Source organism: Caloenas nicobarica, chromosome 5, assembly GCF_036013445.1.
Source record: "Caloenas nicobarica isolate bCalNic1 chromosome 5, bCalNic1.hap1, whole genome shotgun sequence".
Classification (NCBI taxonomy): Eukaryota; Metazoa; Chordata; class Aves; order Columbiformes; family Columbidae; genus Caloenas; species Caloenas nicobarica.
In genome coordinates, this window is record NC_088249.1 from 30,271,281 (window position 1) to 30,415,459 (window position 144,179).

The following is a 144,179-nucleotide window of genomic DNA, read 5'->3' on the forward strand; positions in this document are numbered from 1 at the left end:
TGTAGGTAAGTCTTTTATGTAAAGATTAAAACAAAGAATTGGTTAAGGGCATAGCTTAAATATAATTAAAGAATATAATTTTGACATTTTCATTTTAAAATTGTAGGTTGGTGAGGTTTGCTCAGTTGTGCAGAGGCTTGTAATCATTTCATTTTGCTAAGGTTGTTCCAGAAATCGATGAATTGGGGAAATGTCAGGCTCTTCCAGTGACATCAGTCATCAGGGTTGCCAGAGGATCTTCTTCTGCAGGTTAGTTTCTCCAAACTACAAGCCAGCATATACTTTCACTTTTCATACATGTCTTTTTAAACTTACACTCTCCACTAGCCTTAGCTGTGCATCCAAACATTGTCGTTGCAAGTCAGGCAGCATTATCCTCTGTTCTACCTGATGTAGCAGAACTAAGAACAACAAAAAATGTTCTAACACCAGAGCATGTGCAGTAGAAATTATGTCTTAGGTGAATTTCACTGCTAAACTCTAATAGATTTCTACCAGGAATATACAAATAGGAGTCTTCAAAGTCTTAGTGATATGTCTCCAATGGTTAGAAAAGTATAGGTCATAGCTCTGCCACTCAGGGTGTGTGTATTGATAAATTTCAAATCCCTATTCTAACTATGGGTTTTGGATAAAAACATTGATCTCCCAGGGATTTGTATAAAATTATTCCATCAATATAAGAAAGTGACAGGGCTACAGGATTGGCAGAATTAAGAATTGCATGTACAACACTGTGATTGCCCCAGAACAGGTTCAAAATATTCTTGAAGACTGACTTAAAAAAAAAAAAATCTTAAAAAGTCTGCTTTGTAAAAAAATGCTGTTTTACATTACCATTCCACACAATTTACTAAGTGAAAACCCTCTTACTTTTTCAATGATAATTTGTGCTAATGGCTGTTCTAATCCAGTGTATTTACAGGGCTGGAACAAAAAGTTAGAATGCTATCCTCCATCTCCTGTGTAATACATGACTTCAGGAACTAGAATCTGCCAGATAGGCACTTAACAAATTACTCTTCCAGAAAGCCACTTCCACCTCATTCTTTTGACAAGCTTAGATTATTTAAACTAGGCAATAAGCCAACTTTCATGGTAGCATGAGGTGAATAAAACAGCACAATGTCATTATATCAGTTAAGGTTACGTGACACTGTACTTGTGAGAGTGAAATGTGCAGAGTCGTTATGTTCTAGCAGAAACCGTGCTCCTCAGAGCAATTGGTCCTTATGAATATGTATGATGGTTGTTAGAGAAAAGGAATCTACGTATGACTCTAGTTAAAGCTGGATATTTTTCTTAAGACACTATGGCTGAGTAAGAAGGAAAATCAACAGACTAAGACAATTCAGCATGTCATCTGTTACAATTACCTCATTCCCAGAATATTTTTCTTACTTGTGTATGCAAAGCTGCTGCATTTGCTTCTTTACTATTATTTTTAATTTTTCAGGGCCTGAACTGTCTTCCTAGAACACAGGTTTTCCTTTGCTTAAACTCTCAAATGTTCACTTACTTACCCAAACTACCTGAACTATTCTAACATTTCCAGTCTACAAATAAAGTTTGAAATGTGACAAAATCTCTAGGATTTCTGTTCTTAGGCTTCATAAAAATCACCATGAAAACAAACACTCAAAAAGTTTGCTAAAACCTCTCAGATCCTGAAAATGGGTTACTTCAAAAATAAACAGTTAGCTAGGATGAATTAGATGCATCTTGCCCTTTCTGGACTAAACCAGAAATCTCAACATAAAATTTCTTTGTTGTGAATACAGACAAATCATTAATTATTGTTAAAAGTGAGGGAAAAAAAGGTTAATATATTTATTTATCATCATAATTAGGGGAAAATCTTCCAAAATCAAGAAGCTCTACCGGATTCCATTCCAGGAGAGACTTTTTGAGAAAGAGGGCAAAAATTTCATTTAAATCAGCAACATTCCCTATATTACTCTTCCCTCAAGTGTCTGCTTAGATTTAAGGGTAATGAAGGCAAGCCAGAGGAAATCCTGGCCGTAGATTTTCACACAGAAAAATCAGAGTAATTATTTCAGAACTACTTGGTTATCACATGGGACTCAGCCAGAGAGAATATTTTCTTAGCAACAGAATAACCCCAATGTCATGAGTAGTTATTTTGATTTGATGGAGGTCACACTGTGTCACTTTCAAGAAGAGCTAAATGATTTTTCTGTTTTGAGGGGGACACGGGGATGGAGGAAGTGATGTTCAGAGTTTGGTAATGTGAATGTGGAACACAAACACCAAAGAAAGTAACAGATATTTACATTAAGCAAATGCAAGCAAGGTAAGCTATTTGGACAGGCCCCTTCTCTGTCTTTAACTCCATCCAGCAAGGACTTGTGACCATAGACCTATTGTGAAGTAATGGGAGGGGAATTCAACCAATTTTATTTGTTCTGATTAATGAATACTTGTGGCTTTTTAACTTGCTGGAAGCACATACTGAACCAAGAGGTTAAGGGCTTAGTGTATCTCTCTGTCATACATTTGAAGTTACTATTTAAACATTAAAATAATATCCTGATAGTTTTAAAACTGCTTTGATAGCCATGGCAGCTAGCATCCAGCATTCAAATCATCTGTGAATTTTCACTAAGCAAAGTTCATGCTCAGTCACTTTATGTTTCGTGTCATATTTGGTGGTGTTGCTTGACAGTGCTTCTGCTTCTAGCATGTTTGCCTACTAGCTTCTTCTTAGAAAAAAAAAATCCTCTATAATAAGAGAGGGGAGATTTAAATATGCCTGGTGCTTTAATTTCATTTTCACTGAACACAAAACCGAATATAACATTGGTAACAATCCTGTCCACAATCTGACACAGTGCAGAGAAAGGACCTCAGGGTGCATCTGGATGAGATCTGCTTCACATGTTGTACCTCTTCTCTATATTGTTGGTTGTTGAGGCATGAAGCAAAAAACACTTTGAAAGAGCATGTTCATACATTGATGGAACATAAACTTTATCACACTGTTTAGCAGTATGAACATTCAGGTTGCAAGTCAACCTGAGGGCACCTTGGCTAGGCTTTAGTGCTTTTTTTTTTTACTTTTTGCAAGATGTCCTGCTGCTGAATATCACATAGCATTGAAGGATATGATGGTAGCTATGCCTGATATATTATTTCATTCACACAGAATAAAAATTACACTTGGTTTATTTTATTTTACACATTGTCAGAAAGTGTAGACCAGAATTTAAGGAAATGAAATTAGGGATATCACAATTTACTTCCTGTTGGTTAATAACGCCTGCTTTCTTGGATTTAAAAGTTTAAGTCAGTTTTGCATTCTATTCACTAAATAAAATTTTAATGGCCAAACACAATGGGCTCAGTGGGAGTGTAAGTTTCTCCAAACTATCACCATTCTATTAGTGTGCTAGATGGAACAGACCAGAAGCAAAGTAGTACATCACTTTTCACATATCTGGTTCTGGCTTTTTTCTTTGAGTCTGCCAAAAAATAAAATAAACCAAAACAATACATACAAGGCAAATATACCTCACTTAACCTAAAAGCTAAAGGTACTTTGTAGTGTTGGAACTGAAGCATCCAAAGATCTTTGAGGACAGGGTCCTAAGTCCCTGTCGTAAAATGTATTTCAATTATTGATCCAAGAGAATATGAGACATTTGGCAAAGAGGTTATGCTAGTTTTATGAACCAGGTAGCTGTCCATGACAGCCCAGAACAATTCTAAAATAAATTTCCTAAGAACTTAACTAGGTACTGTTTCATTTAGCAGAACCTTATAATTTAAAGTGAATGCTCAAATGACTTCACAGAAACTGTTGCCAGCTGAACAAGTAGTGAAATATATGTGTTCCTCATGGATTTGTGAGTGCTCCAAGCCTCATCACTGCTTCACTTGCTGTTAGATTCTAAAACACAACATATCTGATGAGAGCTGTCACTCTAATGAAGATGCATTAGTTATATTGCAGATTACATCCAACAAAGAGAATTGCAAGTGATGCCTTACTGTCATTTTCTAGAGGAGACCAGGAGCAGATATGGGCATTATTTGAAAAACAGACCTCTTTAGATCCTCACTGGTAATATTGAAACATTTGTAAAAATATAATCCCATAACCTTTTCAGCAGCTACCAGAGGTTCAATGATTGGAAACTGCCCAGCAATAACTGGATGGTTTTAGGAACAGCTGGTAGATCAGGTCAAAACTCAATGTAAGAGGGAAAGGAAAGAAAGAGAGGTGGAGAAATAGTGGAAAAAAAATCTCTTTATTAAATTATAAATATACATAAGGAACTCAAATCTGGATCTGTGGCAGAGACCAGTTTTTATAACAGATTTATTTGGATGTTATCACAGAGATTTTGGTATGTGCTTAAATCATACTTACATGTACATAAAGACCTTTTCACATTCAGAGCTGAGGAAGAAATTGGAATAAAAATAAGTCAGATCTGTGAATTATAATTTGGAAGCATGATGGTAGGAAGGCCAAAAGAAATCTAAAACTGTGAAAGTAGAATAAAGGACTGATCTCAAGGAAAATGTTAATGGCATCACAGTCTGAAAGCAGAAAGGCAAGTGTAAACAGGCTTGTTGAAAGCTAGTGGGTTGTTCTCAAAGCTAGTGTAGTAAATATTATAAATTAATTTCAGGACAAGAATTTCATGCATCCAATGCTTTGGTCCTAGTATATCAAAGGTCACTGCCTGACAAAGTAGTATCATTCTCTGGATAACTACCCAACTACAGGAAAATAGCATAAGAGCCTTGACATCCACTTTTCCTTTACCCAATTCACTGAAATATTAGATTGCATTATGTGAGCCTTCAAGAACTGGATGTGTGTTGTGTTCAGAAATTAAAACCTCAGGCTGAAGAAGAAATTAATATTTTATTGAGAAATTAATTTATGTAAAGATATTTTATTTAGATGAACTCCAGAAATTACTTCTTCTTTGTAAAAGAAGTTCCTTGACTTCCTTTCATTTTTGGAAACTAGTTGTATTGGGGTTACATGGCAAGGTTTTGGTAGCAGGGAGGGTTGCAGGGGTGAGGAGGAGGTGTTTCAGGTACCAGAGCAGAAATTACTCTGCAGCCTGTGGACGTGACCATGGTGAAGCAGATTGTCCACCTGCAGCTCATGGAGGACCATGTCAGAGCAGATATCCACACTGCAGCCTGTGGAGGACCTAATGCCACAGCAGGTGGAAGTGACCTGAAGGAAGCTGCAGACCACAGTGAGCTCACTCTGAAACAGGATCCTGGCAGAAACTGCAGCCCATGGAAAGAAGTCCATGCAGGATCAAGTTTTCTGGCAGAAAACGTGACCTCTGGGGGACCCAAGCTGGAGCAGTCTGTTCCTGAAGGACTGTGCCCCATGTAAAGGATCCATGATGGAGCCTTTCTTGAAAAACTGCAGCCTCTGGGAAGGACTCCTTTTGGAGCAATTCATGAAGGACTGTATCCCATGGAAGGGGCCCCATGCTTGAACAGGGGAAAAATGTGAGCAATAAGGAGCAACACAGATGTGGTACTATGAACTGACTGCAAACCCCATTCCCCATCTGCCTGCAAAGCTCAAGGTGGAGACAAAGTAGAAGAGTTGGGAATGAAGGAGTGAAGTTGAGCTTGGGAGGAAGTCAGGGGTGGTAGGAAGGTGTTTTTAGTCTGATCTTGTTTCTAACTATTCTACTGTATTTTTAATTGCCAATAAATTAAATAAATATTCACAGAATCACAGAATGGTTTGGGTTGGGAGGGAGCTCTGTTCCTCAAGCTGAGTCTGTTTTTCTTGAGGCAGTAACTGGTAAATGATCCCCCCATCTTTACCTGGATGCACAAACTTTTCCATTTTATTTTCTCTCTGTTGAGGATAAAGAAAGAGTTACTGGGTGGGGGTCTGACAGCAAACCTAGACAAGTCACCACATCGGTGTTTGTTTTCAGTATCTTAGAGGGGATTGAAAAAAAAAAAAGACATCTTGCTCAACTGATATAAAATGAACAGAAGAACAAATCATTTTGTACAAGTGAACAGTCCAGTGTGAAGAGGACAAGAGTGCAAAATACTTTGCAGTAAACAATACCATTTTCTACCTGTAACTCTTTTAACACTGCTGCTAACAGATTAATAAATTGATTTACTCTCTCCATACCATAGATTTTATTTTACTTTTATTTATTTATATATCCATTCTCCTTTGCGATGATTGGAAAGGATAAAGTTTAGATGCTCATAATATGTTAGCTGAAAACAAATGAAGGAGACAAAGTTATAGAATCATAGAATCATTTAGGTTGGGAAAAACCTTTAAGATCATTGAGTCCAACCATTAACCCAACACTGCGAAGTCCACCTCTAAACCACGTCCCTAAGCACCACATCTACATGTCTTTCAAATACCTCCAGGGATGGTGACTCAACCACTCCCTTGGGCAGCCTGTTCCAATGCTTGACAACCCTTTCTATGAAGAACTTTTCCTAGTATTCACCTCACTACAAACTACTTTCAGGTAGTTGTAGAGAGTGATAAGGTCTCCCCTGAGCCTCCTTTTTTCCAGGATAAACAAATCCTGTTCCCTCAGTCGCTCCTCATATGACTTGTGGTCCAGACCCTTCGCCAGCTTTGTTGCCCTTCTCTGAAGGATCAATGGTCCAATGATCCAACTGGCCCAGATCCCTCTGTAGAACCTTCTTACCTTCAAGCAGATCAACACTCCCACTCAACTTGGTGTCATCTGCCAAGTCCTTAAGTTACATTCAGCTTTCTACAATGCAGCATTAATTTTACTCAAAGGACCCCAAAAAGGAATGTAACATATGTATTTCTAAGGTAAGGATCAGCTCGGTCTGACAAAGCACTAACAAAGACAACCTGATACAAGAAAACAATGAGGATCTGGAGTTCATCTCAAGTGAAAGAGAACTATTAAATGATATTAAATTATATTACCTACTTATACCTGATAAGAGATGATGTATAAACCAGATTTCAGTGACAGAACAGGAATCTTATTTTACTAAAATAAAAATATATTTTCCATACTTCAAAATAAAACTGTGTCAGGGATGCACTAAAAGGAATGTCTTCTCTACAGATGTCAATGCTCGGTAAAAAAAAATCTTCATAATAGAATATAAGCTGGGAATGTAAAAACGTACAATTATCGACAAGAGAGTTTAGGGACACAAGGAATAACAACAAGAACCAGAAAATATTACAAAGCCACCCACCTTGTTAATGATTTCTGGAAGTTAAGATTTCTGAAAGACATTCAGGCAAGAACTTAAAAGGCAAAAGTAATTTAAAGTGATGTCATAGATAACACATCCTTAACAGACAATAAACTTTTTGTCTACTTTATTCTGCATACTGTTGAGGAATTTAAAAAGTCATAGCCAAGAGGAAGTCTGAATATTAGATCTTCCCCTGTCTACCCACAGAGGCATAGAAAGAGCTATTTGGTAGCATTAACTGCTGAAGGAGTGATAACAATTGTAAAATAGACAAGAGAACTGTTCATCTTAACTGTAGGAAGCACTGCTGGGTAATTTTGAAAAGAAGTGTCCTATATGCTTAGTATTTAATTAGTCATCATGTTGTTGGTGCTCTGATGGCATAAGGACTTTGGTAATAAAAGTTTTTTGTGTTACATTAATACCTTCAGCCATTCCTGTCTTTGTTGATGAAAAATAATTAAACACAAATTAGAAAAAATATTCAACTAACTATCATTTAGACTTTATTATTGATTGTATCTATGGGTACATAGCCATGTATCATGTATTTATTATTTGTCTATTTATCTAACACATCTATGTAAAAAAGATCTGCATCATTTAGATCATATCAGAAAGTTGGCTGATGCCCACAGAACAAAAGCGAGCATACATGAACATTTAATTACAGTAACTGAGACTGTAACAAACATATGATTAGATGGGATAAATAACAATTCCTGAAATGCTTACTCTTATCTTGCAAGGCATGTCAGTCAATCTTTGAGCAGCTGTATAAGAACTACATCGAGCTAGAAAGTATGCAACCATAGAGCATGCAGCAATCTTTCTGGTAAAACAAGATACGCTGTGTTCTCATAAAAGTGTGTCAGAACCATTTAATTCATGTGACAAATCCAACTGCTTACTTATGGTAGATGTGCCAGTTCCTCATATAGAGGAAGAATTCATAAGAGTTCAAAAGGTTAAAAAAAGGGAAAAGACCTCACAATTAAGAAACTGTTTGGCATATTTTTTCTCTTTTTTTTTTCTTTTTTTTTTTTTTTTAATTAATTAAAAAGACACACAACACATTGTAATTGTAACAGGGCTGTTTTGATTCTCAAAAGAGCTCCAACTAGTCAAGAAATGTTTGTTTAAATGTTCCAATATATCTATTGGAAATAAGAAAGCACAGTTATATTGAAAAGTGACAATTCAGATGTGTCCCTTCACAACTACTAAAGATAGTTTTTTAATGTTATAGTAAGAATTTATCTGACTTATCACTGAGTCAACCTACCACTGACTTCCAGTACTGAAATTTTGTCCGTTCTATACAATACTAAAAACTTCCTTGGCACTGCAGGAATTTACATGAGCAACTTTCTATCATGTTCTTTGAAGACATTTGATTCTATCAGCTTATATAAGCACTGGCTTTCTTATAAATGTATCAGATTAGCTATAAAGAAATGTTATTTCACATACCTGAGTATGCAGCAGTTTCCACGATGGAATGTAATTGCTAAATAAGAACAGCAATTGCACTACAGGTAATCAGGAGTTAGGACTGTATCTTACCTGACAATATTGATACCCAATTACATTTGAACAGCTTAATGTCTAAAACCAGAAAGATATTTTTTGAGTCTCCCTATAATCTATTTTTATTCTTTATGTGATGGAATAACATGGAAATTTTTAGCAATTGTTCCTGAGTTCATAACAGTGACCACTATTTCTCATGAAATGAGATTAACCTGTAGATGGCAGATCTGTAGACATTGCTTCAATGTGGCATCAACATATGAGCTCAGAATACTAGAAAAGGCAGTGGATTCTCCATGTGAATTACCACCTACTCTCTATGATTTTCAGTTACATTATTCACAAACACAATTTTGTGGTTTTGCTTTTTAAAAATTATTTACTGTGCTTTACAGTAGTACCTGCTGTGCTTTTCTATTGCAAGTTCATTGGGTCAAGAACACATACTATCTGTTTTAAAGATTTGATATATTGTGGTATATTTTAGCAATGATAGCAAACAGGTCTCCAGGTCTCAGTTTTTAGACTTATGTGATACACACACACACTCGCACAGAGACAAACAGACAGACCAAAAAAAAAAAAAAGCAGTCTCTCTGCTCTAGGGCAAACTGACATTCTTTTCATAATTTTTCAGCTAACAACAAAAATGGAAGAGTACTACCTTTCTTTCTTAGTCTACCTCATCCTTTGAAATCTCCTCCATTATTACTATCCAGTCCTAACGTTGGTTAGTTTGTCAGATCTGGTAGAAACAGAGAACAAATGAATGTTGCTGCTTTTTAAGGAACCCTGCACCACATTTTATACTACTTAACAAGTTTGGTTTTATACTCCTGCAGACTACACATTGTTGAAATGATGGAATTGGTCAGAGATCAAGGGAGCTAGAATGGGTAACTGAGCCTCAACACAGACTAGGTCTGACGTTTGGTACTTAAGATCAACATAGTGAAATCCAGCTGCGACAAAGTAGAAGAAAGCTGGAACTGAAGTATTATTTTAAACTGCAACATGAGAACAAAGACAATAATTTTCTTATTTTTTTGTTTGTTTGTTTATGGCTGTATAGAATCTGTGATCAGAAAATTTTAAAAAAGAAGTATTGATTTTTTGAGCCGTAACGAATAATGTAGTAATAGTTGCAGTTGTGCGACAGTAACAAAAAAGGTCCTCTTTGCTGAGGTAATATGTGATAATGTCCTTCCAATAGACTCTCATCCACAGTGTTAAGAAAGACAGTGAAATAGATGAAATATTTGTAAAATTTTGAAATAACTTCCTTGTTGAAATTGCAACAATTTGATAGGTCATTGCTGCTCCTATCAGAACAGCATACATCCATGTTAACAAAACCAGGCCATTAATTGTAAAATTTCTATCATTATGAGCTAATTAGCTTTAGTATCTCCTGCCTATTCAAATGCATAGTTCAGAGGAAGCATTGCTGTACCTAATTTGATTTCCCCAGAGCAGTACATGATGTGTTATTTGATGCCCTTCAAAGGACACTATTAGCCAAGCTATAAAGTGTCTGATTTTATTAGCTTTGCTGGGTTTTATCAGTTTGTAAATGTGTTATTTTCTCCATTTATTGTGCCTATGGGATCCAGAGATAGAGTGAGCTTGAACTTAATATGTTGTTGGAAGGTAGCAGTGGTCTTACTTTAGTACTCTGCACTGTGATGTGATGACATTGAAGGTAGAGTCATGAAAATGCTAATGTCAGGACCATTTATCAAGGCAATTCCTCACTGCTATAAAACTCTGCTGTGACATTGAATTAAACAGTAGGTTTTTCTCTGAAATAGAGCAGAATGTTCCTCTGCTGTATAACTACCAGTCCTCAGAATAAAATGTAGTTAATAATATGAAAATAGGTCACACAGATGTTCAACAAAGGAGAGAAGGTATGTTTTTAACATGGAATTCTGGGAGGTAGGAGCTTTTGGGAAGGTTTAGTAATCATCATTTTCGTTTAACTTTTGGAGTGTAATGTACTGTAGTAGAATCCAGTTTTCCTTGTAATCTAGTTCTCTTTAGAGCCCTTATAAATTTTAATACTGCAAACATGTGCTGTGGTGATCAGCAGGAAATATTTTTTGAAATATATTTCACAATAAACAATGTGCTGGCATAAATGGCCCACCTAGTACACTGTAATTGCATGCCTAGTATTTTCTTAAAGCCCTTTTAAAGTAGCTACCAGATGTAAATATATATTTGTACCACAGATTTTATTCCATACAGTCCTGTTTTCACATCAGGCTGCTTTCTCACTATATTCTGATTGTTATATGAGTAATATTTACATTAGTACATATTTTAAAAGCATCACTCATTTATTCAAGATTTAATCTCAAAATTAAGACAGATACTAAACAATATCTCTACAAATATGAAAATCCTACAACTCTGAAGTACATTCACTAGTTTTGATTAGAAATTGTTTTCTTCATAATAGTATAAAAAGAACTCAAAAATGAAACTAGAAAAAATGTACAAGGAAAAGAAGATGCCTTTAAATTATTACATAAAGCATACACAGTGGAGAGAGGGTCTTTTAATGTGTTTGTGTATATACAATACATTATATATTTTAATGCTTTGTTTAGCACAGTCAATGTAGCTCTCAATGTCAGTAATTTGCTTTATTTAAATGTATCCCTTTGGATGTTTACACTTACCATGGATTTAATACAGGAATTAAATTCAGCAATAGGGGTATTAATGTAATATTAAGAGATATGCAAAAGATGAATTATGAAAGTGAATAATTTAAGATGATGCAACTAACAGTCTTAGAATGGGCATTTTAAACATGAAAGTCTCAAAGAGAAGGCTACATAACACTTGAATAGATTTAGAATAATTTCTAGAACCAAAAAGTAATCATGGATATGAAAGTTATTCAAGGTCTGTAAGACAAATTTGAATATTCTGAACTTTTATTACATTCATCAGTGTTCAAAGGAAAAAAAGTAAGTTGATGACTCTAGAAAAAAATTATTAATGTTATTGGTTTCTCATTCTAGAGACAAGTGGGTTTTTTGTTGTTTTTGTTTGTTTGGTGTTTGTTTTTTTGTGTGTGTGTTTTTGTTTTTGTTTTAGCAATGTCAAAGTCCTAGAAACAAAATAATATCTATTTACTATCTCTAAACATGTTCTCCAAGATTGTTGCTCTATTAGCATTATCTTTGAGTTCACAAGACTCCTTCCAACCAAAAGGAGATGGATAGTATAAAGAGGCAAGGACGTCCACTGTCAGAAATAAAGAAGTATAGACTTAGGTACTCTAATAATTCGCAGTTGTAATAGTTCAGGGGTGAATGTGCTTAGGAGCTCTCTCAATCTTTACTGGATCATTTTAGAAATGACACACCTAAACTGTCTGGGTGATATCCTCTGTTTTCCTAGTTTTTAAACCAAAATGCCACAGAATAACCTCCACATTTTAAGTTTTGAGATGCTCTTCAAGCCTCACAGATTTGATATGTGCTCTGAAATCTCTTTTCGTATCTATGATCAAGTAACGAAAAAAAAAAGATGAAAAGTGTTCTTGAAAATAGGTTTTCATTTAATTAGCTATGGAGATATTACAAGCTGACTGTATCAGCTTAAGGATGACAAGGATGTGTCTATATACTGTCTTGTGCAGGTGGCCCTGGAGTACATGGGGCTGAACAATATGGGCTACTTCTTTCAAGTGCAGTGATTCTGATATCTAGCCTTTCCAGTGAGGCAGTTCTGCTCAGGTCATAAGCTGATGGTTATTCATTACTAAATTACTTTGCTTAAAATTTTCAGAGCTTGGTCTTTTGCCCTCTGTCTTTTTTGTAGCTTGCAAAGGAGTAGCATGTATAGTGTATGTGAAAATGAGGTTAAATTTGAATTGCTTTTTAATTTTCTCATGGAGTTTCATAGGAACCAAGTGAGAAGGGATGTACATATAGACGAAAAAAGAGTCACAGACGCCATCAAACTACTAGAGATGATGAAATGTAAGACTTGTGGTAGAGTTCTAGAAAGACGAACTGGTTACTAAGAGCAGAGCAGGATCTATTTCTGAGACATTTTCCAGCAACAGCACTTATCATCTCCATTCCTACTCCAAGATTTCCCATGTTTCTCTCCTCCTTCACTTCATTCAGGAGTGATAACACAGGAAATTAAGTCTTCAGAACTCTCTGCCATGTGCAACTCCTTTTCGGCTTTATTCTTACCCTGCTCAAGATGGGGACTGTACCCCCATTCTTAGGGAAGCAAAATGTACTTTCTCTCTCATCCTGGCAAGCCCTGAGCTGTCTTCTGAGTATCCCACTTTCGTTATAGACACACAAGTCCAAGTTTGTACAACATGCTTATTACCATCTACTTTCCTGTTCTTTTTATAAACGCTTATTCTTTTCACAGAGAGTCTACAGCTACACAGAAATTTGGTATCTCTGATGAGGACAAAAAAAGAAATCGGACTGGTTTCATTTTTCAGTAGAAAGAGATTTCCTAGGAAATTGCATGAAAATGTTTATTGAAGTAGCATTAAATTAATATGGTATTTTTTTCTGTATTAGAGAAGTTTCATCTACTTTAATAGTGTACTATAATATGCTGTTGCTTAGAAATGAGGAGACATAGAAGAGATGGCAAGAAAAACGGAAACCAGATTTCTAATAATTGAGGAAAATGAAAGTATTTCAGGAATGTTTCTTGAAAAATATTATGCAAAATTTTATAGTAATTTTTATAGTAATATGACTTTATGTATTATTTTTACCAATTCACATACTGCTTAAAAATATATTGTCAGTATGTGCAAAGTACTAGGAACTGCTAGTGCATTATTCTATGTATATGTAATGAGGAATATGCCCAGTCCTCTGTAAAATACATTCATAAAACTTTTCCCTTTGGATTTTCTCTTACCTAATCCCGGAATCAAAGTAAATCCACATGTCAGTGACAATTATGCACTGATTAAAAATGAAATGTGAAGAAAAACATTCTTTTGTGCTGGCCAGGAGAAATTTCAAAGATCCAGGACTGTACTGTCTAACTGAATTGATGGCATGAGTATCTTCATTACAGAAACCAGCTTGTCCATAAAAGAGTCTATAATATTTTCTGACATTTTGGCATTTCCCCTCACTTTAATGTATCATATAATTCAGCCAACTTTTTATGACTGAGGAGGGAGGAATGTGTATCTTCAGATTATGCTTACACATCAAACACAAAAGATTTGGAGGACAAATCACCTCTTTCAACAGCAGGAGAATATCAGAGACCATAAAACTCTAAATGAATCTTTCAGGAAATGCAAAAATACTAGAAGCATCTTGTGAAGGGAATTATGAAGAACCTGTGTAGCTTATGTTTTCTTATTACCTAGTAAGATAATATACTGTTCCCCATTCCTAAAATTTGGATTAAATGGAAGAATGAATATTTTTTAATGCTCTATTGAGAGGCAATGGATTTAGTACAAATATGGGAGTATAATACATATTTCAAAATATTTTGGTTTTGAGATTTTGGTTCTTTTTGATATTCTGGTTAATACAATAACAGATGTTCCAGCAAACTTTTATTCAGAAACCTGACGTAAGGCACTAAAACAAAAAATAGGGGAAAAGAAGTAACAAGGAAGCAACACTAAGTTTAAGGGAAAATAATGCCACTTGTTGAAGGTTAAAATAAACAAGAAAAAGTTTCATTCAAAATTAGGGTATATCATTTTAAAAATTTACCATTTTGTAACAAGTAAATGAAAGTTACACTTTATTTAATCAGCTGTGCTGTTGCTCAATCCAACAACCTTCTGTTGTAGGACTTGGACACAGTGGGCTGAATTCTGGTCATTGAGGTTCTTTCGTCTGTGACATACTATTGGGGCCTGTACAGTGACAGGGGTATTACATAAAACATCACTTATTTAAAAATTAGAAACAAAATAGTATATATTTTTGTTCTGGGGTCCATTTTACATTTTTGTGCTTTCCCCATGAGAAAGAGTCAGAGTTTCTGTCTTGAAGTCAACATTCAGTCTGAGCAACCTTATTATTTATGGTATATCTTGCTTCTCACTGAACCGACATTTAAAAAAAAAATAAAAGACTACCCAGACTATCAAAATCTAGAATTTTCATCTTCAAAATTTATTATCCAGAAGAACAGCTTCTTGTGTTAGAAATTGAGTGATATTTCCTTAAAAGTCTTAAAAATTTAGATAATTTTAAGAAATGTAGAAAATCACTTTCCAGTCTCCAGTGCTTAAATTTACCCAGATTTGTAGATGTACACTATAATGGTTTGTACTATAAGTTATCTTCTAATTCCCCATACTGTAAAAAAGAAGGACTTTGTGTTGTATGAATTTTTCATCATCCTTTATGTTGTACATGCCTTATAAATAATAATAATAAACCCTTCTGTTCTGTTGTTGTATCTTTTGACAGCAGTGATACATCTTTTGAGAATAATCCTTTCTAATCTGTTCCTCTCAGGAAAAGTAATCAGGGAATTCTGGAAATCACAGAATTGTTGAGGTTGGAAGGGACCTCCTGAGATTATTCAATCTAACCTCCCTGCTCAAGCAGGGTCAGCTAGAGCAGGTTGTTTAGGACTGTGTGCAGATGGGGATCTGATCTATCTGATTCATCTGATCTAGATGGATTCCCACAGAAGGAGACCCCACAATCTCTTTGGGCAACATATTCCAGTGTTTGACCACACTCACAGTAAAAATGTGTTTTCTTGTGTTCAGATAGAATTTTCAGTATTTTTATTTGTGCCCATTGCTTCTTGCTCTGTCAGTGGGCACTACTGAGAAGAGTCTGACTCCTGTGCCTTCATTCCTTCCCATCAGGTATTTGTGCATATAGTTAAAATCCCCCTCCAAGCCTTCTCTTCTGTTTGCTGAACAGTCCCGACACTCTCAGTCTCTCCTTATATAACAGATTCTCCAGTCCCTTTGCTGCACTCTCTAGAGTAGCTCCATATTGCTCTTGTACCCAGGAGCCCAGAACTGGACGCAGAGCTCCAGATGCAGTCTCACCAATGCCAAGAGAAACAAACACCTCCCTTGACCTGCTGGCAACACCGGTCAATATATACATACTTTATTTATATATAGTACTGAAAAAAGATGACAAAAGAGATTGCAATGTAATTCCTTGTTTCACACCTGGCAGCCCATAACAATGTCTCTTTTCCAGGAACAAGTCCCAAGATCTCATTCCATTTTAAGGGAAGAGGATAGACTTTTCAGTTGTTAATGCATTCTCTTAAAATGAACTCCACAGAAAAAATTTAGAATCCTGAATAGACTTTCCTCTCAAGAAAAATGTCATACTTTCAATTTGTTTCTTTTATAAATAAGAAAAATGGACTGGAAATTATATTTTGTTTTTCCATAAAATATTCTTTTTAAAGCTTTGGAGAAAACAAACAAACAAACAAAACCATCAGCAGAATATATTCTGGAATTATAAAAAAGTAATGCAATTTAGAATTCCTAACTTGACGTGATAGTTACCCAAGAACCTAAATTTGTCCATGGACCATGAAAAATAACTAACTTGGAAATCAGTAGTTAGAAATCAGTAGTTACACTATCCACAGTGTTATGTATGTATAGAATGAATACTATCTTGTTCGCTGAAGAACGCTCATTTTTCAATGAAAAAATGCTTACAGCATTATTTAGAGTACCATAATTGCTGCAGAGTACCCTAAGATTTACAACCGTAAGAGAACTACTGCAAAAGTGAACAACAGTTAAACATAGAAATGTCAGCAGTTCCTCTAAAGAAATGCCTTGGATTGGGAAACCCTGGTTCAGACAATTTGTTAATCTCAATAAATTTTATATAAATATGTTTTTAATTATGAGACCAAAATGTTTAATAGGATCATTTTGGAACTGAATATTATGTTTTCCATTCAGATGCAAGTTTGTTTCTGACTTAAATTTAGATTAAATAAATTTTTGACAAAGGCAGAATGTTTTATTTTAATTAATTAAAGAAAGTCTTTATCCACCCACAAATACTCTTTCTTTTGAAAAGGAAAACAATGTCATTTTGATTGAATATCCAGTATGTATAAAATCTAGTTAACAAAACTAAATAAAATATTTTATGTTTTTTACTAGTTTTTCATTTCTGAAACCTACTTTGCACCTGTATTTTCACATCATTTAATATCAGAAGAATCAGTGTAACCAGTGTATTGAAAGACATTGTAAAAAGGTCGTGTAAAGTAACAGCAGGATGTATTAAGATAAATGTAAACTTTGAGGAAGATAAATATAAACTTTGAGGCAAAAATAAGATATGTCCACAAATTTTCCTTTGTAGAAGCGAGCTGCCTATTAACTCTTTTTTTCCTGTGGAGTGTATATCGGCTTGGATTTGTTCTATGTGGTAAGTTTAAACAGTAAGATATTTCCTACATATGTTGCAGGAGCAGCTGCCATTTAGTAGATTATAATGAAGTTTCCTAGAAAGAAATGCTACTTTTCCATAAAGATTTTACTTTTTGTCATTCTCAAGGCAAAATTAAGGTTGCCTTGGAAAAGGAATATGTTTGCACTTCTTTAATGGAAAGTTATAACATGTTGTATGCTGGATACAGGCATCAAAACTGCCTCAATTACAGACAGCTACTGTATTCCAAAATATTAGTGGTAAATACTTTGTCATCTGTGAGGTCAGATATTATGTGAAATGCTATGTGACCCAATAACTAACTCTCTTCACACAAGCTAGAGCATGGAGCAACATAATGCACGGGGTGAGCTTATGTCAAATTTGGATTAAAAATGTGCATATAACTTTTCATTTTATTGGGAAAAAATAAAAGCTCTAGGGATACTAGAATCATATTATTTTTTAAAAGATTTTCAATGGTTCATAAGTAAACTATGTAGCAATTTTCAAAGTAAAACACTATAATATATTTAAAGATAGAAATATTTTGTTTAAAAGTCTCTAAATGAAAAAAACTTCAAAATTTGTTTAAGGAGGTAAGAGTTATTTCCAACCACCTTGTCACAATTTGTTTTAATCAAGCAAAACTGTACATCTCTGTGAAAGTATTAAATGGGAAATAAATCCAGTCCTAGTCAGGTCCTCTTACCATCTAAAGGGCAAATGGCATGTTTTGTGGTCAATGCTTTGTAGCCAAATGGTTTGTGCATCCTCAAATTCATAAGTGTAACCTTTCACCTTTCACCACCACAGTAAAACTAAATTGCATCAGAGGAATTGATACATGATTAATTTTCCTTCCAGTAGTTTATCTTAGTTTAGTTACTGTGTTCTCACTAGGACTTTAAATAGATTTACAGTCATTCTTCAAGAGCCGGTCTACATGTCACAATGCAGGGCCATTAAAGAATAACTGAATTAATTCTGTACAGTTTTGACAACAGTCTCAATTTATCACTTCACTGTGACTACTCGTACACCATTGTCATTCAGGACAAGCTCAGATGTACCTGAACTACACATTTTATTGTTTCCAAATGGACTGAAAAGGATAGAAAATATGAAAGAAGGAGACTGAAAGACATCTAACAGCCACAAAGTTGTTAGAAACAAAACAAGTTTCTCCATTAAGAAGTAAACAATGCTGCATATTTTGCCATCTCAGTAGCTAAAACTTAAAATTACCAACAAAAAAGGAGAAGAAAGAGTTAATGCTTATTATGCATAATTTTTCTGTGATAATCTTCTTTTGCCACTTACCAAATGATCTGTAGTGCAAAGCAATTCCACCACAGTATTATCACACTTTGAGGATAGCATGAAACCAACATTATCAGTATCTTATACAGGAGATTATTGTGAAATCCTACAGCAATGTTTTAAACGTAATTAAAACTATGAAATATCAAGAACTCCAGTAGTGCTTCTGCACAGAATTGGATACCCAAAGCATACTGTAAAGTTTACTGTTTCCTTACCATTCTACTTCTGCAAGCTGCTTTTGCAGTGTCTATAAGTTAACAAGTGTTGATATTAGATGTTAATGTTTGTTGGGAATTAGTTCTGCTTCAGTCAGTAAATCATACAGATGGATTGCCAAGTGTCAGTCCTCACAAAAACAAGATCTTAGAGCAGTTTTGGGGACTGTAGACTTTGATTAGGGACAGCATTTTAAAGGCTCAGGGACCTTGAACTCTGGGGTAGGGGCTGAGATGTCCGAATCCTTGTGAAATATTTCTCTTCCTCTTTACCCTGCAGGATCCCTAAATGACCCAAGGATTTTGATGGCTGCCAGCTACGGATTTGCCTGTGGTAATGCATTATAATAAGTTAATATCCGATTGTGGATTTATATACTTAATCATGGGCAAAAAGTTGGAAAAAATAGTTAGGACATTTGGTTTAATTCCACCTGACTGATTTTTTTTTTTTTTTTCAGATGTCTGGCTCAGTGTACTGTGGTGGTGTTTTGTGTGCTATGCTTTACTCCTTGTTTCTGTTACTAAGAGAATAATACAGTAATGGTTTGTTGACATTTCTTTTACTGCAGCCTGCTGTGCTCTAGTCTTCAGCATCTAAGTGTGAATATGTTCAAGGATATTGAAGAGTTAGGAAATACAGGCTATCATACTTAAAGAAAAAGTTCAATTCGTGGAGACTAAATGGTGTCTTTTAATTATGACAATACTGTTTGTTTACTAAGCTATTAATTGTAAACAGCCCTTCTATTATTCGTTGTTCTGATTATAAAATTTGTTTGCCAGTAGAAGTGATAAACAATCATAGAGTAGAAACATAGTCTAATTTAATTTATTTTCGTTAAGAAAAAGAAGCTTTATTAAGTTTGTTTTTTAATACTTTTCCTTTTGCTATGTATGTAGTTAAATCCTTTTGCTTTAGGTTATTTTAGAGAGAATAAAACAGCAAACGCACTACCAACCTACTTGATTAAAGCACCATGAAACTGAAATTGTTTAACACTGTCCTTGCCCTAAGAAAAATATGGGAAAGTTATTTATTTTTTATTACCATGTCCTTCCTACACTCACATTTGTATTTTCTCGAGATATGTCTGCCTTTATGTGTAGCTATCAAGCCATGGTTCTTTTACATTTCTTTCTAAAACCAATGCAAGCAAATCTATTTTAGAAGAGGAAGAAAGGTTCAAGCTGTCAAATTTCAAAATAAATTTTGTTGGTGGTTCTCAGTAACCATTTAGGAGTTAATCATAAAAGTGGTCAGCTGGAGGTAGTTTTCCCTTGAGATAAATAATACTTGGCAGGTTTATTTCAGTTTTCTGCCTACAGGCCAACCATTCTGCCACTGGCTGTTTGCCTTGATGTCTGTCATCTGGTTTTGATCTCTTCCCCATTAGTGTACAAAGTATATCAAAACTAGGCAATAAGCCATTTGGACTCTGTAAGGTCAAACGTTTTCACTGCAAAGGGTATGAAGGCAACTGTTTGCCAAAAATTTTGACAAAATGTGAGAGATTTTAGAACAAATACATCTTCAACTGGATTTTAGCCATGAAAGCACATGACCTCTACTATAGTGGTGTAAAATTTGGAAACAGATACCTAACAGAAGGCAAACTTGAGATTATGAAAAGACAACTGTTTGGCTCATTATAGAGTCAGATGTGTTCTATGGCATTTGAGTGGACAGCAGAGACCTTGACATTAGCACATGACTCATTAGAAGTGAATTTGAGTTTGGCCTTTTTCTTCACCTGCACAAAATAGCTAATATACACAGGAATCATCCTGAAACTATCTGTGCCACCTCCTAAATGCATAAAATCCTAATTTAAAATTAAAGCAAAATCTATTTCACTTTACAATTAAAAATGTGGTGGCTAAAGAAAATGCAGGAATAGGAATGGCATGATCTGAGGGAAAATCAAATACATGTTGAAGTCCTCTGTCTCTGCTGGTAAGTGCAATGATTAGCGATTTCCTTGTTTCCTATAATCACAATGCAGAACAGATAGCAAAGTTCTATCATCATAGTCTCACATTCAGTGCATTACAGGTAGTTAAGGGTGACCTACTATTTCTTTTACAAAGTCTGTTTTTATAACTTTGCCATTCTAATTTGCATTTTTCTGAAGCTTAACATCCTGGACTATGATGAAATAATAGCCACACTTGAATCAGTGGAAAAACTCTCACTGATTTCAGTAGGGCCAGAACTTCAAGCAGGATCTTTGCAATACTATGAGTCTCTTTCGGCTAGTCAAACATCCCTCTGTGATGCTATGAAAATACTCTTTTGATGAAAGAACAGTGGAAAACATTCAAGTGATACTTGATTTGACTGATGGCATGTTCAATTTTAAAAAGAAAGCTATATTCAGTCACTGGACCTTATATACAGACATAGATTTACTATTTCAGCAGCAAGTACTGGTTACTCGTCAGAAGATGGTATGCATGATCAACACAGAGTGACTTATATTCTCTTGTTCATAAGACACATGTGCATAGGTAAATCTCTTAAGTACTATTATATTCTGATTAATTGCCAGCAATATTTTTTTCAGCAACCTGATGTAATGTTACCTTCTGTAGAACTGTGGGTGGTTGCTAAGGAAGAAACACTTTTGACTGCTTAAAATATTCCACTGCATCTGTGTCAATGATTCTTTCAGGAGAATTTGGCATAAATTTAAGTAACTGCAACACTAAGAATTATAAGGGATTTCTACCTGTAGTGAAGTTTTATCAGCATTTTCATTCTCCGTTGTTCATTAGTCTTGCTCATCTTGACATTCAATGGCTGTGAAACACTACATCATTTTAGACTAGGAATTTTCTTGGATGGTAAGGATTGACCTCTTTTAGTGAGTAATGCCTGAGAAATAGTACTGACAAATAATAATGTAGATGGACCATAATACTTAATTGAGCTAAAAAATGTAAATATTATGGATTAAAATAGAAATTAGTGCTCTACTAGTACTGGCAATAATTTCTTCTGACCTCAGTATGATGTGGGTCAGGGGATGTATTGCACTAATTGATATAGAGTAGTTTGGGCAAAGTAATCCATTGAAAAAAACTGGATACATTATTCCTGAAAAACACCAACACAGAAGGGTATGATATTTGGCAAAAATAAAAGAGTGACAAAAGAAAACTTGATAGCAATTTCTCCAGTTATGGATTGAAAGGAGTAGCTCATACTAGACCTTTTTACTTAGTGCCAAACAATGGCTTAACAGTTGCAAGATCTTACTGTCCTTTGGCTGTAAAACTGCATGAAATAATCTCTGATTAGAAAGACTGCAGATCTCTCACAAGTTTTGATCTTCCCCAAGGAGGTAAAAGTGTAAGCCAAATTGCATCAAAAAGCAGTACAATTAAAAATTTAGGATTGACTTTCAAACTTTTTTACTACTTCCAATGTTGTATAAGAACAACCAATGGCTTGAATTACTTTATCCATATCCTATAAAATGATGAAATTCCTAAAGAGCAAAGAGTGAATGGGATTCTTCCTAAGACTTAGATTTACTGAGGAAGAGTTAGACTTTTAATGGGCAGTGAATTAACAAATACTTATCATATAAGCATAAAGTTTACATTTATCAAAGTTTAGAGTGGTTTCCCTCTTAGAAATGCATTCTTTTCTGCTCAGAAAAAATAAGGATGAAAATAACTAAAATTAATTTAGATTATTTCCCTCTAACTATTTATAAATTTAAGTTTTATTCCAGTAGTCCTTACGATATTCTTGTTCATACTGCTTTTTAGTCCAGTAATTTTACCTTTATGACAATACCTGGTTTTTGAATGATAGTACTGTTTCAGTTGGCACTTTCAGTGTTGAAACCAACACTCATATGTATTCTTTAAATATCATTCATGTCTCTTTTACCTCTGTAATCACCTTTCTACTAATTAAATTTGATTGTCTTCTAATTTTAAGACAGCAAAATTGATTAGAAATGCCACGTTTTCCTTAGAAAAAGTCTAATGTGGAAAGTGCAAAACTTCAATTGGAAATGTAAAAATCTCTTTCCTCTTTATTTTCTGTCTTTATTAAAATTTTGTAACTAAAATCAATTAAAAGTAAGCTTAGAAACTTTTTAACTTTTTTTTTTAATGGATGAAGTTTAGAAGTGATAATACAGCTTCTAGATAATTACTTTGCCTCCTATTTGATCTTTAACCAACATTTCACATTTTTGCAGTCTTTATTTTTAATAGTTCCCTGTAGCTTTTCACTTTATTTAGTTTTCATTTTATTTTCAAGACACAAAAACAAAGCAAGCACTTCCATAGCTGAGAAAAATCCAGCAATAATTAAGTGCACCTAAGAAGATGAAAACATTTTATCAACCCAAAAAACTCTGAATTTTTACTATGATGTTACATAATGTAGATGTGTGACATTAAGGATAGTTTGACATTAAGCTGTTATATTTCTGCAGTGCTGCTCTTCAGGCATCTGCATGCACTATCCATTTTACTGCAAGCTGAAAAAATAAATATTTTTCAGCAACTTCAATGCAGTTTAGAGAGAATGCATCATGATTGGAATGAAATAAAGTAACCAATGTATTTATTAAAAGTACAGAAAACTTAGTAAACTTGGCTGTCAAAAATGGTGATCAACATAATGCACATTTTTCATTAGAGTTAGTTATTAATCTACTTTGTATTCTTAAAAAAAAAAAAAAAGAAATAGAAAAAGAATATAACTGTGAGCAAAACTTTACAATAAGTTTCCATTAAACTTAAAAAAACCCCATCAACCTGTGGATTTTACTCGTCTCTAAATGTATTGCTATGGTTTATTAAATTTTAGAACACATTTAACAAATGCAGAAATGCAAATGTGCATGGTAAAAAATGTGATTAAGTTAATATCATCTATTGCTTTGCTGGCATAGATGTATTGTGATGTTTTTAAGCAATAAAACATGACAAGCAAGTAGTGCTGGAATAGCCATCAGCATCATTTGAGACTATAGTAATATGTATGGCAAATCGAAGTGTTTCTAGCTACCAAGATGTGCAGATATCCACCAGAACACATGCCAGAACACGGCAATTGAGGAGTGTTGACTTTTTTTCCTTTGTCAGCAATTCTTTTTATTCCACCTAGCAATGTCATATTAGCTAGTTTTGCAAAATACAACAAAATGTTCTTGTCTCACTCAGGGACAGAGACAAAAAACTTGTGCCTGATAAAACCGATGTAACTTTTTTTCATATAAAATATTTTGGGGTAATTCTAGCACAAAAAAATGAAGGACAAGATGTACAAGTACTCTGGCTAACTCTAACTACAAGTGAAAAAAGGAAACATATTTATATAGAGGCAACTCAGAAAAGTGAAGAGATACTGTGGAGAACATCAGTCCAAAAGTATGCCCAGAATAATGAATTTTATGTGTTTTGTTGTCACATTTCCTCTAATGTTGCAATCTACTGTGAAAATAGGAACATAATAAGGTATAGGCCATCAGGAAATATGCACTGGTGTTTGGTTAGGGACACAATTGCTCTAGTTGCTTACAGTTTTCTGCCTGGGGACATTGTTTATGTTAGCAGCCATTTCATTGCATTTCATAAACAGACCACATCAAAACTAGTCATAAGAAATCACTGTATTTGTATGCTAGCCTAGCTGAGACCAACAGTACCTCCTGTGATTTGAAAATGAGCTATTCCAAAATGCTTTAAGGATTAGAAATGCATTTAAGTCATCTATAAGGTCAATCACACAGCCTTAGGAAGAGTAATGTTGTTTATGAAGCGGGGAAATAACCAGGAAACGGCAGCTGTATCAAAATAGATGGAAAAAGTATCTCTTTAATGTTTGTGGGTTTTATAAAAGAAGTGTTCACTATTGAATTTTGCACATAGTTTGATTCAGTGAACAGTTATGGCATCAAACTCCTTAATATATTCAAAACTACTTAGTTTATAGATCCTTCTTAGTTTTTGTCAGAGTATTGTGAACTTTTTTTCTGTAGCTTCTCTGGCTACACAGACAGCCAGAATTCAAGGTACTCGAGAAGTTCAAAGTGAAAAAGTGCTGCTTGTTTAGACAGCAGTTTACAGGAGACTTTTAAGGGTCAGAATTTTAATCTTGGTTACCTCTGTGGGAGGATCAATTCCTTTTTAGCTAAGCTGTAAATAAAGAGCCTTTAATATATGCCTAAAAGTACAAAATCTTTGAAGGACCGGTAAAGTTTCTTCTTATTTTTCCATTAGAAATGGGTGCTTATGAGTAGATATTAACAAAACTGACAAAATAAAATTTCTATTCCCATATAATTTAGAGTTTTATATTCTCCATGTTATGTTATGACTGTAACAGAAACATTCTTTTCAAGCTTCTTTTCAAAGCATGCTATGGGATTTAACCGCAGAGGTTATGATCAATGAAAAATGTGTTTATAAAATAAAGAGATCGCTTGAAAACATCTGACTGAGAAAGATTTTTTTGAGCTCATGTAGGTAGTTCCTATATTATTTTAACATGAAATTCATTAATATTTCTGGCATCTGGGCTAATTTATATATGTTTGACTCTACATTAAATAAACATATATACATGTAGGACTCTATGCACTTCATGTCTGCATTGACCTATAAATCATACTAAGTTTTATATAATACAGTAATAAGTGTTTGTATGTTCATGCTTTATAATGTATGGCTGCAGATAATTCAGAATTAAGGGTCTTTGTCCCTAAATAAGAGGACTGCAGTGTTTCCATCATAAAAAACAAACAAAGTAGGGATTCTATAAATCATCAGAATTGCTTTCTCTAAGTTCGTTGCTCACCAGAGTGAAGAGTAAAATGTCATGATCACCATTGTGCATAAGCTCTTCAGTGATGTATAGCAGGCCTGGCAGGTTACTAAGCTTGAGAGAATTCACAGTGCATACTGCTCAAGACACTGATATTGCGACTATAGGCAATAGTGAGAGAAGTCTTGATCGCCTTGGTACCTTTAATATCAGGTCTTTGTGCACGTTCCTGGTAGGTCATTCTGGTAAGGAACATGAACTTGAGATCTGTAAAGTTTCCACCTGAATGGCCTGTATTAGTGTTACTGTTTAAGCCTCAGCCAGCAGCTAAAAAGTAGACAGTCACTCTGTCTTGCCTTTCCTTCCCTGGGAGGAAGGAAGGGAAAACGAAGAAAGACTCTTGGGTTGAAATGGAGACAGATTTTATAGAAGAGTGAATAATACTGATAATATAATAAAATGTACAAAGCTATACAATTATACTGATCAGTGCCCAAGAATGGACACCAGACAGTGGACACTGAGAGCCCAGTGAGCCTAGGAAAATGTGAGAATCACAGTGGGCATAGGGAAGGAAATAACAGGGATCAGGCATTGGGAGCAAGAGGAGGAGCAGGACCCCTCACAGATGGCAGCCATCAAGAAAAACAGACAGCACTCAGTAACTTCCTGCTTACATATGAAGTGTGATGTTCGTGGTATGGAATACTTCTCTTGGCCAGCTTGGGTCAGCTGTCCTGGATCAGCTCCTCCCCACATTATTCACCTGTTTACTTGCAAAACATAGGAAATTGAGGAATGTTCTTGGTTTCCTTAGCAATAACTATCGACATCAGTTTTCCCAGCATTTTCCTCATAGCAAAAGCTAAAGAAATGGCAGCTGTGGAAAAGAGAATCGATTCTATCCCAGCTAAGCATAAATATTTCCTAGGTAACAACTCTAAATAATAGATATTATCAACACTATTCTGACACTGAAATAAAAAATGCTGCAGTTACTTAGAAAAAAATTGACTACCCTGGCTGAAACCAGGACAATTAGTGTGCAGCAAATACACTGAATAGGAAAATGCTACAGTTTTTGAAAACTTTGCTTATCCTTAGTGCACCTTCACTAGGATAGGTTTAACCCACTGAATGACAGCACCTATAGATAGATTTTTAAAGTATCATAGAAGAGTTCAAGCCCAAATCCAGGTCTTTTATTTAAGACTTCTGCTTTATATCCTGGCAGCTTAAGGGATCAGGGGATATATGTTTTTACTAATTTCTGACTTCTTTGCAGTTAAGGCTTCTGGCCAGAACTCATAACTGACAGGATGGAGTAATTAAGACTCTTACAGCATTAAATGATAATTTTCTCCTTGCACATTTTTAGTTGACAAAACATTTTAAAATTATATTAAGCTTCTTCATTATTTACCACATACTTTTCCTTCTGCTACTGATCAGTGTTTCTACAAGTCATTCCACTGTATTAGCAGGGAAGCCGACATCTCAAAGGTGACCTTACTGGCCACAGTGTCAGGCTGTGAATGGAATCTGTTGCTATAATGAGTGCACCAGGGATGCTACTGCTTGACGGTAAATGGATACAACTTCCGAAACAGTGTCCAAGCTATAGTCAGAAGGGAGGGCTCCTATTAAAATTAATAGCCTGCTTGCTCTTTTTTTATCAATGTATTATTGAACTGGTGTTCTTTCAAGGTTGCACAGTTGGTTTAACGCTGATTATGTTTTAAGCCAGAGTGGATAATTAAATAGGATAGAAATGAGTGTAGGGTTATTCATGACAGAAAAGATGCCAAGAGCTGTACAACAAAGGCATCTTGCTGATAAAACAAAAAGAGAAAAGATAAGTTTACTACAAAATTATTAGTTTATGGGCTCTCTCTGCTCTTCTGTAGAAGAAATTAGCTCTCTCAAAACATTTTCTGGTTTCAACACATTAAAAAATTCTCCAATTGTTATTTCTGTTGCAGAAACTCTTACATGAAGACAGCAAAGGAAAAGCAAAATGGCATGAGTTCCGTAATTTTTATGGATTTAAAACTACTGCTGATACAGGTCAATGTATCTTCTCATGTGTCTCCAGATCATACAATAAACAAGCACAAGAATCCTGAAAAACACGTTGTTATTACAAAGTCTATATACTAGACTTTAATGTTTCATGTTATAATATATAATGCTTCATTTAATTAATTGGTTCATTTCAGGGAGTGGGGATTTTCTGCATGTGCTGAATGCTATCTAACTCTCATTAGCATATAAGGACATTTCTTCCTGTTGATGCTGTATCTGCAGTAATATTTGAACACTGTGGTCCTATAAGTTTGATCAGGAAAACTTATTTACTAGGTTTCTTCTACAACCTTTTGGAGGTAGTGAGAAACTAATTTTATGATTTCACTGGAATCCTACTCAGAGATCAAGAAGTATTACTTCAATTTTTTCAATGTAATATATTTAGTTTCCTCTGTTTTCACATTAAAGGAAAATCCATAGCAAAACCCTTCCTTCCAAAAGTTTTAATGATTTTGTTATTAAAAAAATGGGGAAAATTAGGCTGTCGAGATGGTCTGTAGAGGGGGAAACAGGGCACTAAGAAATGTGATGGCATGTGGATCTGCAAAATAACCTGAAGCAAGATATTTCAGAATCAATGGCTTTAATAAATGACCTGATATAAATTATATTTCTGTGAATGAGTGACTGCACATACAGATTTAGACAAGTATACTGTAAGTATCTGTGGCCACTACTTTTTGTGGAAGCAAAAATATGGAATCAATGGTGCGCTTCGGTAAGCATCTTATGTTGTCTCATTTTATCAGATGAGGTGTGAGCAACGTAGGATCAACATATAGAAAATATTGTTTCATAGCAGAAAGCAGACATGGACAGAATTATGCTTTTTAAAAAGTGATTTTTATAGCTCATGTAATAGTCTAAAAGCAAAATTGGTTCTACAATATTTTGCTGAGCATCCTACTGGTTGTTCAGTCTGCCATAATATATAAAATTTCATTGCTCTGATACCACTGCATCAGCTTTTCTAAGGTACTGCATAGCAGACACAATTAAGAATAAACTAATGCTCTCAGACTCTATTTCTCCAGTCTCAGAGATCTCTTTTGCGAAAAATGCATTTCTTGCTCTGAGGCAGGATTTTATATAGATTGTTAAACATATTTTCCAAGTCCTCTTCATTTAAGATTTCACATTCATTACCAACTTTTAAGTGGCTGAAAATTATTTTGCCTGAACTTTATCCATTTAATTTCTGCAGTTGCTTGCCTCAGACTCTACCTCTGGGGAGGGAAAAATAAAATAACTTAGGAAGAAATTTTCCTAGGATAATAATAGGGTAGAATATACTGTTAGAGAGTAGAATTGAGATTTCTTAGGTCTAGAGCTAAAGCACAGATGACTTTCCTTCTTTCTGGAGTTTACCATTCCTGGGAAGAGTTCAAAGTCAGACTTGACATTATGAAACAATTCTTTTCCAAGAGGGTGGTCAAACACTGGAACAAGCTTCTGAAGTGCTGGTCGATGCCCCAAGCCTCGCTTGTTTGTTCATATGGAAAAAAAATAAATAGGACAGTGATGTATTTTTTTCTCATCATCCACTGAGGACAGACATAATCAGCTTAATTTGCAGATTAAAAGGTTTAGTTTAGATATTAAAAAAGAAAAACAAAACAAAACAAAACAACACAACAACAACAAATTCCTTCTTTCTATAAAAGAAATTAAGCACTGGAATTAGACTTTTAAAAATATAAAATCTAAATTGCTTAGAAATACTTCATAAGACTATTACAAACAGAACTTTTATTTTTCAAGGAAAGATTTGAGTCAAGTCATACTTCAGTTTGGTACCTGAACTGTGACCGCTGTGCATAGCTTAAGCTATTAATCTGCTTGAATCAACCAGCTATATCACATACCAACAAATATTTGCTTCTGGTCTGTGTAGCAGATTTTCTCTGAACTACTCAGAGGTTACAAAAGAAAAAAGAAACAGCCCTCAGGTTTTTGGCAGATTCTGTCCATCCCTTACTCCCTTCAGGGGAAATTATGGTTTTGAGCAGGAGGCAAAGAGTCAAGAGAGTGACTGGAGTTCAGCACTAGCTGATATAATGAAAAGGTATGGAACCAGGGCAAAGTGGCTGATCTGGCTTCAGGTGAAAATGGGGCAACCTTTACAGAAATTACTGAGGTGCTTTCAACGATGTATTCCTTTCTTTTTCTCCTGTGTGAAATTATGAAAATACTGAAAAATATATGGGATTTGTCTGCTCTGAAGTGCTAAAAGTAGTATGGATTGATAATACCTTTACTTTGTGATGCTGTTTTAGAAATGTCCAAATAATACTAATGGTGACTGAATTCGTTTGTAGTGAAGATGATTGTATAATTCATTGTAGATCTGCAATAAACAACTGTGGGCTTTTCTGTAGAAATCATGCTCACTATACTGCATAATACTATATTGTTCCTCACTCCCCCTGTTCCTGGGATGTCCCATGCCACAGGAATGTCAAGAAGGATGTGAAGTCTCTGCCTCCAGTGTGCACAGGTTCTTGCAAAAGAAAAAGGGATAAGAAAGCTGAAACAGTGTTTCAGGAATCAGCTGTGACTGGAAGACCAGGAAAGCTGATAGATAGTAACTATATCTTGAGTTATATCTGTGTGGCTGAATGCAATACAACAGTCCCATACAGTAGTACTCCTTTGGACTTGGATGCAGTGGGCTGAATTACTACAGTGTGTTTCCAGTATCTAACATATACAGCTTCTCAGCAGAACTTATTAATTGAGGTGTAATCCCATGGTTCTACAACTTCCAGTTCCAGAAGTAGTCTGTTTGGAAGTAGCTCAAGTACCTCTGAACAGTATGGCATTCTTCCATATAGCCGTACCTAGAGAGCTTCACCACTCTCAAACTTGTATGGACATATCTGAACTATGTTTTTCCATGGATATAATTAAAATCTGATTCAGATTTTTCCATCATATAATGTAAAGTTCATACTGCATCCAGTGGTGATTTCCAAGAATAGAGTTCAATTATAGCTTGTGGCATTTTCTGTGCAAAACCTATACATTTATTTCCTCCAACCCAAGCTGTGAAATAACATAACTCCTGAAACATTAAGAAACTCTGATAGCTTTTAGTTATTAAGCTTTGAATAATATGTTTCAGCATCCCAAAATGTAATCATTATTTATTCATTTTGTTTTGTTATTCTGGTAGATTAATAAAATGCTTTTAGTTTGAAATCTTACTGAATATAAAGCTCATTTAGTGTGTGTTACTGGTACTTTATGAAATTCTGAAGAGCAGTGTTAAACACCTATGCACCCAAGAAAGAATTAGATCAACATCATTAGTATTCACTTCATGTTTTGAGAACTTACCAAGTGTTTTAGCAATAGATTGCACAAATTCTTCAAAGTGCTGGAAATCTAGAGTAATATATACACATATGCAATACGGAATTCAAAATAACTGATTGGGTACTTCCTTAGATTAGATTTAAGGGTCTCTTCACTGATGCAGAAAGAAGGCATAGCTGATGTAGTATAGCAACATTAAGAAGCAGTCTTATTGTTATGGAGATACCTGATGTTTCTGAATTCTTTATTATATTGCAAGGAGATGAGTTTTATCCTAAGAGATCTAGCAACTGTGGAAAAGCATCTACGTGTGCAGCATTTCAAATCTACATGAAAGTAACTTCTGTGCCTGGTTTGCTTAGCTGCAGCTCACACTGTAAGGCTTTGTATCAAAAAACACTTCCGCAGATGCTTAACACAGTTGTAGATGCAGAAGTGGAACTGAGTCATCTCCGCCTTTGAGGTTCCTTTCTATTACTATTGTAGTGCAAATACTGGGAAGGAACAATGGCAGATGTCACATAGCTTGTGTTTACAGCAATGATTTTCACTTTTTAGGCTTATGAGGTCCTTCTTTTGTTCATATACTAAATTCTGTCACTGAGGGACGCAAGCATAAATTCTTACACTTTCAGTGGGAGTTTAATACATTTAACCTGAGGGTATATAATGATACTTCGTACTGTATGGTATATAAGAACCACTTTCAACCACTCAGAAATGCAGCCACCTCTGGGATTCAACATAACAGCTGTTCAACGGTTTTGGATAGCATTTCTCTCTTATTACATAAAATGAAGAGATTGACACAATTTACTAGCAACCTCAGAATAAATTTTAGGCTAACAAAATATAGTAATTCTGCTTTGCTGCATGAATTTCAGTATATGGAAAATACGAGATACCCACTGACAACTGAATTCCCAAAAATAGTTAAGTCTTTGTCTATTGTGTTTTGCTCAAAGAACAAATAACTATTTTTAAACATTAAAAAATACATTTAATGTTATTATTTGTTATATACTGAATTACTGTTTACTGATATTCAAATTAGTATAACAGACATTGTGTTATACTAAAAATATTACTATCTATTAATAATAAATATATAAGTGTTGGTCTGTTTGATCTCCAAGCAATGAAACTCCAGAAGAAAAATGAGGAACTTACTGAATTAAAAAAAAGAAAAAAAATAAAAAAAAAAATAATAAAAAACCTAATTTCTAAAAGTTGTTTTAATAACAACACAATTTTCCGCAATTGGAAAAGTTTGTTCAACCATGACGTAGCAAAACGGGTCCAAGAACTTCTATTCCAAATACTAACAAAGGTAAAGCAATATTTTTGTTGTTCAGCAGGACTTGTTCTTCCTGGATTCAAAATGCTATTTCCTTTTTCAATAACAGTTATTTTTGTTATTCCCCTTTTAGCTTACAGATGAAAAAAAAAAAACTGAGAAAAATTTGATTCAGGTGTGAATATTATCAACACCATCATTAAAGAAGACTTAGCTGCATGGCCCAAAATTCTTCTTGTTAAACTTATTCATTAAAGATAGTGCCTTTCACACATCTACACATGGAGAAAACTTGTTTATTACTGATGTGAAAACAAATGTGCCAAAGATTCTCTTTTAAACTCCAAGATGAATAAGTTCAGAAGTTAATTGAAAACAAACATATTTTTTTCATACATGGTGTATGAGTGCAAGTTCCATTTTTGAATGAGTATTAAATTTGAAAGAACTGAGACACTGACCAGCGAAGTCCCTCAATACCATCTTCATACAATCATTATTCAGAAACCTAAAAAGGGTTGAGTTGTGACTAATGGACTCTACTGTATCTTGAGAAAGATACAGATAATTCACAAAACATGTCTATTAAAGATTCAGCAATCAATGTCCACTTAGACCATGTGGCAACTTGTTAATGCACTATGACTTTGGGACAAGATCACCGACCAACCAAAGAGAAACACCTCCAGTCACATTGTGTTACACCATCTCTGCATTATGTATTTGTGCTTTACATACAGGCCTCTAGTATAGAAGTTAGACCCCAATACACTTATATTTTATGAAAAGCTGCCACTGAAAGGTGGAGGTGGAGTTTCCAAAGACAAAAGTTTTGTTAGTAGTTAAAATGGCTGAAGGACTGGGTTATGCTGCAGAACAAAGATTCTGTAGTGGGAAACAGCTAATGATTATTTTTCTGATGAGATTATAAGGTGCTTCTCTGGTGTGCCTTTCTGTATAATTTATAAACTATTACAAAAAACTCAGAGCCCGAAATTCACTTTTTACTACTTTCTGATCCATAAGTCAGACTCAATAGAATGCAGAGTAAGTTTGATTTTCATTAGGAAATTCTTGTTTGGCTAAAGAAGTTAGAAAAGCCATAGAGGTTTAAATCTCCTGCTCTTTGTGAGTTTAACTGAACCGCAGTTATACACAAAAAATGGCATCATTTCTTTGGGGCTTTCGGAATGATGGATGACTCACATTGATATTAAACTCATTAAGCATAACTTTCAGGGGAAAAACAACTTCAAACCATTTTCATTTTAATTCCCCCACCCCTCAGATTGCTTATTGAAATATAATATTTTCTGAGTCTCTGAGCAAATGGTAGTAAAATTTCCTAACTGAAAGTCGTGTTCTTCATATTTAATAAACAATATTTCTCTGTTATGTAGACAAGACCATTTATTTATTATGTAGGAAAAGGTCACATACTCTTCTTTTGTTTCTATATTTTTGACACCAATGTGGGTTTTTTTCGTTGTTTTGGACTGTTTACTTTGTACTTCTCTAATACAAACTCCTTTGGCATTTTACTGGACCCTTTTCCCCATGGGCTGGAGTTCTCTTCCTTTTTAATTAGATTGACCTTTTGGTTCACTTGGCTGCCCTCAAAATGATTGAGAATGACTGCTGTTTTGGAAGGCAAGTCGAAATCAGCACAGAAAGACTGAAAACAGTCATGTGAAATAAAAGAATTTTATGCAGCTATCCCAGCATTATAACTGCATAATCATTATGTTCATAGCCTATAACATAAAGAAATACTGGCCTCTGCAAATTTTGTGACACTTTAATGATGACAGGTTGTTTCTCATCTTCTTGAACGAATGTTTTTATAGTACACTTTGTGACTAATATTTTCAGAGTATATTTTTGCTGTCTCATAACGATTCACCTTTTTTACCCTTCCAAGTTACAAAGGACAAACTTTAAGTAACTACAAAGCATAAGGCCCTTTGCAACCATTTATTACATAATGTGTATTTCTCTTCTTTCTACCAGCATCATAGAAGGAAATTACTATTGAAGTTACATTTTCTCAGTTAAAGACTAAAATCAGTGGACTTTATTTGAATCTGAAAGTGATTTACACATCCTTCATGTAGTTTAGAAAGAAATAAGAAAAGTATCCTATAGAAACTTACATAATTGTTCTGAAAGTCTAGTAAGTGAGGAATGAACTCTTTTCCACTTTTACCATGAAGACAAACAATAACGAACAAAATGCACATTTTCATTCACAGCAATTACGGCAACTTACATGAAGCTAGGGAGTGAAGAAAGTCGTCTTTTCCTGATATCTTAGGGGGCAAGAAGGAATTTATGTCTCTTTTCCCAACTCAGCTGAAGGTTCACTATTCCACAAATGAATATTGAGTCAGGTAGGATTCACTCCCAGTCAGGAAGTGCTACACAACCAAGATTAACTTAGTGTGTAAGGACTTCAGATTTCTTAAAAAGCCTGTGAGAAAAACCTGTCTTTTTCATCCTCCTCCCTAGGACCAGAGCAGTTAGTCTATTTTTCTGCATCTAAGGACTTGCATTCTCTTACTTGCAGGAGCTTGATGGATTTTCAAGAAAAGAGAATTGAGTGGCTGATCCAGCTAATTACGGACTTACTAATTTCCCTTCCAGAACCGTGGCTTCTTCTGTTAACCATCCATGTCTCACCTGTCTGTTTACAAGCTTCAAGTTCAGACCTTGCTGTGCCCTGGAACAAGGTCCCCAGTGTTGAACTGCCATCAAACACAGTCGGAGGTTTTGCTCTTTCCTCTCACTGCTGATCTTTAGAGTCAGTAGTTCACTGAGAAATATTGCTACATTTGGAATAGTAGAATCACCAGCATCTATCTTTACCTTTTGTCGTTGCTTTCCTTCTGCATCTGTAAAGACACATTTTGCTCTTATAGTCATTGATCAGCCTCTATCATTCCATGGAAATTTCCTAAATCCATTTGTAAGCACTCCTGTTAATATCCTACTTCTATAATACCTTTTTAGGATGTTTACTATTTCATCCATTTTAAAGTGTAATAAGCATCATTATTTCCAGGACTACACCAAGAAACTTTGCTTCTTATATATAATAATCTAAAAGTCCTACCATCAAACCTGATCAGCCCTGTCTCATAAGAAAGCAGAAAGGTTTTCCCTCATCTGTTTCCCTGTCTATTTGTTTTACTCCTGAATACGTTTCTCGGTAAAACCAGGACAAAAATCTTAACTATTTGATACAAACAATTCTTCATAAAATAAACTTTTACATCTCTTGGAGCAGACACTTAATATTCCCTTATTGTTAGGTTTTTATCCCAGCTGTTGCTTATCAGTAACTTAGCTGCAGCTGGAGAATTAATTGCTCTATCATTAGGTCATTTGTTTTTGCAGTGTAGGATTTATACCTCCATTATGGTTTCTACAGAATTTTGAGTAATAAGGATTTAATTTTGTTAAATTTTCAGATGGCATGTTCCTTTTGTGTTTTTAGTCTAGTGAAATTCAAATCACTGTTGAAAATATTAATCTAAATATTTTTGTAAGCCAAGACTGATTTTTTTATTTCTCTTCAGAGGAAGGGAAAAAACACTTCCTCTTCTTAATGATTAGATGGATATTGTTTGGATAGACCAGATGGAGTGGCAGATCATGATGTCCTACACTTTCAGGGATGATACGGCAAAATATTAGAAAACTGAATACCTCTTTACACAAACTTTGTTCTGAAGAGGTTTAGTTTCATTTTGAGCAATGCATAAAGACTTAGTGTTCAAAAGTGCAACTAAGTGTAGGAAAGCTAAATCTATCCATTCTTAAGGCATTCGTGAAGTAAAATATTAATTAAAGTTTTCAAATAATTGAAAGTAATCACTGCTGCATTCCTTAAGGAACCAGGCAAATTATTAAATATCAGCCAAGTATAATATTTGCTCAAAAGCTTGAAGACATTTTATAGCAAAAGAAAATATTATTTTATCCATATTTCCTGTTATAATAATTTCAAGAAAAATAATTACATTCTTGAATGTTGTTTAAAACCAAAAAGATTGGCTTACGTGCTTACACAATCTTGTATATATGTGTATTTTCACATTACAGGAGGAGCTGGACCTATTTCTCTAATAATTTCCTTGAAAAATATGAAGGCGTACCTTGAATATACTGAGAAAATCCCTACTTCACCCTACAAAGTACTGTTTCCATTACAATGTGCAATGCAGCAGAAATCAAATGTAATGTATGTTTTCTCATGAACTCAAGACTTATTGTTTCTATTACCTGTAGAACTGACTGTTTTCTCTTTCATCAGTAATTTTTTCTCAACATACATTTTCCAATGGCTTTGCTTTACTTTCTTTATTAATACTTCAATGAAGAAATTGTTAGGAGCCCACTGAATTATTTTAAAGTCTTCCAAAGTATTTTAATGTGGTTTTTGTATTTTGTATTAGTTAGTCCTTGTAGATACAGATTAATGAGATTTTAATTTGCAGTACTTATTTAGAGACATAATTTCATGATTTCCCAAAACTTTAATTAAAAAGGTGATAGTTTATTTAGTTTTTTGGTAGGTGCATATGTAAATACTATTGCCCTCCATCTTTGTGACTGACTAGACCCCTGGGGGTGGAATGTGACTCATTGAATAAATCTCTTAAACGGAAGAAAGCTCAGAGGAGATGGACAAGGATGATGTGCCCATGAAGATCGGGGAGTAATGCATGATGTCTGACCACAGGTCTTGCAAAGAAGCTGACCTTATTTCATCACAAAAGGGACTGGAGCATGTCCTTAAACATCTATCAACAGTTGAGTGGATCAACTGGTGGAGTAAATGTTTCTGCCTGAGTTCATTGAAAGAGCATGAATATCTCCCTAAGGCAATCAGACCAGCATGGAGGGAGTGAATTTGTGGTTCAGTGCAAGATAGGGTATAAAAACTAGACAACTAGCAAAATAATTTTGAAGAGAGCAATGAGTTTGAGATGGCTTCAACCCACGTATTTCTTACTGGCCACTGAGGGCACTCAGTGTTGTGACAGTCAGAGAGTAACACCCTTCCCCATCATACAAATATCAGGTATTATTAAAGTCTGAATTCCAGGCTATTTTCTGCATGTTCAATTCATCTTTTTCCTGGGAAAAACCCATTAGCAGCATAAACAAAAAAGGCAAATATTAATGCAATCATGCCCCTGAAAAAGCATCAAAAAAGGCATGTGTTGCAATAGATACAGTTTATTGAGTATACCAGTGTCAGCAATCAGCTGTTGTAAACATCTGTCATCTTTTAAATCTGTCCTACACATAAGTGTATGTGCTCGACACCATATCTGAGGGCTTGTAGGTCTTGTACCCCCAAAATCTTATCTTTATAATGAGGGATTTCTTGACAGCAACCTTCTCGCACAACTGACAGTGGATTTGCAGGAGGGAATTCCAGCCACACTAATTGAGACTACTATTTGATCTTTAATTTAGTTAATGAATTCCCTTTGATATTTTTTTGCAGTTTTCTAGGGCTTTTTGCCACTGAAAATTTTGATATTTTTCAAGCCTATCTAAGTATACTAGCTGCAAACTTTGTCACATGTATCTAAAGATAAGTGATTAAATGCTGAAGCTAACATTTAGGGTAAGTTCAAACACTATGTTCTGAAGCGCACAGAAATGCAATATTTTACAATCACAATTGTATCATTTTGTATCAATTTTAGGACAGTTATGACTCATAATCCTAAACGTAGTAAAGAAAGTGGTATGATGCAGGGGTATAGATGTTTTCAGAAGAGTTTATTTTTACTCTCTCCAGGAGTTAGTGTGCATGGATTTCTTCATTATTGGTAACATTAATAATGGTGGTACTGGGCTCATCTCCACAATCTGCCAGCATACAAGTGATATTCTGGAAGTTTCTGAAATTCCAGAAGCACATGTAAAGGATGCATTTCATTCCATAAAGATGGAGATGTTCTTGTCTAACAGAAATAACATGTCTTTGTTCACAGAAAAATAATGCATGCATATACTGGAAGAGTAATACAAATGCTGGATCTAGTACAGCTTTTAACAGTACACTCACAGTACTTCTACAGTCTCATCACCTGTGCCACTACTCTGAAGCTTAGTGAAAAAAAATGAGACTGGATTCTTGTCTTTGGTTTCAAATTTCCCTTCATTTCATTTTACTGTCATTATAAAATATACAGTATATATTTATAGAAATGTTATAGAAATGGTTTCTGATAAGTGTAGTTTCCTCAGGCTCCAAATGGGTGATGAAAGTCTTGGTGTTATGGCTGTTCATGTGGCCTATTACACACACTGCAATTGTTTTCCTTCATCCTAGAGACTAAAATGTTGGCATTCTGGCATAGTGAGAGATTCTAATGACCCATATCACAAGAGTGCCAAAAGAATTCTGGGAAGTGTAACTGCTGTCATTGTTGGTATGTCCAAATTTGATTTAAGAATGTTCCTTGTTTATAAGCTTTGGGAATGGTCCACAGCAAACCTATATTTTGTGAACACTAAAATTTTCATTTATTACTTCAGCGATCTCATTAAAATCAAGGAGTCCCACAGGTTTGTAACGTTAAACTGGATATACTCAAAATACAAAATGAAAAGTTGTGACTAAAAAATATTTCTGTATATTGTCTATCCATGACAGTATGCAAAAATAATCATGGCATTCTAGTAGCAAGGATATTAAGAATGAAGAAAATTCACCTCCCAGATTCCTTTTATTATCAATGAATGCAGAATATTAAAAGCTTCCCCAGACACAATTTTTTTGATTTACTGAAGGGATAGAAAGGAAACAAAGTGCTTGATCTGTGCAACTCATTACCAAATGCTAAATAAAGCCAAGAGTACAATGAAATTTAAGTACCTTAAAATTGAATTCTGTATTTTAGTTTTTTAGAGTTTTTTATGTTGAAATACTGATTGAATTTGGAAAATAATTTGCCATTGGTATAACCATATCTATTTATCATTGCTAATGTATTGGCTTTTAAGGTATTAGGATTAATGCGCAGCTATCGCACTTCATTATAAAAATGGAGAAAACTCTATTATACAGTTATGCTCATGTAGGATTACTTTGAAAATGGGGGTTGGGGATTGGAGGGAAGGATCCAAGACACTGTCCTAGTGACTCCATCAGGGCTTTCAAATAGGGCTATGCAATTTCACAGAAAAAGGGCAAGGAGTTACTGTAGAATTGTCAAGATGTAAATTAGTAGTATTTTAAGTATTTTATACAGGCAAAAATCTGTACAAAATTCAAGACAGTGAAAAATGAGGCTAATCATTTTATATTATAACACAGTCACCTTCCAGTTCATCTCTTTATAGAAAATAAACTTGATCCTTTCTCCTTTCTTACTACTGTTAAACGAAGCTTTAACAGAAAATCCACAGGTTGGTTAATATATCTGTGGAGGTCACTCCACGTTTTGTTATCCTGGTTCAGTTTTGGAATACTGATGTCATACTGTGGGCAAATATAGTTGTAAAAAACACCTTTTCATTTATAACTCCTTCACAGGTTGTACTTCTTGGGAGATTATAGCAAGATCTTGCTATAATGTTTTACTTCTCTGATATTAGCCAATAAAACAGAAGATTATTTAGAATTTATTTTTTAAATCTTATTCAATTGAGTCTCTTTATTGTTAGTATTTGGATGTGTATGCTCAAATTCTGTAATCTGCTCCAGATACTTCAAACCAGTAATGCAGCAAAAAGGGTTGAATCATTACAAGAGCTCAGGAAATGTTCCTGTTAATGTGTCAGCACACTACGCCCTGAAGCCTCATGACCATCTTCATCCCGCTTACTGTTAAGCATCCAACTAAACACAAAAGATAGGAACAAAGAGCAGTTTATGTCACTGAATTATCTCCTTTAATTTGCTAGCTTTCTCAGTTGACTGTATAGAAAGTTAGTATAACTGTGCTTCTCATATGGTGCCTGTAATTATGTGGGAAGAATACCTAAGAGGTATTAATGATGATGGTACTGGAGGGGAGATGGTCTAGTGCAGTTCTGCTCTGCCCAGTCATAGGACCCTATGCCTGTCTGGACTGCTCTATCTACAAGAGGTAACAGCTTGCTTTTCTAAATGAGCAAAGTACATAGCAATTCACCTTTTTAATCAAGAAATGTAAACTATCCTCTGTGTCAGGAAATTAAACATTCTCGTGTACTCTTTGTTGTTCCTTTTAAAAAAAATCAGAATGAAGAATTTTGATATTTAATTTAAAGTACACATCTTTATACAGATTACTTAGAAAAGTAACAGGTACTATGTTGATTGCACTCTGAGGAAGCATTGTTGAATTTCATTGATATATCATCTAAAGGCCAAGCGTGTATGGTGGGATAAAATGTAGACATTAATAAACTCCCTGGAAGCTTGATAAGGATATGCTCAAAAGTAAAAGAGAAAACTGTTTAGATAAGGCCATACTCTGTGAAACTGGAGTGTGATTATTTGTCTGCTATTCAAAGGCATTATAAAAATTATGCACAAGTGGCATTTGGAAGGCTGACCAGATTGAAGAAAAAGGTGAGCTTTACTAAGACAATATTTTAGTCCACAGATTTTTTTTTCAATTTTAATTTAAATGTTATGCATAAGAGAAAAGCAATAAAAAATATAGACAAAAATGTTCACTTCAGATTTCAGCCTGTTCTGTCACAAGAAAAGAAAATTAGACAAGGACAGAGTTAAATAAAAGGTGTTCTAAAGAGCAATAACAAGGGTTAATAACGGTACAAATAATATACCCAAGTATTTGATCCATTTCATGCCAATTATTTATTAATGTTGAATTCAGCCCCAGATTTGCAAGATTCTGTGACTGAATTTCTCAATGATTCGTAACAATTTGGGATAAACTGTTCTCAGTGAATCTTAAAAGAGATGAGACTTCACACTTTGCAAACTTACCTTAGAAAAATTGTCTGTATATCTCTGAGTGTGTTTGACAGCATTCTGAACACTGTGTGTAGGATGAAGTAAAAATTCACATTCCTGACCCACATTATTTCATAAGTAAAGGATTTTGAAGTAAATGCCTCTGTGTAGTTGTGCATCACAGTTCACATAAAAGGCAACAGCTGCACTTCATCATCAGTGCAGCTCCAGATGTTCAGTGACGGCAGAGGTTTTTTTTTCATTACATATCAATGATATAATGCTTCATAATGCATGTTTTACAGACACGAAAAGAGAACACATTTAATTTGATACATGTTTCAGATGGATAACAGCTGCATGTTTTGGAAGGTCATTCTTAGATATCATTCTCTTAGTACTTGCTCTCAAAGGAAACAAATTTTTCTCCATCATGCATGCTATTTTAAATCAAAGCATCTTTCCTAAATTATGACTTAATTTTTTAACTCTGTCTTCATCAGGAAAGAATTTGAGGCTGTAAATGACAAACTACAGATGACTCCATACAACACACAACATGTAGGGTTTTTGGCTGAATTGTGTCAGAAGTATTTCGGCAACCAATGGCTTTTAAAAAATAACAGAAAACTAAGGCTTTGATCTTCATTTTTTATCACTGTTTATGCTGAAGATTAGCTCAGATGGTCACTGATAGACCTGTTTTGTTTCTAAGAGGTCATAATTTGCATCCTTTACCCTTTTGTGCAGGAACACAAATAACGTGTTTACTAAAAAAAGGATGCTCATTAATCTTTGCCTCAAATCCCTCAGTATCACCTACAGATACCTTCTTCGTTTTCTAGTAGCAAATCCTTTAAACATCTGCTAAAAACTTAAGATAATGCAATGATTTTTCAAGATAAATATGCCATCTTATTTCATTGCTAAAAGAATGACATAATGCAAAACTATAATCATATTTGTTGTTTTATCCTTAGACAGCTCAGTTATTCAGGAACCTATACTGTGTGCAGGAGTCACCATGAAATGCCTCTGTCTCTAAGAGGAAGCAGTAGTACTAGTGTCAATTTCATAAGCTGAGGATGTCCTTAAGGCATGATTTGTATGTATATCTTTTTCAAAATAGATAGATTCAATAATATAAATTTTAAAAATGAGATTTGGGACATTTAATTCCTTCACATGTGAAACAGATCAGCTGATTTCAGACTTAGAACAATAGATCAGAGTTTTACTTAGTTACGGCTGTCATTTCAGCTGCTGGGAAGAAAAAGGTGGTGTTTTGGGAAGGAAAAGAGCATGTTAGTATGGTGAGAGGAGATAACATCAATATCCATGAAACAAGAGAGGAATATCACATTTGGAAACTGAGAAAAGAGGTAGGAGGAAAATGGAATGTGTAATGAAGTCACTATTTTAGCTCACATAACAATTTTCTAATCCAGTATTGTAGTTTCCAGGCTTCCTACTTTGAAATACCCATTAGGTTCAGGCTTGAAATCAGAGGTGGAAAGATATTCCACCAAGATATACTCTATTGGTAAGCAGGTGTTCCTGTTTTCTACTGATCAAATGTGTTCATTATGACAGGTATCAACCGTGTCAGTTATAAAGAAAGGTACCAACTGGAGACTGAATTAAACTGTGACTACTGTATGAACAAAATGAAGAATTGAGACAATTTATTTTATTTCGGGCTCACCCGGAAGTTAAACACAGATTTAAAATGTGCTTCATTTTCTTGAGAGAATGAATTGTTAGTAGGAAAATAAAAGGGCAGAGTAAGAAAACAAAACGAAAACCAAAACAGTTATAAGAAAAGAAGTAGAGAAAGAAGCTGTTGCAGATACTACTTAGTAAGTTTTACTGCTACAAATAAAATAATAGAAGATGAAGCTGAGACAACTGGAAATACGCTATTAAAAATATCTTTTGTCTTGCACTTGACTTTTAGTTCCCAGACCATGCAGCAAAGATAGTATCGTATTACTATACATTGAGCTTCTGTTTCTACTATAAATGTATTTTCTCATTGCAATGTAAGTTACCTTGGTAAAAGCTCAGCAAAATGTTTAAGACTTTTTCAAACTTCAAGTATAGTAGGAACAAAATTAAATTAAAATCTTTTACATAGCTTACTGAACTCAGACATCAAAGCCTTCTCCAGACAACAGTGAATGCAGTGGTAAAATTTTTGAAATATTTTTACAGGGCTTGAACTGAAAAACAAAAAAAAAGCTTCACTCTTGCTTAAAAATATATCTTAGTGGCTATAATTTTTCCCATGAATATTTACTTTCACTATATTTTATCTTTCATGTTTGCTGTCTGAAAAAAATTAGTCTTTCATTTAAAGAAAAAATAAAATTTATAACATTCAAAGCAAAATCCCAGAAGTTGTAAAAAAGCTTTATACAATATTAATTAGAGATATAAATATATATATTTATATGTATATGTGTGTGTGTAATTCAGTCGGCCAGCATATAAAATGTCAGGTTATGTAACCAGCCAACAAAATAGTTTTGTTGCTTTGTTTTCCTAATTTTAGTTCATAATAAAACACAAGAGGAAATATCAAATTTATTTCAAAATGTATTTTTTTAAAAAATCAAATGTAACTGCTTGTGAAGATTTTTTAAAATAAATGTGAATTAATTAATTTCTAGCAGCATGATTTTATTGAATATACAAGTTCATAGTCTCTTCTGTTGACTTAATTGAAACATGCCGTAACTTTCTTTAATTACTTTGTAATGAAACCTATAAATTTCCCCTTTTCAACATGTTGCAGTATTGTTCCCAAACTGGGATGCCCACCATGAGTTTGACAAGTTCATTCCCAAAAGTATTATAATAAATACATTTTGTGCATGAAGTTGTATTTAAAATGTTCATTATTAAAATCCTGTCATGAATGAGAAAACTTACTATCTCTGATATACTCACACATTATCATACTGGAACTATATAAGGAAAAAGCATATTGGAAGATATGTTGATAGATGAATCACTGTATAGCTTCTGGAAATTACCATTAACTTAACCTATCCTAGTATTTATGTCATGTCAATACCTTAAATTTGAGATAGAGTTGTTATTGCACTGAAGCATTTTCGGTTTGGCCCTCAAAAAAGTGTATTTTCCTCGATAATTTAATCTTAATAAGACCATGACTGCAATCAGAATACACTGGACATGACATAATGTCATTATGATGGTAAAATGTAATCTGCAATGTTAAAAAAATGTTTTCTGGTTGAATTTGTTCTTTTGCTGGACTACCTGTAGATGTGTGGAACAGTTTGTATATGAACACATCAAGTTAGGAAACGAGCATATGTTTGGAACACAGAGTCTGTGTTCAGGAATCAACATAGACTGACCTTTGCAAGCTACATTGCATCATTTTATTTTGCCAGCAATTTCAGCTGCTTATATATAACTTTCAAGACTGAGACACACAGAAATGAGAATAAAGAACTGTGAAGTTGGTCATGACCAAATGGAGCGATCTGACAGTGTTTCAGTAGTCATCTACAGGTACTCAGCAAGAATCTTTTTTAAAAATTTTTTTTAGAAATCATGCATATATCTTAGTGTATCAAGTCTTCTTTCAAAATAATCTTAATATGAAGATCCAAGAACCTTTGAGGTGTTCAAGCACCCCGCTACCACTGACTGGCTCCATAAATACTAAGTGTATTTATCTACAATAAGATATTCCCAAAACACTTTTGAAAATGAGATTTGGGTTTCTGTCTTATTCTTGAAGTACTGTCAAAAATTATACATCCTTTCTCAGACATCCATTTACACCTAATTGCATACTAAGAGTTCTAATGATATAGCAAGCTCATATGTAAAAGAATATATAATATTGTTAATAGTATGATGGTGAGTTTGCCTAGAAAGGATTACAATTACTTTTGACTCACAGAAACATTGACATCCTAATACACGTTGTACTTAATGTAAATGGTACCATTCTGTTTAACCAGTCCTGATTATTCAGGATTCATGTAGAAAATGTATCTTTTAAATTTTATCCTGTAGATAAAACTGACTGGAAAAAAACCAACCAACCAACTGAAAAAAGATGATTGAAATATTTTGTTGATTAATATTATTCCATTAATCATTTGAGTCCTAATTGTTTTTTCATAACACATTAAGAGGGAAGGGAGAGATCAAGAAAATACTTATTCCCTCTATAGACTATTTACTAATTATAATTAAGCCATTTTGTATGATACATTCTTGCCTGATTTCATTTGATCTTATTTGGTTCGGAAAAGTCTTCAGGCAAAAGATATTGATGACTTCTTCCTAATTACTGATCATGGCCCTTACACTATTTTAGTGCTACTTGACCTTTCAGTAGCATTTAATAATGGCAGTGATGAGATCTTGCTATAAATTTTTGAGACATACAGTAGCACTGGCGTTCCTGACTTTTTCAGTCTGCGTCTCCGTCCACTTTACCACTTAGCCAGAGTTTGTCAACATGGTCACTTGTGTCTCCCATTTTGCACCTATTTTAATTGAAATTCTATACTTGGATTAAATCTTCTTGTAAACTACTGCACCAGATTTTGTCATCTTTTAGTCTTTACCAGTATATATTCACAATAAAAATTTGGTGTTATTGCGAAGATCTTTGTACTGACAACATGTCAAGGTTTAAGACAAGGCGACAATAAACCATGGCAGATGCTCTCTGTTACTCCCTTACCTCCCGCCATCCCTTCCTTTAGATCGGAAAGATGACAGGAAGATAAGGAGGAAGGAAGAGAGACTTAGACTTCAAGTTGGAAGGTTTTAAAGGGTTTACTAATACTACTAATAAATACAGAATATATACAAAATATACAAAACCAATCTTGAATGCTTGATGTGGAGTTGGCGTCACTCCAGCAGCAGCGGAGCTGGGTGGGCAGAGCTGGTGTGGCTCCAGCAGCTGTAGGGCAGGCACCCGGAAGTCATGGGTGGGACTTCACAGCAAACCAGAAACTGGATTTCAGAGATGCGGAGCCTCAGGCCTTCCAGATCTCAGGCAGACAGACAAGGTCCTCTCTAGATGCCGGCCATGGTCAAAGAGACACAGACCCTCATGATCACCCTCTTATATAGGGGGTATGACAATTATGGGATGGATTACTCGGTCAGTTTTAGTCACCTGTTCTGTCTGCCCCTCCTCAAACACGCCCCTCTCATGACGGAATGTGGGAAACCTTATCAGTCTTTCTTGGCTACCATAGTAATAAATCTAAACATGAGCTTCTTCAGCATTCCGTTGGTCTTATCAGCACTGAATACAGCATCTGAGGAAAAATATGCAGGCAAAAACTCAGAAAAATACAGCCACCTAGAAGAACTTAGCTGAAAGGAAAAATCACTAAAAGAGAACTGGTCTTGTTTTTAACAAAACCAGGACACAACTCTGTAAACACAGTTCATATTTGGTTCTGCTTTACTCAATAAAATAAAACTGAAATGCAATAGAATGGGCATATTTGTTCAGGTGAAATTTACCCATGTGCAGAATGCCTCTTCTGTAATTTTGGACTTGTTGGTGGGATGCAAGTCCTATTGTCGCATTAAGCTGGTCCTATGCACAGAAGTAAATTTTGTCACAAAATAAAGCTCAAATGTTCAGCAAAGGAACATGGAAAAACAAATACCCTTTTTTCCCACCTTGCAAAAAATAAGTTAATAAGGTGCAATAAACATTTATATGTGCCTGCTTCTCTTCCAAGTATTAAAGATTTATTTGATCCTACTGAGAAGAAGATTTTCATCTCTATGTGTATTTCTACAAACTGAAGCTGATTGACAAAAGTTGATTTTGAAACAGGTTCTAACAATGGCAATAATTTAAATGGCACACAAAACAGAAAAAGGAGAAGTTGATTGCCCTCCAGAGAGACTTGAGCACTGAGTATTGAGCAAGGGCATATATTGCCATTTAGGAAGGGAGAGTCCAAAGTAGAGTCCAAACATATTTCAGCTCTTAACCATGGCTGAAGTTTAAAAAACTTGTTTTCCCTGTAATCCTGTTTGTTTGTTCAAGAGATATATAATTTTAAGGTTATCTTTTTCCTGTTGGAATGGAGTTGTTAGTTAGTTGGATTTTTCAGAAAAAAACACCCAAACTTCAAACTCCTAATATTTAGAACATCTTTCTTTGAGAGTTTACGCTATTATGTCTTTCTTAATGCTATGACTTATAAAAGGGTGAAATGAGTATAGGTGACACTGTATCATTACCTAAGAAGTTTTTGTTTGTTTGTTTGTTTGTTTGTTTTGTTTTGTTTTTTGTTTTGTTGTTGTTGTTGTTTTCTTTTGTTTTTATAAGTCTTTACTGAAAAGGGCAACTTATAGAAAATCTGAAGACAAAAAGACTTTAGAAATCAGTTTGATCATCTTTTAAGTGAAATTATTTTAAACAATGTAAGTTAAATGCATGCATATTTTTTACTGAGTACCACTGAAGAACACTACAGAGAAAATAATAGGATTGTTTCAGAGGTTATGTATTTGTTAATTTTTTTCACTGATTAATTGTATTAGTTGTGAAAAGAGAACTTTTTGAGGCTACTGGTAATTTCTTCCCAGTTATGTATCTCCTTTTCAGTTACCAAGAATGAGATTACTGATGAAAATATTTATTTTATCAGTGTAATGTCTTTTTATGCAGTAACTTTGTGGTATTTGTAGCATCACATTAGACCCAGGATGCTTTTGATCTCTTACGTTCACTCATACATTCACAAAAGAAATCAGTCTAAACAAATATGTGCTTCTGACATGTCTTCAAATACCAGTTTATCAAAAAAGAAATTTTTATGACTGCATGGTGGAGTGTAGCACCATCAAACTTTTCAAATTAGATACAAATAATTTAATCAGATAAAGAGAAGAATAACTTTGAACAATAAAAATTGAATACAGTGGATAGACTGTAGATTATTAAGGAGTTCTATCTAGCTTTTCATTCTTGAGTATCATTCTTAGCCAAGACATAAAAATTACAACAGCAAGTCTGTCTTTATACTTCAAAGACTATCTCCAGGTTTTTTTGGTTTTGTTTTTTTTGGCATACAAATTAATTTTAATAGCAAACACTACATAATGTATTATATTTGAATAATCTTTTTCTTGATTTGTTACTATTACAGGAGGACATTAAAAAATACTCTTTCAATGTAGACATTTCATATCACACATTAAACTTTCTGTCCTGGAATCTTTGCTATTAAGACAGCCCATTGTTTTGGTCCCTGATATCCCACCATCTTTGACCTACTATTCTTTCTCAAAAGCCTGAAAAAACATTATCTGGTTGAGAAGTCACCTGATCACAAAGTTAAAAAAAAAAAAAAAAAAAAAAAAAAAAATATATATATATATATATATATATATATATATGCAAGCAAATTCCCCCTGTCAAACACTTCTTTTGTCATCTGGAGTCTATTTTAAACTCTTCAGAAGACACTGCATTGTTAACCAACATTTCTATCAAGTTTATTTCTTTTTACTAACAGCCAAGATGACACAGCTTTTCTTGGCTATTCACTGAAAAAATTAAATATTTTCTTGGCTAGAGACAAACTTGGATGTGTGTTGTGGGTTAACTGTGGTAGGCAGCTCAGCCCCACACAGCCACTCACTCCTTCCTCCCCAGATGGGATGCAGAAGAGAATTAGAAGGGTAAAAGTGGGAAAACTCATGGGATGAGATAAAGACATTTTAATAAGTAAAGCAAAAGCTGCATGTGCAAGCAAAGCAAAATAAGGAAATTATTCACTACTTCTCATCAGTAGGCAGATGTTTATCCCCTTTCCTGGAAAGCAGGGCTTCATCATGTTCAACAGATACTTGGGAAGACAAACAGTGTAACTACAAACGTCCCGCCGTTCTCCTTCTTTGCCCAGCTATTATTGCTGAGCACAATCTTCTATGGCATGGGATATCCCTTTGGTCAGTTTGGGTCAGCTGTCCTGGCTGTGTCCCCTTTTGATTTCTAGTGCACACTCGGCCTATTAGCTGGTGGGGCAGCGTGAGAAACAGAAAGGGCCTTGACACTGTGTAAGCACTGCCAAGCAAAATCCAAAATATAGCACTGTGTACCTTGTCTTTCTTATGACGTGGCTATGGTAATAATGACGTTGAGCTGTTTTGATGATCTTGCAACCATAAATTGACAAAACTTGGCAGAAGACAACGAAAGAGAGTGTGTGGAAGGCAGAAACAGTTCACTTACATGGCAGAGCATTCCTGTGGATATTGGAGACAACTGATCAGAAAACAGACTGTTTTTAAAGTCATTGTCCAGCCGAGTGTTTTTGCTAAGAGCTTTGATTATGCAACTGACATACATTGACATAATGTTGTCTTTAGGTCCCATTTATCATATTTAAAAGAAGGTTATATTTTCTTATCTTACAAAATGTATGTCATAAGATGTAGTGAATAAAATTTTATACTTATGATAGCACAGCTGTACACAGGGCAATGTGCCTTGCAGTTACTCACTGTGTCTCATTTATTATGCATTGGTAATAATGCCAGTCTCATTCCTGTGATATTAATGAAAAGAACATGCTGGTATTTTAAACAGAGCTTCTGATTTGTGACGTTATTCAGATGAATAACTATTTAAAACTTGCACACAGAAGTATTTGCTATACAGCACGATTACTGAAGTGCATTATCAGCATGAGAGCATTATAAGATCAGAGGATTCTGAACTTTAAAGATGAGAAATGTAAAATTCCTCTTGAGGTGAAAGTGTTAGCAGACGACTTGTGATGGCAATGATGATGATGATAGATAACTGCAACAAAGACATGGAGATTTTTTTTAGAACTCTTAGCAGTTTTTGCTATGCATCAAACCTTGAATATGCTGAATATACTCAGTAAAAAGAGGTGCTTCTGTAGAAGATTTTGCAAGTCGATGATAAAAACATACTGCAAATATGCAAGAGTCATGAAAAAGTCTACTTAAACATCAATATAAATTATACTAAAAACAACTGTCTAAAATTATCTTTTAAGTATGTGATGAATACCTTGTGAATGTGTGAGATTATCACCATACTTTTGAGAATTACATTTATTATGTCTTATTATTTATGATTTTTGAAAGACAATAAACTTGACGTAATTTCCCATTAGTTATTACAGTTTTTAATGAAAAGTTAGAAACGGAAATGTACTACAGGGTTTTAATTTCATTAGTATTGTATATGCTTACAATATATTTTGCATTAAATAGATTATATAGTGTGTATGCCAGTTGCCTGAGTAAATTAATCACATATTCTGTGACCATAAAACACCAATGTATTATGCAACTTATCTATTATTGCAGTGGAAATCAGATATTGTAGTTTTTCTGTACTGTAGATCCCAAAGTTTATTGTATATAAAATATATTTTATTCCCTAGAATTTTGAATTCTATGCCAGAAAACTATGCCAGAAATCTAAACATATATTAGTTTGAAACCACCTATAATGAACTGCATTATAATGAATAAATTATAACAGCCGAACTCATTTCCTCTTGTTTCATTTGATCTTCAAGAAGTATTCTACAGTCCTCCCTCATTTTGGCAGACTGATATAAGGTAATACAGTCTGAACATCAGGGTGTTTTGCTGTTAACCTCTGCTCTGGATTAATAGCCAAACTGACCCACTGAAATTCTTTAGCAATCAGAATCTTTGTCAGTAATCACTTTATTAGTACACTTTATTTCCTATCTCTTAACTAGTTTTAAATTCAGAGTGAGGCTTTTTACTCCCTTAGGCCTATGGAACTACTTTTCCTTGTTTATGTAACTCTTACTTGGGTCAGTCATTCAGCTCAGCTTCAGCTCCCTGTGTTGTTAACGTGATTTTTGACCAAACCTCTTAATATAAACTCATTTTACTGATGGCCACTCAAGCAGAATATAAGAAGGAAATTCATCTTATTTCATATGTATTTGTATAAATTTATTACTAAACTTAAAATAAAAAAGTTTTATGTTCATCTTCAGGGATTGTCGACTTGATTAATAAGATCGATTAATAGTTTGCCACTAGTGTCTCTCTCTTCCCTAAATCCAAGGACTGAAAAGGCAATATGCATAAACAATAACCTGGCATAATCATCCTGATCAAAATGTAAGGAATATGGCCTCAATTTACTTTGTGCTGCTGGTTCTGCAAGGGTGATCTCCAAGGTGAAGCTTCCAGAGAGAAAGTTAGATTTCCAGACCTCCTTGATCACTGTACCAGTTACAGAAGGACTGAAAGGAAGCTTCCTTCAGTCATCTCAGTCAATTATTACATTATCAAAGATAAGATGTGTGTCTTGTTCCCACTTTTCCATCTACAAATATTCACTTTGTTGTTTTCCTTAATCCAAAACTAAAGAATTTTGGAACAGAATGTACGTTTGCTCCCTTCTTGGACTGAAAATGTAAATCAGAAAAGCTGCTCTAGCTGACATTTTTGTTGAAAATTTTATTAGAGAGATCCAAGAAGCAAGCAGCACAAACAGAAATCTCATGAGCAGTCTCTTCAGCTCAGAGCTAAGATACACTAAAAGGCATAAACCAGGGCTGAATAGCTAGCACAGAGCTGAGATAAGCAGACCTGAGATACCAGCAGTCTGACAATACTCCCTGCAGTGCATATATTCCATCAGTCTGGCAGCACTGAATTCATTTAAGGAGGGACTCGTGATGTGTGCCTGATTTGTGTAGCATGCATATGTAATTTGTTTGCTCTTGGCTAACAACTTTTTTTTTGTTTTTGTTCTTTCCACGTTATCTCAGTCTTTCTTGAAACAGATGAATTTCAAAAAATAAACAGAAAATACTGTCAGCTTTCAGGCTATCTTTCCATCCTGAACTTAACAGGCAAATGTATGGAACTTGTAAGCACAGTAGTCAAAGCTGCTTTGCAATCTGTTGTTTGGCAGTTTGCAATTGGGGGTGGAAAGATTGAAATGTTTTAAGAGATGTAATTCTCTTATTGCAGCTCTTAGCACTTCAGCTATGATTTCTTCTTCACAGAAAGGAGTGGGAGAAGAAAGTCAGGAGTAGAGTTTTTGAGGTGGCCAAATGATCTTAACACCTCTTTCAAATTTTGGCAGCTTTCTTGCCCTGATTTTTGCAGACAGACCTCTCAGCCCAATCCAAAGTTCTTGAGTGTAAAATGTGGAAGGACCTTCTGGCAGGAATCATATCAAAATTGACGTGTTAGTTACAAAGGAATTATGAGTCAGGTCTTGGTTCTGTGGAAATTTCACAGCACTTCTCTCTTACAACCTTAATTCTACGAGTACTAGAATATTGGATAGTGGCATGAAAACAACCTAAAGCAGATCTCTGTATTTAAAAGGTGGGAAAATGTTAAGACTGAAGTTGTATTTGGGTATATTCTGTATTGAAAACTATTAAAGTTTTGTTCAGGGCACAGAAATCAAAAAATGATTATCAAAAAATGGCTCTCCAGATGGTCTTGTTAGGTCTTGCAGATTTCATGCCCAGAATGCCAGCTACTGGGTGGACTGACATGAGTGGATCCAGTGCCAGAAACTGAGGGCAGAGTGGGTGCAAAGAGGACTCTGATCTGTGGTGCCAGCAACTGGAAAGAACGGGTGGTCTCAGTGCCAGCTACTGGAGTGGGTGATGGTCTCTGCTGCCAGTTCCTGGGGTGGGGGAATGGTGTGTGTCCTGAAAACCAGCTACTGGGGGGACTGGTATGAGTAAGGCAAGTGAGGGGCTCAATGCCAGTGGCCAAAGCGGAACCACAAATCACAGTCCCTGTGTCTACTGCCTGCTGCTGGAGGTGGACAAGTATCTGTATTTGCCTCAAAATGGTGTGTGATGAGGTTTACATGACTCATTCTCTAGTAAGTTTCATGCTGGACCAGCCAGGGAGTAGAAGGTCCTTGATCAAGCAATGAGTATCAGGGCAGAGGGTGTGTGCTTGTATTCTGGGAAAACCTGAGTGTGGGATGCCTATGAGACGAGTGTATGTGCATCTGCTTGCTGTTGAGCATCAGGCTAAACTTGCAGAATAGGAGACCTGGGAAGTGGTTTATATGGGATGCAGGTAGTGCTATTGGATGGACGGAGGGACCATGGTGTGCCAGTACTCAGGGTGATTCATGAATGTGCGTGTTCTTGTGAATCTTATGAATCTGGAGCATGGTGCATGTGTGCTTTCACTCAAGGTGTTCAGTCTCTACCAGAAAAAGAAGAGGAAGGTGTCTTGGCTGTCTGTACTTAGGTTTTAAACAAACGTCATATATAGGTGCTGTTGAATGCAGCACCTTGTCTGTGGTAGTCCATGCAGCTGACCATGCATGTATGTGGGACATATGCTGAGCTTTGCTACTGAGTGAACCTTAAAAAATGTAGGAGTTATGTCCCTCATAGAGAGAGACCTCATGGTTCCTGGTGTCCAGGGCTGGGCTCCAGCAGTAGGGCAGGAAGAATTCCTGGGCATGGAGTTGCTGGAAGTAGTGGCTGCTGCTAACATCACTTAAAACCTGTGTTGCATTTTCAGTGAATCTGTGGAGTAAATAATAATAGATGATAAGTACTAAAAAGGTTAATCAGTTACAAATTTTAACCATACAGAGACTAAAACAGGTGGTGCTTCCCTTGTTGCATAGCAGCAAATCTCAGTGATGATAGCTATAGAAAAAAGCCTGAAAACATGGAAATAATATTAACACCACTTTTCAAAAACCATCTTTCATTCCAAAATATTATAAAGACTAGAATTTTGATTTAAAGTATAAAATCTAGCAGATTAATCTCATGTGTTCAGTCCATATAGTTGTCCCAAAGAAAGCTATTTGGGACACGAGACTTTACAGAATAAGATTTATTGTTTTAATTTTTTCAGTGGAGAAAAAAAACTTTAAAATTTTATATATATGTATATAAAAGCTTATTTTTATTCCAAAGTGAACCTTTGGTCCAAGGAAGCGTAAGGTATAACAGTATATAGAGCAGTATAAACAGTTTCTAACACACTGTCCTGTTTTTGCCCTATTTTTAGTGTCCTGTGATGTCTGCCTCTGTGGAACTACTCAGTTTTGATTATCAGAGTCTTGGTCATGACTGAGACTATGTATCAGGATGTTGTTTATTGGTCTCAGTATACCTAGCTCAATGAGTATGAGCAACCACTTACAATTTTTCTTCAAAGTTTCAACCTCAAGATAACGACATGCACAGGGACAGTCTGCAGTCAGTCTTTGGTAAACAGGAAACCCTACAGAATGGATGTGGCTGCAGTTGGTAATGAATCTACTGGAAATCTCACATGGAATAAAGCAGAGGTGAAGTAAAATCATTATAAATTTTCATGAAGCATATTTTATATATATTTTTTTTTTTCCAGTTTGGTGTGCAAAATCCTATTTCATAGTAGAACAGGACCTAGGATGTGAAAAATATGAAATTAAGGATTTTTTTCAATCTGTTATCACAGATAAGCATGTATAACCTGGCTTCAGTAAAGTAATTAGCATTAGAGATTTTCTCTGACATTCAATTAGTAAGTGAATTTTACAAAGCTATCTCCCTAATGATAAATGCCAACAAATAGAGGCTAAAAAAGAAATACAATTTGCAGTTATAAAGTTCTGTCCTATTGTTCTCTTCAGTGCTAACATTGTCCAGATTACTTATTAGCAACAAAACTGTTTACATTTCTGCACTTGAATTTAGGCATATAATTTATTCCAGAAGTTAGCCAAATATAATTTATTCCTTCACATTTTAATCACCAATTTCTTCTGTGGCTGTTATAATAGCTAATAATTTCAGCTTCTGTGTCTCCTGTGATACTAACATTTTTCAGAAGACACCAAAAACATTGATGTGAGAGTTTAGAATAGTAAATTACTTGCAAAGTAATAGTAAATTTCTTGCAAAGTAATAGTAAATTACTTGCAAAGAAGTAATCTGCCTTCCATATAATTAAAACCTCTGAACTCAGCAGCTACAAATAATAAGTAGATATCTGCAAACTACTTCAATCAGACCTTAGAGTACTTGATATTAGCCTGCTCTGGTCTGATGTATACTAAAACAAGTGTTCCATTTTCTTATAAATATTTTTGTAAGAACTTCACTAATTGTTTGGTGAAGTCCCTTGGACTCCTTTTTCATTGCATCCGTATCTCCCAGAATAAGCACATTTTCTAAGGAAAAGAGAGTTGAGGTTACAGAAATAGTCACATATGGAAAATTATATGCTATTTCTCCCATTTCTGTGAAATTCAGCCAAACTTACTTACATACAATCACTTCAGAAACACACAAATATTTTCCCTATTCTGTTCCTCAGCAAATTCCTTTTTTGTTCCAACTGGCTAGAGGGCCCTCTGCCCATGAAGTGTACAAAGCACTGCCTATTTCAGAATAAGAGAAAAAGAAAATGGGAAAAGAAAGCTTAAAAATATTTTACCTTCATTCCAATTTCACTAGCCACTTCATTCTGACCATTGAATAGAATGCTTTTTTTTTTTTTTTTTGCACATGTGGCTATCTGCATGCTCACTTTGCTACAATAAAGGAAAGAAAAAATATTTGTGCTTGGCTGAAGTTGCAGTTAACAGTACATTGGCCAATGACGCTTATTTTTCTCTGTTGCTTTCATATCCATATTTTATATGAACACTAAATAAATAATTTGGGTGTTCCATTTTGATAATTTGAATCTTATTTTCTGAAATTCTTTTTAAATAACATCTCACATCTTCAGAGATGTTCAGTTCAGTTGTCACAGTGAACTGTCGACATTTCTGACCCTTCTCTCTCACTTCGAGTTTCTAAAAAAATGGGAGAAACAAAATTTTTAGCTACAAGAACAAACTATTGTTACAGCAGCGGTACTCTCTGTGGGACTTAACTGAAAAAAAAACCAGAAAACAAACAAAAGAAAAAAAAAAACAAAAAACCAACTGAACAAAAATAGAATCAATGATAACTTAGCAAATGAAAACTGAGATATTTCAAAGGGGTCTTTTTAGACAAAACTTTTAAGCATACATTTGGGACAGTTTCCAGAAAAACAGAAAAATCATATCTTGACATGTAGGTAACATACCTGCTTAAAGTTTTTTTCCTTTTTTGAAACGTAAGTATTTTTCAGCTTCTTATGAAAAAGTTGCCAGAATTTTTTCAAAAAAAGTTTAAAAGGTTTCATCCAGAGACTAACACTGGATAGTGCTAGGCAGTATTGTAAATGGTTGATGAGCAGTGTCTTGTAATGGAAACAGTTTGTCAGCTTTGCTGACAATTGTGACCTTTGAATATCCAAATTTTTTAAGAAAACTCTGGGGTGGTTTTTTTTGTTTGTTTTTGGGTTTTTTGGGGTTTTTAAAAAGGTTTTTTTATAATAGTTTTGGTTAGTTTGATCTGGGGTTTTTTGGGGAGGGGCAGAGGCGGCCAGCTTTCTCTCAGTTATCAAGTTGGTATACCTCCCTGCCTGTTGTGCTCCTTCAAATTCAAGGTAAACTAGAAGAAGACCAGCTGTTTCATCAAAACTCTATGTAACAGTTTCTTTACACCGTTACGGTACTTACTATTTTCTTGTAGCTGTCTTCTCTCTTTTAAGTATTTCACATTTTGGTTCCCATTACAATTGCATTCCACTTCTGGATGTAGAATGTATTTTGCTGAGTTTAGAAATCTGTGGGTGTTAAATGCCACTATGAGTAACCAGTATAAATGGGAACAAGACCACACCCTACCAAGCGGTTCACATAAAGATACAAGATAGAAGGAGTAACTGGAACAGTCGCTTCCAGAGATTCATTGCATAAAGAAACAAATGAAGTTGCTCTAAATCACCTCAAATTCTGAATGTTATTACCAATTAAACCAGAAGTTACCGTTAAAACTATGATAAGATATTGAGACAGTAGCTTATATCTGCTCTATAAGACAATATTCCGTATAACTTCTCACCATGCTCTAGAAATAATGAGCACAACTCTTGACATTAAAAGAACGACCAGATTTAAAACAGAAAAAATCAGGCATTATAAAATTCTGTAATAAAAGTTATTCAAGCATGGAAAATATAAGTGATTCTTTCGATACTCCACCATATCTCCTTCTGTGAAGAAAATAGAAAACCTGAAGAATATTATCTGTTGCCCAAGGCAGCTCTGCACCATTAATTTTTTTTTTCCTTCTTCTTGGAGAATTAAAAGAGGATAAAAAGCTTAAAATGAAGTAACAAAAACATTGTCAGGAAACTGCAGCTGGACGATGATGATGTTTACTATTACTATATTTTGTTTTCAACCATAAAGATTGTTTGACCAATTGCTGTTTGAAACCTGTTTAAAATGTCAAATAAATTAAATGAACAGTACCTCTTCAGTAACTGCTACATAGAGTTCACTTTTATGATTATGAATTTGGTTTAGGCAAAATGAATCTTTCTACGTAATTAACATTTTAAAGCTATTATATAGAAATGTATCTATATTTTCTGAATGATTCTGAGCTTAATTATTTGACCTTTCTCACTGTTTGATCATTCTTTTCTCAATCCATTTTACACCAGTTCACCAATATAAAAGAAAGGCTGGACTGCAATGGCCGTAATGCATATCATTTTATCCCCAGAAATTGAACAGACACAGCTCAAGACAAGAATTTTATGACCACTGTGCATCTTTTCTCAGCAGAGATGTATTTTAGAAAGAAGACTTTATCCCAGAAAAAAAAAAACCTCTATTACAAATCACAGAAGAAACAATGGAAACACAGGTATATAGAAATTAGTGCTGTAGTAAGTCAAAACAAAGATTTCTTCAGGACAATCAAGAAAAATCAAAATATCATAAACTGTAAAAATCAAAACATTTTCAGTTTAACCAAAACTTTCTGAATGAAACTTTTGACAGGAAAAGTCCAAGTGATGTTATGGAATGGAAACTTTTTGCAAAAGTTGTCTATTTGATATGAAAGCAAAAACTGAAACATATGCATTTTCTGCAAGATTTTTTTTTAAATACCCAATTATATCAAAAACTTATACATGATGGAATAGTTCATCTCTATACGTGAAGATATTCTCTTACATAACTGAAGAAAATTATGTGCATGTATATCTTTGCAGACTGTGGGCCTGAAATTAACCAGTTTTTAGTTAAAATCCTTTTGACTTGTAGGGTGTTTCCATAAATAATATTTTAACATTCCTTAAGTGTTATGAAATTTCCAATATTTGCTGGTTACCTTGGTTGCAGCCAGTAACAGATGTTTCAAAACATAAGCCAGGTCATGAGCTACAGAGCTGAATAAACAGCTTTAAAAAAAAAAAAAGAAAGGAAAAGAAAAAAAAGATATTAAATACTACCGTAGTTTATTATGCTAGCTCAGTTGCAAAATTTCCACTGGCTTGGCTTGTCCTGTTTCGCTGTTTTAAACAGAGCCAGAAACTTTGTCTGAGTCAGGCAAGCCCCAGTTTACATTATTCTGCCAAGTTTCAGATGTCATTTATTGTCTGTCATTAAATTCTAACCAGACTTTTCATTTGCTGAAAATTGAGAGGAGAGAAAGTATGGTCCAAAATATTTATTTTAGAACAAGGGGTTCTACTAAATTTTGGAATTTCTAGTAACCTGAGATGTCTAAAGGAGAGGGACAAACTGAATTTCCCAAGTGGATTTTGCTCTCAAATGCGCATAACTTTTTTTTTTTTAAATAAAAATAACCAACTCTCACTTATGTGCTGCATCTTGAGTCATTCTTTCTTGGTTTGGTCCCTCAGTCACCCTTTTCCCTGGCTTGCATACATCTACTTGTAAGTGTAATGGAAACCTGAGGATATTTGTATAACATAAGAAATATCTCAAGAAGGAATACTCTGCTTTTGCAGGCACCTTTTCAGTTCATAGAAAAGCTGATATTGCTTTGAGAGTGTTTTTATTGGAAAAGTAGAAAAGAGGTGCAGTGATGTATTAAAGGTATTATATGTTCATACAGTGTTTTTCACCAAATTATTTTCATATTAAACTTGCTTTGAGATTTATAGGGGGTAGAGGACAAAGGCAATAGGCAATTATTTTATATCTTTTTCAGTTACATGTGTCTAAATTTGCCAGAGAATAGTGTTGTTGAAGATGACCTAGAGGTTAAAACATTTAGAGTGTTTCCCTCCTAATTCCCTTTTTGATTATTATTTTTCCATTGATCTTGTTGAAATTTGAAGGAGAACTGTGGATACTGCAGGTCTGCAGACTTTTGAATAGAACCTGATGCTGTGTAAAAGATACTCTTTGAATGCAGTTAAAACAGTTTTATCTGACTCTTCAGATCTCTCTTCATTGGTCGTGATTGGCCTGTGGCAAAGCACCTTTCCTCGTGATTGTGAAGATTGCTCTCCACCGTGCTCCTTCTGACAGTGCAAATATCGACTTGTACTTACAAAGGTCAGGCAGCTCCTGCAGTTATTGGGAGTGAGAACACTAGCTCCAGCAAGGCTCTCTGAGAAGAATTTAACCTTCACATTACAAAACTGAGTGCTCACAGAGTCAGAACTTGAGCCAACTTGAAAGCTAACCTTACTTCTCTGCAAACACAAATGTGGACTTCAGTGTTGCCCTAGCAAAAGAAAAAAAGAAATCAAACAACTAAGCAGAGGGAGGATCCAAAACATATACATCTAGCAGCCATTTTATTTTACTTTTTAGAGATTTCTAGACTGCATGGAAAGAGTCACTTTTGGATTTCTTAGCTTCAAAACCAAACAATGGCTCCTTCAGCTTTTAAAAGCCTTGTGTGGAAAGATAAACCATTCCATACATTCCTTTTCTCTGTAGTTCTGATATTAGATCAAAGAAGTTTATTCCCAGTGAAGCACAGTGACTGACTTAACTCACCTTTGAAAATTCTTCTGTATTTGCTGTCATGTGGATTCAAGCACAGAGCACAGCTGAGGTACTTTAAGGTCCGTCGAAATTTGGCTGTCTATTAGCGATCATGTCCTGCGGTACAATACAAGAAGGATGATAGCGTAGAAGCAGAACTGCAAAAGAGAATGAAGGCTCACTTTTCATCTTGATGGAGTGTAAAAAATAATATTTTTAATTTTTAATGGGACACATTTGTATTGTGGCAGTAGTAGCAGTAAGCTCATATTACATATAAATGAATATGACTCTTTGATTTGTAGGAGAATAAAGGAGACAATACGATGAAGAGTATATCAGGCAAGTAACAAAAAGGAAGAAATATATGTAAGTCTTGGTTGCCTAGGAAAGGTATTGCTTTCTGAATCTGGAGACTTTTTTTTTTTTTTTAATGCATTATAACTTTCACAGGTTTAAGTTTGACATCTGGAAGATTTTAGACAGTGTAAAAAATCATCCTTAATGGCCTTTCTGCCTCATCAGTGGGGCCACCACTCATGTAACAAAATGCCAATCAGTTGCTCTTGTTCCTCTTTAGCTTCAAGACATTGCTGGAGAGCTTTTTGCAGAGATCATGATCTCTCTGCTTGATATGCCGTGTATTATAACTATAGTTAAAGGTCTTCAGGCTTATCTATTATAACCTCTTAATTTTCTTGACTGACTTTTCTTTAACAGAATAAGACATAGTATGTTAAGTTTCATTCCCTCTTGACCATCCCCACTTCCCCTCAAAGAACAGATCTGATCATATTTGAAAGACAAGGAAAACAAAAAATTTTAAAAAGTGCTGTTTTATTTGAAATATGAAAATGAAATATTAACAAACAGAATAATTTAAGGTATTTCATTGTACTGCTACAGATCTAATTTGATTTTTTAAATGAAAATGAAATTTCATGGGCAATTATAGAGTGAAATTAATCACTTCTTATGGAAAAGAATACAGTGCAAAATCAGAGGAAAAAAAAATGTAAATCATACACAGTGCTTAAACTAAGTGAAGAAAAAGCCAAGGGTGTTTCTCTTCTCTGGACCTTCCTTAAACCACTCTGTTCCAGGTATCATTTAATTTTGGCTTATCAAGTTAATTCTGGTTAATACAATCTTACAGTGCACTGGATAGTACAAATATTTATTTTCAAAATACGTGCCAAATGGTTTCACTTGTTTCTGAAAATGAACTGGATCAAACTTATGATATTCTCTTGGTATAAAATTAACAGAATACTTGACTGGTTTTCAGCCACTCCAACACAGCAATAAGCTTTCTAGACTGAAAACAATTAAAATCCTGTAAGCAGATATTGACATAATAGAGTAAAACAGTACAGTTAGATGATACCTGAACCAAAAGTAACCATATTTTCTATATGTGATCATATTTACTAACATCTAATCATACAAAGATAACGTAACATTTAAGCACTGGCTTAAACTCAAGTTCCAGACAGGTTTTTGTATTTTATTTTAAAACTTGCTATATAGTTTTTAGACTAGAACTATGTACTTTTTATATATTGTCCTGAATAAAAGTATCCTAGTCAAAGTTTTATTTATTTGGGTTTGTAGAATGAAAAACTAAGCCAAATATCAGAATAAACAATGACATTTCTGAGTTAATCTATAAAGAAAATAAATGTCCTTCTTTAAAATATTGTGCAATGTAGGAGACTTTATTTTCAAAATTAAAAATAACAGAAAAAAATATCTGCTTTCTTCTCTTATTTTAACTTCAGAACTGTTCATTTCTGAACGTCTTCACTGTCAAGGAGATTACACAGCAGATGAATATAACAGCATTTTAGTGTTCCACACTTAAACTCACTAGCTGAACCACCTGTCACCTGTGTATTGCTCATCTTGATATCCAGGTTTTTTCCACACTTCTTCACCTGAAAATGAGTACAAGTTCTAGGACATACACCAAGAAGAGAAGGTGAAGCACAGGAACTAGATTTCTTAATTGCTAAAGACTTCTAAAGCTGTAGGATCAGCTCAGGATTACAGAAGCTTAAAAATGCAAAACCACACTGAGAAAGGAGTTCTACTTGTTATTGAATCCTAATTTCAGCTACATTTGAAATTAATTACCCTCCTCCCCAAAACCTCAGTAGTTATTGCTTCACAATTGTGAAGAGGAATAGGCAAGCACCAGGCCTTTCCTTACATGAATTTAATTAAAAAAAAAAAAATCAGATACTTTTTAACCAGTTCTTGGACATGCTGCTTTGACATTTCTTCAATTAACATAATCACTTCAAATAGTGATGAATAAAACTTTGCTGTCTAGTATATCAGATGTACCTGGATTGATCGGGTAAACCATAGTTTAAATAATAATAATAATAATCATCATCATCATCATCGTCATCATCATCCATCTGTTGAATGACTCCCAGGAGGGTTTCAGAATTGGCTTTATCTTAGTAGGCTGAAATAGGTCAGGAGAAAATTAATTTATAACACTGTATTTCCTATTATTTTGTGACTTTAAAGCACTCCCTTTAATTTTAGTGACATTTTTACATCATTTGAATTAATTAATTGAATAAATGTGATTTTGGAAAAATATATCTTTAAAGTGTCATTGAAAACTTGTGACTTCCCTCACTTTTGAATTAATTCTTAACTGACGAAAAAAAGAAACAGTGTTCTTGAGTAGCAGCAATTGAATTGATATGCTAGGGTAAGGCACACTACCGAAGTTTCTGGCACAAGACACCATTGTTTAAAAGACAGTCTTGAAGTTGTTTCGCAGGGATTGAATTGCAACAAAGGTGCTTAAGATGTGGCTTTTAGATTCCTCAATAAAAATACTATTAGAAAATAAATTATTACTGTTATAAATAATATTCCTGAAACAATATGTAGCATTTTATAAAGGATAAATCAATAGCTTTCCTCAGCTAGCAGGCTTTGCTTCAAATTCCAGACCTGGAGGCTGCTGTTTAAATAGAACATATAGGGAGCAGAGTTGTAAGGACATTGCTCATAGGGCAGACCAGAAGTCCATCATGTCCAGCAGCCTGAATCTGACAGGGACCAGGAGCAGATACTTACGGAAACACTATAAGAACAGTAAAGCATAGGATAATAGCGCTTCAGAGACATAACTTTCCGGCTTTCATCAATCTGCGTTTGAGGCACTTCCTGCATGACTGATCATAGCTGTGTGCTTACTAGGGCTAGATTGATTTTTTTTTTTCTTGAATTGATGTAATTTCTTGAATTCATGTTTTAGTATCCACAATAGAGTATCTTGCTCCAATTTACACATCTAATGAAAAAAAATCTGATTTTTACTATCTTGACTGTACTACCTGAGATCATTTTCATTTGATGTTCCTTGGGATGTTATAATTAGAAAGAGTAAATAAGTATTTCCTATTCATCTTCCCTGTGTGCCTCATAACTTTGTAGAACCCTAGCAAAAAGCTGGTTAATAACACTAACATTTCTTTATCTTTTTTAGATTCCAACAATTTTAAAATTCCGATTTCTGTGAATATCTGGCTAATAATGATATTTTGAACAGTTTATTCTGTCTTTAACGAAAACATACTCCCTTCCAATTTTCTAAACAATCTGTGTTTACCATCCAAAAGCCCCTTTACTATGACACTGTAGAATATTTTTGAATACAAATACAAAGTAAAAAAACCCAAAACTAAACATAACAACATTTTGTAGACAGAAGATATCCTGTTTCTCTAACAAAATTGTATGTTCAGATATGGAAGCTAGTCATTCACATCATCTGGGTATGAAAACTTTGGTGATGAATTTTGTGAGTTTAAATACTAGATGTTTTGTCATCTGCTTCTGAGGATTGTTAAAACTGTATTTAAAATGTGAAGCTTCTGGTATGAAATATTCTCTATTCTCTGTTTTTTCCTTTTGCTACCAACAATCCTAGGTTATTAGGAAAAGTCAGTTTAAGTATGAGAAAAAACAACATTTGGAGGAGTACAGCCTTACAAGAAATTCATAAACTTTTTGCAAGAATGAACTGACATAAATATGTTTTCATTCCCTCTGGTTACTTTTCCCAAGTTGTAGTCACTAAGTGACTCACTAATAGCTACATTATGCCTTTCAACAGTACATTGATTTATTTCATGTGCAATGACAAGTTTATTCTTTATGTTTTTGGACTAGGCTATCCAACTTTTGGCTTCTGCCAGTTCAGCAAAACTTAAATTTTTCAAAAGCTACCCTAGAGGTTTTATTTTCTGTAACAGATGAGTAGTTTTGTTGTACTAATAAAACAAGTTTATATAACACAGTACCTCATTTCAAAAACTAGCCAGCCTAAATTGCAATTCTTTTAACTGACCCAAACATAAGATGTTAAAATTAATGTTTCATTGCCCATGTTCTTACCTATGGACCAGGTTCCCTTTTCAGACAATATTAACTGTATGTCATAAAATCATAGGATGGTTTGGGTCGAAAGGGACATTACAGATCATCTAGTTCCAATTCCCCTACCATGGGCAGAGACACCTTCCTCTAAACCAGGTTGCTCAAAGCCTCATTCGACCTGGCCTTGAACACTTCTGTGGATGAGGCATCCATAGCTTCTCTGGGCAGCCTGTTCCAGTGCCTCACCACTCCCATGGTGAAGAATTTCTTCCTTATATTATATCTAATCTAAATCTACCCTCTTTCATTTTATAGCCATGTCATGATGATTTCTTACCTTTTCAACCTATCATCATTTCACATCATGGGAATCTCTGGCCACAATGCCACACTAGAATTGAAGTCCAGCTAGGACATTAGTCCACATAGGCTGGTGACAGTAAGACACAAAGCCTGCCACATTTCCAAAGGTATAATTTTAGAATACGTAATCTATTAGTCTATGTCTATCAGCTTTTCAGTATTCATACAGTTTATTTTGATGGAAAGAAGTATTTTCCCACAAAAACAGGTATTTTTGAAAAATAAACTTAATTTTATTTAAAAGTTGTTTTCTAAATATAAAACCAGTATAGATAGAAGTGTTCCAACCAGGCTTCTTATTCTTAAAGGTTGAGCCTTATACTGTTAAATATTTCAGCTTTTGTGCACCTTCATAATACATCTTTTTCAGTACAGCTTCTTTTTTCGTGTGTCTGTAAATTTAAATCTTGGACAGATCTCAGAATACTGTGGATTTTTAAAAGCTTCATTTTCCTCTGTTCTATTTCTCAATTGATATGAAATTGCACTAAACCTTCTATCGCCTCTATGATGATTTTCTAGAACCCTTTGTCTATCAGTTTGTGAACTTTTAAAATAAGAGAAGATCTCCAGTAATTCTTATTTGTTCTTTGCTTTCAGTGAGACAAACTTTTTCTCACAATTGCAGCAAAATATATTTGGGGTGGGGTGGAGGCAGGGAACAGAAAAAAATACCACCTTCTCCTAGGCTAGTTTTTTAGATTGTTTGGTAGGAGGGTAATGGCTTGAAATCCATTACTATTTTTGTTATCTTGCAGATCCTCAACTCTCAGGAGAGAGTGATGATCATGTTGTGACAGTGCCAGCTGGAAGCAATGTCATGTACAGGGTGTAAGCCACTATCTAATACCCCAGATCATGAGCTGGAGGATGGAAGATTTTTATCTGTAGGAATTCTCAAAGAACACTATTACTAAATGTTCAAACAATCTTTGTGCTCCCTTAGGCCTGGATTCTAACACAGGCCCAGCTGCTGAAGTTGAGAGAAAGCAAAGTGCAAGAAAGACGTAACTGGCAAGAACAGAATAATAAATAAGCAACAGTTAGGAGGTGCTGTGGGAGTATTAAAGTTAAACTATGCTGCCTGCTGACGTCAGAAGGAGCAATCTGCCTCCTGTAGCATCCTAGAAACATGCGTGAGTATAGATTTTTTTTGTGGATAGTTTTGGGGAATTTGGAAGTTATCTTCTAAAAAAAGCAACATACCTTAATGAAAGCAATAACTACAGCCTCTTATTACAACAGAAAAGATTAAAACCTGATGTTACTATTATATGTATTCTTGTATTATGACTCTGCTGATTCTGCAAAAAGGAATAGATTGCTAGATTTCCAGTGCTTTTGGCTTATTTGAGGAACAAAATTGAATGACTAGAGGATATTCTTCATTGCTATACACTTTCTACTTCCAGCTATTGCTGTCTTCTTCGTGGGCCCAGTGCTGCTTAAATGCAGATGATATAACTTTTGCTCACTTGTGGGCTCAGAGGAGTCTTGAATTTGTTTTGCAATTGAACTTGATAGCTTTTCTCTGCTTCACACTATACAATGGCTTTACAGATCCATACTCCAACTATTATCAGCATTAATCTTGCAGTGTCATATAGAATATGTTTGTACAGTAACCAATGATTGTTGTATTGTTACTTTTATTCTGTCTATAAATTAACACCAACACATAAGCTTTCCTTGCCTGGGCAGGGTCAATCAGTGGTCCAGAGGACACTGGACTGAGCAGTGTATTTTTTCCTCTGTGGGATTTGAGGTGTAACCTTGTACAACTCACTTAACTGCTTTCTGCCTCAGTACTCACCATTTGTGAAACAGAGATGATAACTACATTGCTGGATGAGAAACTAGACATCCTAACTTTATCTTTAGAGAACACTGGTAAAATGCTTTCATTCTTGCCTTTGTTTCACATTGAGAAGTCTTACCCGTGGCTTGAATAACAGGCAGATTTACATACCGGAAAAACCTAGAAAATCTAGGCCTTGCAGCCTGTCTGATGCTGATTCAGCTTCCATTCCTCTGATGCCAGGTATGACTAAATGGCCAGTGGATGCCTCATAAGCTCTATGAATTGCACTGAGAAAGACTTCTCAGCTGCCTTCAGGAATCTCAGTCCTGTGGGTGTTTTGATGCACAGCTTGGACATGACCTATGAATCAGTATTTTATTTTCAGAAATGTGTGTTTTCTTTTTATGTTTGTCTTATATGTGGAGCTTACATTTTAAAATAACAAAGTAAAAGAGCTCTATTACATAATTTAGTATAAATTATTACAGTGGTCTGATTACCAATGTCAGTGTATTCAGAAAACTCATCATTCCAAAGAACTCTCAAAGTTTAAGACCTCTCTCAGGTCAGTAGAAGAGTCAAAAGCCCTGCCAGACAGCTCTTCAGTGGATACAAGACCCTCATTCATTACCATAGATAAGGTATCTGCAACACACCCAGTGAGGCTGCAGGAAGGAGGACAGAATGCTCTTTTTTGGAATCAGAGGGAGAAATTGTCTCCCACCTCCCACGACACTTATTCTCTCCCAAGAAGACATATTTGTACTGTGTTCGAAGCACTGAATCCAGTGGCACAGAGGTTAGAAGTATAATAGGAAAACCGAATATCAGAAGAGGGTTGTTTCATCCCTACAAAAAGAGCCTAGAGGTGTGGAATTGATTTTTCTACCCATAAAGACACTTCAGAAGCATAATTTAGGATGTTGTTGCAAGACACAATTTAGGAAGAGATAAGAAAAACCTTGCAGGATCTGACACTAGAATGGAAATCACACAGATTGATACTTTTGAGCTCTCGTTATCAGATCCTGGATGAAAAAAAAAATGTGGCAAGGATTTATACTAATTTCCATTGCAGCAATATTTGTTGTGAAATTGGTGGTTAGATCTTCTCTTGGGCAGCCACTAGAGGACAACCTGATCACATACTTTTAAGTTAGTCTGACGTTGCTACCCACAGTGGTACATAGGCACCAATAGCCTTTTATCTACAACCCCTTCCCTCTGACAAAGCTGATCTCTAAACGGTATAAAAAGTCAAAAGTTTTAAACATGTAAAATAACAAGCATCTCACAGCTCTACATGAGAATCTGTACGAACTTGACCTATAAATTTTGATCCATAAAAATACAGGGAGCTGAAAAAGGTAGCTTTTTTGCACAGCTGGCAGGAAACAAAACGAGAATTTTTGTAAAAGTAAATATACGGGACATATGCAATAGTGCAACCTCTGATTCGTCGGGCCTGAAATGATACAAGTATTTTGAAGTACTTCTGTCCTACGTTTTTTAATTGTATGTTATAGAAATATACTATAACCAGTCTACTGGAACATATCTGTTACAGGAGTGCCAAAAGGCCTCAATTTACTACCTGTAGTAATAATAATATACAGTAAGAGTTTCTTCTCTAGAAGCCTTACTGTCTGAACAGCCAAGGCAGAAAAGGTGTTAAAAGGAAAAGGGGGGAAAAAAAGAGGTTCAGTGTCACATACTAGTTGAAACCAGGAGATGAAAAGTGAGGCAGTAACAGGATCTGTTCCCACTGGCCCCCAGTACCTCAAAGGTAACAGAACTGGAATAGCAAACACTTTCTCCGTGCAGACATTTTCTTAATTTTGAGATGAGGGCATTTAATGGCTTCTGCCTTTGAGAAAGAATTTTTTTTTCCCCCTCTGGCAATTACTCATTTATATTGTTCTACATATGTGATTGGATGGTTATTCTTATGCTCATTAGAGAGGCTGATGAAAAAAAAGAAAAATCACCTATTTTTCTAGAATTCTTTTCTCCTGTGTGCTATGTCTAAGAGTGAATTTATCTCTGACTGCAGGTTTCTATGAACTTCGTTTCTAAGCTAGGACAGCCTCACTTCCACCTATTTATCCATACAAAGCACATTGCACAGTCTCGAAACTTCCCTCTCTCAAATGTATTTCCTTCTTCTTATGCCCATTTTTGACAGACTCTCCCCTGGAGTAACTCTCATTACATCCAATTTCCATCTGTCCATGGTTTGTACAATGTACGGCACCCCCTGAAGACCTCTTTATCACTGAGATCTAAAAAGCATTGGTGTTTTACCTCATTTTACATTGCATTAGATTTTGCAGCAACAAATCACAGCTTCTGGACCTTAAAGGGTTAGTAACTAAACGTGCTCTGAAAGCTCACTGGGGTGGGAGCAGCAAAAGCACAAAGCATTAAGTCAGAACAGTAACAGAGAAAGAATGTCGGCACAAAGACAATAAACACTGTTATTCTTAGTGCTCCAGGAATAACAGTGATTATTGTTCTTGTTTTAACATTATGTTGTTTTCATAATTTTTTTCCTAGACAATAGCACAGTGTAAAAGGAAGTGCTGAGGTGACCTGTATGGAGTTTTAAAAATTATGAAATGGAAAGGGAGATAAATGTCGTTTTGCTCATGTTAATTTTACATTGATGGGACTTTAAGAATGCTGAAACCAAAACACCTAGGCAGATGTGCATACATATTTATTTATTTGCTCTTGACAATAACAGCTTTTGAATTATCATAGCACACAAACAACCCCATGTATGGCCCCATAAAGGATCTGTTTCCTCTTCCTCATTTACCTCCTCAGCTATGCATCACTCCCTTACACTTTGCCTTTTAATAAGGTTCTAAGATTTTGAAAGGTAAATCATGTCCATAAGTGATGCACCAGGCAAGTTGAATGCTGTTGAATGAAGCAGCATATTGATAGTGTATCACTATTCCCCACATGAATGTTGATATTGAACAGGTACCAGTGAGAGAGCTGCCTTTATGTGTATCACTGTATTTACATACAATGGGATTAAATAGATGCTGTGAATCACCATAAACTTTATCTATACTGATACTAGCCTGCATCATAACACACTTTTTTTGTGTTCATGGTTACATCACACCCAACAATGCCTGCACTGTTGCTCAAAGACCACCTCAACATACTAACGGAATTTGCCTGAAGCAAATTTCAGTACATTGTCCTACACTGAGGTGTCAGCTATGCACCACTGCATTGTCACTGTACACCGGGCAACATTGTATAGTAGTTGTAGTAGCTGTAAAGTTACTGTTCAGTTTTCTCAGTGCTATTCCACAATGTTTCAACTCACATTTCAGTGATGATTTGGACAGCTGAGAGGCAAGTGCCAGCTGTAAAAAGCACTTAACTGTTTCAGGCCTGAAAGAATAGCTCAGCACAACTCAGGCTCTTAATTTTCCTTAATGCCTTTTTTGAAACACTTTTGTTAACACCTGATTCTACCAAACACACTTCCACAGGATTAATTCCTAGGATACCAGTCTTGACCTCCAGAAAAGCATATCAAAACACTTGTAAAAAATTAATCAATAAAAATAACTTATTTTCTGTCATAGTTTTATGTATATTTTCAAATTTACAAAACTGACACCAGAAAACAGTGTAATTAGCATGATCATCGAGCAGTTGGTACACAGGCTCCATCTATGAAGTCATATTGGGGATGTCTGTTCCCTTATTTTCCTGAAAAACTCTGAAAAAGAAAAGACATAGGAATTAAGTAAGTCATTATGTATTCCAGACAAAGGTACTCTGCTGCTTCTTTCTCTCCAGAAATCCCAAATTACTTCTACTTTCTCATAGTGTTCTATAAATGCTTTGTCTTTGTCTCTTTTGATTTCAACCACTAGGAAGCAAAGGAGAAACATGAAATGGACTGAATTATATTGAGAGATCTTTCATTGCCAGAATTATTTTACCTTGACAAGTCAGCCCCTTCCATTTCAGGTCCTTGTCAGTAAACACAAGAAAGAAGAACATAACTGCTGAGGCCATCCATAAACAACAGAAAAAGGAATCAAGAGGAGAAAATCATGAACAGTATAGACTAAATTGATCTGATGAGAAAGAGCAAAACCAGATTAAAAAAATAAAGTCAAACAAAGAAAAGTCAAACTTTTTTTCACTTCAAGTGCGTAGGCGATCTGAAAGTGGGATGTAGTAGGGCTGCAGTAACACAACCTTGCACAAAGCAGTATGGTCATTGCCATTCACAAGGCATAGAAAAAAATCTTTGTGCAGACCATATAGTTTCAAAGTGTGGGATGGAGGAAATGGCTATAGGTGCAACAAGAGATTACATACAAAACGCATTTTGCACTTATGCTGGAAAGCAGTGCCAGGCATCATAGGGGAAGCCTGAATCTCAGAGGACATCTAACTTTATCCAGTAGACCAGGACTTTATGCATTGGTGCAAAGCTTCATTGTACACAAGGAGCAGACAGCCTTTTAGCTGATATAACTACCTTTCCCCAATACTCAACTGACCGTATGTGAACCACCTAGAAAAGGAGAGTAGGAGGAATGGGGAGACTTGCAAGCAATGAAGTTTTGCTATATGAGAGTTTACTTCAAAATTTTGAGCACTGAGCTCGATCATAACATGTTTGTGAATCTAGGACTGAAAAAATCACCTGCCAAAAGAAACTTTGGAGAATGAGCTCCTGTCTGCTTCAAGGCACCCATACCATTCTGGATGTAGTTGCCTGTGTGAGACAAATATTTACATAGGGTGGCCAAGCACACAGGTGTTTCTAACCTTTCCATGACTGGAAAATAGCAGAAGACTATATTGCCAGCAAAGGTATGACTTTACAGCTCAGATAAACCAATCTAAGCTGGCATTAGACTGTCAGATTCTAATGCTGTTTTAGTCATTGCAACAGTGGATCCAGAAATACAAGTATTTACCCCAGTATCTGACGCTAGTATTTCAGCTGTCCATATAGTTTTCTACACGCTAACTCATACATTTACATAGTCACACCTCTGACAACCATGAAGACCTACGAGCAGCATCTATATAACTCCAAAAAAGCTAGCACTTTTATATTCAGCCACGCTCAAGTATCACAGAGGCTACTCAAGCTCCCCAGCTTTTACAGTGAAAAATCCTCAAGTTATATCTGGAGGCTGACAAAAGTTACATTAGAAAAGGCTGACTTTTCATTAGCATTTCCATCAGGTTGTGCCCAGCTTTTATAATTGACTTTGGTAAGGTTGGCCAGACCATGGCAGTAATCACATGAATGAGATTATTATGGACACAGAGGGATTTTACAGTGTTGACTCTGCTAGCCAAATTTGCTAGCCAAGTTAGCTGCTGGTGGTGAGGGCTGCAAGACATCTGTTATTCTTCTACTTCTTAAATATGATTTTTCAAAATCATTAGTGTTTATGGTGATAAAATGAAACACTGGAATAAATCTTTGATTTCAAACAGTTTAGGCATATTAAATTACTCTACAGCTACTTAACCTCTTGTCTGGAGAAATGAAGAAATGGTAGTCAAAAACAGTTCTTTTAATACATGCCACTTGATGTGTGGCAAAGAAAATGCAAAAGTACCTATTTTGGGTTTACAGTCTTCTGGCTAAACATGAATGGAGAAGAGAAAGAACAAAACAAAGGCAGAAAAGTAGACAAAAAAAAGAAAGCAAGAGTAATATTAGAAGGAATATTAATTGATTTTAAAACCAAATAAACTCTGGAAATATTCCAAATGAATCTGCTTCATAGAAACAAGAAAGGGTGTGTTAAAAAAGAATGCAAATTCTTCAGGAGTGGTTGCAATAGCCTCACTGGATTTTCTGGTTCAGATAACATGAAGTCATCTAATTAAAATGTGATTATTTTTCAGAATTTTTTTTCGCTCTGCTTCACCCCCCCGCCCTCCCCAAATCCTGTACCTTTGAGTGGATTTCTCCCTGAAGTTTGGGTGCAGAGGTCAGAGTCTGCTTTTTTGGCTAAGTTGCCTTTACTCAATTAACTATAACTGAGAACACACTAATGCTCTCATTTATAGATATATTTGCTTCTTAAATGTGTGTGTGTGTCTGTGGCAAATCATTAGTGTTCTTTGCATTATTTTATTTCACTTTGATACATGAAGTTAAAAGAGGTCACATCTGACACGGAACAATTCTGCAGATGATACTTGGAACATTTTTTTGTCAGTGTCACTTAGCATTTCCAACCAGGAGCTGAGCTACATGCTGAGTTTGATGGGTTTTTATTGCTAGTGATATCAGCCTAGTTTCCCTGCTGGGTATCAAGATCATGTATCTAATGTTTCTCCCTATGGCAGCTTTCCCCTTAACCAAGCATGAGCCTGTTTGTCCCTACAGTGTCCTTTTAGACATATAAAGCTTTTTTGGTTTCACATAGAATGCAAAACTATGCCTCAGGGGCATCCTAATTTATATACTTTATCTGAAAACGCCCCTCCAGCAGAAGTCACTTTGTAAAAGTAATGCCATGGCATTATATAAATGTACTCTCAACATAATTTTCTGTCCTAATATTCATTCACTCATGGAAACAATTTTTTTGCTCTTTTCTGTAATTCATATTCTAGTTCTATAATGGCAAAGATAAAATCAACATGCATCTGATTTATTTTAGTCAGAAGCAAAGTCCTTTGAAGTAACTTTGATACCAACTGAAAAATTCTTTCCCAATTGCACATAGAGTGGTGTTTATAGTACCTCATGATGTTTATGGGTACCTCAAGGGCTTCCTGTACTGCACTGAATTTCATTTGATTGTGTCAGATTTAATGAAACAGGTAATTACTTTCCTGAAGGCATAACCATGTTTTTTTAAAGACTTAAAAAATGTTTACAGTTTTGAAGTTAAAAAATATTTAGACTAGGTATGAAGAGTTAGCAAATATTTTTAAACACTCGTGGACTACCTTTGGCCCTGTGAACCTTGAATAATCAAGGAATGATACTGAGTGGGAAGAGGCTCATCTGTAAATTAATTACTGGAAGCACAAAGCTCTGTTGAATGAACATGGATTGTTAGTTGTAAGAGTATTTATGTCACAGTAATTTTAGCCAGATAAATGTAACATCAACTGATCTCATAGTATAAAACATTATTATAAAAATGCAGACTGTTGGGATCAATCAAGTTTTACAGTCATACACAATTTTCACAAATAATTTGATTGTCCTTAAAAGGTTCTTTCATTTTTTCCCTTTATGTGTAAACTAAAGAATCTTTTAGCTCTTAAACTCTTAAAGGATGACGATTTTTTTTTTTCCACACAGATGTGGAAATCCTGGGCTCAGTTAGGTAAATGGAAGTTTTACCAGTGAACTCATAACAGGATTTCCCCATGAAGTGTGTCCTAAATAAAATTTTCTTTCTTTCTAATTCTTTTGTGGACAGTTGGAAGTTAGATTAACCAATGCAGATTTTATAAAGCTGGTATAAAATTATGTTAAAGGGTCGTGTCTTTTTAAAATTATAAAGGCTTATCTATCTACATTCTACTGGGCTGAAGCAGAAGTAACCAGGAACTGTGGAAAAACCTTCTTAAATAAACATCAGCTAGAGAGAACTTCTGCATTTTAAAGTGTAATATATTGTACATACGTAATACAGGAGTTAATACACAATGAAGCAAAATGCCATAATACATCTTATTCTTCGTAACCTCTTACAAACTTACTGGAGCTTCAAAATGCAGGATAATGACATTACTAATCACTAGTGTAAATAATAACACCCTGTACAAACAGATATTATTACATTCAACTTAACTCATGGATACCCAGGTATTTCTGTTTTGCTATAAATGAGTAATTAATTTTCCCTAAATTTCATCTCACTGTGGTTTCCTATAAAAAGTTCAAGTACTGAACACTTTAGAAGTTAATGTGAATCTTTGAAGAAAAAATTAGATGTCCAGTATACAATCTAAAGTAACTTAAAATAAAAAAATAACATGACTGATTAACTGACAGCAAGAGTGGTACATACTAAAAATACTAAAAAATAATATACAATGAATGAAAAATTAGCTGCCTTATTCTTTGTTAAGGAAAAAAAAAACTAAAAAAAACCCCAAAAACTCGAAACCTAAACAAATCCCTCCAAATCTTCCTACTCCAAGTCAAGCAAATTACCCTTAACAGAAAACTGTATACTTTAGTGCAGTGATCCTGTTTCTTTGGACAGTTGCCTTTATATAATTCTGAATAGTGCAACATACAGGTGTTTGTTGTTGTTTTTTGTGGGGTTTTTTAATTTTTTTTTTGTCAACAGGAAAAATAATTCCAAAGCTGTCCAGAGAACTGATTCTGCCTCTCAGAGGAAGTAAAAAAAATGAAAGGTTTTTTTTTCCTCATTTTCATATTCATTTAGGTTTTATTTTATTTTGACACTCAGAGAGACCACTTGAGTTACCTATATAAAGACACTGAATTACATTAATCAGCTTCCTATAGTCATAGCCATCGATTTGACATTGCCATGCAACCTAGCCAAGCTTATGGTTGCTTTGGTTCGGTAGAGAATTCCAGTGAGTACAACCTTTTCAATCTGTTGCTTAATCAGTGCAGTTATAGCTGCTAATAATGGGACAAAATATGAAAAAAAAAATCAAAATAAAGAAAATATATATCCAGAGCTTATTTCATTGGGCTACAAAATACCTGCGTCGTGTTTCAACCTGAGCTAGCAATATAACCACAACAGCTGCTCACTCTCTCCCTCTCCCCACCCCACAAATAAGAGGAGAATCCTAAGGGAAGGAGAAGCTTGGATTGAGGTAAATACAAAAACCGAAATAACAAATATTAATATACTACTAGTAAATATATATATGAAATAGAATATAAAATAAAAGATACTCAATGCAATTCCTCACGAACTTTGTCCACACCAAGCAGTCAGTCCTAGGAAACAGCACCTGGTCCCAAAGATGATGCTGGAGAGAGAAAAAGAAGAAAAAAAGGCAGAAAGTCCCAGAGGCCTCTTGCAAATCAGCAGGATAGCAAAAGGCTGAACTAGAGAAAGTCCTGAACAGAACTGCCCCAAACAGGCCCCAAACAGTGAAGAGAAGAGAGAGACTGCAAGATCCCGATTGTCCTTAAATATGCAGCATGACACTAATGGGATGGAATACTCTTATTGATCAGTCTGGATGTCAGTCAAGCTCTGCCTCATCCATGCCCACTTTCCTCGATGCCTCACACCTGTAGGCAGAGTGCTCAGAATGCCCTTTGCTCTCAGACCAAAGCAATTAAAAACATTAATTCTGTCCTGGGGTATTATCTTCTTGTTCTCAAACTAAGTCCAAATAATGACTGTGCAAACTATGAAAAAGAAAGGTTTCTAACTCCATGAAGAAAATTAACTCATTTTCAGTCAAACCAGTACAATCTGAAATAAGTATCTTTGCAGTTTCTGATTCTAGTTAAGAGATAAGTGTGAAATTAAAATCCAGATTCAAACAACATTAACTAGCAGAAAATCTGAATTCTTATCAGACATTAAGTTTTCAGCAGGTACAAATTTAAATCAGTTCAATTGATAATATCTGAAGCCTTGATGTTTTCTTTCTCAGCCTTTGCTTCTACCACAGAATGCCCTATGCTTCTTGTATTTCAGCATACCCTTGAGAATTATAGATCAAATCTCCAATGGTACACATTTATGATTTTATCCATCAACTATTTGTGTACATTGTTAACAGAATTTTTCAGGTACTACTTTACTTGTTTTGCAGAAGTGGTCAAAAACTGAAGTATGTATCTTACCTCTCATGTTCTATTTAATCTGGTTACAATAATTTCCTATTATTTGCTTCTGTCCCACCTCTTTGTTTTCATCCAAATTCCATACATGATCTAGACTGAACAGGGAAATAAATAAATAATAATAAAAATCTGACCAAAAAACCCCAACCTGCCGTGCTTTCTCAAGCAGATGACATTTCCACAAGAATTTCTTCCATTAAAATAATCCTTATTTTTTTTTTTTTTTAGTTCTTCCAAGTATGCTTGTCAGTTTTCACCAGGATTCTAATTCCGTGCCAACACTGGCAAGCTGATTTTGGTTGCTTTCAGACAATGCTGAGTTAGTGTTCTTTAAACACTCGAAAGTATACGCAGATCATAATGCTCTAATATACTAACTGGCTTCAACAGTTCCTGCTGGCAATGAAACAGCATCCAGTCTGTGTTTGCAAGAGAACAACCTAACTCTGAACTACACAGCAACATGGTGTTGAGCTCTGAAGGAACTATTACAGTGATTGCCAAAGCTCTTTTCACTCTTTTCACACCATGACTGTAAAAGATATTTTGAGATCTTCCAACAACACAGCACCCACACATTTTGTTTACAGTGTCTTTAATGCTAGTGATGCCCTAGCTTTTCTGTGTCTTGGACATAGAAATGTATTGCTAATTTCTTGGAAACTGGCAAGGGATAGTTTGTACCACCACCTACACTTATAGTGGACTTGAGTCTGTGTCACAGCTATATGAGGAAGATTCATTGTGTGAGTGGGATATGAAGTTTAGATGACTGATTTGTCTATTTTGTTCCTTGCGAAGTCACCTTTATTCTTATTTGTTGGATAAATTCATACGATAGATACAAACACTTATTTACTCTATTTTGTTTGTTATTTTTTAGTCGAATTATTAAAATGAGTATTACAGAAAAACTCAGTCACAAAAAAGAATTAAATAATGGACTCCATGGCCAAATAATTATTTGTCAGAAGGAATTTTCCCTCACAGCTTATGTAAATGAAAATAGATTGAGCATTCATTGCTGATCAGAGAGACAGCATTATGCACTTGTCTCAAACCATTGAGCAATACAGATGGAAAGGGTCAGTATATTTTTATTCCTCGCTATTATTTGGACAGATGGCCAGTCACTGCAGTTGTTGGAACTTACTTTTTTTTCCTAATTTAAATTTAATGAAGTGCAAGAGATTCACCAAAATTATTTTATTTTTTAAATATTTCCTGGGGGAAATAAATGCTATTGCTCTCTTTTGCCTCCCTCCTACAAGTAGCATTTATCTCACTGTGCAGCTGCTGCTTGGAAAATTAACAATTGCAGCTCTTACCAATGTGAAGCTACCAATTCTAAGAAAAACGTGACACAGAATGTAAAAATTTGGCACCTTTTCTACAGTGACGCAAAGACCTCCCTACTTGGGAAAATTGTTCAGTTTTTTTTGGTTGGGTGGTTGGTTGGTTTTGGTTTGGGTTTGTTTTTTTTTTTTTTTGTAATGTGTTCAGACCCAGTTTTGACCTAAGTGAAATCGGGGACAAAATATCTTCCAGATTTTAAAATGAACTTATGCTTTTCTGGATCCACTACTCTCTGAGAAAATTTAGCTTTTAAAAAAGTACCATACTTCTCTAGTACTTTTAATTTGTGTACAGAGATTTAGTCTTCCAGCCAGAACAGTTAACTCAGAAAGTCTGTTCCCAGAACTATACTAAACATCACTAATGATCTGATCACAGATGTTTTTGACAAATAAAATTACAGTCATAAACAAGTAAGTCTCATTGGCTGGAAATCAGGAAGAAACAGGGAGAAAACTATGTTTATTGGAATAGAAACAACTAATCTGGAAAAGAAAGGCATGTTTCTAAGAAGATGGTAAAAACAGAGAAGAAGAAAAACATAGAAATGAAATTATTTGCCCCCCAAAAATCCCTGGATTTCAACACTCCAGAACTTCAGAAGAATGTGAATGTGAATACAAACATATCTCAATTAAGCCAGGCTACAAGCGAAAGTCATTCAGCTGGAAATCAAAAAAACTCTTCTCTCTGCTATTAATACATTTGGCTTGCTTTCCATTTTATTTCCATTTTAATTGAGTAGAGTCATCATCTCTAGCAAGTAGTAAAAGTATGGTTTCGATATTCATGTTAGATAGCTCCATGGTAAGCGTGGAGCGCATAGAACATTTCTGTTATCGAGATAGGCAACTGCAAGAGAACACGTGTAGGACTCCTCTAGGATGTGTAACACCACCTTCACTGAGTGTTGGTACAGAAAGAGTTAATATGAGCTAGCAAGCTCAGTTTGAGCTCAGTGTGTTGATACAGACTGTGAGAATATAATCAAATTAAGGAAGGGTGGGTTTTGGCCATGGTAGCTTTGGGATGGAGAGAGTCCTTGTGATGTGTCCCTGTCAGATGAGTCAGTTCACCAGGACTTATTTTCAGAAAGTCCTAGAAGTTCATATTGTACAGTGAACAGAAACTTACTTTCATTTGTTTCATGTTTTTTCCCAGAAATAAGAGTCCCTCTGACATACACAGCCTACAGTAGGACAAAAAAATATTTGTTTGGGACTTCATATATGTTGATATGAAATTCTGTAGGTGGCTGACAGTCAAGAAGGGCTCGTTACTTGTTACTTGGATGAAAAGTTGCATCATGGAAGAAGTAGACCTTTTCTAGGATTAAAACAGTAGCAAAGAGTGAATGGAACAATCTCTTGTTTAAAAAGAGAAAGTTGTTACACTGTTAATAGAATACTTTCTCCTAGAGGGCAATACTACTGCCTCAAGTGATACAAGGGATACTGTCAATAAGTTGATAGAAACCAAAAACCATGTACAAGTCTTCTCTTTATTTAATCACTGAGAGAGATACGGACCTTTTAGCTCTGTTTTGAAAATTGAAAAGTGTAAAGAAATTTACAGCTTTGATCATAGTTTGATAAGTAATGAAGTATACTTGTAAGACTTGCTCCAATGGAGCTTTGCTTTTCAGTTTGTTTGCCATAAACCAAAAAGAGGATGAACAAGTAGCTTTTACTTCAGTCTATTGTGAAATCAAACCGCAAGTGCAAAATTTGGTATACTCACCAAACAACAAATGGAAGTTTGCATACTTTGTAACGAGACTTGTTTTCCTATCACTTTCACCAGGTCTGTAACTGCATTGTTGAGGCTCAGAAGATTAAGACCTGACTGTGTGCAGACAAGTTTCATGGTACTGTGTTTGTCTCAGAGAGAGTGGATAGAGTGTCTGCTTCTTAATCTATTTATTTTTTCCACACTACTCTGAAAATTTTCAGCAGTATAGAAGGCTGAGTAGTAAAACTCTTTTTTATGCCTTCTGACTGCTTGTAAGTAGAAACCAGTGTATGTTTTGTGAAATTGTTTAATGTTAAAAGTAGTAATCAAAAGCCCACATCAAATCATCCTTCAGTGGAATATGTAAGAGGAGTGTAGACTTCATAATATTATGGTGATTGTAGTATTTTTGTAGTATTTGCTTGGACTGGATTAATCTAAATCCCCATGGAAATGGAGAACCTCAGTGTGTGCTTCAGCCATTCATTCAACTGCGGTACCATCTTCTACAACCAAATACTACCCCCAAAAAATTCTACAACCAAATACTACCCCCAAAAAATTAAGAAGTATAGGCATCTGTCAAGATGGAAAATGGTATTCTCCAGAGTTAAAATTCACTATTACAAGAAATACTTTTTTCCCCTTTTCATTGTGCCTTTTTCTTTATAAATCTGAAGTTCTGAGTGTGCACAGCCACTTTGCACACATGCAATCAGTAAAGCAGGTTTTTTTACAAATCACATAAGATACACAAGTTCCTACCCAGACAGAGAAACACGAAAAATAATTATGTTGTTTTTAACTTGTTTGAGAGTCGCTTGTTTTCTTCTGGTTGAACATGTGCAGAAAACTGACATTTTACATATATATTTATCCTTTCTTATTACATCTTTTCTTTTTCCAGTCACAGTCTTAACAAAAACCAAAAAATGCAGCTTATAAAAACTGTCTTTATATAATACTGACCTGAATTGTGACTCCATTCACTGCAGGTTATATAAACCTGTAGTTACTGAGCTAGAGTGTGCTTTCAAAAAAATGCCTTAAAGATTTCTTCAAGCACAACGACAAAAGACTTTTTGAGAGAAATCTCATCACCTCCAAAGGTTTTTAAATACACAAGCAGGTATGCAGTTAACTTTTCACATTATGATGCATACTTATGTTAATTCTTTGGAAACTACGGACAAAGATTGCAATATTTCACTCGAAGTTACAGAAGAAACTTTCTTTAGCCCTTCCCAAAATCTTCCCTGATTAGTATAGATGTGTGCAAGACACTTTGCTACTCAAGTTGGGGCAGTATGCACAAACAAAGCACTAAGGACTGAGGTTGCCTCTACAGTTTTCTCTTAAAAGAGTCTTACAGAGACCTCAGGAGTGAAATCACTGTTTTGTTTATTTCCTTTGCTCTTGGAGGACACTTGGATATATAACTAAAGAAGCTAACTCAAATGAAGAGAGTCTCTAGGACCAGTTGGCCTTGCACACTTTGGAGGCCATCTGGTTATGAGTAATATTCTAAGAAATGCCTACTGAAAAGATGGAACATATTTCCAGTAGGTTGCTAAAATAAAGATTAGGCTCCATTATGTTTCTTTAAATGCTCAAATCCTGTAATTTACTGACCTTCCTTTTCTGACTTGCTAGAAAAAAAAAGTGCTACAAGAAAGATGCTGCCTGCATCAAAGAGGACTACAATACATTATGTCTCCTGGGGTTTATTTCCCAGCTGTTCCAGACCACGTCTTTCATCATTACTCTAATTTATCCCTGTCTTTTCATAGTCTTAATAAGCAATGCTAACAGAAAAGCAAGAGGTATTTGACCTTGGGTGTGGATGAAGACATGAAACAGCTTCAGGACTAATCTATCTTCACTTTTTTTTTTTTCAGTGTCCCAAGTGCCCAGAAAGTTGTCAGATGAACCAAATCTGCACAGACCCTTGTCAGGACAGCCTCAGACAAAAATGGACTACAATCTAATCTTTTGACCACTGCTGTCCGCCGGAACATCCTTGAAACTACTTCAGTAGCTGTTGAAAACAGAAAAGATTAATGCCCGTTTAGCAGTATGTCTTTTCTTTCTCTCATTTATGATGACTTTTCCAACAATATTATTTTGAACAGGGAAATGCAAACGGTGTTCAGGATTGTAGTCAGTCATGCAGACAAAAGCCCAAGAGGCCCAAGTTTTGATCTCTATTAGGAGTAAAACACTCACCGAGATAAATGGATTTTGCTTTCCCTACCTATCAGTTTCCTCCTTTTCTCCACTTTGTCTTGTTGCATGCAGCAGAGATGACCATGGCATATAATCCTCTCTGTTGCAAGGACTGAAAAGCCCAGACTCAGGATGATGGTCTCTCCACCACCTCTCCTTTCATGCCATTTCATCTCTTGATGGAAAACATCACAGAAAAAGGGAATGTGCCCTTGAACTGGAAAATTACACCAGCACGGCAAGTAATATATAATGTTTCCACCACTCCACCCATGTCTCAAGCATTAACCCAAGCTTTCCATTACCACACCCTTGTCTGGGGCATTAGTAGGTTTGTTCTGCTTAGCTCATGTGCTGGTGCTGTGTTCCCTGGCAGAGAGCCATTCACAGCTGTTCACCCAGACTGCTCCTTCCTCTGTCAATCCAGGATCATCCATTGGTTCAGTTTACTCTTCAGGCCTGGGAAGAGTACATCTTGATAGTTAGAGTGAGAGTATTCCTGCTCGTTCTAGTAAGCAGTTTAACCACTGTTGTTACACTGAGTCATATTACATGGCTTTACCTTCTGTATGCTTATCCCCAGCAACCTCTTTGGTTTAATTCAGTGTTTTCGGGAAAAATATCAGAAGCAGTGCATTAAAATACTATTTTAGACGTATGAGGAAAAAAAAAAGGCAAACTAGGTTATGTCCCATTTTGCACCACTGTCTTGCAAAATTGTCCAAAGAGACTGGGTATTTTTATATTTACAGTACAGTAATATCTGTGACCCAAGGTTCAGGTAACAATATAACTATAAATTATTCTATGACATTCTGTGGTAGATGAAATGTTAATTTTGGCTTTAGAAGCAAGTGGAGGAAAGGCTGAAGCCAATTATGTGTTTAGAGCTGAAGTTTTCTGTTTTCTTCCAAGAAATTATACTGAAGCAACTCTACCATGATTATCACAGAAATAGGAAAAATAAAATTCTTTCAAGTAAATATGGCACTGGATTCTATGTCATGTAGGGCTAATTTCCTATAAGGATAGATCACTCATTTTATTTACTATTTTTTAAATGCTGCTACGCTTCTTTTTCTTTTTACGCTTTAAAATATTTTTGCTGGTGGTTTAATACTCAACACAAAAAGCATCTTAGTCAAATCTCAGCTAAAAAATATGCCATAGGAATAAAAATAAAATCAAGTCAAAAGCAAAAAAAATCTATCTCCAGAGAAAAACAATGATGTAATTGAATGATAAAAAGAAAAACAAAATCAATTTCCTCTGTGGAAGATAAGGAATTGCAGGAAAAAAAAAAAAAGTACTACATCAAAATACCTTGCTGCCCAAAGGAGATGTAGGCAATCTATAATAGGAGAAAAAGATTACCAAACTTTGAGGACACTTAAAGAAGGAAAATAATAGTATAAAGAAAGCTTTAGCATATTTCATTATATGAACTTGAGACATGAAAAATGGTTGAAATAAAATAAATTTTAAGGGATACTGTTTGAAATGTCAAATAACACTGAAAAAGTTTTAAAGCCATGAATGCATTTGTATGTATACCTTTCCATGCACTCACTTTTCTGTCACACATGTCCATACCATAAGCAACAGCAACAGAAGTTACACTAGGTTTTTTGTTTTATTCTGTTTTGTTTTGTTTTGTTAGGTTTTGTTGTTGTTAGTTTTGGGGGTTTGTTTGTTTGTTTTGTGGTAGTAGTAGCTATATAACAAAAATGAATATGTCGCATTCCTTTGGGACTTCTTCTGTTTCTGGACTGTAGAATACAAATTGTATTTCACACTAATTATCCTAATCGTTTAGTGTGTTATATAGAAATCTTTGATTATTTTCCTTTTCACTGATTGTGATGGATACATTTTCCTGCAGTATTTTTTTTCCTTTTCACTGGTTGTTCTTGATGTATTTTCTTATAGTAATTTTTTTTCAACATTTATTGGTAGTCTGTACAGTAAAGCCAATATAGCTGATTACAGATCACTATCCATTTGGTGATCTCAAGAGGACAGAACAGGGAGAAAAGAAATGGTAAAAGGATACTGATCACAGCTTAGTAAAATTGTCCTTTAACTTTCGTGGACTAACATTAATAATAGTGGTGAAAAGTCTGAGAGGCTGTAGGAACTTCAGGCAATAACATCTCCACTACTTTCAACGGTATGCTTAGAAAATCATCAGTAGTTGTACAGTCATTGTCAATAGTCATCATGGTGACATGACATTGATCCTAAAAGAAAAAAAATAGTAAAAGCAATCATTCCAACATGTAGAGTAAGAGGATCATTTAACTAGTCTTATAAGTAACTGATTAATGCAAATGATATAAATACTTCACATTATCATCACTCATAAATGAGAAATAAATGTGTTTTATCGCACTCAGATTTCTAAAAGCTCTTAAGAGTTTTTCTAGAGAAAGATATGGTCAAGTGATCTCTGAGTCTATCATCTCAATTACTATGACTGTAATTGTAACTCAAGGCACCTGAGATGGAAAGCAAGTACAAGTATGAGACTGTTAGCTGGTCCTATAAGAGACAGGTGTCAGGAAATAATAGTCAAGTATCCACAGAACTTATTTTATGCTGAGGCATTCTGTGTGCCTGTCTAATTTTGGTATGTGTTATTAACTGTATAGATCCTTTTTGTTATGCGTATATGTATTATTTTAAACAGGTTAGAAGAGTGCTATAAGCAAATTCTACCCCAGAAAACTTACAGGTTTTTCAATGAGCCACTGGTTGTAGAGTTTTGCAAAGGTCCGGAAGAGTTAACTGAGTTACTTGTAGAGTCTAAAAAAAACAAATCTAGAAGTTCATCCATGCAGATCTTCAATTTGTAACTGCAAACTAAAATATGATGTCAATGTCATTTTGTTAATACCTTCAGTTTTAGAAAAAATGTGTTATCAGTACTTCTTGGCTCTCTAATTGCTCTCAGTACACATGTAAGATTCCCAAACAGGAAGTCATTATTTGTAACATTTTAATTGTCAGAATTGTATATGTATTTTAACCATTCCAAGTATTATGTAATGCTGTTATAGTTCTATTGATGTTTGAGTCATCTGGATAACCTATTTTTATTTTATTGAAATTACATACAAAAAGCATATCAAAAGAACATAAAATAGTCAACACAGTCAAAAGTTGGGATATGGCAAAATTATACTTTTGTGTGCAACCTTTTCTGTATTTCCCTGTGTACCTGAATTATGCTGTTTTGTCATTATTGTGATTAGATTCTCTACACCCACCATTTTTCTGAGGACAAATTGAAAACTTTTGTCAGAGCCCTGAGGGCACAAACAGCCCTGCCTGCACCCCACTGCCCCGGCCCCACCTTCCTAGGACTCTCCCCAACCCTGCCCACAGCCCAGGACCCCATGTCAGTCCCCCGGGAACATCAGCCCCTGCCCCGGTGACTTTGCAGCAGGGCTGGTCTCCAGCTCCCTACAGCCCTGCCCACCCTGCCAAGGGCCCGACTGAGCTAACCCACCATCAAGCCCAACTCCCAGCCTGGCCTTGGCCAGTCCCCTTCCCCAGGGATGTGTCTGATGCGCACGGAAGGGGCTGCTCCGGTGCCCCCTGCCTGCCCTGGTCCTGGATGAGGTCTGCGACAGGCCTTAGCTGCCAGGGTCTGTCCAGCTGCCAGCCTGAGGAGTCCCTGCCATTCCTGGCTCCATGCCCACATGGAGCTGAAGCTCACACAGCAGCTTGACAATATTTAGTGAAGGAACCTTGACTCCTTTGTGGGAGCACTTGATATTCTACAATAAATGAATAGTATTAAAAAAAAAAAAGTCTTAGGATTAAGGAAATGGAATGTCATACTAGAGAAATCTCTTTTTTTATTATGACAGTGAATTTCTTTGATGTGTTAGAGAACAGAAGTGCTGGATGTTTTTCTCAAATAAGTTGATTCACACTGATCTTTGTTGTGAAGTCATACTCAGAGTGGGAAGAAAGAGCTACCTCCATACAACAGCACAGGTCCTTAGTTTTGAGACTGTAACTGTGTGGAGGGTTACTGCTTTGTGCTAACCTGGGTTGTTTATACAGTCCTTGCATGCTTTTAGCATATGCCAGCTAGAAACCTCCTAAAGAATCACTTGGTTTGGAAGAGTGACTGCTCTGGGATCTGTTCCCACAGGCAGTCTGCATGCAGTCTTCTGTGCTGGAGACAGACACAAGGACTCTGTGCTGGCTTGCTGGCTGGCCTTCACCTGGGAATGCTCCCGGGCATGTGCAGTTTGCTCAGAGAGATATAACCTTGGGCCTTCAACAATAAAGGAACCAGTTGCCCAAGGAAACTCAGTGTGGAACGTTGCCTGAGCTAGCTACGTCAATGCTAGAGTCAATGCTAGAAAATGGTGTGTGATTTAAGTTTTTATTAAACATCTATTTGGTTAAATCTGGGTCTTTTCTGTGTTTGAAATCCAAAACTATGAGATGCATGCCTGGAGTTAAGCATAAACCAGATTGCCCTTGCTTCATGACAAACAAAAAATCCCCATCTCTATAGTTAGAGGTACTCTGCTTCAATCCAGCAATGGAAAGCACCAAGAGAAGGTGGAAAACCTAGGTTTGAATTCTTTCTCTGATTAATTTGGACACAAAGCTCAGTTTCATAAAACTGTTGGTCACTTAGTCCAGCACAAATTTGGAAAACATAAAATAAACCATGAAATCAGTAAACAGGCAGATAAATGACCAAATGGAGAAAGTTCAAGCAGGATTTTGTAGGAGGTGGAGGCCAGGTCTCAGAAATCTATTGCAATCTGTAGACATCATGTACAGGGAAAAGAAACTCAGCAAATATAATACACTTAAATTACTAAAGCTTTTGTTGTTCTTGTCCTACAAAGAACAATTTTTCTTGTGATAAGAGAGAAAGTCCTTTTGTAGAGTGAAACATGGTTACCAGAAAACAGAAGGTAGGAATAAATTATTAGTTCTCACAATGGAGGTTGTTATCAGCTGAGATACCTGTTCAGTCTAAATGACCTAGAAAAGGTGATGAACAGTGATGTGACAAGGTCTCCTAATTGTTTTTTCTGCTCTGAGTAACTGTGACGGTAAAATGATGTGAGAGTGTTTCAATAGCTGAGTGACTGGATGACAAAATGACAGATGAAATTCAACGTCAATAAATGCTATCTAATGCACATGAAAAACAACAGCCTTAACTAAAAATACACGATGATGACCTCTGACTTAGTTACAACTGCTCAGGAACGAAAAATATTTTCATTCTGAGTATCTCTGTCACAGTGTTGTGTCAATGCTCAAGAGCTTTCAAAACAGCAAATAGAATGACGGAAATTTTAAGAAAAGAGTAGAGAACAAAAAGTGTTACTCTAAAAAGCTGTGATGTATCCGTATGTTAAATACTACATGAAGTTGTGGTTCAACCTGAATTGAGACATAATATTGTAATACTAGGTGAGAACAGTGGCAAAAAGAATGGCTTTTCTTTTGTAAAACCATAAAAATATTCCTCTAAATTCATAAAATGATAATTACTAGACATGACATAAACATATTGAGCAGAAGTATTAAAAACATCATAAGGAAATAATTTTGTGCCAAACATAAGACTGTAAAATTCAATACTACAGGATACTGTTGATGTCTAAAATATAAATACATTTAAAAAGTGACCAAATAATTTAATGGAATAAAAGTCCACCAAAGCCAATTAAGCAAAAAAATAGTGATGTATATTCAGATCAAAATTCCCTAAGTATGAAAGACATTCTTAGAAAGATATCTGGTTCCTGGGGCAATTTCACTTTTGCACTAAATGCTGATGGTCACAAGGGTTATATTAAAATGTATGTTATTACATAAATAAATTGTTTTAGAAATAATTTATAAACAATAATACTATTATATAAATAAAATGTGTGGTTTGTTTTATACTAAACACTAATCATCATCTTTGGGTTATGGAATCAAGTCTTCACTTTTTCTTGCCTTCTCTAGTCAGGTGAATACCAGTATCTTACAGAAACTTCACCAACTGTGATGGTATTTTTTAAGAAACTGCAAATAGTCATTTCAGATCTGGTAAGAGAGAGATCTCTGACAAGCCAGATGAAGTGTTCAAACTGGTGGAATATTCTCAGAAGATTCTTGATCACTTGTCCTGATGTTATTTCATTTTGTATAGAAGCTTTAAATGTTTTATTTAGACAATAGCTCTGTAATGTGGTAGGATGTGTGTTCACACAGGTATATGTCATTTCAAAGCATACTTGGATATTTTACTTTGAAATGGAACAAAGTCAATGTGAAGCCTTTAAAGCAAACTATCCAGCTCCTACACAGGGATAAAACTTGCTTGGGTTCTTTCACAACTAGCATCCCCCCCTCTGACTTTCCTCCTGAAGGAGGCAATTGTCTTCTCCTGTATTGTATGGTTTAACATTACCTTCTTCCATCTGGTTATAGGATCCTATTTCACCCTCCTCCAGCAATGCGAAAACACTTGGAATCTTCAAAGTAATATGCCTGTGATAAAGGGTGGAGGAAGTGTCTATGACTTTTCATGGGAGATGAGTCTTTTGTTCTGAAAAGCCCATATGCAGACAGTGAAAAAAAGATTACAGCTACTGCCCCAAATAGATATATGATGGTGAAAAATCCATCCTAAAACGCCTACTGAAGTCACATAGTGTGACTAAGAAGTGGCACAGGGATGCGATATTTTTCAATATATTTTGACATACATATAGTACTATTATTTTATATATTCTAATAAACTCTGAACTGTCTTATAATACAAATATATGTTGACTTTTTCCATACTATGTAATTATATAAAGTATTAATTTCTACTGTATTTGACAACAATACACATTTACTGTGCTTGTGTGTACATGTTGAATATGTCTCTACCCTAAGTCTTCTACACATATGTAATAGCCTCTGCCTATATTGAAACTACTATTTTTCTGTTAATTTGTGTTCAGACAGATCTTCCTTAGTAATCTGCCTCTTTTTATATTCACTTATTTTCTACAAGTTCCATAAACAGGTTTAATTTCTAGATTTAAAATAATAAAATTGATAAAAATATCTTTGTTTCTGATCAGTTCAGTTACTACAGATAAAGGTGTCTCCCCGGCAAAACACATAAGCATGTCCTTAATTTTATACATTTGATTTTTTTTTTTTTTCCAGTTTAGGGTTTAGTTCCCTTTTCAGTACACTTTCCAAAGAGTTTGCGGCAATTTCTTCTTCTATATTTTAGTAAGGCGGGCATTACATTTCTGACTTATCACATCCATGATATTTTTTAAAACTCCGGTTTATTTAATTATTGGAATTGAACCTATTTGATCATTAATTCAATGCTGATATAATTTCAGAGTATAGTCACCAGTAGTATCTGTTCCAGGCTTCAAGCTACTGTTACAGGGCTTCTTAACTCATCTTTTCCTGTGTATCTGATTTTCATGCTGAAGTCTTGCAGGTCTTCTTGACATGTTTATGAAAATTTCTCAGTGGTAGTGAGAGCTGTGCAGAGAAGAAAGATTTCTATATTCCAAATGTAAAGGAGAACAACATATCAAGCAGGCAAAAACGGAGCCTGTGTATTATACTTCACAGAATTTGGCCTGTGAACTGTAGACTGTAGTCTGAATTCTTAACAAGAATTATTTTCTGGTTTGTACAGTGCCTAGCCTTTTGTAGGTAAGACTTAAAACAAATAGATGACAATATAAGCACATATGCAAGTTCTTAAAAGATATACTGACCTTACATTGAAATAGAAGGAAAAGGGAGTGAAAGTACAGAGCAGACTTTCACAGTTTAGCCACAGAAGTAATCTAAAATTAAATATGTTGACATTGAGAGTGGAAGAGAAACAAGTCTGAATATCATTTTAGGAGAGGCAGAAAATGGGAGATTTATGTAAAGGGCAGAGAAGGTAGATGGTGTAAGCGAGAAAGATTTCTGAGAAATCAGAAGAAAAACATCAAGACGAAATATATCTCTGAGGCTTTAGACAAAGACTCATCACTAAAGATTCCCTCATCTATTGTACTATATATTGGCATCAGGCTGTCACAGATGGTTTCATATTAAGGAACCTTTTTAGCATGTTGTAAAATAGCTGTGCGCTTTAAAACCAGAATGAAATCAGTGTTCTTTATAGCCTTATTATCAAGATTCAATGTTTCCGCAACAATGAAAAATGCTATTGAAAAAAGAATTAAATTTAATAATAAGACTATTAACCAAGGATATTTGTTGCACATTACATAGAGACAAATTAAAAAGATTATAATAGTTTCCAGAAAACATCTGTTAAACAATGTCAAATTGATGATAAAGAAAATTGAGTTCCCTTTGCAGTTAAGTTTAATCCAGCTGTACTCAGCTATAAAAGAGCTATCAAAAGCAAGCATACATTTGTTGTTAATTCAGAAATGTTATCACTAGGAAACCTTAACACCCAAGTCCTAACATTTTACCAAGTTGTGTGTGTGGTGGTGGGTTGTTTTGGCTTGTTTTGGTGCATTTTTTTTGGTGGGGTTTTTTGTTTGTTTGTTTGTTTATTTGTTTTGTTTTCTTAATTCATGGAAATGTGGATAAATGAGTTGACTTAAGCTTCTCCTAGAGGATAGAGGTACAACTCTGTCTGTCACAAGAAGAAAAAGATATGGAACCAGGTTTCAATTTCCTTTGACTTCAAGTAAAGAAAAAAAGATACCTTTTGTTGAAAACAGCAATTTGTTAAATAAACAAACAAACCAACAAACCAACCACAGGTTTGTTTTACCTGGCCATTTAAAACATTGATGTTTCAAAACATAAGATTTCATCCTGATGAGCTATTATCTGGTTTTCAATGTGGTCTAGTTTTCTCTGAACTCCATTGAAGAGTTTCAGTTGTTGTTACTGAATTTTCATCTCTTAGAATATATCCTGCAAATGAGATTTTTTTGTTTGGTTGGGGTTTTTTTCAGGTGTAAGGGGTGTTTTAATTTGTGAAAGTAACAGCTATGTCCATGTCAGTAAATAGTGCAGACCAATGAGAAGAGATCTATAGAGTGAAAGTTGGTATTGAGATATACATCCATGCTTTATGGATTCCAGAAGGTTCTACTGTGGACTGTTTCTAGCCTAGTCTTGTGGACTGAGTGCCCGTTAGCAGTTAAATACAGTTTCTTGATTTAGTTTTGCTTAAAAGAAGGACAGTTGGTATGCTCTAAGACCTGTCTGAAATGTGAAATAAAATGCAGTGTGGGAGAATGATCAGGAGACTATCCTAAGAAGCACATCTGTTACCCAAACTAAAATACTAATACAAAAGGAACCCAGCATGACTAGTTTATGATAAATTAGATGCTATTAGCTCATGCTGATTCACACTTTTCCCTACATTAATTTCAAAGACGGTATCAAGATAGTAAAATGAAGCTCAATTCTCCCTCACTCCCCCACCTCCAAGAACCTTAATTTGTAGTTCTACACTTCCTAATAGTTCAATTTGAAGACTGTTTGATTGCCTTATAGTTCCTTTTCTTCATTAACTTATTGTAGGATTTCTTTTTTTTTTAATTTCTTTGTTTGATGTGGAGTACTTAATCCTGACTTACGTATCTATTTAACCTATTCCTTTGAGTAACAGAGAACAACTACCTAAAGTCCCAGCAGTCTCATGTGGTAGGATTGGATTTGGTTTAAGCTGTCTTTTGAAGAAAGCATTTTTTATAAACAAGCTCCTGCTTTTACTTACCAGTGACCAGGATAAGTAGATTTTACTTAACTTCTGAAGACCAGGTTTAGATCTTTATTAGATATCACTATCTCTTTTTTATCTTTAAATAAGTTTCTTTTTCCATTCCTCTCCCATTTTCCCCTCTCAAAATTGATATTGATAAATGTAACACTAATAAAACACAAAATTATAGAAACTGAAATAAATAACAGTTAAAATAATGAAATAATGAGATAATGTAGAATCCTAGCATTATAAGACAGCTCATGCTTGGAAGGAACCTCAGGAGGTCTCTCAAATCTGAGTCAGATATAAGGTACTGCCACGCTGCTCAGGCATTAATCCATTATGGTCTTGAAAACCCTTGAGGATAGACTTCACAACCTCTCTTGGCAACATGTTTCATGACTTGACTTTTCATGGTGGAAAAAATAATTTCCCTTTATATCACTTGTTTTAACCGGCTCTGTCTTGATGACCTCCTTGTAGGCATTGGTAGGCTGTTATTAGATGCCTGCCAAAGTTTTTCTTCTCCAAACTGAGCAAGCAAACTCCCTCAGCCTCTCACAGAATCATAGAATTGTTTAGGTTGGAAAAGGCCTTTAAGATCAAGTCCAATGGTTAACCTAGCACTGTCAAGTCCACCACCAAACGCATGTTCCTAAGCACCATATCTACATGCCTTTTAAATATGCCCAAGGATGGTGACTCAAACACTTCCCTGGGCAGCCTCTTCCAATGCTTGACAACCCATTCTAAACCTCCTCTGGTGCAACTTGTGGTCATTTCCTCTCGTCCTATCACTTGTTACCTGGGAGAAGAGACCAACATCCACATTGCTATAACCTCCTTTCAGGTAGTTGTAGATAAGGTCTCTCCTGAGTCTCCTTTTCTCCAGGCTAAACAACCCCAGTTGACTCAGTTGCTCCTCTTAGGACTCATGTTCTAGAACCTCACAGGGCAAGGGCTCCAGCTCCCTGACCATCTTGGTGGTCCTCTACTAAGCAAATATCAGCTTATTAGTGTCTTTCTTATATTGCAAAGGACCCAAATCTGGATGTAGTATTCTAGGTTGGTCTACGAAGTAAAGGAGAATAATGATTGTCATGTCTCTGACTACATTCCCTTTTCCAGGAGTTTAGTTGACTGAGTCCAAGGTTGACCGAGTCCAACTGCTAAGAGCTGTTGTGAAGCAAGGTAGAAGCGAGGATCTGCCCCTTCATCTCTAGGAAGCTCCTTTTCAGCTGAGGCTCTCACACTTGGTCCCCACCTAAACAACATTGCAGTTGTGTAGCAGCCAGATCTCCCAGGCTCGTACTGCCTTGATTCTACCCTGATGCTAAACCCCTGACTTACTTTCTGGATTGACTTTGATTGACCTGCTCCATTACAAGGGACATTCTGTGTGATCACAGACTGACTCTAACCACCACATCTATCCTGACCTTGACTTACTGACTCAACTCTCTGACTCCTTGTCAGTGAGGTAGGTACTTTTTCCCTCTCCTCTGCTACCCTCAGCTCCCAGTTTGCCCTTCCTCATGGAGCATTCTACTAGTGAGGCTTCCTGAAAATCACTTCTGTTGAGCTACTGACTGCACTTCTGATGTGCCAGAGAACACTGTGGGCTCATGATCAGCTCATTGCCTACCAAGATTCCCAGGGTCCTTTTCAGAAGAGGTGCTCCTCGGTAAGTCCCCAACTTGCAGTGTTACAAAGGGATCTTCCTTTCCAGTTGCAAGACTTTTCATTCATCCTGTTTAAATGTATTTGCTTAATGTAATATCAACAAAAACTATCAGCATTATTTCTTAAGAAAATAAACATACATAAACTAAATCTTAAAACCTGATATTCTATAAACAAGCACTCATAAAAAAGACTTCATTAAAATGAAAACCCTAAGACAATAAATATACCCACATGTCACACAAAAGAAGTCCAGTTTGATGGAATTAATTTTTGTAATACAAATTGTCTTATGGAAAGTAAATAAATCAAAATGGAAACAGCAGCTGTGGCTCAAACTTACCATTGAACGCCAAAAACCACACTGAAAATAGTAATTAAGAGTGAAAGTCCATTGGCAGAGCTGATAAAGCTTCTTGCAATGCTAATGTCGTTATAAAATGAAATAAGAATCAACCACCACAAACAATTGAGATTATCATGGCTGAAAATTTTTCACAACTCTTTTTTCTTATCTTTTTTTCCCCCCTGTCTTTATTAAACAGAAATCGCCTAAAAATTGCAGCAAATGACACTAAAATATATGTTCTTTTTTAAAGAGTGTTGTGACATGAACGTTTTGAGCGTTATGACCAACTACAGGGTTGGTAGGTTCTAATTCAGCACACTGAAGTTTAACAAGCATCACAGCTTTAAGGTGGTAGGAGTATCCATATACTTAGTGTTAAATCTTTTTTTTTAGTACTTCACAGAGTCAGGCCCTTAATGAAATACACCATGTAAGTCTATATAGCAAGATAATATTTTGAGTGTGACGTATGTGTCTCTTAAAATACACCTTGCAACAGAGATTCATTGTCATACTATTAATGGGAAAAGTTTATTTCCTTGGACTTACAACTACTGAATTGCATAGAATATCTCTCTTATCACTTATTGACATAAAAATAAGGTTTGTGTCAACGTAAATATTCATTTTACAATAAACACTGATTTTTCTCAATTCCTCACATATGATTTACTGGCTCAGAACCATTAGGACCGTACAACAGTTTCAAATTAAGACATGGATATACGGGATTAGTTGAATAGACAGGGAAGGGACAGAGACTCTGCAGTGCTTAAATTTAATGTGTTTGGCCCTAAATTCTGAGCATAAGAAGAACCATGCACTTCACGGATGGGATACAAAGATTTATATGCTGAATAGAGAGCTGCAAATTTCCCAGCAAGAAAAGCTAAGAAGAAAGTGGTATCTTATCAATGAATCAGAGAGCTGAGAATAATGTTTCTGAGAAGATGCCTCTGTCAACAGAGGAAGCAGAACCAGGATTCTCATTTACAGCACATTTCAAAACACCAAGTACCATTTAGGTAGTCTTGATATTTAAATAAAACAAAATTTTCCTGAACTAATATTCTCCTTTTACAACAGCTTGCAAGCTAAAGTGTTCATCCAGAGAGAGGAAAATCCTAGTCTGTTTTCTCCCTCACCTCAATGGATACGATATAGTTCTTAAACCATACAATGCAGAGTTGCGCTCCGCACTCTTGCCTTCGTTGGAAAGCTGATTCACCTGCGCAGTGCGAGATTCATGAGACACAAAGGAACATGACTCTGAAGCTCTGTGTTTAGTGACAGTGAGAATTGTCATTGTTCAAGATCTATTTTCTACATCCAAGATAATTTTTATATTTTCTTATCCAGTGTAAATGGATACCCTGTAGAATGCACAGAAAGTGGTGAGACAGCAGCTTGGAGCATACATCTCCCAAATCAGTGTTTTAAGATAGTAAATGACCTAATAGTAATCTAGAGTTACATCATTCATTAAATCTCTTTTTTTTTTTTTTCCCCCCTAGCTTCATCAGTCTTGAAGTCTTTCCAATACAGCGATATAACTTCCAGAGGTGGAGCTGAGAAAGCAGTAACTATTAGTGTATTATATGGAAATGTGGACACCTATGTCACTCCTTCAACTACATTTTAAAAGTTATATTACCAATGCTCAGAAGACAACTTCAGGCTCTAGAACCAGAGTGAATGGAATTGTCTTTGTCAGAGTCAAATACCTGAACTGTGTTACAGAATCACAAAATGACTGAGGGTGGAAGGGACCCCTGGAGATCATCTTGTGCAATCCTCTTCATCAAGGAGGGTCACACAGAGCAGGCTGCCCAGGACCATATCCAGATGTATTTTGAATATCTCTTAGGATGGAGCCTCCACAACCACGCTTGGTAACCTGTACTAGTGCTATCACCCTCACAGTCTCCTTGTGTTCAGACAGAACAACCTGTGTTTCATCTTATGCCCATTGCCTCTTATCCTGTCACTGGGCACCAATGAAAAGAGCCTGGCTCTGTCTTATTTATGCTGTCCCTTTGGATGCTTGTACACATTGTTAAGATCCACCCAAGCCTTGCCCAGTCTAATCAGTTCAGTTCTCTCAGCCTTTCCTCATAGGAGAGAGGCTCCACTCCCTTAATCACCTTTGTGGTCTTTTGCTGAACATAGTGCAGGTGGCCTCACCATTGCTGAATAGAAGGAAAAAATCAACTTCCTGGACCTGCTGGCAATGCTCTTCCTAATGCAGCCCAGGATACTGTTAGCCTTCTTTGCCACAGGGCTGTATTGCTTGTTCATGGTGAGCATAAGGCCTTTTCCACAAAACTGCTTTCCAGCTGATCAGCCCCAGCATGTGCTGGTGCATGAGGTTATTCCTCCCAATGTGCAGAAGGGAGACAAGTGAAAAATACGAAAAGTGCTAAAGTACAAGAAGAGAATGTAGCTTTGTGCTGTCCTGTATTTCATATCGACCAATTGCAGATAAGCAATTAAATTAATTTCTTGTATGGTTCTTGGTTTGCTTTTGTGGGTTTGTTTTGTTTTGTTTTGGTTTTTGTTTATTTGTTTTGTTTGTTTGTTTTGTTTTAATGTTCTGGTTAACCATGTAGCTATATTATTCTCCCTGTCAAGCACTTCAAAGCATGAAACTCAAAGTACTTTTTATTGAAGTAAATCATGATAATACCACAATTTAAAATGGTTAATTATTTAATACTTAGATTGCCAAAATCTGAACTAGGAATGAATGGTATGGCTAACCTACCTGGTTTATCAGGTCTGTTTCTGTACCCTTTGTTGTGGACACATGCTTACCCACTAGCCATTTCAGCAATAAATCCTATTAGGATTTCAAAAAACTTCAGAGGACTTAATGGTATTTTCCACCTGCCTGACACAATACACTAGAGTCTGCACCACTTGGAGCTGAGAGTTAGATTAGCTCCATCAACTGAGCAGTGGCTCAAGTTTGACTCTTCTACTCATCTAAGTGAACTGTAGCATGGATTTAATCCTCAGAAATAAATTTGCCACTGGTAGTCTGATTACACATGCAACAGAATGCAGAATTTTGACCCAGAATGGAAAGCTTGAGGCCTTCGTAATCACTGGACTGAACCCTAATAGTACTTTCTTTAATTTGTACTCATCAGAACAGGAGTCATTTTGCCAAAGCTCAGGGCAATTTACTTTCTTTAGGCTTCATCCTTGATAATCTATCTCTCCCTTTCATCAATTCTTTTACATGACCAACATTAGTGTAATTTCCAACAATAGAACTTGAACTCCAAACAGTCAACATAAAAGACTACACAGCAAGCACTGAGGTGAAATTATAATACTCATAAATTAAGCCTTTCAAAGCTACTTTTTAATTTGTTTCTAGTCACTGTCTAGAGTGGAAAATAAAGTTTATTTTCACTTCACACCTTCTAGCTATAAGACACAGGTTTTTTTCAATAAGTTAACAAAATCTAAACAACTGATATTTGTGTTTACATAAATATCTTGAAACAGCTATAGTGTAATTTCCAAATACCTGTTTTCTGATAGCAGAAAAATATCAAAGCAGATGAGATTATTTGGTCACTAGATGTCAGCAGTATGTGGAATTAATGAAGAAAAATCATGACAAAAGTAGAACTTCCTGTTATAAAAAGAGAGACGAACTGCTAACATTGTGAGATTTTTTAAAATTACCTATTTACAAAATTACATGCCCATTGTCATGATGACAACGTGGTTCATCAGTGAATACAAAGAGAAATGACCTGAGAAATAAGACAACCCTCAGGTTATCTCCACAAATATTTGAATATAATTTGAAGATAGTATTATTTTAATTATTTATTTTTCATCCTAGCATGCCATCATTATACCCGTTACTATGTATCTCCTGGCAAGGAAGATTTACCATCCCTAGAATATTTTTCTGCTATAAGTGCTGAATAACGAAGCTATTTTCAATGTTTTTCCTTCAGAAAACTTTGTGGTTTTAAAATTTTTTTATTCTTTAAGAGAGACTCTTAAATATACAATTCCTAGCTGTCCTTCTTATCATATACTAGATATAGAACTGTGATATTCTGTGTTTCACTGCCTAACTGCTATAAGAACAAGAAGCTTTTCTGCATCCAAGAAGGTCTATGTTGTTCCTTTTCTTCTTTTTACACTTTTATATATTGTTACACATTAGTGCTGCTCTTAGTTCTTACTGCAGGACATGTTTCTAGGACATTCTTCTGCTTAATCTGCCTCTATTAATTCAGGATCTTGGTCAAGATAAATCAAGATCAGGAGGTCTATAATATATCTTGAAGAACGTACTATTTCCAAATAGAGAAATCTCAGTATTTTTTGTGTCATTAAGGTGGGGCGAAAATACTATGTCTGTTTTTTATTGTGTGTGCTTTGAGGTAGCTGCATGGGCCTATCTCTGAAAGACGTCTTTAGTAAGAGACTAACCCTTCAGGCCATACTTAGAGTTTGAACTCAGTCTGAGTTTGACAGGAAGAATCCCACGTTATTTTTGCAATCATGCAGAAAGAATACCCACTGAAATGAATCTACAGTTTTCCTGTGACAACAGTATACAATATTAATTATTTTGTTCAATTTCTGACATATCTTAGGTATGCATGAATCCACTTAAAAATGAAATAACTCAGCTCTCCTCTTTTTTAGCCTTGCAAATACATATGAAAATGTTCAGCCAATTCATCTGTAATCAAGCTTGGGCCAGGGAATAGGAGGCCAGATGGCATATGAGTAGAGTCTCACTATAAGTAGCATCGTATTCTTCCTGCAACACTGAGACTTTTTATCTGTGTAATAAAATATTATTCAGTGCAAGTGAAGATGAAAATTAAACAACACTAAACTTCATGATACTTTGCAAATTGGGGAAAAGTGCTGTATTTCTGGCAATTACTCAAAAACCCCCCATTTTATTTGGGCTAATTCTATGACCAGGAAAGATCTACCACCCTCTGACTGCTTGCCATGATATTTTTTAATAATGTTGTCTTTTAGAGTTCAACTAGTCTGAATAAAGATAATACTAAAAAGCAGCTCTATATAATACAGTGTTATCAAACATCTTATAGTTTCTTGGACTTTTTTTTTCTCTGTTGTCACCATCCTTCTCTTTGTCTTTCATGCTTTGAAGCCAAAGGTCATATAGTACTGAGAAACAAACTTCATAGTATGCATAACAAAATGATAATTCCATGTCCTACAGCAACATTAAATGTTTTATAGTTACAGATGTGAATAGAATAAAAGGGTGACAGAGCACTGGAACAGGCCACCCAGAGAGGTTGTGGAGTCTCCTTCTCTGGAGACATTCAAAACCTACAGGGATGCATTCCTGTGCCATCTACTCTAGAGGAAACTGCCTTAACAGGTGGGTTGGACTCAATGATCTCCAGAGGTCCCTTCCAACCCAAACCATTCTGTGATTCTATGAAAAGAAGTAAACAACTGACATATCCTAAGGAAATGCTTTTTAACCTGTCCATTTCATTTGTATATTTACATTTGGAAAATTGCAATATTTGTAAGGGTAAAATTTTTGAATATTTCTTAAAATAGGAGCATTTTTGAGACACTAAGATATTAAGAAAATTTTAAAAAATTGGAACATCTATTACATGAACAACATTTTATGAAAAAGGAGAAAAAGCTTCTGCTCCCATTTAAGCTAGAAAGGGTTTAGGTTTTGCCTTCAGTATCTCTTGCATTACAACCAGTGTGACCTTATTAGATCTCATTTCTTTTCTGTTGTTGTCTAATGTTGATAAACTTTCTTCTTGGCCACCATCGATTTTAACTACAACAACAAACTGTATAAAGTAACAGGATGAATCATGTACAGAGAAGTTAATGCTTCCACTGGCAAGAATCTAGCTTTCTTAAACAGCGTTCCAACAAACTGAAACTATCAAGCAATGGAAAGGAAAAAATGTGGAGAGAGAGCTTGATTTCAGATATAAAAATGCAGGCATAAAAAATGATATTATAAGGAAAGAGTTAAAAAATATTAAATAAGTCTTTCTTGTATCTCTCTTCAAATGTTGTTTTCCTAGTACAAAACTGCAGGAGCAAAAGTAGTATTAATGATGAAAAGAAAAATTTTGTTGTAACTCTCTGTATTTTAACATAACATAATTATAACATACCAAGTAAATTAAACTCCTTAATCATCTTCTATATTTTCCAATTTATCTAAAGATTGCACTGTTGTTCATCTATAATACTCATCTCAGAAATAAAATCATTAATCACCTTGGCAAAGAGGAAAAGGGTTTACATTTTATTTCTTGTGATCTCTAGGGTACAAAACTTGAGGAAGACATTAGTTTTTAATAATTCTGATCCACTGATCTGGATTTACTAAGTTGAATATACAATAAATTTCAACGTAATATAAACAAAAAAGACATTCACAATTCAAATGTTGTTTAAAATATTGTACATCATAGGGTATGTTTTCTTCCAAAGGAAATAATACTGAATGAAAAATGAGTGGTATTCAAACTGACAAACTTTAAATTTTTATTACGTATGTTATGAAATAGATTCTATGGGCTTCTGCAGTTTGTGGAGAAAGACAAACTCCTTCAGAAAACGATTCAGTGCACACGTTAAGTTCCTGATCGGAAACATGCTGTAGAGAAGCTACCAATTGTACACATAAAAGGGATGTAGAGACACTGGCGAGCTAACTTTTGTCTCTAACGTTAGGTATTATGAATTGCTCCCCCAATTTTGCTCTTCAGTTTATTAGGTCTTGCTGATCATTCAGATTTTGGTGGGTCATATTTCCAGAGCTTCTCTTCCCACTGAACTCTGGAAGCCTTCCATGACACAACTGAAGGAGAACTGAAGCTATGTGAATTTCAGCAGCCTTTATGCCAGTGTTTCCAGCAGAAAAAAATCAGAGGCACCCAGGTTTTTGCTGAGTTATTTCTATTTCAGAACTCAGGATCCTGAAGCTTTTGGGGAATGTAGAAAGAGCATACATAAAATTCAAAAAGATCCTCCATGCATTTAGGTTCTTTTCTAGATGAAGATGAAGAGATGATCAGAAAGCTTTTAGCTTTCAAGAGGAAATACTACAATTTCTGATGGTAATTTATCTTGCAGCTAACAGTGATACACTGAGTAGAGCTACTATAACAGAAGTCATATGCATAAATCAGTCCTATATTCATCTGCATTAATGATTTTCATGTTCTTTATTAAAACATGAAGAACCCACTGAACAGGGTGCTTGGAAAAGCATGTTTATCTTCTTTGTACTTTGATTACTACTTATTGTATCCAAAGTTATACAGAATTAAAAAGTGAGGGCTTTTGTATCTAGATATTTATTCTGTAACTAACCATGGTGGGTTGGCCTTCGCTAACAGCCGAACTCCCATCCAGCCACTCACTCACTTCCTCCCTCAGTGGGACAGGAGAAGAAAATAGGAAGAACAGGAATAAGAAAGCTTGAGGGTTGGTATAAAGAAAAGGAGATTGCTTACCAATTCATGTTGTAGGCAAAGCAGACTCAAGCTCGGGAAAACTAGGTTAATTTATTGCCAATTAAAATAAAAACGTAGTTAACAGTTCAGGTAGTGGGAAACAAAAAGACAGACATTAAATCAACACCTTTCTTTCACCATTTCCAAGTTCTAATTCGGCCCTTTACTCCAGACTCGTCTATCCTCCAACCAGTGCAGTGGGTTGGAGAGTGTTATAGTCAGTACATAGTAGATTGTCTTTGCTGATGCTTTCTTCTAATACTTTTCCTCTGCTCCAGTGTGGTCTCACCATAGGTGACCATTCTTTTGGGAATATCCATCCACTCCAGTGCGGTGCTCCCCATGAGCTGCGGGTCATATCTTCTCCAGCACCACAGAGCAGAACATCCTTCTGCTCTGACCTTGGTGTTCCTTTTGTTTCTTCTCACTCTTTTTGTTTTCTTTCTCCCCATCCAGCACTTTTTGCCCTTTCTTAAATATGTTTTCACAGAGGTGTCACACACTTGACCCTGCATTGGGTCCATTTTGGAGCCAGCTAGAACCAACTCTGTCTAGCATAGTTCAGCCCCTTGTCTTTTCTCACAGAGGCCATCCCTGCAGCCACCAGGCTACTAAAACCTTGCCATGTACAGCCAATACACTAAGAAAGAAGCAACTGCAACAGAAAAACAAACTAAGTCAATTAAGTAGGTTTCTTATGTGTCCTAGTTGTACTTAAAAGAAAGAAAAGCAAAATCCACCTGAATGCTCTGTCCCTGCCAAGCCCCTTTCTTAACTTTGCAATTTGCATGTAATGAAAAAAAAAATAATTTCATATCGTCAGAGTTCCCTACTTAATTTTTTGAGATATTTGGTATTTTAAAATTTGTTTTCAATATTCAAAGTAGTAATTTTTAATGTAGGATCTGATGCATCTGTTGCCTCCAAACTATAAATAATTTGCAGTGGTCTCTCTACTTCTTGGTAAAGACAGCTGATTCAAATTTGTTGCACTTCCAGGAACTCCAGGGATAAGCACATCTACCAAAAATATACCAGTAAGATTCAGATTGTTTTATTATACCTGTGCAGACTTCCAACATATTTGTTTAGAAAAGTGAATTACAGCCAGCTTAAAAAATATGGTTGCCCAACTTCAGCAGATAGAGAAATCATTCTGCTCACTTCTGACACCACTGTTTACAATTTTAAGCATGTGACATCATACCACACTCTGAAAATTATTGCCAGTAGAAGTGGAAATACAAGAAACAAACAAATGAACAACAAAAAAATCCCAAACCATTTAACCAATTTGTACCTCAGACAGTGTAAACACAGTTTTCAGTAGTATTATGGAATCAAACCAGTCTCATTAAAGATCTACCTCCAGAACAAAATGAAACAATGTTGATAGTTCAAAAAAAATTCAAAAGACATGCTAGTGTATTTCAGATTATGGACATTTGGAAAAGGAAGTATTGTATACACTCTCAGCTGGTATTTTATTATTTCTATCCTACATTAGCAGATTAATTCTACATTTTCTTTCAGCCTCATAAAAATGTACCACCTAGGTACATGCTCAGTGTGTGTGTACCTTTATGAAAAACGTGACAAACTTTTCCATGGCAACACTCTCTGTAAGAAAATACATCAGTCTCAATACTAGGTTCTCTACTGATTATGCAGAAGAAAAGATTTTCCCTTAAGTAAGAAAGAGGAAAGAAAAATATTAATTTCACAGTCTGGGATTTGATTCTCCCATTGTTTTGTATCACAGGTTACCTGCTAACACCTGTATGAAGTGGGTATCAAGTACTGCCATGCTAAACCAGTAGCTTTTCATATTCCCCTTGCCAGATGTAAATGATTACAGTATTTTTAGATTCTAGTTTTCATTTTTTACTAAAAAAAATCACTGATTCCTGTTATCTAGCAATTAGATATCACTGCAATTTGTAGTTTGGTTGCCATAGCTACCAGTTACCTCCTAAGGACTCTTGTCTTTTTCCTAGGATTTCCGTGGAAAATAAACATAACTAGTAAAATATTTGGTTTTTTGGAGAACCACATTTCTAAATAACAAGAAAATCTTAATGATCGAAGAGAATTCTTTTTTAACTTCAGTAGAACTGGTAATCCAAAGTAGCTGTCATTATTCAAAATTTAGTAACCAGAGTTATTCAAAATTTAGTAACCAGAGCAAGTAAGCAGGGTCCTAGGTCAGGACAGAAGATGCTAGAAAATGGAAAGAACCCACATATAGCAATGACTGATTACTGTGACCCTGACACAAGCAGCAGCACTGACAGTCTCGGCTCCAGCCCTCTGCTGAAGTCTGGCAGTGTAACTTAGAATACAGGTCTCCCAGTTTGCTAGAGAATTCCAACTCCACCTTTTATGAGCAGCATCTGATAAGTAACCTAACATTGCCTGGAGAATCAAATTTGACTATTTAACATCCTCTAGACTCCTCAAACCCTAGGACAGTAACCTGACTGGAAATTGTCACTGCTCAAAGAATTGGCTAACCTTCTTTCTCATAATAAATTGGCATGCATTTATAAAAACATGTTGACTTTATTTATTTTTTCCTGCTTTATCTTCTCAATATTGCTTGTGTCTTCACTACCTAATCAGGCAAAATCTTAGTTTCCGCAACTATGCAATTATATAATATGTGTGAATTAATATATATATATATATGATTGCACAAGTAAATAGATATTATAGGCCAGATCTTTGTATTACATACTGAATTGCTGACACAATTTTACCCAGGTAAACATCTTGCCAGTTAGCTGCTGAATGTATAAGCCCGATAATTATGTTTATGTTTTTATTAAAAAAAATCAAAACCCAAACAAAACCCACTACCTCCTCCCCATCCCCCTCCACCCCAACAAACAAACAAACAAACAAACAAACCCAAACAAAGCAAAAACAACAAACAAATAAAACTTTCAAATACCATTGCTGCAATACTGGGAACAGTTGAAGTAGGAAAAAATGTAAGACTGAAATATAGAAAAAGTTGTAACTAATGAGGGAACCAAACATATAAAAGGAAAACTTTCAGCTGCTGCACAGCAGCAAGAAGAAAGCTTTTGTTGGGAAAAGGTGTTCTCAGTACATATAATTCTGTGTTAAAGATGAAAGACATTGCACGTAACAAAATATGGCAGTTTCTTCTGGTTTAAGCATGCAGGCAGCCAAACACCACACCTCCCCTCACTCATCCCCCTGCAGTGGGATGGGGAAAAGAATCAGGTGCCCGTTTTGCCATCTTGTCCCTGAGCAGCGATAATCCCCTTGGCCGACTCCCTCCAGTTTATACACTGAGCATGATGTCACATGTTATGAAATATCCCTTTGGCTAGTTTGGGTCAGTTGTCCTGGCTATGTCCCCTCCCAGCTTCCTTGCAGATCATGGGAAGCTGAAAAGTCCTAGACTTTGTTTAAAGACTACTTAGCAACAACTAAAACATCAGTGTGTTATCAAAATTATTCCCATAATAAATTCAAAACACAGCACTATAACAGCTACTAGGAAGAAAACTAACTCTATGCCAGCTGAAACCAGGACACAGTTCTATCTAATCTAATGAGTCAAAGTAAGTTTATAGCTAGGCTTTCCTGGAAATTAAGAATGTAACAGCGTCAATGTGTAACACTTAATATAAAACTTTATCCTCTGATTCTTGTACAAGTAGTTAAGAATGGTGGAAATTTGATGATTTCTTTTTTGAGATATCTGTCTAGAATCTTGATTAAAAGACGAAGTTTCAAGAGTTCAGGTTCCAAATTAAGATGTCATCAGGACCATTAATCTCCATGGAGAGGGCCAGGTCCTGTACTTCATTTTGGTGTTTGGACAGGACTACAAGTGTAGGATTTTCTATTCCTCTTTATCCACAATAGAGTATTCCCTGATATCTCTAAAAGATTTGAAGAAAGAATATAGATAAAATATGACAGTCTGCATCATTTTATTGATGAATTAATGTTCCTTTTTCATACATACCATTCTACTTTTAAATACTTTTTTTAATTCAAGTTTTTCCTGCTATAACCATGACATGAAAATAAGCTTACAAAATTTCATATGGATAGTTCTACTTCTTGTAGTGTGTATTAGTTATCCAATATATTTCACGAGGCAGTTGATTATTTACCTCTGTCATAATCTTTGGATTAGTCACATACTGGTTACACATCAAGAAATTTAGGCTTAAAGTGTACTTAACTGCTATATCTTTCTTTTTAATCTTCCTTGATGAATGACTGTTAAATATCTATTTTAGAAAGCCTTACCTATTGAAAAATCTAGGTTACACAAACAAAATAATTGTGAACTTGGTCCACAATAATGGAGTCTCTTTGGCTTACTTCAGGTCACTTATCTAACAAATGCAAGAGAAATCAGAATTTGATTTAACCTGTTTGTCGTTCTCTTTGTTTCCATATATACACATGTATATAAAATATAAAAGCCTGGAACCTTTATATTTCTTGTTTGTTCTACTATCTGTTGTCTTTGTATGTGATGGCATTTATGTGAATTATACTGTATCTGCTCAGTTCATTGAAACAATGATAGTTGAAAATTGTAAACATTAATGTAACTGTGTGAACTATCTTTATATGTAAACGGCTACCCCAATGCTCAGGATAATTTTCAGCACTGATTTTCTTTTTGAATGCCTCTATGTCTAAAAGTTTGGCTATTATTTTTAGTAGCAGAGACGTTAGCTTATGGTTTCAATATGTCCTGCACAGGGTATTAAGCTATGGCCACAGATAAATACCTCTTTTACAACATTCCTAGTCTCTTCAAAGGTGGGTAGTGGCATAGAATGTGAGTTGATTAAATATTGGGAAAGTTATCTTTGGTTTCACTTGTATTCATTTTTCAGTAAACTGCACAAAATCACTGCACCACAACGTGCAATAACATGTAGAGAGAAGATTCAACTGCTTCTTTCTAAAAGCTGTGTTACCTAATTTATTTGTGATATTGTGGTGTAAACAATTACAGTGATATTAGTGTCCACTGTGTCTATTTGTATCCAAGATACTACAGTTGTTATCTTAAATGCATTTTTTTCTGTACGAAGACAGAGGAGACAGCCTTTAACTCTTTTCTTAAATATGTTTTCCCTCTAAACCAAGAGAATAATTTGATTAAATCTAAACTTTGCAGCTCAATATCCAGTTGAAAAAGTCAGTTCCTGGTATTACAGCTCTTGCAATAGGTTGTTTCTTCCATTCTGATGTCTCAGGAATGAGCAAAGGAAAAAAACAGCTTTGGAAAGATATAATAAATTGTCTAGCCTTCTTTTCCTTTGGAATCAAGGGGAGTTTGAATATAATAAAATTAAACAACATTTGAATCACCTTCATTAACAGAAATGAGAGTAACTCATATGATAAAGGCAGGGAGACATGCTTACTGCAGGTTGGAGTGCATATACACTATATCTAAAAGTAATTTGGCCCAGAAAGCTTTAGTACACATGAATATGATGAAGGTGAACAACTGTTCCTGTTCAGCAAATATGGGTAGTAGAGACTTCAATTTAATCATATTACTTCTTTTTCCCCTTAGTTTAGCACCAGAGTAAAACTATGTACTAGATTTGGATGACCAATGTAAACTGAGTTTTTCCTGCCCAAAATGTGTAACATACACTATGTCAGATATTTTGACCTGTAAAAGTGTCTTGCTTCATCTATAAAAAAGAAATGAGACAAAGAAATCCTATGAAATCATTAAAAATCCAGTATCCAAAATCTTACTGGAAACTTATTGGGTAGTTTTGACAAGCTATGAATATTTTGTAGCCAAATACTTTTCTCCTCTAAAAATCCTCTTAAATATTAAGTCTTTTAGAGAGTTTTGTGGAGAAAGTTTGATGACAGTGAGGGTCAGACTCTGGATCTCCACACCACTCTCTCAGAACCACTGGAGCTACTGTTTGTCATTGTATATGTTATTGTATTAAATCAAAGATGTGGTCTAATGTAACAATTACCTCAATAATTGATCAAAACATCAACCCACATGTTGATTTCTTAGCTTCCTCATAAAGAACTTGGAAATTTATTTGCAATTTGGCATGCGGTTACGTGATTTTTTTGTATATTATTTCTCTGTGGCCCCGTTTCTTCAGATGGGAAGATGGTTTCAGCACCAGAATTGCCAAATCTGATGCTTCTTAGGTTTTTCATGCCCTTGAAAAAGAAGCATGATTTTCTCAGTAATAAACTCTACCTTGTCTTCTGTAATACTCTTCACCAGGGTACAGCTGTCTTATAAAATCTTACAAAATGGCAAAGTTTAGCAAGCTTTGTTTTTCATGTAGTTTGTAGGAGGGGAATGAAAAGAGTGAAAATCTTGTGAGATTTTCCACTGCAACTTAACTACAAAATTAAACTGCGTCAAAGCATATATCTATGTATCATGTTAGTGTGCAATTATCTATCTTCCAAATAATTATCAGGAATGGCTTATGGATAACTCCAAATGGATAGTTCATTTTGTATGGAAGAGAGGAGAAGAAGAGAGTTTGGCCATACTGATCTTAAAAGAAAGTAGAGCAGCGTTTAATAATTATGCAAATAAACACATTTAGTTATCTGTGACTGTTATCACCTTAACTAAGTAGCTATTATATTTTGATCCCTTTTCTAATTTTTTATTTTCCTATTTTTTACATTATACTTCTTGAAGTAGTGTCATCCTATATTTGTACACCTTCCATAACACATGAAAGCTCTTCTGACTGCTACATAATCATGACAACAAGAGATTGAAGTAGGAGGGTGGGGAATTTCAAGTGTTGACAACACTAGAAAGGTAATGACTGTAGCAAATAATAGTAAGAGTTCCTGCTGAAGTAGTACTCTATCACTGAGCCCTGAGAGACTCAAAATTTTATTGCATCTTCTTTAATTAAATTTTCTTAATACATGAGTAAAATGAAGCATACAAGTTACACATCTCCACAAATATTATAAACCAAATCTGTAATGAAGCTGAAGGTGTCAATCAAACACCCATAGTCTCAGGCCCTGCTGCAGACATACTGCAGTCTCAATTGAGGTGTTTAATCTCATTAAATGAAATGTATTCAGAATATTTCCAGTCCATCCCCAAGAACAGTGAAAGAAATAATTCAATACCAATTACAATCCCAAAGCCCTACAAGTAAACCTATGCAAGTAGAGATTTGCAATTGCATACAGTCCAATTGTTTTAAATGATTAAAAACATGAAAAAAAAGTTCTGAGAAATTCTTCATTCTTTTGTAGGTTCTATGTAGCCATAGCAAATCCAGAATATCCACCAATTTTAAAAGAGTTTGTGGGGTAGGGAAAACATCTGTAAAGGGATTTGAACCATACAAATACCAAATCCCATCTAAAATAGATGTATGACATGAATTTGAACCCAAGTATTCCTTCAATAATTAATCTTTTTTTATCCCCCGTTACAAATGAATAGATTGACAAAAAAAATCAACTGAAATTCCTCTCTTTGCAATACACCAGATGATTTTACAGATAAATGTATGTGATTAAACTGAGAAAGCCATGACTGATGTGAAAAAAAAAAAAAAGGAAAAAAGTTCTGATATCTTAATAATTGCAAAAATAGGCAGAGACTGTACTATGTCTTTCTTCGGTATCTACATGGGCCATCTTTATACTGCAGACTTTTTATGAATAACTTCATAGAGTTAGTCATTTTAGGAATAAACAGAACCCTCTCACCCTGATAGTCCCCTGAATCTGCTTTGGATGACAATTGTTAGCTATGAGGACTGGATTGTGGGAAGATAAAAATAAAATGGTGAACACTACATCTTTAACAACTTGCAATGTAGAACTGCTACAGAAACTTATAAATGTTGCGTTAAAGGGGGCATTCCCGTCCAACACACTAAGACAGTATTAAAAATATGTGCAAGGATTCAGACTGTGCAGTATGGTTTAATTTCCTAAGACTAAAACTTTCCATAACTTTTTGTACCCTTTCCAACAAAATCGATGTGGGGAGAAAGGGAATGTATGAAAGTGAACTTCTACCATCAGGAAAAAAAAAGCAAAACATACTTCAAAGACTATCATTTTGGTGTGTTGTTTCTTTGCTGGTTTTCTTTCTTTTCTCAAGAATTCAATCTTTTTATTAGATTAAGGATCTGTATAGTATGCTTGCCAAGTGGCAAATTTCTCAGTTACAACCTTCTTGAAGATGTACAAGAACTGTAGCTCTACAACTAAGATGTCTGGGTTTTTTTTGCTTCTTTGGTTGATAGTGGTGGTGGTATTTGGTTTTGTTTGTTTGTTTGTTTTCTGTTTGTTTGTTTTGTTTTGTTTTGGAGTGTGTGTAAGCCAAAACTCCTGTTTTCTAACCCAAGACCATTTTTCTGATACTAGACAGAAAATATGATTGGGGAAAAATGATAAGAAGCAGAGTGTTTCTTTTCCTGAGAGTGTCTTCTCCCTGTGTTTAGTACTCAGTGGACTTCTTGAGACAGAAACTGCACCAGAATCTTCTCATTTAACAGTTACTGTTGGACCTGTCCTACACAAAAACATCTCCTATCTAATTGATCATTATTTATATTCTTGGCTTATGCCAAATTTAGTCACAATAAGTTCCACAAATTGATGACATACTGTGTGGGGAGTCCAAAAATCACCAGATTTCCTTGTTTTCTGTCTTCTTTAGTCATTTTCTCTTCAGTTACTTCAGTGTAATAACATAATATGTAAATAATGTGAAACTCTTTACTGATTCATCTTCTCCAAGCTTTACAAACTCAGCCATGTTTCCTATTGTTCCTCTTTTTTTCAGGGCAAGAAATTGACATTCGCCTAATCTGGTTTTTTGGTTTGTTTGTTTGTTTGCTTTTGTTTGTTGTTGGTGGTGATGGGGTTTGGGTTTTTGTTTGTTTGTTTGGGGTTTTTTGTTTGTTCGTTTGGCTTTTTTTTTAAGAATCCATTTCATGCTTTTGATCTTCCCTGATGTCTTTCTCTGTACATTTTCAAACATTATTATATGATTCTGAGGGTTGAGGATGAGAACTACATTAAATCTTTATGATGTGTGTGCATACCAAATTAAAATGGTGCTATAAAGTTTTTCTCTGTTTTTCCTTAGTAATTACTAATATCCTATTTACTATTTTGACAGCTACTGAATCTTGACCATTTTAAAAGCTATTGAATCCTGGAGATTTCTAAACACTATCCTCACTGATCCAAACGTCTTCTTATTGTGTGGCAACAGATAACTTAGAGTGTGTAATTGAATTTCACTGGTCATTTTATCATCTAGCTATACATAAAGTATCAAGAGACCTTTTTGTATTTCACCTCTTTGCAGTTAGCTTTGTATGTGGTTTTCTCTAATAATTTCATATTGTGCAAAGTTTGTTGCTTCAGTATGCAATTTCTTTTCCAGGTCCAGCCTGTACATATAATATATAATTCTGTGCAGGAACGGTACACATCCCTGGACGACCCGATATAGTCATCACCCATACCAGTTACTGTGAAGATTTTTCTCAAATCTGTTTTCCAACTTTCAAATATATCTTTTAAATCACAAGATGACCCACTCTTTTGAAAGTTTTGAGTTTTATTTCTCTCAAAGAGGGTTCCTGTGGGATTTTTTTTTTTCAATGCAGAAGCATTCAAGACATGCACTTTGGTTGCTCGGCATGTTTTCTTGCCATGGTGCCTGTATCTCATGTCTTTGCATTGCAGCACAACTACTCCCCTAGCTCATGCCCTGTGTGACAGACACAGGTATTTGACTTTACCTATTATCATTTGTAACCAATGTGCAGAGTAGCCCACCAGGGAGAAGTCATAGTGTTCCTGGCACTGGAGTAAAAGTGGAAGATAAGACCTTCAGAGCCCTCACCTCTCAACCCCCTAGAGGCTCATTCCCAAGTAGTTGTGTAATGTCTTATGTTCTCTCCATGAAAGCTCATTCATCTGAATCTACTGTAGCCTCTGGCGTCATATAGATCAGTATTCTGAACCCCATATATTGATATTCACAGTAATTTAGAGTCCTAAACATGCACACGAAAAATGAATACTCCAAAATCTTGTTACTATTTGTGTGTCTGTGTGGTTTATTCTGTCTCTGTGAACAACTTATGAGTATACCTTTATCATGCAGTCCCATTCCATGTGTCTATTAAATCACTTTCATAGCAAAAGATGCATTTTGAATGGTTAAAATACTTCCCCTCCATCTTGTACTAATCTTCCAGTATAGTCTAGTACAGCACAACATAGCCTTCTGAATGTCACACATTCTTCTTGAATTTGTCTTTGTCCAGACTATAAATAATTATGAAGGAATCATGAATGAAGAATGGTATTTATCTTTCTGCTAACATATTATCTTGACCAGAGTGCCATAGATAGTGTTGTCTCTATTTCATTTCGGGCCTTCCATATTCACCTGTCTCAAGGTCAACAGGATGATATAATAATGAGAAAATAGAGCAAACACTCTCTAATGGAAGTAGCATTTCATAAAAAGCTGTGATGGCAACTTTACAAAGACAGCAAAGGAATGCATATTTTTAACTGAACACTACCTGACAGATTCAATAATCAGGGGAAAGCCTTAATTGATGACATTTCATTAGCATAATGAGGTGAAGCTGGGAAAAGACAGTCTCTTATTAATTAATCAAACAAAGCACGAACTGTTTCAGTCCCTTACTTCTGCCATTTTCCATTAATCATAAGACTGTGTATTAAATTCATTTGAATTCACTAGGCGTTGAGTATTTCTGTGGGAAAAGTATCGGCAGAGTGAAATGCTCAAGTGAACACATGCAGGTATGAAACACATTAGAAATTAATGGTTTTGAACTTAAATTCTCATCTCTGCAGGAATTACTGATAATATTTCTTCAAAAAACACCAGACCTCAGTAGCCACTGGTATACAGATGAAAGCTGCCTCCTCTCCAACAATGTCACCTGGCTGCAGGTGTTTAATCTATCAGGGTGAATTTTTAGTATAACATCAAATGCAGAGGCCATGCTATTTGCTGTCAGAATAACCTTTCTACAACACAGTTTGCCATACATTGGACAATTTTCCATGTTATCCCCAGTAGTATTTTCTCTGCCTTTTGCTTTGTATTTTAAACATATAACAAAAATCAAAACCAGAGTATTTAAGAGTTCAGAAGGACTCAAGTTCTGTTTTTTGATTGCTGTTACGTTTCTTATTTTCTGGAGAACATTTGTAGGCTGTGATAGTGACTACCTCAATAAATTTTTGGTAGCTTGGAAAATGGGGATAGATCAGGAATCTTCCACATTCTAAGCAGAAAGACATTTTTCCTTTCCACTAGTAGGGTACCTTTCCATATGAAAAAAAAAAAAATCTAAACACCAGAGAGAATCAGCCAGAGATTTTTGTTTCCTTATAATAGGGCTTATCTTGGAAAAGAAAGACCCATTTCCAAAGGCTGAATATTCAATTTCTACAACTTTTAGTATTAAATTTATTATCAACTTTATAAAAGACAGAGGTCCTTCTCTCATGCAGATGGTTATTCTAATAATAGCCTAGAGAATCATGTTGCTTCCTTATGAATCAAGTTTTTTCTTAAAAACTGGTTCAGCTTCAGTAAAATAAGGAATAACTTCATGCAGAGACTCCTTTGCAGCTTAGGTTCTCACAAAGGTTTCATTGGATACTTACTGGTGAGGAGGTGATTGCAATGAGGTCAAATATAATCAGAGTACCTGCTAGTTAATATTTATGTTTTAGAGGAAAAAGACCATTACGTTTCTTTCAAGAAAAGGTATTTGTTGGCTATGTTTTGAGCTAAATTCTGTTCTTCGTGCCCATTGGCTCCAAGCTTAGCTACAGGATTGAGCCTTTGAGAGACTGTAAGTAGATTCTCGCTAGATTTTGGTAATTATTCAGTCCTTCCAAGGTGACTGCAGAAATGTGAGACTTTAGGCACATAAATGTTTTGTTGCTGAAGACTTCATTGCAAAGAGGGTTAAGGGCTTGACAAAGACATGATTTTAGATTTAGTCTCCTAAGCTACTTATTAAAATATATTTTTGTGTCCAAATACCATTGAATGTCTTGACCCACTTGCTGGGTGACAGATTTTATTTATTTTCCATTTGAAAACAGAATCGATAGATTAAGAGAGTAATTTCTGATAAGCCTCAAATTTAATGGAGTAAATCCACAGAAGAAAGGCATTTCGTGGTGATGAGACTGCAGGCTCTTGCCGTTGTACTTGAATATTACAGCAGATAACGAACTCTGAAGACAAACTGATAATTTTTTTACATACACTAATATCAATTAATTTAGTATTGATGGGAATGGTATTGTAGCTAGACATCTACTGCACTAGCTAGGTTTGTTTTCAGTGGCAAGGTTTATAGAGTTGATGCACTGCAATATAGAACAATATAAACATTTCAGTGCTGCACACTTTTCTGCTTTTTGTTTTAGTATCCAAGCTTTTATGATTTTTTCTAGTACCAGAAATGATACATTTTTATTAAGGTCTTCACAGTCACTGCAGAATTGCATTTTCTCTTTAGTTCCATAACTTTTATGATAAATTTGAAAGTCATTGTACTATTGCTTCAGATTATATGTCTGTTTCTCTATATTCACATGTATAACATTCTCACAGTTCACACAGAAATGAATTATATTCACACAGCTAGTGTGGAATACCTTTTTCAGTTGCACCATCAATGGAAATGGAGCAAGAATTGATCAATACACTTAACACTTTCAGCTATGGATAAAAAAGTGAATCAAGGAAAAAGCAATACCTTATTCAAACTTTGTGTACATTTAACATGGTCCTTAATCCAGTCAAGATTCCTGAATAAGGTCCATGTATGATTTAAAATCTGCTTTGCTTAATACATATTCAAGATACAGGTAATAAAAAATACAGATGTGTTTCTTCTTAATGATACAGCATAAGAGAGCTTGTACTCCATTTTTCTTTATTTATTTACTAAACATTTTATGCTCTGTAACAGCATATCTGAGAAAAAAGAAATCTCCATTGTAAAAGCTGAAGTTCATTTATCTTTTAATACTATGAATAGAATTAGGCAATTTTTATTTGCTTCTAAAGCCCTGTCAGTCTAATATCTTGAGGTTAAGATTTTTTTTTTTTTTGAGCTGCATAAGAAGAGAGTGCATATGATTTTTTCTGAATATTTCTATTGCAAAACTTGGTAATTCAATATCTAACTTATTCTAGTATGAAATAATTAAATATTCATAGTTTGTAAATAGCGATCGGTACTGCCAATAAATATTATAAAAAACAATACTGAGAGGAATGTGAATATTTTAGGACTGAAAATTACTTCCTGAAAATTTATTTTCCAAAGGTAATTCTAACCACTATGGAATCCGTGGAGGACTACAATAAAATGAAAATCAAACTAAAAAGCCTATGTTTACTTTATTTGAGCAACAGGTTTCCTCAAGAATGTAGGAAAAAGATGTGGCTATTTTGTAACAGGGAGTTCCAGATATCTCCATTTGAATCAGTTGCACCAATGGCCATGTTCCAACCCCAGTCTGAACAGAGCTTGTAAAAATGCTGTCAGTTTAAATTCAAAAGTAGACTGCTGAGATCTTGTTGAAGTGAAAAGCTATAAAGAAGTAAAACAGAGTGAAATTAGTCAGACAACAGTGGAAGATGTTTATAGAATCCTTCCAGTTAAAGTTTTTGAACAGATCCAGTAAGATGGATTAGATCAGGGGTAACTGCTCCTACATTTTTCAGTCCTAAAATTACATTCGGCCCTCTGAAGGCAACCTCGAGGCTGATGCGGGCCCCGGTGAAAATGAGTTTGGCACCCCTAAGTTAGATGTTTCGCTGCTTGTGACTGTTAGCGCATACAACTACCAAAGTGAGTACAGGTAACAGACACAGTAAAAGTCTTTCCCCTCTATTTTATTCTGGCGATGTCTCCCAGTTCCTAAGTAAGGAATCACCCAATTTGTGACCTTTTTGGTGACAAATCAGCATAGTCTTCAGAATACGTTTTTCATAGGTGTAGTGCGAATGACACAGAAGTAAATAGGTTGGAAAAGAGTAGAATGACGATTCTACCCAGAGTTGGACGTGAAGAAGATTTGGGACTCTTGCATGTATCTACTGGCAGAGTCAGGTATCTCATTAAGCTTTCCTAACTACAGATAGTGGGTATCTACCCAAGGACTGACCTTTTAGGCTAATTCCCTTTTCTAGATTTAGCCCACAGGGAGATTATAATTTTAATTGCCCCTGTGAAGTAATATACAACTCATTCATTTGTAGGGCATGTTGTTGTAGTGAAAGAAATTCATAGTTCCAGATTTAACCTTATTTTTTGCTACTTCTCAAAGGAACTTACTTGGAATTATTCTCCCAGCCTTTCTTAATGGGCTTTTATGAAAATATCATCTGTACAGTTGGCTTTCAAACTAAATTTAAATGCAGACACTAAATAAATAAGTAAATATCATTAAAACAAGGGTTGCCAAGAGGTTTCATTAGAGAAAGAAAAAAAAAAAGTATTATCCCCAAATCTGCATGTCATGTTGTATGTTCTAGCATATGCAATACAGCTTGCTAAAATCAGTGCAAGATACCAAAAAGGAAAATTTTGATACGAGAGCAAAACTGGTTAGTTCAGGAACTTCTGAGAAATGAGATACTGTCAGGGAAATCACTGGGTTTGGTATTACAGGTTACATCTTTTGTCACATGAAGTATGAGTAACTGGACAGTAGCACCATATGAATGTAGATGAATTTCTCCATGTCTGCACTGCACTATAACCCAGGAACTTGATTAGTATTCATAGGCAATAATCAAAGATAACATGTGGGGGACAAGGTTATTACTGAAGCATCCCTCTACTAGGATAAATGCTTGAAATATTTCAAACAGTATAGAAATACTGAACTGAGCATATTAGGAATGACAATTTAAAGCCTAAACATTGTAAGTACAAATTTATTTTCAAAGAACAATATTTCAAATTCTCATACAAAAGAGTTTTGATAAATTAATTTGTAAGATTTCTGTCTAGTCATAGAAAAATAAGTTATTGGAAGATGCAATTTTAAATATGTCTTTTTGATGGATTTATGTTCTGAATGTACAATGTTAGGTTATTTATTGCTGTTATAAATGAAATTTTCATATACCTTTTCTGCAGAATGTATGATATGTGATAAGACTTTTGAGAATAAGATTTGTTTAAAACAGCACAATAATTTAAAACAACTCTTTTAGAAGTCAGATTAAGTAAAAAATAAAAAAACCCCAAAAAAACCAAAAACCAAAAAACCACCAACCTTACTTCTGAATGAAACTCCTTACCATAACTAGGAAAATTCAAGTATTTCACATGAAAATATATGAATTAAGCAATATAATAGGTGAATGTGAGAATAATTGTAATATTCTCATTACAAAGAAAAGATTAAACATTTCTACTTAGTAGCTTGATTGATATAATCTAGTCTGAATTCAGAAAAAAACCCAAACAAACAAGCAAACAAAGCAAACCAAAACTAAAACCAAACAAAACCCCAAACAAGCAACAAAACTCCACAAAAACAAACAAACAAGCAAACAAAATCAAACAAATAACCAAACAGGTGTAATGCTCAGAGGAGCATTTCTAAGACCTATTTGTTTTACAATAATTAAAAGTTCTGAAATTTTCTATGTAATACTTGCATTCAACATTTCATTGTAAGATATTGACTGAAAAAGACATATTTTCTAGTCTTCTACAAAAATGTTATAGGCGTTCAGAAATGCTGCAGAACTTCTGGTAATATCTGCCTTTTATTAACCTCTGTAAGTGGACTTGATAAAAATGACAAAGATTATTTGAAATAGAAACTAATAAAACTGCATAGTTATTATTTATTACTTACATAGAGTAAAATGTCCCACATAAAATCTGTTTGTAATCCGACCAGATTCTGTGTCAGTCTTTTTTGTGACTTGTCAACTTTTCTCCATGACTTATAGCAGCTGTTGCCTGTTATCACTGTGCTTAGTAAGACAGACAACTGAAAAAGTTGCCTCACAAATATTTCTAACATAAATTTAGCAGTGCTTCCTTTTATTTTTGCTTGTTACTGTGATAAACACTTATCAGGATTATATTAGCTTGAACTTACGTAGGTTGTGAACTCTTAGAATTTTTTGTTATCTAGTTAATTCTTTTTACCTGCTTATTCACATACATTCACGCAACTTTAAACCCTAAATTGCTTACACTTTTTAATGTTTCCTAAATATTTTTGCATACTTTTTCCATAGGTGAGCAACATATACAAAGGCAACCTTTGTCTGATCCCATTTTCTATATGAAAGCCTGAACTAGGTGTGAGGTTTTTGTCTCAATTATGCTGTTAGTAACTAAAAGTTTTGAAACAGAAAAGATGATGCATCAAACAGTGATATGACAGAAATACTCCACATAAGGACATTAAATTGACTAAACCTGCACATGATTCGTACAAGAAAAGACCGGTTCTTAGTTGTTAAAAATATGAACTGGAACAAAAATGGAGAGCATGTCTGCATTGCTATCAGTTTTCTAGAGAGATACCTAAGCTAGTTTTAAACTAGTTAAATGAAGTGCTAGTCATAATCTAGCTGAAGCAACACATGGCTCTATGTTTTTCCTTTCTGTGTTATCACTGTGTAGACCTATCTGGATAGCTAAAAGCCATTTTAGTGCCATACAAAGGCTGTCCTACCCTTCCTTCCATGTTAGTGAAACTTGATCTCTAATTTGTTTCGATAGCTCCTCAGCTGTCTACTTGATACCAGGAATTTTTTTGCATGAAATGGCTGCTTTTCTCTGAGAATATTCTCAAGAAATAAACAATGTTATTGTAGCCTTATTGTATTGGAGGCGTCACATCACCTGCAGTGCAAGAAAAGTTTGAGACTACCATGTGTGAGTCTAGAATAATTCAGAGCATTTCTCTACCCTTCTTATGTTAATTAATCTGATACATACACAATAAAATCATTATTTGCCATAAACTACTGTGATTTGAAGTTGACCAGCTTATTTCAAGAGTTACTTTTAGGAAGGTATTTGTAAAATAAGATCTGACAGAGCATATGTCTGGCTTTTCTCTAGTGTTTGTTTGTTTGCTTGTTTTTTGTTTGTTTTGTTGTTATTGCTTTGGTTTTTGTTGTTTGTTTATTTTGTTTTGGTTGGTTTTGGTTGGTTTTGGTTGGTTGGGATTGTTTGTTTTTGTTTTTGTTTTTTAGTTGGTTGGTTTGTGGTTTTTTTATATTATAAGACATCTGTACCATATCTTATTTTTCTTTGATTGTCATTGACATATGATCATTCTTTTTCCTTCTATGCAAATATGAAGGATTACCATGTCTTTTTTTCTCCCTCACACCACCCTTTCAATTGCCTTTTTTTGTATTCTTGATCCTGGTTCTGCATCTTATCAGATATGGCAGTAATCAAATCTCCCTCAGTATTCCTCCTGAGTGATGCTCAGAACATTCCTAGCAAGACTGAAACGTTATTGGTATTATCTGTATAATATTTTAACATGTTTGGTTTTACATGTTTCTATATGCATGGTTGAGGTTTTACTCAGAATAAATATTGTGAGGTTCACAATAACACCATAAGCCTTGCTTTAGAGCAGCCATACACACACGTCTACATCCAAGCATGATGCAGATTTGGAAATGTTTGTAAGTAAGAAGTGATTCCAACAGCAAAACAGTGTAAATCTGCATAGTTTACTCTTTAGTCAGTTATTAATCCAGTACTTGTCTTTATGTCACTTTTTTTTTTTCAGTTAATGTAATTTCCAGTGACTGTTAGAAAAATAAGATTGTTGGTTGGGTGCTGGAAATAACGCTGTGGCATTCTAGATTTCTAATGTTATAATTCTGCTTCCACAGCAGAAAAACAGGTTCTCAGATGATGCAAATCATCTTAATTCCTTTGAAAACACTGGTGAATGTGAATTTGCGCTACAGAAATATTTAAAATACAGTATTCATTGATGCAGCAGTAACTCTGGATATAGTTCTTTCACATCATTAGTTTGATTTTAATGGTACTGTTTAGCTGAACCTAAATGTGAGACTGATTCAAACATTATTATTCCTTCAGTTTAATGTTATTTGACCTTACTGATCATGACTGTCCCAGAAAGCAATTTGAAAGAACTAGTACCTGTTTTAGAAAGAAAACAAAATTTCAATTACAATCTCATTTTGACAGCAACTTTTGTCATGTTATGAGGTCTCCAATATTTTATTTTATAGATTTCCTTTGATTTGTTTCATCCTCAACTTAATTTCTTCATATGCACATGAAGACCTGTGTCAAATTTCCAATCAATCCAAATTTTGTCAATCAGAAGGCTTTATTTATTATCCTGACTTCTCAGTCTTGGATGTCATATTCTCTTAATATGAAAAATTAAGATGAGCTATGTGTTTACTTTATTTGTAAGCCTAACTCTTCTTTTACACACTGATCAGATTAACAGATCTGTTTTATTCCTCTTAGGGAAAACATTCCTTTATGCTATTCCTGTGTATTTCTGTGTGTCTGTACATATGGTTAAAAAATCTGGTAGAGTTCATATTTTATGCACAACCATATTGTATTTTAACATTTACTATCTGTATATGTTTGTATGAGGGGAACAATCTGGGTTCTTATATCATAATGCCTCATCTTAACCAGGATGTCTGAAAAAGATACATTAAAGGCATTGCTAGCAGTTGGTTTGGAACTCATGCTGGGAAAAGTATTGTTACATGAGATGTTGGAAGAGCAGCAGTGCCAGACAACGAACTGTTGTTAAGCACAGAGATTTTCCAGTATCCCTAGTTAGAAAACAATGAGCTTACAACCTCCCAAAAGGAGCCAGCTTAAATAAGAAACAATGAAAGAACATCAGTCTTTTCTGGCTAGGGAACAATTATTAAAAACATCAAACAACAGTAGAGATGATCCTTTTTATGGATTTGTGTACTACTTTGGTACCTCACTGCTGAATTAAGAAACAGTTATGACTTGATGTTGTAATCTATATAGAGCATTCATTTCATGTTTATGGAACAAGAATAAATGCAATATTATTCAGATTACCTTCTATCATTGTAGGATGTAGATTAACTTTGTACTTTTCACACTAGAAATAGAGGCATTTAATTTTGATTCTAGCCTAAAGGATTTGAATGAACTCACCATCAATGATAATACTGCTTGTCTTCTCAGAAATCTGTGAAAGACTTATGACATCTTTACCATACCAGCTTACTGAAGGCCATCTCAGAAAGTCTTGTCCTGACCTCCACTTCGAGATTTTCTTTTATTTTTTAAGTCCATGGAGGTCTTACCTGTTTGTTTATTGAAGTGCGGTGTACCAAATTACCCAAAAGGCTGCAAAGTTTGAGCACAATGTGGCTCCTACATCTTAAAGGTACTTCAGGACAGACTCCATTATTTTTTCCTGATAGTCAGATATATAATCAGGAGAATTTCAGAGTTCACTTAGATTCAGGAGCTGTGTTTCAGCCATATGCACACAAAATGTAATCTTAACTTGGGATTTTTCAGAAATGGTTTTCCAAGGAGAACATCAGTGTTGTCTGTCATTACCTATCTCTTACTGTAATCCTGTGTCCCCACAGGAGGCAGCACAGGACCATTCTATGTGACGAATGTTGTTGGCAAATGCAAGCAATGGAACAAATGCCAGCCCTTCCAAAGCCAATGCCTGTCAATGCCTGCTCCCTGGCTGGCATAGAGCACTCTACTCAAATGCTAAGAGGTTTGTTGGCTTCACCGTCTGCTATAATTCACCCTGTTATGGAAGAAAACAGCTGTCTGGTGATCATGACCTGGAAACACGCCATAACAACTCACTGAGTTAAAATCCCAACTTGACTGCTAGCACTGGGATACAGTCTCGTGATTCCTAGTGAATGAATTGCACAGTAATCTTAAGGGGACAGAGTACAACTGATTAATTTTTAATGCTATGTCTGACAAATGGTCTGCAGTTGAAAACCTTTATTGCATGCGCAATTAAGACAGCTCTGACATTTTACGTGTTCAGAAGGCAGAGAAGTCAAGCAAAGCCTTCTTAGTGCAGCCACACCTCCTATCCCCTGCAGATGTATGCTAGATGTTATATATCCTGGTAGGATTTGCTATTCAGTTGTCAGATACAGATACAGACTGTGATCTACCCATGAAACTCTGAGACACACCAATAAATAGCTCTAAAATTAAATAAGTCACCTTTGTGCCCAGAGGTCATCTTTCTACTTTCTTATCTAATCTGCACAATTCAATACAACAATGTTTTGTGAAAGAATTTCACACCAGTATTGCATAGCCAAATTGATTCATATTCTGAATACTGAGATACTAATTAAAAAAGATATAGTGTAAGTCTAGATCTGGGCCCCCAGTCATCTAAATCCTTTATTTATTTCCATTAATAACAATCTTTAATTTAAAGAATGAAAAATCTAGCCTATGTGGCATAAAGGATGACTTGGGAGCAATCTGTTCCTAGAACCTTTTAACTCTGAAGGTCACCTATGAATTTTTTAATTCCCTGCAAGGTATTCTCAAACTAGTTCCAAAGCACAAACTTCCACTGGAATAGCTGATTTAGTTTTCAATGTTAAAGAAAACAAACAAACAAACAAACAAGAATATGTAAAAGAAAGAAGAGAGACAAAATTCTATAATGTCAGATGAGTGACTGCCAGTTTATATAGTTTACTTTAGGCGAATCTAGGTATACTCGCAGTAATGTATGCAGACCGATGGATCAACTGGTTGTTTGCTTTGACAAATTAGTTAAATATAAGAATTCTGAAAATGGAAAAGGACTGCACTTTTATGGATATCTGTTTCATTTTCGTGAGTATCTACTTCACTTTTGGTAGTAAATGTAAGTTATGTTGCGGGTGCGTCATTTTTTACTACAAATATAGATCTAGGCTAAAAATGAAACCATTTCTTTACCTGTGTCTACAGTGAAATTTCACTTTGCTGTATTCAATGACATCCAGAGTAAGTTCTAACTGAAACTCAGAACTCTTCAGGGCAGGAGTTTTTTTAGAACTCTATAATGAACTCAGCACTCATATTTTTATCACCACATAAGAAATAATAATGATAGTAATAACATTTCCTAAATATAAATATTTACAAGCTGATAAACCCCTCATCTGGGAGTGTATGAGAGATGTATGTGAGACTTGAGACAGACAGTTTCTACTCCCATACTTGCTTACCTCTGCTGATTCAAATGAGCAGGTGAGGACTCCCCAGTCTGGAAAAAAAGCAAAGCTGGCATAAAACTAAAATAGCGCAGTGTTTAGCATGACTAAGAGTCTAGGTCATGATGCTTATTTGTGTTTGAATATTCATCTCCATTGTGCAAGGAGAACTAAGTACCATTATTAGAAAACAAATCTATTATCTAGGTATCCTAAATGTCACCACAGTTTACTTATAAGATCTAAACATATTTTTTTTTCTCTGTCTATTTCTTCTCAGTATGATTGTCTAAAGCCTCTTGGCATAAAACCACAAAGTGCTGTGCATTTTCTCAAAAGAGGGAAAAATGTGAAGTGAGCAAGAAGAAAATTGTTTCTGATCTTTTCAGCAAAAGCCACTGAAAACAACTCTCATAGTACAGTATCACTTACTATGATAAAGAATCATGGAATCTGGACTTTAGCACAACAATATTATTTCTTGCTCTCTGATTATTTTGTATTTCTTTGCTCATAAATTTATATGGTGCCATTACACAATTATATGAAACCAGAACCTTAAATCTGGAATAATAATCTGCTGCTAGAAAGAATATTCAGACCATCAGATCCATTCAGTTCTACAGGCATGGAAGCCAACCAGCACTTTAGTCATAATTTCTGACTGGAATGCTCCCTTGTCAGCTAGTGACAGGTTATATCCAGCAGCCTGACATCTGGGAATCCAGGGCAGATGCTTCCAATATATGACACACAAAAAATCTACTGTTGTTCATAGGTGTGTGGGACACACAGCTTGTACAATGAAGAGCTCATCTGTTTATGCAGGGTTGAAAGTATTTGGAACATGTTGGAGGGTTGAAAGCATTTGGAACTTGCTGGATGCCTGATACATGGATATGTACCTGACAGGAATCCAAGACAGATGAAGTTGAACTGCTTTCCTTTGAACCTTTCAATGCTGCTCAGGTTAAACATTTGTTCCGACATTTTACAATTGCACATTCCTGAGCATTCTTTTGAGTACTTGAGAAAATATAAAAATCTTGCCAATCAGAACTACTTGTGAGTGTGATAGTTTAATTCCTAACATAGAGATTCATTGCTAGTAAGTAAATCAGCACTGATGTTTCTCAATTAAAAGAGATCTAAAAAATGTTAAAAATTAATAAATTGGACCTTTGAATATTATTTTTATACTGAATTATGTCAAAATATGTTCCAAAGGTACACAGACCATGCAGCCAAACAAAACACCTTTAAACTGAGTTGTAGTTCAAACACTGGTCAAAGACCAAATGCTATAGATGAGAAAAGAATCTTTCATGGAATACTGAACTCCTTCCACGGTGATGCTTAGCAGCCAGAAATACTACCATGTCTGCAGTACTAAGTACCAGCAAGGATTTGTACTCATAGTCATTATAACCTGCTTTATCAAACGAAGGGAGTTTCGTCAATTGCCATGTAATTGCTTTCACTGAGAGGCTGATATATTTTACCAGCATTTGATTTTCCTGTTCAAAAAACTTAATGCAGCTTCAGTATAAATAACCAGTTCAATAAACTTTCCCTGGAATCCCCACTAATGTTCAGTATTCATCCTTGTACATCTACAAGAAAACAAAACTATGAAATAAACCCTTTTAAAAAATTAATATCATAAAAGATATGTATTAAAATAGTTGTAAAACATAAATTAGTGAATCTCTAATTATAAATTGTCATCAAAGAAGAATAGGGCAAAATATTTGCAGTGACATTTTGTATAATGTATTTCAGTGTATTTCCACGGTGAAATAATAAAATTTGCTTTTATTAATAAGAATCATCCATATTCATCCATGGAAGTGATGAGACACAGTTTTTTATGAACAATTCCATCTTTTATTTGTGTATGATGGGTGACTGGACATTTTCAAGCAAACAGTGCATAGATGGAGTTAATGCAACCTTCAACCACCGATGAAGATCTGCAAGTCTAAACTCTGATCATCCCCGCAATCCCCTACAAAATAGAAGTCTCATAACTTACAAAGCAAGCAAAGAGAGCCCATGTCATAGAAGAGTCATCAACAAAGAAGAGTCACAAATTATTTATATGAAAATTTCATGCTGGCAGTATAGAAAATTATCAGCCACAAATCAATTGACAAAAGGTTGAGCTTCTGCTGTTCACATTTCTAAACTTAAAGAGAAAATTACAGTAATTGAAAAGCCTGTTAATAACAAAGGCCTAAATTTAACTATAAGCTAACCTATGACATCTAAATTTGCTTCCAAGTATTATTAATTTCACTTTACATACTGTATATGAAGTATTGCCTCAGAAATAGGTATTAAATAGGATATATTATAATAATAAATGAGAGACTTGACTGAATCTGATCTGAACACTGGAAAGCTGTTCTTACCTGTGAAAGCTCAAAAATCCCTCCTAAGACTTCTAGTTCTTTCTCTGCCATTGTAGTCAAACCATATCTTATGGTTTGAAGAGAAAGAGATGTGGATTCTAAAAGATAGATTGAGGTTACAGAATGGGTAATCTGCATTAAATAAACACTTTCTGGTAATCCTCTGACACTGAAGAAGATATTTCAGACTGATCTCTCACCTCCTTCTTCATGGAAATAATTTATCGATCCCCCAAATAGTAAAATTTGCCACTCATTAAATCTTGCTATGTCCTTAATTTTTTGCTACCCTGCTGAGAACCTTGAGCTGGCTCTGAATACTTGCATCTTTTGGTACTTGTCTGTCACTTGCATGGCACAGGTCACCCCTAATTGGAAGGCCTATGTGGCTACAAAACTCAGAAATCTCTGCAGTAGCTGATCTTGCCTGGAGAGAAACTTCAGACTACCCAATGAGAATATAAGACGAAAACTGTAAGTGTGGTCAGGTCACTAGACAATATTGTATTATGGGGTAACATATCAATACACAAAGCACTTTCCTCACTGTGAACATGATTTTTAAACCTAAGTGAAATCTCAGTCAGACTATCATAGAGTAAGATACAAATTCTCTGCAACTGTAGACACTTACTGTATACAAGTGCCCTGTATTTCTTTAGTCTTTTAGTCCTCCATTCTGTTTTCTCACTATGAGAAAGAAGACACCCAGTTTTCACTTTCAAATAATTGCATTTCAATAGAATTTGAACCACAGCTTTTGAAAATATTATTCATACAACTGCAGGCAGATTTCATGGGTTTATTTTGGCATACTTACAGCCCACTAATAAAAACCCCACTACCTACTTAGGAGTTCTTCCACCGTTACCACAAGTCATCATGATAGCAAGTCATATCTCCCAGATTGCAAGGCCACTTTTATCATCAAACATGTTTCTTTATCTACTTTTTCAGGTGGTCTTGAAGATCAATTTTCTACCTATCTCTTTATCTGTGTCTCACTATCTAGCTATCACTTCCTCATGTTCAGTATTCTTCCTAAATAATCTCAGTTATGTCATCTCTACATGTATATGTATTTTTTTAATTTTTTTTTCACTCTTAGACTTTATCATGCCTAAATCAGAAACCATAAAGTAATCCAGTCATCTCTAAGGAAATATTTTAAATTTACTAACCAGTCTCCTCTTTGGCTTGTTTTCCACTTTATTCCAATGCTAGCAAAGTTACAGTCTTAGTTAGTTTCTGTCTTGTTTTCAAATAAAAAACAAAGGTGGTATTTTTTTTTTATTTCTCTGTCTTGTCTGCCTTCTTTTTAGTGCATACTGATTTTCTTTATCTCTCATATACTTTATTTTCCTCTAGTATAATTTTTAAAATATATTTTTTCTGAATGATTTTTTTCATTTTTCTATCTTGATCACTATTTTTCTCTGTTATTCAGTATTGAAAAATTATTATTTTTTATCTTTTCTTTCTCAAATATATCTCCTTACCTGTTATTCACTGCCTTCCTGAAAAGAATAATTAAAAAAAAAAGACTATTGCTTTATAACATGGAACAGTAAAGGCTGTAAAACAGCCTGGCTGGTTTTCTCCCATAATGGAATGAAATGCCTTTTCCCACTGAGATGCTTATCCCTTTTACCTTACCAAACCATGTCTTTTTTATTGTTTAACTTTACGGATTCAGCTCTGGACATATGAGTATCATGCTTGGTAAAGAAAATTACTAATTTGGGCAATATTGCATTATATTTGGTCAGTGAAACATTGAGTATATTTTTAGGCATTGCTTGTTTATAGCCTATTTTTCTCACATTGCTTCATGGAGGTGACCTTGTTTTAATACCTTCAGCACTCGCTGTTATAAAAGTGAAATTATTTTCAAATCTCAACTGTTAATGTGTTCTTGCTCTGAAACAATTGCAAGACACCATTAACATTCTTCGCACAAAATACCTGCTAATTTGCTTGCAGTGAAGATAGAAAGCTTTTCATTATGTATCGCAAACTTCATTTATGTGGAATGAGTCACCAGGCCTTCTGAAAAGCCAAATGAGTACCTAATCTCTAATGCTGCTTTCAGCTGTAACATCAATCCTCCCTGATTCTACTCATCTTTTATCAGCTATTCAGTTTTTAAAATATTCCATTCTGTTACAAAACTCTGTTGTTCATCTGTCAAAACAGCTTTGATTTATGGTTGGGGTTTTTTATTTGTTTTTGGTTTTTAATATTAAAGCATCAAAAATAAAGCCCACAGTAGTATAATATTTTGTTACTAGAGACAATCAAATCGGTGTGACATAGAATAATTAACTGTTTTACACAATTATTGACATAATAAAAAGTCATACTGCTGATAATAATCTCTATGTGACCCTCATCCTATGTATTATTTTCTGAATATCTTCTACAGAGATCATGCTGGAAGATGTATGTGCTGTATAGATATACATACATGGTAGATGATATATGCAAAACATAAGTGATCTATAAGATCCGATTTAGCTTATAAATGAATAGAAGGTACCACCTTTAAGTTTCTGTTTAAATGAAAACAGGTTCATGAGACCATGCCAATGAAAACCCTGAAACCTATGAGAAATTAGTTTGGAATGGGTCAAATTAATTATTAACAACAATATTTTTGCAAATAGTTTACTGGATGAACAAAGAGATTTACAGTGACTTGAAATGACTTCTGTATTTTGATCCAAGCTCACTGAGTAGTTTCAGCTAAAAAATAGCCACATAGAGGGGAGGAACACAAAGCTCACTTCTGAAACCAAGAGCTACTTCATTTTTCATGCAGAAAGCTCAAGGCCATGAGGCTCATCCAAGATGTACAGAACTCAGATTCTATTCTTCTCCTTCCTAAAAGTACTTTAACTCATATTGCCAACTTTTCAAGTAAGTGTCCTATTGCTTAATAGTCTATAAAATAAATGAAAGGAAAAGGAAAGGAATTGAAACCTCTATGTCCAAAACTTGTAACTGTCCTATACATAAGGATATAAAATCACAAAATCACAGAATTATGAAAGGGTTGAGGTTGGAAGGGACCTCTCAAGATTACCCAGTCCAACCCAAAATATGCAGTTATTTTTGGATTACTATAATAAATATCTTAAGTTTTTGTATGAATTTGCTGTGAATATCTTACTTCCCAGTGAGAATAATGAGGGGAAAGCTCCCACACAGCAGAAAAAGTTTGGCTTCCCTCAGGCCGAAAAGGCATTTACCAAATTCAGTTCCCTGTCCCCTGACTTACCCAGAGAAAGAACCAACATCTTCTGCTTGACCCATATGGATCTTCCCTTTTAATTTCATCTAGCTTAAAGAAATGCAAGCACCTTGCATGAGAATTAAGTATTGTTGTCTGATCATACCTGGATCACATAATTATTTCTGTAAAAATAAACAACGTAAACATAACAAGAAAGTGCTTGTTTCCGTTAGATGTAAACTACTACACTAACTGTTAATCTGGTTTTCATATAGAAAAAGCTAGCACAGCTCTAGGGCATGTTGGACTAAAAGAGTAAAAAGAAAGAATCAGTATGTTACTGCGGAACTGAGAGAAAATATATTAAGATAAATAATGGTTGTCTAGAATCACAAAGATAACACTGAGAGGAAAAACACTGAATGAAATAAGAGTCTTCAAAACTGGGAGCCCTTTGTTTATATGTTTGCTTCCATAATGTCATACATGCAATGGTATGGTTCATTTATCATTAGTAATCAGTGTCTAATAAGTTATTAGGATGTATAACCATATAACTCTCCTGTAGGTTCTTGTAAGAAGGAACAGAGACATATTTACTAAAAAACAATGTGTCAGGAAGGGCAGGTTACCTTCTTTTAGTTGATCCTTCTGTAGCACATGGAGATCACCAAGGGCACAACTAGTGTAAACTTGTATTTTAGATGATCTTTTTAGATAGTCTAGCTGCCCTCATGCCATGCATGGGGTGAGGAGACAAGTATTGGGAAGGGGCAGTCTGAGGAGCTATCTCTCCTCTGTGTTCAGATTGTGAGTAGACCCTGAGAGACAATTGTTGCCTCTCAGTTACAGCACAAGTTACAGGCATCCTTGGGGTGTTTGTTTATGCCAGCCCCAGGTCTTAAGGGTGAGTGGATAATCAGAGTATATCTGGCAGTCTTGTCAAAGGCAAAGAAGGTGCCTGCCTAGGTCAACAAAGAAGCAGCAATTAGATACCCATGATCCTGCTGCCTGTCTCGTCTATGTTTGAGTTTGTTGCTAAGAGAGGTGTAAATTTGCAGAGGTCACCAGCCCAAATCCACTCTTCCACCAGTGGACCTCTTCTGCTATGTTCCATCTACATGCTAATTTTCTCTCTCTTGAGACATGGCAGCAACAGCCTGAGCCCAGACCTTTACTCTCTTTAGGGATCCTTGTCCTATTCAGTTGCCTAGTTTGCATAGAAACAAGCACTTTCCACCAAATACATTTTTGGCAAATCACAGATTCTTGTCTTTTAGAAGTCCTCAACTGTCTCTTCAAACACCACAAAAGAGGTGGGAGTCTGCTGGAATATGTGCAATGCTGTCGATTAGTCAAGCCATAATAACAAGACTGGGACTCGCAATTTCCTCATTTGTCTGGTGCCCAGAATGACTAATGTAACCTTAATGTCCGTTGCTTCTGTAAATCCTGGCTTGAACTACAGATTGGTTGTATGACTTGTTTACCCTGCAACAAATTCAACACTTCTGTGATGTTGTTCACAGAGGTTAACAATGTACTGAAAATTTATATAAATACTTTAGTTCTACATCTAACTAAATCTAACCTTCTAACACCATCCAGAATATTATTACTATTTGTATAATGAAACTGTCTGAATACAGCTTAATCCTCAGCACACAGAGCATTTTTAGTGAGGAAGTTTCTGTCTTTTACTAAGAATGTCTTCTGAGTAAGCAGAGTTTGACAGTAAGCTAATAATATCAAAGAGGAAGATATGACTGGTACATAATATTTAATCAAGATTTCAGAATATATATTATGTTACAGAATTAGTAAGAAACAGATTAACTATTATTTTGCACTTGTATTGGGTTTTAATTTCCAAATTGTTTATGAAGAAAACACCTATGACAAAAAGAAAAAATGTTGAAAGAATAAATTTTTTCATTGTCAGAAAAGAAAGTTTAGAGTTGTCCTAAACTGAAAAAAGCAGCAAGCATAAAGAAAGTTGTCCATTAACATGCATATATGAATATGTACATACATAAGTGAATTTAACCTATGATCAGATCATATATACTCAACAGCCCAGAGGATATGAGCAACTACATTTAACATTTTCATATATCCTCCTTCTATTTCTACATGTAATGTAAAATCTGCAGTTCCAAGTTTAAAGCTTGATGTATCACACTAAATTGTATCCCTAGAGGTCACTATTATTCTAGGTGAACCCACATACTAACAGAATTACTGGGCACTAAAAACATGATCCTTAGAAGTGAAATGTACAAAAATAATTTCTAGATAATTGAGCACGGTGGTGTTCTACTACACAGGATACTACTTACAGTGCCTGCTGTTTCCAAATTACTTGATTACTCTTCAGATTTAGATAAGGATTTATATTTTGATAGGTAATTAAGGAATGAAATCTCTTAGGAAAACACCACCACTGGAAAAAATTGGATTTCATTAGAGGAAATTCTCATTATCTATATACCTATGCTTAAATTTTGGAGATGAGAGAGCACAATATTTTATCGTGGTGTTCACAGTTCAAAACACCAAAGATTTTCTCATTCTAATGAGATATTCCTGCCTAGAACATGTTCAAATATGAACAAGACCAAATTTTTTTACATTTCATATTTATCTCTTTTTTTTTTTTTCCTTCCCTTTTTAAAGGACATCTTGTTGATGTTCTCATTCCAGATTAACCTGGGTGATCCTGCCCTTCATACAATATTTCCTTCTTCCCATTGTGACAAATTGCATACTTGACATGTCTAGTCATCCTGATGTCAGTACACTTCTGCCTTGTCAAGGGGTTCATGAATTTGTCAGATTTGGTAACAGCTTACTTTGGCCAGTGCCTCTGCCAGCCTTTTTTTTCAAGCACTAAGCACTGGCAAATACTGCAGTAAGGCTTAGGGGCAACATACATAAGAAAGTGTAATATTTGAAAAGCATGTATCATCAACTCTGTTGTACTTTGGCACAGAAAAGCATTATTAAGGAGATGAGATGTTGCATGATGCATGAGCTAGGATTATTTCTTTTTCCCCATGAAAAATATCAATATTTATTAAAAATAAAAACTCAACTATTTCACCACATCTTCAACATTTTGTATCTGAAACTAGAATATTTTGATTCTGAAATGCTCTCAGCAGTGCATGATCCACAAATTCAGTTTCTCCTTTTTGAGTCTTTATCATCCCCTGAAATTTCAGAGAGCCATCACAACTGCTGAGCATTTTGCCCAGCTATATGCCGTTAAATTTGCAGAATTAGTGTTTGATTGGGTGCCTACAGCTTTAGTAGAGAGTGGGGAAATACCATGTAACCAGAGAACAGTTCCTGGCAAAACATGTCTTTCCTATTCTGTTATTTTTAGATGAGCTTCTCATCTTCTTGAGGAGAATGGTTTATGACTGTATTACCCAAGTACATATATATAATTTTGCAGTATTTTTTAAATATTCAGATGTGTTTTACCTACTTATTGGGAGTGCTTGCTGATGATCTTGCAGTAATTTCATGAGGTGAAGACAAACTCCTCAGTACGTATATATTGCAGTACAGTGATGAGGAATGCACACTATGTGTGCTTCACAGACTAATGACATATCTTAAATGAGCACTTGCTAAAAGTGACAGAACAGTGAAAGCAGAATTGCCAAAGTTTAACTTTCTTAGCTTCTAAAGGAAATGCAGGCAGTTCCTCTTATTTTTTATTGATAAATAGCTTGTAAGAACACCTTGAGTGAGAAAAAGCTTTTTCAAGAGGATTAGCATTTAAAGAGTCTTTATTGACAATCTGAAGCTTACAAAGAAGTGCAAGTGGTATATTGCCTTCTGAAAGTCTTGTTGCTATTTTTAAACTAACATTTTGATAATCAAGAAGATAAAGTGTGTTTTGATTTAAAGACCTTAGTCTTTCTATTGTGTCAGTCAACTGCATTAAGATCATTTTGTTTTCAATTATTGTCTCTCATTGAGCACCATTATCACCCATCAGCCCCTGAACAAATATCACATTGTCCATCTTCCCACACAAGTACTGTAATTACTCAATAACTGCAATATTGATTCTGACAAACTGAGTCTTACTGTCTGGCATACCAAGTTGCTTACTAACTCAGAATTGCAACAGTCAGATAGAGTTGTTTTTAATGTAGTTCCAAGCAAGAAGTTACTGAAATTAAATTTCAGGTTTTCTCAGAAGAGAATAAGGATATTTGATGCCTAGAGTTGCTAAGATTATATTCTTTAATCAGATTTCAAACCACATGTCAACTGAAAGCCTTCAGCTTTGTAAAGCTTTGCTGGAGACCTGCAGAAGCTTAACGTAAGCAAAGGCATATCAGAGGTTGCATAGTTCCTTTTAAAAACACATCTGCAATGCAAGATGTCATGTTGTGACACATCAAATCCATGAAGAGGAGTCCTGGAGTAAAACATCATACAACCATGGTCAGTACATAGACAATGCCTTCAAATTCTAATTTACAAAGATATTTTCTCACTCTTGCCCTGCATAACTTTCTTCTCTTTGCAATGTTTCTGATGGCAAGATAACAGCACAAAACACATCATTAAAATGGAAATAAATTTATTCAGCATTTACATGTGGTAGGACATGTAACCCATTTTTTAAAAGTCTTATTGAGTTCATGTAGGTTTGCCAAAAATTCTCAAGTAAATTAAAAGATCACCACCAAAGGATGTCTATGAATCTTGGCTGAGTCACAGCCAAGAAGCAGGATAGAAAATTTTTCCTTACTACCTCTCAACATTAATTACCACTTCCCAGCTGAGCCTGGGCTGGACTGATCATTCTTTGCTGTCCTGGAAAAAAACAGCTATTAGCTCCATCTCCCAGTTGAGACTAATATCTCTCCATGTGGCCACGTGGATACAAGAAGAGGAAGATTAATCTCAGATTTTGTCTTTACTCTTAGCTGAGAAGATGAAATTAGGGGTACTTTTCCCAAAGCAGAGTGGAGATTCATCATGTGAGTTCTCTCTTCAGTGTTTAGCTTGCAATAGCCAACAAGCCTAGAGCTTTACCCTCCCTTAAAACCAAAGAAAAGAGATAAGCCTTTTTTTTTACTTTAAACTGGGAAAAGGTGCTGTTAGTTTCTGCTTTCTAGAGAGAGCAACAGCATGATTTCTGTGCTCTGCACCACCAGTGCCTGAATTGAAACAGTTGAGCATAACAGTAGTGAGCTGCTCATATATAATGTGGCCTCTGGGCTTGTATGTATTAGTTCCTCCCACATTCTACTCCGAAAGGTAGCTAAAAAGAAGTTATCTGAGTTCAGGAACTAGTCCGAGCAATGATTATCAGTAGTGCTGCAAAAGAAATATAGTGCTAGCTTTTACACTGATGTGATTCATGCTTAAGTATACTCTAATTTGGACAAAGTAGCAGTAGACTCACATGACCCAATACTGCTACACTGCTCTCTAACAGGTCGTTCCCCAACTTATACTGGAACCTGGGGTTGTTCCTGCCCAGATGCAAGACTCTACACTTGCACTTGTTATATTTCATTAAATTTTTCCCCGCCCGACTCTCCAGTCTGTCCAGGTCTCTTTAGATGGCAGCACAGCCTTCTAGTGTGCCAGCCACTCCCTCCAGGTTGGTGTCATCAGCAAACTTGCTGACAGAGCATTCTATTCCCTCATCCAAGTTGTTGATGAATGTATTGAATAATACTGGTCCCAGTACTGACCCTTGAGGCACTCCACTAGATACGGGCCTCCATTTAGACACTGCCCCATTGACCACGACTCTCTGGCTTCTTTCCTTCAGCCAGTTCACAGCCCACCTCACTACCTGGTCATCCAGTCCACGCTTCCTCAGTTCAGCAGCGAGGATGCTGCGGGAGACTGTGTCAAATGCTTTACTGAAATCAAGATACACCACATCCACTGCTTTGTCATCATCTAGCCATGTTATGTCCTCATAAAAGTCTATGAGGTTGGTCAAGCATGACTTCCTCTTGGTGAAGCCATGTTGGCTGTGCCTAATGACCCTCTTATCCTTGATATGCCTTGAGATGGCACCAAGGATAAGTTGTTCCATCACCTTTCCAGGGATGAAGGTGAGGCTGGCCAGTCTATAGTCACCCAGGTCCTCCTTCTTGCCCTTTTGGAAGAATGGAGTGACATTTGCTTTCCTCCAGTCCTCAGGCACCTCTCCCGTTTCCCAAGACTTGGCAAAGATGATGGAGAGTGGCCTAGCAATTACTTCGGCCAGCTCCTTCAGCACCCGTGGGTGCATCCCATCTGGACCCATGGATTTATGGATGTCCAGATTGCTTAATTGCTCCCTAACCCAGTCCTCGTCAACCGAGGCAAACTCCTCCATTGTTCTGCCCTCCTCTGGGGCCTCAGGGGTACAGGGCTCCTCAGGACAGCCTCCAGCAGTGTAAACAGAGACAAAGGTGGCATTCAGTAACTCTGCCTTCTCTGTATCTTCAGTCACCAGGGCACTCACCTCATTCATCAGTGGGCCTACATTGCCTCTAGTGTTAGTTTTATCTGCCATGTATTTGAAAAAGCTCTTTCTGTTGTCCTTGCCCCCTCTTGCAAGATTTAATTCTAAGGAGGCCTTAGCTTTCCTAGTTGCCTCCCTACATCCTCTGACAACAGCCTTATATTTTCCTCAAGTGGCCAGCCCCTCCTTCCATGATCTGTAAACTCTCCTCTTCCACTTGAGCTTGCCCAGCAGTTCTCTGTTTAACCAAGCAGGTCTCCTGGTTCCCTTCCTTGACTTCCTACATGTTGGGATGCTCTGATTTTGAGCTTGGTAGAAGAAGTCCCTGAATGCTAGCCAAATATCTTGGTCCCTTTACCTTCAAGTACCCTTGCCCATGAGATTTCCCCTAGCAATTGTTTGAAAAGGCCAGAGTTGGCCCTGCTGAAGTCCAGAGTTGCAATTCTGCTTGTTATTCTGATCCGACCACATGAGATCCTGAACTCCACCATCTCATGGTCACTGCAACCAAGGCAGCCCTCAACCTTTACTGTTTCAACCAGACCCTCTTTGTTAGTGAGGATGAGATCCAGCAGCGCTCCTCTCCTAGTTGGCTCATCCACCATTTGCATCAGGCAGTTATCATCAATGCACTGGAGGAACCTCCTGGACTGTGGCTGGCTGGCTGAGTAGTCCTTCCAGCAAACATCAGATTAGTTAAAATCCCCCATAACAACCAAGAGCCTGTGATTGCGAGGCTGCTCTAAGCTGCCTGTAGAAGGCCTCATCAACTTCCTCATCCTGATCTGGTGGCCTGTAATAGACACCCACAACAGTGTCACCCCTGCCAGCCTGCCCCTAAATTCTCATCCACAGACTCTCAACTCACTCCTCATCCACCCCTGGACAGTGCTCAATACATTGTAGTTGCTCTCTCACATAAAGAGCAACTCCACCGCCTCACCTGGCTGGCCTGTCTTTCCTGAGAAGGACATAGCCATCCATGACCACATTCCAGTCATGTAAGCTGTCCCACCATGTCTGTAATTGCCACCAGATCATAATCTCCTGACGGAACGCAGGTTTCTAACTCCTCCTGCTTATTCCCCATGCTGCATGCATTGGTGTACAGGCATTTCAGAGAGCGAGCTGAGTACACCAATTTCACTCTAGGGGGATGGGAGGCCTCCCGATCTTTATCAATTCTGGAGCGCTGCCCCCCGATGCAAGCCCAGCTACAACCCCATTCCCCTTCGAATCTAGTTTAATGCTCTCCAAATGAGCCTTGCTAATTCCTGTCCCAGCATCCTTTTGCCCCTGTGAGATAAACCTTTCCCACGTATCATTGTCTGGACAGATGTCTTATAAAACCAGCCTTTATCAAAGAATCCAAAGCCCTGCCTGTAGCACCAGTCCTCATGTCCTCATCCTTCTTATGTGAACATCTTCTCTGGAGCTCAGAAGAAGCTTCAAAGCCAGCAAGAGCTGGAATCCACTTCCTGCTACAGACAACAGTTTCTAGTTCTCCCTGCGTTCTGGTCCACTTCCTGCTACAGACAACAGTTTCTAGTTCTCCCTGCGTTCTGGCTCAGTACAAGCTGGGAGGAAAGCAAAATAGTGAATGACTCTCTTGCTGAGCTGAGAACCTTATAAACAATTTTTTCCCCCTCTGTTCAGGTAATGTTAGAATTCTGTAGTGTGATGATAGCTTACACAAACTCCTGCTGAAATCAAAAGAAATCTTTCATACTTCTTCAAAAGTCAGTGTGTTAGGTCATACACCTGGGCTAAATTAGATAGTGCTTTAAAATGTGTCTTTAATTATTTTTTTTTCTTTTCTTTTCCATCTACGATTATCACTTTATATGAAAAAGTGACAAGATTGGAAGTTACAAACCTCAAAATCACCTTCAACTGCTGGGTGAAAATTTCATACAGGAAATGAGTTGTCTTTTTAAGGTTCCATCCGATATTCACAAGAAATTCAAAATTGAAAGGTTGTTTTCCATTCAATATAGCTTAAGTCAAGGTTAAGAGCATCAGTTAGGCTAGTATGAGGTGAGAAAAAGGCAATAAACCATTAGACACATAACAGGGCAGAGAACTAATATGGTACCATTATTCTTTCTAGCAGTCTGTATTTTGACTCTGCCTTTTATTCTTTACCTTATGAAGCAATTGCTTTTCTGGAAATGGTTTCCAGGGTATTTTTTTGTTTGTTTTAATTTCTGCATTCATTAACTGGCTCTGAGTGTCAGTTTTGGCTTGTTGCCTCTTTCCTGCCTTGGGGAGTATTTCTCTGTGGCTAACAGTAGGTGCTGAGTCCTGAAGTGTCGATTCAGAGCAGTGGAGACAGGTGGGCCATCAGCAGGAGTAGCAAAGTGATATGCCACCGTAAATGTGAAACTGTGACAAACTGTGACAGCCCACAGAAACAATCTATTTTTCCTTTCAAACTTAAGGCATGACAGCTCCTAAACTCTAAAAGCCAGACTAATTCATGCAGAAAACAAAAAAACAAACAAACAAAACTACAAACAACAAAAACAAACAACACAAAACCAAACATATAAACAACAATAACAAAACAAACCAACCAAACAAAACCACACAAAAATCACCACCACCACAGTTTAGAAATCAGTTTCTTATTTTAAGAATTTTTCCTCTGTGGTGATATGTAGGTATGTCTGTAGGAAGAGTTTAAAAAGAAGAGAACATGGTAAGTCTCAACACATGGATGTTCAAATGGCTGCATTGGGAGAACAGCTTTTCCCCTTCTCCTCCCTTCCCCCAACATGGAGACAATTGCAAATGAGGTAATGTTTCTCCTTGATTAAACAGACAGAGATTTAACATATTTTAAATGATACTCTAGATAGGAAGAACAAACAAACACATCATTTTTATTAGTAGTAGTGTAATATTACTAATATTATGTTATTATTTGTTTTCGCTAGTTTTGAAATCCAGAATTGTTCTAAATGAGCTCTCTTTTCTTCATCCTCCTTTCTTGTAATACTCATATAAACATGCATGCATTACTTATCACCAATGTTGAAGTAGAGAAGACAGAAATACCTTCAGCCATCTGGAGAATAGAGCTTTGTATTTTTTTTTTTCATTAGTGGAATGATTACAGGTATCTTTACATTTCTGATATCTTTAAGAATGACTGAATGGAATTTCTTTGCTTATGAAATGGTAATAAATCATTGGAATGCTGGTGAGAGGAAGATGGAGAGGTCTCTGCAGGTTTTGTTACTAAAAGCAGGAAAAGATTGCTGTTTCACTCTCAAAAATGCACTCCCTTTTAAGTATTCTGGTTCACTTGCTAAGGCAATAGAGTGACAGCTTTTGCTGTTCACTGAGAGCCCCTCTTATATGTTCAAAGTGCACAATGTAAAAGAAAATGACGTTTTATAGAGTTCCTAATACCCTAGTCTTGGCTGGGATAGCTAAGCAATTACAAGGTACTCATAAAAAGAGCAACAGCAAAGAGGTAGCACTGTAGCGCCATCTAAACAAGCAGTGCCGTTCACGAATGAAAAAAAGCAATGAGAGAACCTGAATCACACACATGAAAGACTATGGGTGAGATATTTGCATTTCATCTGCTTTGTTGCCCTGGGCTTCTTACTGTCATTTCCATTTCTTAGAAACACCGGAAAGAACCAATACACTGTATTTTTTCACAGAAAGAAATGTGAAATTCTCTCTGAAAAAGACTGTCCTGTCAAGTGAAATTAAGAGCAAGGGATGAACCAGTAGTTTTATTTCATGAATGCTATATAAAAAACTGCATCAAAATGAGTAGTAGAATGTGACACTAAAAATCCATAGCTATTTTTCTTCTTACCTTTGAATATTTATGGCAGCTTGCATCTGAAGATCTTTGTCAGTTATGATGCTCTCTTCCCAAATAGTAAATCAGGAAGTCCTTCTTCCATATCTTATCTGCGTGAACCTATTTACCACATGAAGTCAAAATTCACTGTTAGAATGCAATAATAATTCTAACAATGGACAATTACATATCACAGTAGTGTCACTACTTAGCAGGACCCAAAGCAAGAAAAGGATTGTTTATAACTGTGACACCCTCCTTGTAAAATGAAAGTAATGCATATACAAATAAGTAAAATAAGTAGATATTCAGCTATAGGGTATTGAATCCTTTCAATTCAGTGCAAATGAAACACTCAGGAGAGTCTGTTCTTTGTTAACTGAAACCTGGCTTCTGCTAACCATGCTCCTTTGTCTTGTTATTGTTTTGGTTTGGTTTGGTTTGTTTGTTTTTTCCCTTTCCTTTTTGTTGTTTTTATTTAATACTAATTTCTCAAATTAAATATTTTAAGAAAACAAAAAAACTAATTATTATGCCTGGTGCTTTAAATTATAGAAACATGGGATACCTAAGTACAAAAGCTTATATATCTCCTTCTCTGATTGATACTGAACTCAGCATTTTGCATATGAGCACTTAGTTCCATGATATAAAACTCCATCCATTTCTAGAAAATAGCTGTAAATGCAAGAAGAGTTGTGATAAAATATTGCTGAGTTCTGTTAAACCACTACTCCATCCCATTGCACAGGTGGCATTTCGTTGATGTGAGTGATTCTGAAATACTGATTGAGTAAATACTCTTCTCAAAGTGTTTTTCAAACACCTTTAGAGTACTTTGTGAGATAATACATATAAATATAAGCTCATCTACGGCTATTAGTCTCATAGAAAATGCTAAGTTATGCATAACTTTTGCAGTAGAATACATAGATTTTACATTTTTAAGTTTCTTTTGCTGTATGAAGGGTAGAGAAAATTTGCAATACTAATCTATGAATATCTAAAGGGCAGGAAAATATTTCATGTGTTGAGTCTTGATCAGAAAGCAGAACTTCCAAATTTAATAAATACTTCTTTATAGTAAGTCAGACATCTTAGTAAAAACAATAAGAACAATCTGATTACCAGAAGACTAATTTTGTCATGTAAGATTTATGGAAGTGTTAAATTGGCCTGTGTGCTACAAATTTGGCTCCATCTCTCATTTTCTCATTCTTGTTTTTGAATGCATTGATTATTGTAGCAGGTTTTCAAACTATAAACTGTTTTATAAACTGATTAGAATTGACTATTTGCATTTATTTATTTTTCTTTTAGCTAAAAATATGATCAAATAAGAAATAAAAATAGATTTAATTCTTTAGCTTCTGAAAGTGAATAACTTCCTTTTAAAAAATTTATGTTATTGAAAATGATTTTTAAGCTCACACCACAGCTACTTTAAATAGACCTTATTGGGCTACATGCAAAGTTAATGTCAATTTACCCATGCCGCTTTCTTCTGAAATAAATGTATAAGAAATAAGCATAAACATACTTTTCTGTTACATTTATTAGAGCTGGTATATATTTCAAACCAGTTTCAAGATAACTGCTTCTCTGCATTGCAAAAATGCTTAAGAATTTAGTGGAACAGGATGGGAAGGAGGTTGCTATGAAAGGATTCCATTTATACGGTAGCTAAAAGAATTAAGATTAATACTTAGTGATGCTGGTTAGCCATACCAATTTGGACAACACTTTGAAAGACCAGTATGTAGATACACACTGTAAGGATTTAAAGAATAGATATTGGGTGGGCACAAATAGAGATATCACTTCTGTTAAAACTCAGCTTTCTCTTGGCTTCTAGAAACAACTGGATGAATCTATTACCTCTCTGTAAACAGTTAAAAAAAATCAAAACTAGAAATAAGAAAAAAAACATTTTTTATATTGTTATTATTGCAAATAAAACTTGCTTGTAACAGACCATTTTATATTCATAGAAATACGACAATTTGATTACTATAACCAGCAAGTATAATTTAATGTATGAAAATTTAATAACATCACAGTGAACAGAGTTCCACCTTGCATACAAAACCACCAGTTTTTAATTGAGTGCAGTTCCTATTTCTGGCTTTCTTGTTACTGATAAATCATATGAGGAAGGTTACAATACATGAAAATGTTTTTGACATTTATTTTAAGATCCATCTGAAATTACAATATGGGTTTTTTAAGCTCAAAACCACCAAATATCAAATGCATGGTAAGAAGAGCTGAAGTAGCACAACTATGCTTCTATGACATTTGAAAACTAAATAAAACATATAATAATGTACCTGTTTTCCTTAAAACACAATAATTTGGTTCTTTATTGATTGTGAGTAATTATAACAACCGAGCAGATGTTAGGTGGAAATACATGAGGAGACAGATTTGAAATCTAATAGAGAATTAAAATGTGAGTGATTTAAGCCAAATTCTGTACTTAGAATACTGTAAACTGAGTTTCTTAATAATTGCAAGCTACGGGAACATATTATTATAACAAATATATATCTGTAAAACAAATATATGCATTTATACGTGTTTACACAGATACATGTATTAATATATGTTTATTTATATAAATGTGTGATAAACAATATGTATGTACACTTATCAGAAGTGAAAGTGGAGCTGCAAAATGTACAACCATGCATAAAACTTCAGACTTTCTCTATTTCTCCCACAGCAAACAGAACAAGTGGCAAAAGTATATGTTTTTTTTTTCCTCCAAAAAGAGCAGTTTTCTGAAAAAATCCATTTAATGAATGCTCACCCAGATTCTTTAGCCTGTCGGTAGTCTGCCTGGAAGGCTCTTTATCCCTGCAGCCAAAAGATTTACATGTACCAAAAGCCTCTGACATGGCAGTAAGTTGGGCTGGAAGCTGCTGCTTGCATAGTAATAATGAAAATAGTCAAGAAAGCTGCCCTTGTCCCCTTCTGCAATGAAAATATTTTTGTTTACTTTGATTTAAAAGCATTCTGGAGGAAATTTTGGTTTGTAAGATAGACACTTTTCTGCCTGAAAGACAGAAAATATCTGTCCAATTCTGTTGTATAAATCTCTGGTAATTGGGCATATTTTGACTGTTTCAGAGAATGATTGACTCCTGGAACTATTGGTAGAAAAGTAACAAAATAAGGCCTGAAATTAATATCAAATATTCAGTGAATTCTCCTAGGTATTTTTGATCCTCAGGTTCCCAATTGCTAGTATACTATACTCAGCCACTTAAGCTGTCAAAGGGACTACTGTAAGAGGAAAACACTATTTTTTCTTAATTATTATTCTTATTATGAATCTATGTGAAGAATAGCCTGGGAATATGATCTGTCATCTTACATGGAAAAGAATGTGGAAAATCTTTCATGTTTACTAGTGGGAAATCCTTCCTTCTAAAAGGAAATTTCTATCCTTGAAATTGTCTCTTGATTCAGTGTAATTTTCTTCTAAGTTCCTTCTTTTTTTTGTTGGTTTTTTTTTGTTTGTTTGTTTGTTTGTTTTTTGGGGGTTTTTTTGTTTGTTTTCAGGTTGGTGTTTTTTTGCTGTCATTGTTGTTGCTGTTCTTCATTGTTTGTTTGTTTGTTAGGGGTTTTTTTTAGAGAAAGAATTGGACACTCCCAAATAGAAAACCTAGTATTATATTAACAGTCTAATGTCTTATCTGAAATAAAATTGTTTAGTTGCATGACCATACCATTCTGTGGCTGCAGGTGGCTCGCTGGAAAAGACACAATGCATCGTGTGTGCTCCATGTAGATTCAAGACACATCTTGGGAGGTCTTTTTGTCTTTCCATGAAATCCAGCCTGTAAAAAAGACTGAAGCAGGAGATTCTAACCTAGGATTCCCTGGAGGTCACATAACAGCATTTCTGAATATCCATAGTTTGGCTGAAAACTAATAGTTTTCACCAGAAAATGTTTGGGGCTTTCATTTCCTGCTAGAAACTTATATATTCGCAGGATTGCAGGAAACAAATAGACAAGATTTGTTTTCTTTAAAAAATAAAAATAATGAGACTCTCTAATTTTATGTAATTCAAGTAATACTGTTCCCTGAAGAAATCCTTTGCTACCTGACTAATGAATCGTTCTGTACACTTTATACCAAAAATATGGCAAAGCATTTCATTTAAGAACTTAACATGAAAGAAAATAGAAGAGTGTTTACAAGGTTTAGAAGAGAGCGAAACAGAAGAGAGGGGAAACAGTTGTTCTACAGAGTTTAAACAAAGTAATTTCTACTGCTGCATTGGTGGGGCTTTGTAAGTAAAAGCCAATGTTTGGAAAGGAGTTTTTGTGGAAGGCACTCCACAAAGACACATTCCTTTCCCAAAGAGTTTACGATCAAGCTAGAAAACAATTTGCCACGACCTCAATGAAGAGTATGTGCTGCCACACACAGTAGTAATTTCTGAAATTTTGGCAATTGATGGTAAGATGTTGGTCCCTGAAATGAAAAGAAATGGAAAAAAACTAGGCTTCTTTTAAAAAGCAGGGTGTCCTGCGACTAGCACTCAGAAGAAAATGCGATGAGCTGTAAATTTAACAAGAACTTTGGCGGTGGTGGGGGTTTTTTTGTTGGGTGGGGGTTTTTTGTTTGGTTGGTTTGTTTGTTTGGTTGTTGTTGTTTGGTTTGTTTTGATTTTGGTTGGGGTTTTTTGTTTTGTTTTGGTTTGGGTTTTTTTGCTTGTTTGTTTTTGCAACATCCCTTAAATATGTGTTGTAAAACAGTTCTTGACTTGTCAGAGAGATATCTGAAACAATTCATGATGTGTTCTTGTTTAATAGTAACAAGAAAAAAGATTGTCACCTTTGTTAAGGATATTTTGGGTTCTTTGCAGGTTGAGAATAGCTTTACTATTATTTCTCACTCTCACTTTTTAATAGACTAAAGAAAACATTTTGATTAAAAATATGACAGGCTGTTTCCAAGTTTTGTCAGTATTTTGATTTTCATCTTATTATTTACTGAAAAGAAAGGAGTGTTCCCAATATTTTGCTGTCTTTTTTAAGTGTTGATTTGCCTTTCATCTCAGATTCTTTCAACTTTTCTTTCCTTCAATTTGCTACATGTGGCTGGAGATGAACTTTAATTAAGACCCACTCTCTCATCTAGGTACAAAAATATTCTCTCCCTGAAAAGTTAGTAGAATTATTGCTGTAGAAGCAAATTCTACAAGATTCTGAGCACTACATTTTTCATTGAAAGAATCTATATCGTACTTCTAGCATGGGCCTGTATTAAAACTTTTTTCATGTGGACATTATCACAAATTGCACTTAGAAAAAAACTAAGCCTAGACATATCACAGAATCACAGACTGGTTGAGGCTGGAAGGGACCTCTGGAGATCGTCTGGTCCAACTCTACTGCTCAGTTGCCCAGGCCTGTGTGTCCAGGTAGCTTTTGAATATCTCCTCCCGAGGTGCAGGACTTTTCACTTCTCCTTTTGGAACTGCATGAGATTCCTGTCTGCCCTATTCTCCTACAGGCAGCACCTCAGAGCACTACCTTCTGCTCAATAAGTTTGTAATTATGGCATCTCTACAGGTTGAACTCCTCTGATTATTCACAAGACATGAAAAAACATCCACAGATTTACCCTACCCTGAAACACAACCACAAGGCATCAGGGCCTTTTGAAGAGAAGGCAAGGGGCTCTATGGATCACATACTATTATATGTA